Source organism: Tursiops truncatus, chromosome 7 (assembly GCF_011762595.2).
Source record: "Tursiops truncatus isolate mTurTru1 chromosome 7, mTurTru1.mat.Y, whole genome shotgun sequence".
Classification (NCBI taxonomy): domain Eukaryota; kingdom Metazoa; phylum Chordata; class Mammalia; order Artiodactyla; family Delphinidae; genus Tursiops; species Tursiops truncatus.
The window spans coordinates 93012698-93134593 of record NC_047040.1 but is presented as its reverse complement, the minus strand read 5'-3'; the positions used below and the strand labels follow the sequence as shown (position 1 = coordinate 93134593).

Sequence of the window (121896 nt, the reverse complement as noted above, 5' to 3'; positions counted from 1 at the left end):
AATGCAAGATCTGAATCCATAACTCCTAGAAGAAAACATAGGCAGTCTGCTCTTTTACATTGACCTTAGCAATATTTTTTTGATATGTCTCCTCAGGCAAGGGAAAGAAAAATAAACAGATGGGACTACATCAAACTAAAAAGTGTTGCACAGAATAGGAAACTATTAACAAAATGGAAATGCCATCTACTGAATGGGAGAAGATATTTGCAAACAATTTATCTGATAAGGGGTTAATATCTAAAATATACCAAGAACTCATACAACTCAATATCAAAAAAAGAAACCCAATTAAAAAATGGGCAGAGGATCTGAATAGACATTTTTCTAAGAAAGTTATACAGATGGCCAACAGACACATGGAAAGATGCTCAACATCGCTAATCATCAGGGAAATACAAATCAAAACCACAATGAGATATCACCTCATACCTGTCAGACGACTACTATTAAAAAGACAACAAATAACAAGTGTTGGTGAGGATGTGGAGGAAAGGGAACCCTTGTGTACTGTTGGTAGGAATGTAAACTAATATAGCCACTATAGAAAGTATGGAAATTCCTTAAAAAATTAAAAATAGAACTACCACATGATCCAACAAATTTACTCCTGAGTATTTTTCCAAAGAAAATAAAAACACCAATTTGAAGAGATATATGCACCTCTTTGTTCACTGCAGCATTATTTATAATAAGATATGGAAGCAACCTGCATCCATCAATAGATGAATGGATAAAGAGGATATATATATATTCTCTTTATCCATTATATATATGTATAACCTCTTTATCCTCCAGTATATATATTTGGTATATATACAAAATGGAATACTCAGCCAGAAAACGGAATAAAATCTTGCCCTTCGTGATGAGTACCTAGAAGATATTACGCTAAGTGAAATAAGTGAAAGAGAGAAAGACAAATACCATATGATTTCACTTATATGTGGAATCTAAAAAGCAAAACAAGTGAACAAACAAAACAGAAACAGACTCATAGATAGAACAAACTGGTGGTTGCCAGAGGGAAGAGGGTGGGGAGATGAGTGAAACAGGTGAGGGAGATTAAGAGGTACAAACTTCCAGTTGTAAAGTAAGTCATGGGGATGAAATGTACAGCATTGGGATATAGTCAATAATATTATAATAACTTTTTATGGTGACAGACGGTAACTAGACTTATCTTGGTGATCATTTTGTAATGTATAAAAATATAAAGTCAGTACATTGTACACCTGAATCTAGTATTATAAGTCAATTATTAATTAAAAAGTTAATTAAAATTTTAATTAAAAAAGAAGGCTGGGGCTTCCCTGGTGGCGCAGTGGTTGAGAGTCCGCCTGCCGATGCAGGGGACACAGGTTCGTGCCCCGGTCCGGGAGGGTCCCACATGCCACGGAGCGGCTGGGCCCGTGGGCCATGGCTGCTGAGCCATCGTGTCTGGAGCCTGTGCTCCACAACGGGAGAGGCCACAACAGTGAGAGGCCCACGTACCGCAAAAAAAAAAAAAAAAAAAAAAAGAAGGCTGACCCATGGGCAAGACAACTGTAATGGTCTAAATACTTCCAGATATGTCAATTATATCTCAATAAAGCTGGTAAAAAATGAAAACAAACAAAAAACCCCAAACCTTCCAGAGCTTACAGGAGCTTCTGTGCTGAAAAATATATTCCTATCTGATCCATCTATACAGTAATGTACTGTATATAACAGTCACTTAAAGGAAAAATATTTTTTAAAAGTCTTAAACATGTTTCAGCTTGAGTTAACAAAGTTTGACTTCAGAAAGTACTGTTACTATAAGTTAAGGAGAAAAAGAAATCTGAAATGCAGGAAGTCATGCAATACAAGAGATGGGTCTATGACAAAAGCCTCATTACAAATTTGACTCTACTCTAGCAGAATGCTTTGTGCTCCATGCAACAGCTAGACAGAACTTCCTGTGGAGCCTGCTACACTCAGCCACTGCAAATGTCAACTGGTAACAACTTAGTACAAAAACTACTGTGCTAGGAGATAGCATCTACTCATTGTTTAAGCATTATTTTCTTCTTTCATATTATAGTCACCTTCCTCAAGATGGTCCAATGAGTTTACATGTGATAACCCCTTCTATGTAAACATGTGTCAAGAAGAGACAAAAACAAAATTAGACACAGGCAAAAATATTTTGTAGTACAATGTAATAAAAAACTGAAAGACACAAATGATGGCATAATTGTCACCAAAGAATGTATGAACAAAAATAGACATAAATGAGATAAAAACTAATTAAAAATTTTAGACATGAAAAATATAGTCATTGAAATAAAAAAATACAACAAATGAGGTTAATTTTAGACAAGGCATATTTGAAGAATAATTAAATACATCAGAAGACAGGACCAAGGAATTCATCCATACACAGAATAGAGACAAACATGAAAAATACGAGACAATAGAATGGTTAGAGGCCCAAATTTAGCTGTTTAGAGTTTCCAAAAAAAAAAAAAAAAATGGAGAAAGTGGTGAAGAAGCAGTATTTGAAGAGAGACTTGCTGAGAATTTTCCGTAATTGAAAACAGATATGGGTCCTAGACAAAAGGCACACTGAATACTGAACAAGATGAATAACTGTCAAACAGATCATAAGGAAGTAGTAGAATATCAAAGATAAAGAGGCAAGTTAGATGCTACCAAGGAAAGAGGCCAGATTATCTACAAAGGAAAAACAACTATACGGTACTGACAGCAAACTGTTTGTAGGCAACAAGAGGATTTAATGGTGTAAAAAAAAAAAAATTAAAGAAAGCAGAAAGAAGAAAAATGATACAAGAGCAGAAATTAATGAACTAAAATACAAAAAATAGAGAGGATTAATAGAATCAAAAGTTTAAAATGTCAGCTGAAGAGATTTTAACAATAGATAAATGTCTAATAAGACAATAATTTTAAAAAGTTAGAGAGAAAAGGCACAAAAAGATAAGATTAATTTTTTTAAAAACCATGAGAATACTATGAACATTATTCCATTAAATATAAAACTCTCTCTTGGGAATTCCCTGGCAGTCAAGTGGTTAGGGCTCTGTGCTTCCACTGCAGGGGGCCTGGGTTCGATTCCTGGTTGGGAGAACTAAGATCCTGCAAGCCATGTGGCCTGGCCAAAAAACAAAACAAAACAAAAACAACTCTCTCTTAAACAAACTATTTCAAAAATCAGAGACTGATATGCCATAGATATCCAAATTGAAAGAGAACAACATGAAAAAGAACACAGATATAAACATAGATATAAAATCTTTAAATATAAAATTAGCAACTATTAAGTGGACTGTAAATGTTAAGAATGTATATTATAATTATTAGAGCAGTCACTAAAAAAAAAATAGAAATAAGTTTACTTAAAATGCCAACAGGAAAACTAAAGTGAAATTCTAAAAACTATTGAAATAGTCATTTAAAAAAAGACAGGAAAGGAAAAATAGATAAAAAAAAAAAACAAGAGGCAAGGAGGAAACAAAAAATGGTAGATACAAATCTAACCATATAAATAACTACATTAAACCTTTTGGGATAAACTCTCCAATTAAAATGTAGATTGTTAGAATGGATAAACAAGATCCAACTATATGTTGTCTATAAGAAACTCATTAAATATAAAGACAGAGGTGGGCTGAAGGTAAATTATGGAAAAAGATGTACCATGTAAACAATAACCACAGGAAGATGGGAATGGCTATATTACTATCAGACAACACAGATTTCACGAGAGAGCATTACTCGAGTTATAAAGTGGCATTTCATTAGATAAAACGGCCAATTAATCAGGAAGACATAACAATCATATAAGTGTATATTCCTAATAAAAAAGCTTCAAAATACATGAATCAAACATTTACAGAGTTACAGGGAGAAATAAGACAATTCCAAAATCATGTCTGATTTCAGCAATTGAAAGAACTAGACAAAAAACCCAGTAATACTTTTTATAAACACTCTATCACTACACTCAACAAGGACAGAATACACATTCTTTCCAAAAGCACATGGTTAGATTTACAAAGAGGTATGATGAACTAGTACACAGAACTAGTACACTGAAAACTAAAAAAAAAATTACAAAAGGAAATTAAAGAAGACCTAAAAAAAAATGGAATGTTTTATATTCATGGATTGGAAGACTCAATACTGTTAAGATGGCAATTTTCCCCAAACTGATCTATACAGTCAGTGCCATCCAAATCAAAACCTCAGCAGGCTTCTCTGAAGAAATTGATGATATAAAAATATAAATAGAAAGGCACAGGACTTAGAAGAGTTAAAATAATCCTGAAAAAGAAACAAGGCTGGTGGACTTAAACTCTCTGATTTCAAGATTTATTTAAAACCGCAAAAATCAAGACACTGTGGTCTTGGTGCAAGCACAGACACACAGATCAATGGAATAGAACAGAGTTTAGAAATAGACCCATATTTATGTGGTTAACTCTTTTCTACAAAGGTGCCAAGTTAATTCAACAGGGAAAGGATAGTCTTTACAACAAATGGTCTGGATCAACTAAGTATCTACATGAAGGGGTGGGGGGTAAGATCCTTAACCCTTACAAATACCGTAGACAAAAATTAACTCGAAATGGAAAACAGATGTAAACGTTACAGCTCAAATTACTAAAATTACAGAAGAAAACATAACAAAAAATACACGTGACATTGGGTTAGTTAGAGATTTCTTAAATAGACCACAGGAGCACAACTATAAAATCAAAAACTTCTGCTCTTTGAAAGGAAACTAAGGAAAAAAAGAAAAGGCAAGCTTCAGACTGGGAGAAGCTAGTTGCCAAACATATTTGACAAAACACTTATATTCAGAATATATAAAGAGCCCTTATCAAGTAGAAGACAATCAACCCAATAAAAGAAACGAGCAAAAGATATGAAGACAGTTCACCAAAGAAGATATACAAATGGCCAATAAGGACATGAAAAGATGCTCAACATCATTAATCACAGGGGAAATGAAAATTAAAGCCACAATGAGATACTACTATACAACCACTAAAATAGCTTAAGTTAAAAAGACTGACATTTCTGGGACTTCCCTCATGGCGCAGTGGTTAAGAATCCACCTGCCAATGCAGGGACATGGGTTTGATCCCTGGTCCAGGAAGATCCCACATGCCACGGAGCAACTAAGCCCCTGTGCCACAACTACTGAGCCTGCGAGCCACAACTACTGAGCCTGCATGGCGCTACTGAAGCTTGCGCGATCTAGCGCCCGCGTGCTGCAACTACTGAAGCCTGCGTGCCTAGAGCCCGTGCTGCACAACAAGAAAAGCCACCACAATGAGAAGACTGTACACCACAACAAAGAGTAGCCCCTGCTCGCCACAACTAGAGAGAGCCCGCTCACAGCAGTGAAGACCCAATGCAGCCAAAAAAAAAAAAAGACTGACATTTCTAAGTGTTGCTGATGATGTGGAGCAGCTTAAACTCTCATTCACTACTGGCAGAAATGTAAGATGCTACAGCTACTTTGGAAAATGTATGGCAGTATCTTATAAAGCTAAATATACCTTCTTATAGTTCGCAGAAATTTCACTCCTAGGTATCTACTTAATAGAAATGAAAACAGGCCTGCACAGACTTGCAAGCAAATGTTCATACCACCATTATTCACTACAGATTAAAAACTGGATGCTACTTATATGTATATCAACTGGTAAACAGATAAGCAAATTATGGCATATCAATCCTATGGAATACTATTGATCAATAAAAAGAAGTACACTATTAATATATGCAACAACATGGATGAATCTCAAAAACATCATGCTTAAAGAAAGAAGTCTAACACAAAAGACTATATATTGTTCCATTTATATGAAACTCTAGAAAAGATCTTTGTTGCCAGAGGTGGCAACTATAAAGATGCACTGTGGAGCTTTCTAGGGCAATGGAAATGTTCTGTAGTTTGATTAAGGTGGAGGTTACCTGACTATATAAAATTACCAAAATACATCAAACTACACACTTAAGATGAATGAATTTTGTTGTATATATTAGCAAGTCTAATTCAGTAGTACAGACACAAAATAAGACATCATAATCAAGTAGTATTTATTCCAGAAAAATATCAGGAATTTGTATTACTATCATCTGTCATATTCAAAACTAAAGGAAAAAAATTGCAGCAAATACAGAAAAAGTATTTGACAAACTCAAGACTCATTCTTTTTTTTTTTTTGCGGTACGCAGGCCTCTCACTGCTGTGGCCTCTCCTGTTGCAGAGCACAGGCCCCGGACGTGCAGGCCCAGCGGCCACGGCTCACGGGCCCAGCCACTCCACGGCATGTGGGATCCTCCCGGACTGGGGCACGAACCCGCATTCCCTGCATCGGCAGGCGGACTCTCAACCACTGCGCCACCAGGGAAGCCCTCAGGACTCATTCTTAACAGAAACTCATTAACCTGATAAAGGGCACCATACACTGCAATGAAGAGTAGCCCCCGCTTGCTGCAACTAGAGAAAGCCCATGTGCAGCAACAAGACCCAACACAGCCAAAGAAAAAAAATAAATTAATAAAAGAACATGGATCCCAGCTTCAACTTAAAAAAAAAAAATTCAGAAACAAGAAAAGCACACTCACATCACTGCTTTTATTCAACATTCTACTGAAGGGCTTAACTAATACAATAAGTAAATACGACACAAGAATTAGACAGGAAGAGCTAAAACTGTCTTTATTTGCCAGACACTATTCTATGTGCCAGGTGGTGTTCTAAGAGTTTCATGCTTTTTAATTCCCACAGTAGTCCCATGAGATAGGATTATGAAAATAAGGAAAGTTGAGGATAAGCAAGTTACCCAAGGTTACATAGCTAGTAAACAGTAAAATCAGGATCTTAACCCTAACCCTAATCCAAGTAGTATAGCCACAGAATCCATACTTTTTACTACTATGCTATCCTTCCTCACATCTGGTTGTCTACTTTGAAAATACAAGACACTCAATAGAAACTATAGCACTAATAAGAGTTCAGGAAATGTTGCTGCATAAAAAAAGTAAATAAAAACTGATAATCGATAGTGTTCTTATGCCTAACAATTTAAAAAAGCGAAAAACAAGGTCCCATTTCCAATAGAAAAAAAATGGTAAGGTTTTCTAGCATAAACGAAAAATTAAAAAGTAATTTATTTAATTTAATTAAGTAATTTATTTTTGACTGTGCAGCGCAGCTTGTGGGATTTTACTTCCCTGACCAGGGATCGAATCCGGGCCCTGGGCAGTGAGAGCATGGAGTCCTAACCACTGGACTGCCAGGGAATTCCCAATTAAAAAGTAATTTTGAAAGATATTAAAGAACATCACAATTAAAGAAAAAATAACAAAAAAGGAAGGAATATACCATGTTCACTCATTAGTAGACTGAATAGATGAAAATTCCAAGTCTTTTCAAATTATTTATAAATTCAAGGTAACTCCATCAAAATCCCAGAATACACATATCAAATAAATCTGCAAAATACTAGACAATGTTTATAGAAACAAATATTTAGTTAAAATATAAAAACATGGAAAAGAGTTTTAAAAAACCCACTGAATTGATATAGTAGTTACACTAGGTAGGAAGGAATAGGATCAGGGTGGGTAAATGGGAAACCTTAACTGTATCCACTACTTTTTCTCTAAAAAAGAAAATAAAATATCTGAAGCAAATATGACAATGTTAAGATTTGATAAAGCCTGGTGGCAAGTATAGGGGTGTCCTTTTTATCATGCTCTAATCTGGTTGACATGTTTGAAATGCTTTATAAAAAAAATTACATACAAAGATTACATCATTCTAAGATGTTATAAACCATTTATTTTGAAAGAAGCTATAATTCTATGAACTTGAGAAGAATAGCTCTAGGGCTGTTATTATTATACTATTTTGGGGCTTGGGGATTATGCAATACAGAAAAAAATAGGTATAGTTCATTTTATTCTTGGTGTAGCTTAAATGTATTAAACACTTCTGGGGTGCCTACCAAACTCAAGATACTTTGGTAGGTTATGAAAGAAAGATATAAAAATTGAGTCTCTACTCTCAAAGAGCTCATAATCTAGATGGTGAAATAAATTAACTTTAAAAAAATAATGGGCAGCTGCCCTGGTAGCACAGTGGTTGACAGTCTGCCTGCCAATGCAGGGGACATGGGTTCGAGCCCTGGTCTGGGAAGATCCCAAATGCCGCAGAGCAGCTAGGCCCGTGAGCCACAATTACTGAGCCTGCACGTCTGGAGCCTGTGCTCCGCAACAAGAAAGGCCGCGATAGTGAGAGGCCCGCGCACTGCGATGAAGAGTGGCCCCCGCTTGCCGCAACTAGAGAAAGCCCTCGCACAGAAACGAAGACCCAACACAGCCATAAATAAATAAATAAATAAATAAATTAAAAAAATAAAAAAAATAATGGGCAGATATTTATGATCCAAGGGTAATGTTCTACCTTTCTGAACCTCTTACTTTTTTCTGTATTATTTTTCCTTTTCCTGTAGGAAATATCTGCATTACATTATTTTGTTCCTCACCATTATGCGTGGTTCACCATAAAATTAACATCAGCATCAACATATTTAAAACTCGAGAGGAAAAGTGTTTCTAACTGTAATTCTTAAACAGAAATTTCATTTTGGGAGGGAAGTGGGAGTGCATTTTAGTGACATTCACGAAATGCCAGTACCAGTTAAAAACAAAAACAGAAAATTCTGCAATATTTAAAAAAAAAAAATTTTTTTTTGCGGTATGCAGGCCTCTCACTGTTGTGGCCTCTCTCGTTGCGGAGCACAGGCTCCGGACGCGCAGGCTCAGCGGCCATGGCTCACGGGCCTAGCCGCTCCGCAGCATGTGGGATCTTCCCGGACCGGGGCACCAACCCGTGTCCCCTGCATTGGCAGGCGGACTATCAACCACTGCGCCACCAGGGAAGCCCCTCTGCAGTATTTTTTAATCTATGTGAAATAAACTATTAAAGCAACCCAAGCTTTCAGCTTTAAGAACTGTATCCTTACACCCATCTGAATTTACCTCTTGATTAATACATGTTATGCATATATCAGTTTTCATTTGCTTTTAATCATTTACATAAACGGGATGTCTATTTTTTTTCTTCTCCCAAATTATAAATGCCAAGAACCAGTTATAAAATCACATTGCCATGAAGTTACACAGAAACAACTATAATTAGCTTTAAAATTTTATTGAAATTCAGGTTTAGATTATTTAACAATGTATTATATTGTATATTTTCTAACCAGTATTCTCACCTGCTTTACATTTCTGAGCACAATTTTTAAGAATTGATATTTTCTGCCTAATTTTCCATGATATGCCAATTATACATTCATTAAAATCTCAGATACTCCCCTAAAATTCTTACCTCAACGTCAGAATTTAAAAAAATAAGACCAAATATTGAAAATGTAAGACATTAATATTGTAGCCACTGCAATATAGAAAAGAAAATTTACACAATATTAACTGTTTAAAACTGCTGTTAACATTTATTGTAGTAATGCAATATATGAACGTTTAACATAACAATATGAATTTTTCATTAAAATGTTCAACCATTTCCTACTGAAGCATGTCCAAAGTTATAAAAATCTTCTCTTTTAAAGTAACCTATACTGAATTAGTCCAAAAGTAATTGTGGCACTTTGGATAAGACATTTATTTTATTGCATATTTTAAGTACCTAAGGTACAGCCTGATTAATAGCAGGTACTGGAAAGAATAAAAAGCAACAGTTTCCTTAAGGAGTAAGTCGTTTGGGGTCACGGGGAAACATTGAGGTCTGACGAACATTGTGCAAGCCCAAAAACAGCATAGTCACTCGTTCCAACCCTGGAGAAAACAAAATAATCATTAATTCATTTTCTGAAAATCTCCCAGGGTCTTACCTATTGAAAACTACCAAAATAATATCACTGATCAACAAAATGCTTTTCCTTGTTAGGAAGAAAAATGACTTCTATTATTTTGAGTTTAAAATGGAATATTTTGGGTCTGATTCAGAAACACATGATGCTGTATGTGGGAAGGACTAAATGAGATATTCTTAAGCTGTATGGATTCCGTGAAATGTGAACTACAAAAATCTATGTAAATATCCAAAATTTATGATCTAAACAAACAAAAAATATTTTATAAGCCTATTATTATGTTTTCAAATGAGACCAGATTTTAATTATGTAGTCCAGGCCATCAGTGTAAGATGAAAGTCATAAACTTGTTCACGGAAATTTGATTTAACAGAAGTTACCAGAAATTTATTATAATTCAATACACATGAAACATGATGGTTCCTAGCATAAAAGACTCTATAATACATTATTGTACTAAATGTTTTGAATGTAGAAGAGTCTGATTTTGACATGTGACTTAAATACTATATTACTGACAAGAATTAAGATCAAGTATCACCTGGGAAACACAGCAAAACTAGCAAATGAAACTTTTTGTGTGCAATATGATATATCTAGTTCACTGAATTGTAGCAGGCTAATACATCCCACAAAGAAGGCAACGTCAAAGAATACTTTTATATATCAACAACTTTTAAGTTTAATACATTTAACATCTAAAAGTAATATAAATAAAATAATTAATACTTATGTTTCTATTCCTTACTCAAAAACATCTGCAGATGTAAATTTGAACCTTGTATTATAGTAACCTAACACTAATCAAAAAAAAGAAATCACCATATCCCATCTTCCACTCAAATATTAATTAACAAAAATAGGTAGTATTTTGATAACCATTCAAGTGTCTTTCTTCACAAGCACGATGAAAATTTACATAGTTACAAAAGTCTGTAAAATATCATGCAAAATGCGCATCATTCAATATTCTAAGAGAAAATAGCCATAAATTTCCCACTGAAATTTAAACTATGTATATATTCAATGTAGCATTGTTTGTAATAACAAAAGGCTGGTAATACCCTACATTTCTATCAATAGGAAGCTGGTTAACAAGATTACCATGCACCCTTTCAATGGATTCTATGTAGTGATTAAAAATGAATGAAAAAGCTCAAGTATTGATAAGGAACAACTTACAAAATATAGTAAGTGAAAAATGCAAGGTATTGAATGGTTTATATAGTATACTATAATTTGTATAAAAAATGTATTTTAAAAAGTGCATGTAGCTTTGCATATTAAAGATTATCTTTGCAAAGGCAAAGAGGAAACTAGAAACAATAGTTTTCTGTAGGGAGGTGAATGTACACTCTTCTATATGCTTTGAATTTGAAATTTTTGTAAGTATATTACCTGTTTACCAAAAACCCCAAAACAAACAATAGAAAACTTAAGAGTTTTTGATACGGACATCCAAAAGTTGAGTAAGTTAAATATTTACTCATTTTCAATCACAGAGCAGCATCTTACATATACTCTAGAAGTGGTTCTAAAAGCCAATGAAATGTTACATTTCAACAAAAACATTTAGTAGCAATCTGAACTAACCTGAGGGAGAGCTTTAATCTGGGCTAACCTGAATGAACTCATGGGTACAGAAAGAAAAGAGGATACTCAAAATCAAATTTTCATTTAGTCGTAACTCACTTAAAAAATTCTTATAATTCAAATTTGTATTACACTTAGCACTTGTGAACTTATTTGTAGGCAATAACAATATACAGAATTTACTTTTTGGAGTCTAATGCTGAAGAAATTTCGTTAGAACTGAATGAACACTTTGACAAATGAAATCTGGGTTGGAAATATTGTCATAATACAAAGAAATATTACCAATGCCTCCACCAGCATGAGGAGGGGCTCCAAAGCGGAAGGAATCAATGTATGCCTTAATTTTCTCCAAATCTACAAAACAAACATAAAAAAAACCCCACATAATTTATCATCTTATTTAGCTTTAAAAAATTGCAAAAGCAATTACTGTACAATGAAGATTAAAACAAATGACTGTTTCTGAAAATTCTTTAAAGGGTTTTAAAATTTATTGTTTTCAGAATATACACGGCCCTCCTCAATATATTTAAGTTGTTTACCAATTCCATGATGTAAGGCTCTCTCTGTTAGCAGCTGAGGATCATGTATTCTTTGAGCTCCTGACAGTATTTCTTCTCCTCTCATGAACATATCATAAGAGTTGGACAGTTTCTGCAGGAAAAACAAACAAAAAAATACCACTCAAGTGGCTATCACCCTATCACACATATGTGGAAAAACACCCTTTGTTGCATGAAGAGCAAGTCCATTTTTTCCTACAATTAAGGATGGAACCTGCTCCAATAAACATGATTTGTTTCTCTAAAACAGGATTAAACTAGTGACGGTTGAATAATAAGTTCTTCCTTGCCTCTATCAGATTTTATGTTCCCCTTCTCCCACACCTTCCAACAACAAATCAGAACATTATATCTTCTTTCAAGAAGTAGTGCTGATTCTTATTTCACTTGACCATCTGAAATTTTTTAAGTGTGGTATGATTTTGAGATCACTTTTGGAACTTCAAATTATCAACAGGTGTTAGTCCTTTTAACTTTTAAAACGCCATTATTTTAAGGAAAGTAAATTGAACATCAATTTACCATAGCTCAAACTATTCCTTATCAGGTTTTAACTTCTTTCCTTGCCTTTCAATAAACCAATGGTTCTCAAAGTGTGATTCCTGGACTGGTAGCTTCAGTATTACCTTATCAGAAATACCAGTTATCAAGCTCCACCCCAGACCAACTAATCAGAAAGTCTGGTGATGGGGCCCACGAATCTGTGGTTTAAAAGCCCTCCAAGTGATTCTGATGCCCACTAAAGTTGGGGAACCAGTGCAGAGGAAAAACAATGAAATGCCACAAGACATTATTTAGATTAACTACCAGGATAGAATGTGAATTCTTAGTTCAAGGTCAATAATAAAATGATTTGGTAAAGTCTTCAAATCTATTAATAGTATTTGTTGTTTATATAGTGTTACTTCCTCATATATCTTTAAAAACGACATGAGGAACTTCCCTGGTGGCGCAGTGGTTAAGAATCCGCCTGTCAATGCAGGGGACACGGGTTCGAGCCCTGGTCCGGGAATATCCCACGTGCCGCGGAGCAACTAAGCCTGTGTGCCACAACTACTGAGCACCTGCGCCACAACTACTGAAGCCCACGCGCCTAGAGCCCATGTTCCGCAACAAGAGAAGCCACCACAATGAGAAGCCCACGCAGTGCCACAAAGAGTAACCCCTGCTCGCTGCAACTAGAGAAAAGCCCGCACACAGCAAAGAAGACCCAACACAGCCCCCCACAAAAATAATAATAATAAATTAAAAAAAGAAACACATGAAAATTATTTTTAATACAGGTTCTGCAGACTAATTTTCTAGAATATTCAAATTTCACAGTATCATTTTGACCTGACAGAAACTAGTAGCAATACATATAAAAACGTGTCCATCAAAACTGCAAGTTACTAATGAAAACCATTATTCCCATCGTACAACTTGACACAGTGACAATAAAGTTTTCCCTCTTCCCCCAAACAGGTTATTTAAAATCAAATTACTTACAGGATTTCTTGGGTCAGGCATGGTATAGAAAGGTCTTACAGCCAATGGATATTTATCAAGAATATAAAAATCTGTATCATACTATAAAAAGAATAAATATGATTAAAACAGATTTTTAAGAAGTTTAATTAAAGTAAAAAGAAGGCTACCATTTCAATTAACTGTCTTTTTTTATACATGTTTTGCTCTTCAAAATTACTGTAATTACACTCTATATACAGTAACTATTCTGCTTCTTTCAAGTAACACCTGTATCCTACAGTCTTTTGCCATGTTATAAATTCTTCCAATATACTTAATTTTTAGGAGTTGTTGACTATTCGATCATAGTTCAAATATGCATTTTTCGTTTTCTTTTTTTGGACATGTAATATCTTTACAATTTCTCCTCCATTGAAAATTATGCTGTGATAAACTTCTTTGATTTTCATTTTTTTGCATTGCAATTCTAGCTCATTTAGTTTTTCAGATGCATTTTATAACTATTTTTGTTAAATTATCCCAAATCTCATTGGGTTTTACAAAAACTACATTAAATCTATAAATTATTTTGGGAAAAACTGACGTCTTTTACTATATTCATCTTAAAAAAACCTTGATTATTCCCCCCAGTAATTTAAATTTTCACTTAGATATCTAATATTTTAGATACTAATTTGGTAGTTTTCTTAGATGAAAACTACAATTGAAATAAATAACATTAACATGAAATTATGAGACTTTTGTTAGAAAGAATATGTGACCTACATTTAGTTAAAAAGAAACCAGTCACGTTTCAACTGTTTTGATGTTAAACATTTTTCCTAAAACTGGAGTATAGAGAGAATGTCGACAGAGCTGACAAATTAGAAATGGCCCTACTGAAACATCATTTTAAAGGTATAAACTCAGTACTATGCAGTTTCACAAACAGGCTAGTTCCCCAGTCAGTTGAACAGTTTTGAGTGCAACCAGCAGGAGGAGCTCAAGGACTGTTTTTATTCAATTACACAATTTTCTTAATTTCTTTAAAGATCACACTAAGTTTAGTTTTTCTCCTCTTTGGAATTTTAGAAAATGAGATAGGAAAGTAGCTTTCATGTAAGAGGCATAAAGGAAATTCATTCACCCTCTAGTCCCATGAATTAGCAAGGGTAGTGAGGGAAGACCATTTCTAAATAATTTAAAATCATCTTGAGGTTCTCTCTAACTAATCTGACAATCAGACCTAGACATCACTTTAGAGGTACCTCAGTACAACTTATACAAAAATCAAATACTGAGCTAATCATACCATTTGGGCAAAGCCTGTCTGAGTACTTTTTATTTTCCTAAGAATTAAAAAAAATATATTATCCCCCTTGGTTTTTATTTATTCTAGAATATTACCATTCTAGGAAGATTAGCCCCCCTTGCAACTGTTCTCTAGTTCCAGGGTATGTTTCAAATTTATAAAAAGAAATCCAGCATGTACAAGAGTCCTTACCTTTTCCTTTACCAAACGACCCAACAGTTTTTCATTTGGTGTACTGAAAAAGAAACAGGAAATCAGATGTCTGAAGATCAAACAGCAACTTAAAAGAGTTTTAAGTTAATAAGGAACCTCTTCTATTTGAAGTTCTCAAAGGATAAAAAATTTAGCCAAAATACATAGTTGTCTATTCTGCTCCTTTTTAAAAAGGCAACTACTACTGGAAACCAGTTATGAGTGCACCTGGTACAGTTAGTAGGTGCTGCTCAATAATATTTAAATAAATAGAATTTAGCAATTCACTGATTCACAAATAGCATGGATGAAGTAGTTTCCTACAATTACAGATAATGAAAGTTTACCATACCAACATAGGCTTCTCTTGCCATTAAATGGTTCTACTCCAAAATGGTCTCTCCTTTTTTACTCTTTATCAAAGATTTACAAAACAAAAATCAGTACTTCCAAGTAAAATGTAACAGTGTATATATATAAACCAATTACATTTCTATAGCCAGGACTTTGCTGCTTTAAGTTCTATCCTATTTAAGTAAAATTTCCAAAATACTTACAAAAATATTATCCAACTTAAAGTAATTATAGGATTTATGGTTTTCCTTAAAATGTCATCTAGCAATGTACAGGATGATTAAAACAATATATATACATATGTGTACACACAAACACATATATATTTGTTAAACAAATAAAGGTAAATGAAGGGTTTTAGGCGAAATATGTTTTTAAAATAACCCTAAAAAAAAAACCCTCCCTTCCTATATTGATATGAATTATTGTGTTGGCTTAAATATTTTAACTTAAGAACCCTTGAATAAAAGATAAGTAGACAGAAATCTCTAATCTTTATTAAACTATATAATTAATTTCAAAATTATAAATTGTTTGATCTGAATTTAGATAATATAATACAGTTATATCAAAGATCAGTGACTTGTACAACTTTTAGAGATCTTTAAAAGTTTCATACGCTAATCCTGTATGGGGACAGATTTAGGCTGTTGTCTATACCCTCTAACACCACTGATTTAAAAAGAGAGTTCACATATTAGATGATAAAATCACAGGCGAAAGGCCCTATATTTTCTTTAAAGCATTACAAATATGAAGCAGGGGGAAAAATGCACAAAAATGGTGTTTATAAACAAAAATACTGAAGCTTAGGCAAACCACATTAAACATAACATTTTTTTTTTTTTTTTTTTTTGCTGTACGCGGGCCTCTCACTGTTGTGGCCTCTCCCATTGCGGAGCACAGGCTGCGGACGCGCAGGCTCAGTGGCCATGGCTCACAGGCCCAGCTGCTCCACGGCATGTGGGATCTTCCCGCACTGGGGCACGAACCCGTGTCCCCTGCATCGGCAGGTGGACTCTCAACCACTGCGCCACCAAGGAAGCCCTAAACATAACATTTTATTTCAGATCACACATTGAACAAAACAAGCATGATACTATATACCAAAATTAATAAAACTGAAGTTTATCAACTGGGTGAAAAAACCATCATTCATCAATATATTTATTCTTTTGTATCTTAAATCTAATTACTAAAGTTTTAAAAATCACAAAGACAAACAAACCTTAGATCTTCTTCATCTCCCATTTCAATTCCAGCTTCCCTAAGCATAGCTAATGCTTCACAATACTCCAGTCTTAAAGTTGGCTCCAAAAATTTGAATGGCTCACATGGGAACTGTTTATTCACCGTCTGAATTTCAGTTTGAAACCTATTTGTACAATGATTAAGAGTTAATAAAAATGTGTGAAATAAATGTTTTCCCCACATGAGGTCACTGTGGCAATACATAAATGTAAAAAAATTTTTTAACCAATACTGGTGAAATAAGGAACATACAGCTTTTCTTCTTCCACACACTCAATACACATTTTTTTCTTAAACAAAGAAGCAACATTTTTAACATTTCATGGGAGTTATTATATGTGCAGTGACAAGGAAAGGACAACTTGAACAGGTTCTGGGGTAGAAACATGCCCTTTCCAGCTGAACCTGCTCATTGCCACAGATCTCCTAGCTGTCCCGGGAGCCTATACTCAAGCGGGCAGGTGACATGGACCCAAGAGCCTATATACTATTAGTTCCACGGTTCCACTGATAACAATTTTGAATTCAGAGACAGCTCACAAGGAAACACTTTTAGAGCAAAGCTCTTTCATGTAAAATCAGCCTCAGTATAGAAATTGCCTCAGGGACTTTTAGGCTCTTCAGTAGTAGAAACAGCAGCTAAGAAAAAATATCTGATAGGTATTGAATATCTGTTCATGTCACATAAAATCATGCTTTGAAACAGTGTATGTACCAGAAAAAAACTGTTATCAAGAAATTAAGTTAAATAAGGAAATTTAAATACTTAAAAAATATTTAGCACCATTTCTCAATCTCATTTGTCATCACAGTGGCATTAAAGGATAAAAAACTTTTATAATTCATATCAGCTCACATTGTTAGAAACATAAAATACCCATTTTATGAGGCATTAAAAAATCTGACTTTTTAATACTTTAATAACACTTGTTATCATCAAGGAAGACCAAATTAATGAACACTTATCTTCCCCCATTCCCACTATACCATAAGTTTGTTTAGGAGAGTGCCTATTTCTTTCTCATTTTAATAATCACTATAGTATGTTTATTGTCTACCTTCTAAACAAGAGGCACAAGACAAATGTTTACTGCACTAAACTGCTGCTGTGGAAGATGCTAAGATTGAAAAGGTGTATTTTTACTAAAGTATTTATGGATGAAATGATAGCTGAGGTTTGCTTCAAAATAAGAGGGCAGGGGGGAAATGGGTAAAACAAAATTGGCCATGGACTGACAATGGTTGAATTGGGTGATGAGTATATGGGGTTTCATTAGGCTAGTCTATCTACTTTTGTAAGAGATCTAGAATTTTCCATGATTAACAGAATTGAAAAAAGTATGTTTACATTCTATGAAAACAGTAGAAATAAAAACACTACTACTTCCTGATTAGTCTTAAAATTTTAATGGAAGTAATAAACTTTAGCCATTGATTTATTCAAATCTTGATGTAAGTAGGGTTAAGATGACCCCAATAATTAATTTTTAAATTGCTTTGCTTTGGATATTAACCCCTATTCATGTTAATCAATGGTAATACAAAAATATGAATATCAATATTTTAACACATTATTGACCGGAGATGTATTAATACATCTTTTGTTACCCATATGTCATTGACCAGAGACGTATCAATATGTTTTTAGAGAGTGATACAATTACCATCACCGTGCGAAGTTATTAGAGCTTAAAATTGATCAAGGACAGCTTATGATTGTCATTATCATTCACATTTTGCTCCATTAGGTTTTTGTTCCAACCTTGTGTATATTATAAATGCAAGTTTATTACCATAAAATTTTCAAAAATGATACATCACAAAATTTTGAGTGAAGAAGAATTTTTCAGTGAATTTTATACAGATACTTTTTCTGACTGTCCGAGCGACATATATACTAGTGTCTCAGAAGACGAGAGTTCTTCAGAATGTAGTTCTGATTTAGACGACGTGAATATCAGACCAACAAAAAGACAAAAAACCTTAGTGATTGATCCTAATAAGGAAAGTGAAAATGAAACTCAAGGTGCTAGAGAATGCTCCTTTGCTTCTACAGAAGAGTGGATTGAAGACAACATTTCACGAAAATTATAACATTTTACAGATGTGTTAGATGTAACTATTAATGTAACAACACACAAAGTGTTAGTGAAATAACAGAATTAATTTTTGGTAACAACTTTTTCAAGCTGGTTGCTTCTCAAACAAACTTGTATCGTACACAGAATGAAAAATCATATAAAAAGTATGATAAGGCTTTAAAATGGACAGATGTAACCAATAGTGACATGATGAAGTTTCTTGGATTAATAATTTTGATGGGACAAATAAGAAAGTCACACTGGAAAGAATATTGGTCGACTGATCCCTTACTTGAAACACCTATCTTTCCAAAGATTATGACAAGAAGAAGGTTCGAACAAATAATGACATTTCTTCACTTTAACAATAACTCAGAAACTCTACTTCCTGCAGACAGAATTTCAAAAGTTAAAACTTTTTTGGATTATTTTCTACCAAAATTTCAATTGATCTATATACCCAAACAAGAGCTATCACTTGAGGAGGCAATGATAAAGTGGATAGGACGACTCAGATTCAAAACCTATAATCACGGAAAACTTAACAAAACATGGAACTTTGGTCAGGATGGTTAGCAAAAGTGAAACTGGATATATATGCAACCTTGGGTTTACATGGGTGAAGGAAAGAAACTGCAAGAAACTATTATCGGTCCTACAATCACCTTGGTTCATGGCACCATGTTTACCAAGACAATTATTAAAACAGTGTGTCCACATCTGAAATATTGTTGAAAAATAAAACCAGAGTTTGTGGGATTATAAGAGAGAATCGTGGTCTACCACACCAATTAAAGGAGAAATCTAAAAATCTACAGGGGGAGAAATGACATTCTTACGGACGGGAGAAGTGATTCTTCTTACGGAAAGACAAGAGGCTAGTCCACACAGTGACAACTATTCATGATGCCTACACAGCATCTACAGGAAAGGAAGACAGGAGGACTGGCCATTAGATAACTAAGCCCACCTGAATATTAGAGCATAATAAATATATTAAAGGAGTTGATCAATCTGGTCAGTATCTGGCAAACTTCAATATCCTCTGGAAAACTCAAAAATGGTATAAGAAAGTGGGTTTCTATTTGAGTAATTGTGGTTTATTCAATGCATTTAAAATTAACTGTAGCATTAATGCACAGAATAAAATGACTTACAAGCAATTTTTGTTAGCAGTAGCTAGAGAATGGGTAAGTGACCATTCTGGTGAATATAGTGGTAGTCCTGTACCTGGTCTTTCTGTGGCATTTCTAAAAGAGCCCCCCACAAAGATCCACCTTGTTGACTATCAGGTAAAAGCACATATTCTAGAGGAAATAATACCCACAGGACTAAAAAAAAAAATGCCGCCAGAAAGTGTAGAGACTGCTCTTCCAGGGGAAAGCGCAGTGAAACACAGTATATTTGTAATAGATGTTCTGTTCCCCTGCACAGAGTTGACTGCTATACTGCCTATCACACTCTAATGAAATATTAGAATGCTTTAGTAAGACATGTACAAAGTTTCAAATAAATACACTAAGTGCAGGGCTTCCCTGGTGGTAGAGTGGTTAACAATCTGCCTGCCAATGCAGGGGACACGGGTTTGAACCCTGGTCCGGGAAGATCCCACACGCTGTGGAGCAACTAAGCCCGTGTGCCACAACTACTGAGCCTGCAAGCCACAGCTACTGAAGCCCACACGCCTAGAGCCTACGTTCCGCAACAAGAGAAGCCACTGCAGTGAGAAGCCTGTGCACCACAACGAGGAGTAGCCCCCGCTTGCTGCAACTAGAGGAAGCCCGCGTGCAGCAACAAAGACCCAACTCAGCCAAAAATAAACAAATAAATAAATAAATTTATTAAAAAAATACATTAAGTGCAAAAAAAGTTGATATTTACTCAAACGTGGGTGTTTCAATATTCACTTACATAACAAATCGCTGGCCACAGGCGTTGGTTTCTGCAACAATCCCCGAGTCAACGATGTGTTAAAATACATTTGTATATTCTTCTGTGAGAGATAAGTACTAACGATAAACAGGAGAGGGATAGGACAAAAGCCAGATAACCCAGTTTACAACTGACATAGAAACTTAAAATTCCTAAATGCTATATAGAAGACAGAAAGAAGACTTTTATTTCCAAGTTGCCATGTTAAGTCTACTGAGAAAGCCCAGTGATAATGGTGTCTGAATCTCTAATTTGTAAGTAGAGATTTGATTTTAATCCCAAGGGCCCAATTCATGCTTGGTCTGTTGTTACAAAAACCAAAGTGGAAATTTCATATTCCAATATTAAGTAGCGAAGATGTCAATACCTAAAATAAATGAGTTTCACAAACCTCCTTGAATTATAAATGTAAAAAGAAAATGAGAAAAGCTCTATTCCTTCATTATAGTTTCAAAAGATATTTTGTTTTATAGGGAAACATCTGTCGTTCTGTTGACTATCTGAATGAAAAGTTGCTTAAAATAAACTCTATTGAAATGTTTCAGAGAACAAAGGTTAAAAGAAAAGGCTGGGAGGACTGGCCAAGATCGTAGAGTAGGAAGACCTTGAATTCACCTCCTCCCATGGGCACACCAAAATAACTATTTACAGAGCGACTACTGATGAGAACAACCAGAAGACTAGCAGAAGAGATCTTCTACAACCAAAGATATAAAGAAGGAACCACAAAGAGACGGGTAGGAAGGGCAGAGATGTGGCATAGTCCACAACCATACCCCCAACGTAGGCAACCAACAAATAGGAGGATAATCACAACTGCAGAAATTCCCCCCAAGGAGTGAGAGGTCTGAGTCCTATATCGGGTTCCCCAGGCTGGGGATCCTGCACCAGGAAGACAAGCCCGCTAGAATGTCTGGCTTTGAAGGCCAGTGGGGCTTGCATTTGGGAGAACTGAAGCCCCCACGGGAAACAGAAAATCCACTTAAAGGGTGCATGTAAAATCTCACATGCTCTGAGACCTGGGGCAGAAGTGGTAATCTGAAAGGAGACAGGGTCAGACCCACTTGCTGATCTTGGAGAGCCTCCTAAACAAGCAGAAGGCAACTGGGACTCACCCTGGGGACACAGATGTTAGCAGCAGCCTTTTTTGGGAGCTCATTCTATCGTGAGGACACTGGTGCTGGCAAGCGCCATTTTGGAATCCTCCCTCTAGCCTGTTAGCACATGGACCAGGCCCGGCCACCAGCCAGCCAGCACTAGTCCTGGGAAGCCCCAGGCCAAGCAGCCAACCACACAAGGATAAAGCCCCATCTACCAGCAGGCCAGTAGTAGCTGTAGACCCCTTTCCTCCCAAGCCCCCAGACACCCTAGGATCTGGCCCTGCCCACAAGAGGGCCCAGGATTGGGCCCTGCCAAATAGTGGGCCAGCACCAGTCCTGGGACCTGTGCTGCCCACCAGTAACCAGCAGGCTCTGCACTAGGTAGCGCTTGGCAACCAACTGGGCTGGGGGCCAGCCAAGCCTACCAGCATGCCCACAGAAGTCAGCCCTGCCATAACAGAAGGGCCTACACAGCTCATACTGCAGGCACCCCCTAGAGCGTATTGCTCTGGTGAACAGAGGTGAGTGTGTTGCTGGGCCCTATACGATGTCTCCTACATAGGGCCACTTCTCCAAGATCAGGAAACATAATCGACCTACCTAATACATAGAAATAAAAACAGAGAATCAAGCAAAATAAGGTGACACTGGAATATTTTCAAAACAAAGGAACAAGATAAAACCCCAGAAGAAGAGCTAAGTGAAGTGGAGATAAGCAATTTACCCAATAAAGAGTTCAAGGTAGGGAATTCCCTGGTGGTGGTCCAATGGTTAGGACTTGGTGCTTTGACTGCAGGGGCCTGGGTTCAATCCCTGGTTGGGGAGCTAAGATCTCATAAGCCATGCAGCGTGACAAAAAAAAAAAAAAAAAAAATCAAGGTAATGGTCATAAAGATGCTCAATTCACTTGAGAGAAGAATGGATAAACACAATGAGAAGTTTAACAGTTATTAAATATAAAGAAGAACCAAACAGAGATGAAGAATATAGTAACAAATAAATACACTAGAAGGAATCAACAGTAGATTAGTTGATACAGAGGAACAATTTAGTGAACTGGAAGACAAAGTAGTCTAAACCACTCAAGTTGAACAGAAAAAAAGAAAGAATTAAAAAAAAATGAGGACAGTTTAAGTGACCTCTGGGACAACATCAAGCAGACTAACATTCACATTATAGGGGTCCCAGAAGGAGAAAAAAGTGGCAGAGAATGCATTTGAAGACACAATAGCAGAAAACTTCCGTAACCTTGGAAAGGAAACAGATATCCAGGTCCACGAAGTACAGAGAGTCCCAAATAAGATCAACCCAAAGAGGTCCACACCAAGTCACAGTGTAATTAGGCAAAAATTAAAGATAGAGAATATTAAAAGCATCAAGGGAAAAGTAACTAGATACATACAAAGGAACTCCTATAAAACTGTCAGCTGACTTTTCAGCAGAAACTTTGTAGGCCAGAAGGGAATGGAACCATATATTTAAAGTGATTGAAGTTAATAAACCTACAATCAAGAATACTCTATCTGGCAAGGGAGGCTATCATTCAAATTTAAAGGAAAGATAAAGTGTTTTACAGACAAGCAAAAGCTAAGAGTTCAGCACCACAAAACTGGCTTTGTAAGAAATGTTAAAGGGACTTCTCAAATGGGGAAAGAAAGGCCACAACTAGGGAATTCTCTGGCGGTCCAATGGTTAAGACTCCACACTTCCACTGTGGGGGCCCGGGTTCAATCCCTGGTCACGGAAGTAAGGTACTGCAAGCTGCGCAGAGCAGCCAAAAACAAACAATCAAAAGGCCACAACTAGAAATAGGAAAATTACAAAGAAAAATTCTCATTGGTAAAGGCAAATATATGGTAGAGGTAGTAGATCAACCACATATAAGGCTAGCAGGAAGGTTAAAAGACAAAAGTAGTAAAATCATCTATATCCACAATAAGTAGTTAAGAAATACACAAAATAAAAAGACATAAAATATGTCAAAAACATTAAATGTGGGGGAGGAGAGTAAAAACACAGGGTTGTTGAAATGCATTTGAACTTGAGAGATCATCAACTTAAAATAATAATGTATGTACATAGGTTGCTATATATAAACCTCATGGTAACGATAAGCCAAAAATCTGTAACAGATACACACACACAAAAGAGAAAGGAATTCATATTAACACTAAAGACAGTCATCAAATCACAGGGAAGAAGAAAGCAAAAAGAAGAAAGAACAAAATAGAAATACAAAAACAACCCGAAAGCAAGTCACAAAAAGGCAGTAAGAACATACCTATCAATAATTACTTTGAATGTAAATGGACTAAATGCTCCAATCGAAAGACACAGAGTGGCTGAGTAGATAAAAAAACAAGACCCACAAATATGCTGCTTCCAAGACTCACTTCATATCTAAAGATACACTCAGACTGAAAGTGAGGGGATGGAAAAAAGTATTCCATGCAAATGGAAATGAGAAGGATATTACATAATGATAAAGGGATCAATCCAACAAGAAGATCTAACAATTATAAATATATATGCATCCAACATAGGAGCACCTAAATACATAAAGCAAGTATTAACAAACATGAGGGAGAAATTGACAATAACACAAAACAGTAGGGGACTTTAACACCCCACTTACATCACTAGACAGATCACCCAGACAGAAAATCAGTAAGGAAACACTGGCTTTAAAATGACACATTAGACCAAATGGACTTGATAACAGATGTATATATATATAGAACATTCCATCCAAAAGTAGCAGAATGCACATTATTTTCAAGTACACATGGAACATTCTCCAGGATAGATCACATGGTAGGCCACAAAACAAGTCTCAGTAAATTTAAGATTAAATTCCTGTCAAGCATTTTTTCCGATCACATGCAATGAGACTAGAAATCAACTACAAGAAAAAAACCTGCAAAACCCACTAATACATAGAGGCTAAACAATATGGTTCTCAACAACCAATGGGTTACAGAAGATATGAAAGAGGAAATAAAAAAATACCTGGAGACAAATGAAAATGAAAACACATCAATCCAAAATCTACAGAATGCAGCCAAAGTAGTTCTAAGAGGGAAGTTTATAGCGATACAAGCCTACCTCAGGAAATAAGAAAAATCTCAAACAAGCTAAACTTACACATGAAGAAATTAGAAACAAGCAAAACCCAAGGTTACTATATGGAAAAAAGTAATAATGATCAGAGTGAAAAATAAATGAATTAGAGACTTAAAAAAAAAAGGAAAGATCAATGAAATTAAGAGACGGTTCTTTGAAAAGATAAAATTGCTAAAACTTTAGCCAGACTCATCAAGAAAAAAAGAGAACCCAAATCAATATCATCAGAAATGAAAAAGAAGTTACAATCGACACCACAGAAATACAAAGGATCGTAAGAGATTACTATGAATAGCTATATGCCAATAAAATGAACAACCTAGAAGAAATGGACAAACTCCTAGAGATCCTATAAAATCTCCTATAAAATCTCCCAAGACTGAATCAGGAAGAAACATAAAACATGAATGGACCAACTGACTATGATGATATTGAATCAGTAATAAAAAAAACTCCCAACAAACAAAAGTCCAAGACCAGATGGCTTCACAGGTGAATTCTATCAAACATTTAAAGAAGAATTAACACATATATTTCTCAACCTATTCATAAAAAATTCCAGAGGAAGAAACACTTCCGAACTCATTATATAAGACAAGCATCACACTGACACCAAAACCAGACAAAAAAAGAAAATCATACGCCCATATCCCTGATAAACATAGATGCAAAAATCCTTAAAAACTAGCAAACTGAAGCCAACAATACATGAAAAGGATCATACATCATGATCAAGTGGGATTTATCCCAGGAATGCAAAGATGGTTCAACATCCACAAATCAATCAATGTGATACACCACACCAACAAATTGAGGAATAAAAATCATATTATCATCTCAACAGATACAGAAAACCTTCTGACAAAATTCAATATCCATTTATGATAAAAACTCTCAACAAAGTGTGTACAGAGGGAACATACCTCAACATAAGGCCATAATGACAAGCCCAAAGCTAATATCATATTCAATGGTGAAAAGCTAAAAGTATTTTCTCCAAGATCAGGAACAAGATAAAGGTGCCCACTCTCGCCACTTTAATTCAACACAGAATTGGAAGTCCTAGCCACAGCAATCAGACAAGAAAAAGGTATAAAAGGAATCCAAATTGGAAAGACAGAAGTAAAACTGTCACCGGTTCAGATGACATGATACTGTACATAGAAAATCCTAAAGACGCCTCCAGAAAACTATTAGAACTCACCAATGAATTCAGTAAAGTTGCAGGGTACAAAATTAATATACAGAAATCTGTTGTGTTTCTATACAATAATATTTAACTATCAGAAAGAGGAATTAAGAAAACAATCCCATTTACAATTGCATTACAAAGATTAAAATATCTAGGAATAAATCTAACCAAGGAGGTAAAAGACCTGTACTCAGAACATTATAAGACGCTGATGAGAGAAAGTGAAGATGATACAAACAAATGGAAATATATACCATGTTCATGGATTGGAGGAATTGATATTGTTAAAATGACCATACTACTCTAGGCAATCTACAGATTCAATGCAATCCCTAGCAAAATAAAAGTGGCATTTTTTCCACAGAACTAGAACAAATAACTCTAAAAGTTGCATGGAAACTGAAAAGACCTGAACAGCCAAAACAACCTTGAATGAAGAACAAAGCTGGAGGTATCATGCTTCCTGACTCAAACTATACTACAAAGCTACCATCATCAAAACAGTATGGTACTGGTACAAAAACAGACAGACCAATGGAAGACAACAGAGAGCTCAGAAATTAACCCACACTTATATGGTCAATTAATCTACAACAAAGGAGGCAAGCATATACAATGGGGAAAAGACAGCCTCTTCAATAAATTGTGGTGGGAAAACTGGATACCTACTTGTCAAAGAATTAAACTGGACTTTCTCACACCATATACAAAAATAAACTCAAAATGCATTGAAGACCTAAATGTAAGACCTGAAGCCATAAAAGTCCTAGAAGAAAACATAGGCAGTACGTTCAATGACATTGGCCTTAGCAATATTTTTTTGGATCTGTCTCCTCAGGCAAGGGAAACAAAAGCAAAAATAAACAAATGGGACTACATAAAACTAAAAAGCTTTTGCACAGTGAAGGAAACTATTAACAAAATGGAAATGCTGCCCACTGAATGGGAGAAGATATTTGCAAATGATATATCTGATAAGGGGTTGATATCCAAAATATACAAATTACTCATACAACTCAACATCAAAAAACCAAAAAACCCAATTTAAACATGGGCAGAGTATCTGAGTAGACATTTTTCCAAAGAAGACACACAGATGGGCAACAGACACATGGAAAGATGCTCAATGTTGCTAATCATCAGGGAAATACAAATCGAAACCGCAACGAGATATCACCTCACACCTGTCAGAATGACTATTATCAAAAAGACAACAAATAATAAGTTTTGGTGAGAATGTCGAGGAAAGGGAACCCTTGTGTACTGTTGGTAGGAATGTAAATTGATACAGCCATTATAGAGAACAGTACAGAGGTTACTCAAAAAATCAGAAATAGGTACGATCCAGCAGTTCCAATTCTGTATATTTTTCTGAAGAAATAAAAACACCAATTCAAAAATATATATACACCCCTATGTTTACTCCAGCATTATGATTACAATAGCCAAGATATGGAAGCAACCTAAGTGTCCACTGACAGATGAATAAAGAAGATGTAGTGTATATATACACAGTGGGATATTACTTAGCCATAAAAGGAAGGAAATCTTGTCATCTGTGACAACATGGATGAATCTAGAGGGTATTATGCTAAACGAAGTAAGTCAGACAAAGACAAATACCATATGATTTCATTTATAAGGGGAATCTAAAAAACAAAAGAAATTAAGAAACATAACAAAACAGAAACAGACACCACAGAGAACTAGCAGACCACAGTGGAAGAAGGGGGTTTGGGGGATGACTGGAATAGGTAAGGGGGATTAAGAAGAATAAACTTCCAGTTCCAAAAAAAAAGTCATGGGGATAAAATCTACAGCATGAGGAATATAGTCAATTATATTGTAAAAGCTTTGTATGGTGACAGATAGTAACTAGACATATCATGGTGATCATTTTGTAATGTACAGAAATATGGAATCACTGTGTTGTGCACTGGAACTAACACAGTGATGTAGGTCAATTACACCTCAATTTTTAAAAATGCATCAAAATGTTAATGCTGGTTATCTCTGGGGGGTGGGATTATGGGTGACTGTTAATCTTTACTTTATGCCTTTATTTCTAGCTGTCTGCAATAAATATGTATTGCTTGTATTAATAAAATCAGGAAGAAAACAATAAATGTCATTAGGGAAAAAAAAAGGCTGTCTACAATTAACTATTCATCAAAGGTACAACGCAATGAATAGAATGCCTGGAAAATACTGGTGCTATGCTACAGTATTTTTATAAGATCAATGATTAATTTCTATGTTCTTGAAATTACTCATTAGACTTGCAATGGTGTAAAAAAGTTTCAAAATATTTTTGAGCTCTTTAAGTATTAATGAAGCATATCCAAATACATCAACTAATAGTTAAATCAATGGCCTTCAAATAGAAATTTCAAATATAGTCCTTTGTCAGCTATCAAAGTGCTAGATAAATCTGTTATATCCAACTTAATACTGGCAGTACTGTCACAAGTATGGCAAAAAGAAAAAAAAAAAGAAAAGACTCTCTTGATCCCAGTTAACTTGCTTTCCATCTTCTTATTTTCTCTATTGTAAACATCACAAGTAAACAACTTTCAATGTCCTTTTGAGCGAGAAACTATTCTGCCAGTTTAGAGGGTGTACCTGAAGTGAACATTTTACACAATTCAATTTTCTGAACACCCAGAACATGCCTAATAATTTTCTATAAATATGTCAATTCACCAGGCCCAAATAAGCTGAAAGTCCCTTCAGTATACTAGTTTCTAATCTCTACTGAGCACTCATTGTAAATATTAATTGATCTAAGAATTAACATTCCTGACACAGGCTTAATTTACACAGATTCAGTAAAGATCAGAAACTGAAAGACTAAAGGGACTCTTGGCCTCTGAGTTAAGTAGTAATATTATCGTCACTTAAAACAGCAGAGGAAACTGAGGCACAGAGTTAACTTGCACAATGCCCACACAGATAATAGCAGAGTTGGGATTTGATCCCACAACCTGGATCTAGCTGAATCCAAGCTCTGAACCCCACACTACCTCCCAAATAATAAACTGCTATAAAAGTAACATATGCTCTATTTCTGAGAAATTCAGGATGTCAATATAGAGGAAAAAACAAATATAGTTAGGCAATTCACGATCTGGTAAACTTCTCCACGAAGATTAGGTTAACTAGCTGTAGTCCCAATTGGCTAGGATTCAGAAGTTACTATTTCGAGTGTGGATTTTTCCACTAATCAACTGATCAACCAACTGGCAAGTCTTTTTTTTCCTGTTCCCAATAAAAACTTAGTTTACATATTTCAGAATTGCTTTATTTTGAAGAACTTAAACTAATTTGAAAATTATACCCATCTAAGGTTATAAAATATATATTTTTTACCTTTCTTGAAGTCCTTTGAATATTTGTACTAAAGTGTCAGCAATTTCTTCCACAACTTCATGGTAATGGTAATTAAAAGCCATTTCAATATCCAAGCCAACAAATTCAGTTAGATGTCTGTGGGTATTAGAGTCTTCAGCTCTGAATACTGTAACATTAATAAAAGAAATGCATAGTACATGTTGTTTAAAATTTTGGAGAAATTGGGATTCAAATATCAAATCCTATTTACTAGTACTCCAATGGCACTATTTTCATTATCATTATAGGGTTGGAAAAATCTTTGATAAGACATCTGTTTCAGCATTCTCATGGACGGCAAGATCATTACAAATTCCTACAGTCACGTAAAAGCTGTAACAAATGTAAATTAATAAATGAGGCTAGTGAAAATCCCAAGGGAATGCAAGGTCCTGAAGTGCCTTCTCAATAATTAAAATAGATTCAATATAGTGAGTTCTCAATGTTATTAAAACTGGACTCAAGCTAAATGAAATCTGTGCAAATGAAGTAACATTATACACACTCTAGCCATTACCTCAGTCCAGTTCTTATTATCCTCACTGCACTTTCCTCCTTTCCAGTCTTCCTGACTCTAGCTCTGCTCCATTTTTCATACCACTGCAAGACTGATATTCCTATAACACATCCTTCCTCAGTAACTTAACAAATGGTTCCCAAATGACTACTGTAATAAGACATAAAATGACAAAATGTCTAAAACCTTTATGCTTTCATAATTTAGTCCTACCCTGTATTTCCCATTTCTTAATATTAACTAGTCTTATTTTTATTTTCTCCCATGCACTTTACTCATCCTGCTTCCTCTGACTAGAATGTCATCTCCATTGTCTATATCTCCCACTCAGTCCTTAGAACCTACTTCAGTATGAATTCTCTTTTATGGTGACTCTAGCAAATTCCATCTTCTCCCTTTTTTTACACTATCTACACTATATAATTAACGCCAATCTGCTGATTGTACAGCACAATCTGATTTTTTGCTGTGAAAATCACTTGATTACTCCCTGTGAGTGCTCTATGTATGCATGTCTCATTCTGTCTTGGAAGCAGGGACAATGTTTATTCCCTTGTCACTCAAAGCATGGTCTCTCTGCAAATCAGCAGCATCAGCAGTACCTGGAAGCTTGTGAGAAATGCAGAATCTCAAACCTCACCACAGACCTACTGGTCAGAATCTGCATTTTAACAAGGTCCCCAGGTGATTCATGTGCACATTAACATTTGAGAAGTGCTGGTTGATTCTTCTCTTATGTACATGGAACCTAGAGCAAGGCTGTATATGCAGCAGGTGTTCAACATATAATTGTTTAATGAATTCAGAAAATTAAGAAACTTAATGATCTCAGTTTCTCTATTAGCAGGTATTTAATTTTTATTAAGCTATCAAAAAACTTACATATATAAAGTAATTTGGTAAGTTTTAAAGAATGAGGTAAAGCTAGTTTTTGCTTATAATTAGCTTCATAAAAGAGTTTGCCGGACTTCCCTGGTGGCACAGTGGTTACGAATCTGCCTGCCAATACAGGGGACACGAGTTCAAGCCCTAGTCTGGGAAAGTCCCACATGCCGCGGAGCAGCTAAGCCCATGTGCCACAACTACTGAGCCTGCGTTCTAGAGCCCGCGAGCCACAACTACTGAAGCCCACACACCTACAGCCTGTGCTCTACAACAAAAGAAGCCACCGCAATGAGAAGCCCACGCACTTCAATGAAGAGTAGCCCCCCTTTGCCGCAACTAGAGAAAGCCTGCACGTAGCAACAAAGACCCAATGCAGCCAATAAATAAATTAATTAATTAAAAAAAAGAATCTGCCACATGATTATGTGTCCATGTTTGACTTGTAACAACTATATCTTAAAAAACATGTTAATATAATCTATTAAATATCAGACATTTGTAGTAATTTCTAATGGACTTTAGCATATTATCAATACTAAGAACAGTATAAACAGTAATAGTAAAACAGAACAGCTTTGCAATAAAATTGGTAGTGAAATAAACAGTGGCACATTTGTAAACTTACAACAGTAGTAAAGGAGCTATCAAGGACAACAAAATATATTATTTAGAATGTCTACCTAAGTACCTTGTCATTTTTACCTCAAAGTCTAGTGTTTATGTAGTCAGCATATAAAAGGATTTAAGCTTTCAAAATGTTTTTATGTAAAATGTGTTTCTAAAACCATTACTATGGTACAATTAATGAATTTTGAGAAAACCGTAACTGCCAAAAACCTTACCTGGTCCAATACAGAAAACCTTCTCAAAATCAGCACAAATACACATTTGCTTGTACAGCTGTGGAGACTGAGCCAGGTATGCATTATTTTTAAAATATGACACAGTAAATACATTGGCTCCTCCTTCACTGGCAGCTGAAATGCAAACACGTTATAATTAACTGTAAGCTTATCAACGCAAACTTCCAGTAAAAAGTTTATACTTCTGATTCAAGTACTTCACTAAAACAAAACAAAACAAAAAAACTGGAAAATCAAGAATTGCAGAGAAACCATAATCTATATATGTCTTATACCTGATTCTAAACAGTTTATATTTAGGACAGACTTACTTCTTTGGCTATATCTCCATTTTACTTCTTTGGATATATATGCTCTCTTTCTGCATCAATTTCAAATCTATTAAAGCTAATCTGGAGTTGTAAAAAAATTTTTTTAAACAAAAAAAGATATGATATTCTTAATAATTTTCTAATTATCAATAATGCAATGTTCAATTTTTAATTTATAATTAAATTATAACATACTTTTTCTTGTTATTTAAGTAACTCTAAAAAGGTTAAATGATTAAGAATGATTAATATAAGTTTCTCATGTAAGAATGAGAATTAATGAGATTTTCCCATCTGTAGTATTTAGTAATTTTACAATGTAGTTTATACAAAAAACAACTGCAATACCAATTAGAAAGAAACCTACATAAGGGAAGTAGTTTCTGGTGTACCTTACATTAATAAAAATACTGCTTCATGTGTTATTGCCTCATTTTATAATCATTATCACATAATGACTCCTGAAATAAGGGGATTTAGTATTACTGGTGTTAGTGATGTGTGATTGCTGCTATATAGCATAGTCTTCAAAATAGTCTCATGGCGATAAATCAAGGGACACTTGGGAGTCTCAAATTAAAAAACCAAAACCAAAACCTAATATGAATCAACTTGGGGGAAAGCAATTTATTTTAAAAAACTAAGAGAAATATCTTAAAGCATACCTGAGATGATTTTAGGAGTTTGGATCTCCACAAAACCCTTGTTAATTAAAGTTTCTCGGAAAAGATGGCAGATGCCAGACTGGAAACGGAAGACTGCCTGACTAGTTGATGTCTATAAGACAATAAAAAAACCTAATTAAATCAATTTGACACATTAACTGAGATGGAGCATTTTCTAATCAGGTCACCTGCCTGGAAAGTTCAGAGAGAAAACAATTCACTATATGAGAGAAAAGTTAGGTTACATGACAATCAATATAAGGATATATCTTGGAATTTTTCGTATTATAGAAGGAGAATGTAAATTTTGCCCTTTATTTCCAACCTCTCCAACTCTTGACTTTGCTAAACTGAGAGTCTATTAAAAAAACTGGTTTGGAGTTAAATTAGATAGTAGTTTAGACATAATCTAAGGTGTGTAAAAGATTTCAAGCTACTTATGTATAGAAGGCTTCCCAAAATGTAAAGTCAAAGTAGGGGTTAAAAAGGTGAATGCTTACAAGGGCCAGACAAATAACAAATGGAATGAATGAATGGTACTTCCTGGGTGGTGCAGAGCACGGTAGAGAACAGAATACTCAATATAGAGTACTAGCTAATTTTGCTACATGGGTCCAGTATTGATGGGTTCACCTCCAACTTTTTGAGAAAAGCCATCTAGATTTAATGCGAAAACCCTTCGTTTTTCAATGATGACAATGAATTTAAATTTAAAAAAAAATGTGGGTCAAAGAAAAATACTCTTCAGGCCAAATTCTAGAGGCACAACCAATAACTTGTGTGAGCAAATAGCAAATACAGTAGGACGTCTAAGTACTGTGGCCAAAATTATGAAAAACCTGAGGTTTCTAGGCAGTACCAAAAGGACTTGATTATTGCTAGCCTTTTCTATATACTATAAATTAAAATGGAAAAGGTAAAAGCAGACAAAAAGCAAATAATCAGGTGAAACATTGAGCGTACAATAAGGGCAGAAAGGTTGGAAAGAACTCAATGTGACAAAGCATTTAAGTTTTAGGTAGATTATTTAAGTAAAGGAGATGATATGGTCAAACATTAAGAAAGAGAGATGATATTGGTTTTACTACAATGATGAAACCACTGAACTCTTTCACTTGTTACCAAACCAGAAAGGGAAACAGAAGACCTATGAGATTACTATATAAACCACCAGGGCCAACTACTTCTTTGTTATTATTATTAACTCTGTGCTCAGATCAAATTCAAAGAGTTGAGGCATTAACTACTAATCTCCACCTGGTCGTTCTAAAATGTACACATAACTTCTTTCACAATTTTGTAGTGGTATTAATGGTTATGTTTTCACTTGCTGACTACCTTGTTTGAAACAGGTACTACCTGGAAGCAAGACCATTTATTAGCTTCATGTTCCTTTGTCATTTTAACATGAAGCAAGTCAATATCTTGTGAACTATTACTCAACTCTCCTTGTTGCCTACAATTCTTTTTAGGGGAAGAGTCAGTCAGAAAGGTAAATTACTTCTTGTATTATCATATTACATACAGGCAAATGCCGATTTTTTCTATAAACCTGAGTCAGGTATGGTATCCTTGCCCACTTTGATGTCAGCACAATCATGTCACTAAATAAACAAATGAGGCATACCCTAAGATCAATGACTCTGTTGTCTAATCTTGTATCTTGGTTAACAGTAGCTCTTCCTTCCTAAAAAAAAGATGAAAAAACAGATTTTACTAATTTTTTTAAGGACACAAACAACACTTGCAGAAGCCGTGTTAATTTTTAAGTAAGAATAGGTGTGTTCACGTGTGTTCATGTTATACCCCCAAATCAAAGATCCAAGATACAAGAAGTAGAGCTAGAGAGAAGTTATTTTTAAAAGGAAGAGCTGGAAAGAAGAGAAATGAGAATGAATTGAGGTTAATGCTTTTTTTCCACCTCCTGCCCCCAAACCCCTTGACTCATTATTGGGATATCAGAATAATTAACAACCGGCACCTTCATTGATCCCTGGATTTTACCTGCTAGTTGAAGAGTGAAGGAACAGATAAAAGCTGACATAGTATGTTCAGGGCACCAGTGAAGGTACCCCATGCACTTTCAGGGAGTCTGTTAAGTCACACTTATTTTTCATAATAATACCTTTTCACTCTCATTTTTTCCTGACTATACTGAGAAATTTTCCAAAGGCTTCATGATGTGGCTATCACAACAGAATGAATGTAGAGGCAGATATGAAAATCTAATTGTTGTGTATTGAGCCAGATATTACCAACAATGTAGACATGTGACACAATGTCACTCTTGACACTAAATTATTTTTTGTTTTTGAAAATACTTTTCATAAAATGTTACTGCTGTTTTTATTATTTATATAGGAATACACAGACACATAATCTAATTATATTATTTTTAATAATGTCATAAATATTAAAAATTTTGTTTTAACGTCTAATACTGTAAATATTGATAGGTATACCTATAAAAACAAAAGCTTGTGGGGTCAATTATTTTTAAGAATGTAAAGGAATCCTGAGACCAAAAAGTTTGAGAATTGTTAATGTAAGAGTACGTTTAAATAAAAATGAAGCTCAAATCAATTCATAGGTACACTTCCTACAAAAGTAGCACATCAAGTTTTCAATGTTTTGCAAACTAAACATACAGAGGAAACACATTATTTCAAAAGTGTAATTTTCACCTCTTCTCCTTCCACCTCAGGACGAACGGCATCGTCCAGCTGCAGGGGCAGGCGGGGTTCAGCTGAACTGATCACATAAATCTGAAAGTGAGAGATTACCAAAAATATCAAAAAACACACAAAACCTGTTATCTTGTGTTTAAAAAAAATCTACAGTTGACTTAACATGAGAAACAATGTTTGCATACATCTTTAACTGAAACTACTTGCTGAAATCAAAGATGGTACGTGTTTTTTCACCTATAAAATGGGGATAATATTTCTGTGTACATCCCTGGGTTGCTGGAATAGTCAAATGAGATAACATAGGTACAAATACTTTGTAAACTCTAAGGTGCACACCAATGTCTTAAATAAGTAATAACTGGAGTCGAGGGCTCTGGCTTAAGGCCTCTCTTTGTCACATAAAAGCTGCTGTTAGGCAAATCACTTTACCTAGCGCTTCAACAGTCTTCTGTAAAATAAGGTCTGCGGTAAGAATCAAATGGAATAATGAATAAAAAAACACTTTGCTCGTTTGAAAGAGCCATTAACAAATAAGTTATTATAATTGTTAACAGCATCTGGCCATTTTTACCACTAGGACCAAAGTCAGCTCAATTCTGCTGTACCTCTCTTTCCTTTCCTCATTCGTTTTCTAAATATCCCTCAATGCTTTCTTTCATCAAGTATGTTATAGCTCATTTCCTGCTGCTCTCCTGGCTGGGAGCTGCTGTAGAAAGTGTTCCTTTATGGTGTTAAAATCCCTAACTCACACTAACTGAACGTTTTAGTGCTAAAAAGCAGTTAGGGGGCTTCCCTGGTGGCGCAGTGGTTGAGAGTCCGCCTGCCGATGCAGGGGACACGGGTTCGTGCCCCGGTTCGGGAGGATCCCACATGCCGCGAAGCGGCTGGGCCCGTGAGCCATGGCCGCTGAGCCTGCGCGTCCGGAGCCTGTGCTCCGCAACGGGAGAGGCCACAACAGTGAGAGGCCCGCGTACCGCAAAAAAAAAAAAAAAAAAAAATCAGTTAGGTCATAAAGAATGAGCTTGGGTTTTTTTTAGCCACTCTTAAAAAAACATGTTACCCTATTAGTTATTCCCAACTATGCCTGGAAAACCTGCTAAAGCACAAGAGGGAAAGAGACCTTATTTAGTTAATTCCAGAAAGGAAATTATATTCTTCCAGTTGGTAAATCACATTTAGCATTCAGCTCAGACACTTGAAGAAAAGGTGTCAGAAGGATACTCCAGTCCTCTTCATAGCATTAAAATAGAATTATTTGTCACCACCCCCTATACCTAAGTTGTCATGCTTCCCTTTGATGAGTTAACAGAAACTTGATCTCCAATGCAAAGCTGGAGAACTGGACAGCTACCTCTTTCATTTTTCTAACTACTGGAAATTCATCATCTCCTTCATTAGGTCGTGAGCGCTTTCATCCCCAGAACTTCACATAGTGCTTGGCACAAAGTATACACTCAGTAACTGCTGGCTGAATAAATGATAAAAGAGAGTCACTGCTTATTATAAAATTCTATTTAGTATATAATATTTTATGCTTTGTGAGATACTTTATAATTATTTTTATTCAGGCAAAATTTGTGGGTAAGCTCTTTAGGCTTTATATTTAACATTTATTAAGGTTGAACCAAACACTAGATAATTAGAATATTTTAAAAATACATTTACTTGGGCTTCCCTGGTGGCGCAGTGGTTGAGAATCTGCCTGCTAATGCAGGGGACACGGGTTCGAGCCCTGGTCTGGGAAGATCCCACATGCCGCGGAGCAACTAGGCCCGTGAGCCACAACTACTGAGCCTTTGCGTCTGGAGCCTGTGCTCCATAACAAGAGAGGCCGCGATAGTGAGAGGCCCGCGCACCGCGATGAAGAGTGGCCCCCGCTTGCCACAACTAGAGAAAGCCCTTGCACAGAAATGAAGACCCAACACAGCAAAAATAAATAAATTAATTAATAAACTCCTACCCCTAACATCTAAAAAAAAAAAAAACATTTACTTGCTCTACTCACTAAAATCTTATTTATTCAAGTGTTGAAAAACATGTTATTCGAAGATAGGGTTTGTTTTTTTGGTCAGCACACCTTTAGGTCAGTTTGCCTTTACTACGTTGCAGACTTCATGGTGGGGTTAGTTTGAAATAAGACTTACACAAAGAGAACAAAGTAATTTGGCAAGTTAGGTCGGTAAAAAATACAAGATTTTCTAAGTCTTGAAGAGTTCCAAGACAGTCAATTTCAATTAAGTACAACCTTACTCCCAAATTACTGTGTATGGATGAATCTGTCTTTCTGCATCTGTCTGTCTGTTCTATCCCATATATGTGTGCTCGCTCACACGTGTGCCTAAACACACACACACACACACACACACACACACACACACACACACACAGGGGTAAGGGTGGGAAAGGACTACTCTGTAAGAGAAATTCAATGATGAATATTGTAGATATAAACTAGACCTGGATCTGAGACTGCAGGTTCAAAATTGCAGGATTATTTCAACAGTATTAAATACATGTGAGTTCACTTATAAGATTTTAAAGGTCAATGATGGTGAGCATTTTTAGTTTCTATGTCTAAGAAAATGATGTGGGATAAATCTTGTATGAAAAAGTTGTTGCTGGAATGTAAGTCCAATATAGTATTGTCTCTTGACTTCTTTATACTATAAAATATTAGAAATACAATGATTATAAGGAAATATAATGATTAAGAGTTAGTATAACTAATCAACCTTCAGAAGTACATCATTAAAAGAAAGTTCACAGCAAAATAGGTTCATAATAGTGAATAAAGCTTTTTAGATGTGTTTTATACTTTTCCGTATGTGACTATGGTAGATGTACCATGTCAACAAGCCTGGGCAAGCCTGCTGGATGAGGAGAGGCCACGGGGAGATGTCCCAGAAATATCAGTGACCCCAGGCAATGTCATGTGGTGCAGATGAGCCATCCCAGATAGGCTGACCCTCATTCCCAAATTGCACAGAATCATGAGCAAATAAATGTTTTTGTTGTTTTAAGTCGTTAAAGTATTGAGGTGGTTTGTTATATAACAAAAGCTAACTGAGTCAGTAAGCAACTTATAAATCTCAATATTTTACATCAACTCTAATTATTAAGAACATATAGGGATTTCCCTGGTGGTACAGTGATTAAGAATCCTCCTGCCAATGCAGGGGACACGGGTTCGAGCCCTGATCCCAGAAGATCCCACATGCCGCGGAGCAACTAAGCCCGTGTGCCACAACTACTGAGCCTGCGCTCTAGAGCCCGCAAACCACAACTACTGAGCCCACGTGCCACAACTACTGAAGCCTGCACGCCTAGACTAGAGCCCGTGTTCCACAACAAGAGAAGCCCCCGCAATGAGAAGCCCGTGTACCACAACGAAGAATAGCCCCTGCTCACCGCAACTAGAGAAAGCCTGCGCACAGCAACAAAGACCCAAAGCAGCCAAAAATTAATTTAAAAAAAAGAACATATAGACTTGATGTGACTAGTGATAAGAACTAGTTCATCTATTTCTGTACACAATTTTATATTTTGAAAAAAATTACCTTTTGAACATGTAACTCTACATCTTGCTGCGTACAGCTTCCAATTTTCTGATTCACTTTTCTCACAACACCTTCCACATCTATGATGCTCTCTTTGTTAATGCTGTCGAAAGAAAAAAATGTCCAACTTTAATCATCTCATCAGAGGTGTCAGAATTCATTTGGTGTTGCAACAGTGAAGCTGAATATATTAAACTCTTCTTTAACATAGTAAGCCACCTGAGATAAAGCCAGTCTCTTTAACCTATTTACAATAAGCTACTATGTAGCACACCTTGTGAGATTTCTTGAGGAGATGATTTTCCAGATTCCATAATTTAGTTACCATGTATAAAATACTCTAGACATCAGAGGTAACAGGACCAGCACTGAACTGTGAAAAAGTCTTTCAATTATTTATTTTATTTTATTTTAATTTTAATATTTATTTATTTTATTTGGCTGCACCGGGTCTTAGTTGCAGCACGCAGGACCTTCGTTGCCATGTGTGGGATCTTAGTTGTGGCATGTAGACTCTTAGTGGCGGCATGCATGCGGGATCTAGTTCCCTGACCAGGGAACGAGCCCAGGCCCCCTGCATTGGGAGGTTGGAGTCTTAACTGCTGGACAACCAGGGAAGTCCTCAATTATTTATTAAAGAACATTTCCCTGCCTATAGTTGAAATTTACTAAGATCAGCATTTCCTATAAGGAGAAACACTGGCTTCAGTAAATGCAATTACTGGTATGTAATGGAATTAAATAATAAGAAGGTCAACTGAAAAGATTTCAAGGTAATAAGAGGACATTAGGGTGCTGCGATTAAATCCTCATTGCCTGTAGTTTCTGAGTACACACCGTCATTGGATTTGTGACAGATAGCCTATTGGATTGTGTAATTCTAGTTAAGAATATCTATATGAAACTTAATATATACTAAGAATAAAATAAATGCATCTCCTGACCAGTTTAATTCTATAACAAACTTGAATTTTGAACACCAGACACTCAAATTCTGAGATAATTTATTATTTGTGTCATAGTCCATTTGTGGGAAAGGATAAGATTTAACTTTCAGATCTTGGAGAGTGATGTCGGTATGATGGCAGCTCAATAGGCCAAAGGCAATTCCCCATGTAAAACTATTAATTAAAACTCGCAGGGGCTTCCCTGGTGGCACAGTGGTTAAGAATCCGCCTGCCAATGCAGGGGACACGGGTTGGAGCCCTGGTCTGGGAAGTCCCACATGCCACAGAGCAACTAAGCCCATGTGCCACAAATACTGAGCCTGCGTGCCACGACTAATGAAGCTCATGCGCCTAGAGCCTGGGCTCTGCAACAAGAGAAGCCACCGCAATGAGAAGCCCGCACACCACAACGAAGACCCAACGCAGCCATAAATAAACAAATAAATAAATAAATTTACTAAAAAAAAAAACCTCTCAGGTGGTAACTGGAGCTGTAGAAGTGAGTTGAAAAGAGAAGGAAGGAAGAAAAATGCCAAAGTGACAACTGGGAGAGAGTGGACTTCCTGCGGCAGCTGACGTAACAGAAAGGGCAAAAATGGATTAGGAAAATCTGTCCTGGACTCCCTGTTTACCTGCTGTCATAAGGCCCAGTTAACTTTTGTGTTATGGTCTCATGGCTCAAGTCCCTACTTAAAATCCTGCAAGATGGATGACCAGAATCTAAACAAAGCAAAGCAACAACAAGATATAACTTTCCTAAGAAAAAGTCTATTCATTCTGAAAAGGAACTGGGTCCTTAGTAGTTGTGGTGCGATTTGACAAGATTCCAGAAATCTAACAATACTTATTTTACACAGGAGAACACTACAATCCATTTCAACAAACCTTTGGGTTGGAAAAGGATCATAATGAAGATAATAGGTGAAAAATGGTAAACTAAGACAGAAAAATTTTCACTTTGCTACACTGCCTGGAGTTCTATAATGTCTGTTACCAACTACCTTAAAAAAAAAAATCAACAGTACACATACCTCTTGCACTCTCATAAATCTTCTGCAGTAAACCTGTCACCTAATATCTAGCTAAAAATCTTGTGTACTGAAGAAACTCAAAATTTATTATGGTAAAAGAGGTGGTTGGTGAACTAAAATAAGACTCCTCTGAGACATGAGGGGATCAAGAGGCTTCAGTTTATTGATAAAAGGGCCTTCTAATACTGGGAATCTGGGGTCGCTGAATCTTTCTTCAGTATGACTGCCACCTACCATTGCTTCAGTTTATTGATAAAAGGGCCTTCTAATACTGGGAATCTTTCTTCAGTATGCCTGCCACCTACCATTGCTTCATCTGTTTGCATGGGTAAGCTTAATACCTGAGTATATAATTCAGATCTTGTGAGAATTCTGCTACTTATCTCACATGTTTCTATGAGGAAGGTTTTCTCTTCCTTACTGATCAGTGTATTGCTTCATGGAGTAATCTGACCTGCCCCTACTAGAGCCCCACCCTGAGACAGTCCAGCTATGTCCCTGACTCACTTGGTTCTCTTATCTCACCCCCTTGGACTCGCTAGTAAGAGGCCTTCCATTATCAGGAAGTTTTCTTCAAGTCAACTTCATGTTAAACACATCTACTCTTAAGGATTGAGCACTAAGCGAGTGTCCTTCCAAAAAGAAGCTGGAATGTGGTCAAATACATTGCCCAAGGCTAGCTAACAGTCCAATCAAAGAAAACAAAATTTTCTTTTCTTCCTCTCTCAAAAGTAACCAGATGACGCCTTTTATCCAGAACCTGAAACTTGAAACTAAGACTACCTTTAGTTCATTAATTCAATATTATGTGCTAAAATACTTCATCAGCTAGACTAGAAAACTACCACTAGTTTAAACATTGTTTCCAGTACTAAACAACTGACAAAAGAACTTCTGAAAACCTGACATATTTCTAAGCTAGGGCCAAAGCTAAACTTCTGCTATCACAAATTGCTCTACTGCATAAATCAGAAAGAAGGTAGGCTTTAACTAGATATAGAAGATTCCTATAATTAATTTTTTTGCCCTTCCAATCTCAGTATTTTTCCATATTATTTCTAGCAGCTATATACTATTAATAGAATAGCAGACTTAGATCTGGGTAAAATCATTTAGTTCTAATATCTCTATCTCTATATCCTCATCTATATCTATCTATCCCTATTGATGTGAATGAATTCAGAGGAAAAAATGTTAAGACAAAATTAAAAAGAGTCAAATTTATGAAAAAGGGTCAGACTAGAACTTGTTAGTTAAAACTAGTAAAAGATTATGCGGTTTTTATGTGTATACGTGTGTGTATAATTAGATTCAATACAAGAGGTACTAGAATACTTGAATAAGCTAACTGCCAATAGAAGGATAAAATTCCACGTTGTAGAAAAAGTCTAACATGATTTTAACTGACACTGTGTGTTAAGATGGCTTAATACTATATTGTGTATAGACTACAGCTTGACTGCTGCCATAAAAAGATCCTATTAAAGTCTGTTTTACATTTTGAAACAAATATGTCACTATGTCTTGTTATGTATAACAGGCAACTAAAAGCCTTCGGTTTTTATAGACCATATGGCAGGAAAAAAAAAAAATCCATGGTGGAAGCTCCTGGGAGCTTCCTGGGAACTACTTTATAGTAGGAGAAATGGATGAAGTAAATTAAACATATCTTTTCAAGAGCTGAGTCAGCTATTTTTATTATTACCAACACCTCCCAAAACACACTGTCACAGCGTTTTTTTATACCTCTTTCATTTTCCAAACACCCTTTTACCCCCTGCATATAAGGAACCACTCTACAAATAAAATTAGTAGAGCTTTGATATAAAAAATGCCTTAATAAACACAAAAGATTTTATGTCATCTATTAGGAACTGTCAACCGTTCAATTTCATTTGTTTACTTTGAACGTAAACTGCCTTTAGGAAAAAAATGTAAAAGTCACCATTCTTTATATAAAGTATATTATAAAAATATTTTGAGTGGGCTATCAAGTTTGTGGGCTTTTTCAATTTTTAAACAAATGATATAATGTATGAATTACTGAAGCAATTATAAAACACACAACTTGGGGCTTCCCTGGTGGCGCAGTGGTTGAGAATATGCCTGCAAATGCAGGGAACATGGGTTCGAGCCCTGGTCTGGGAAGATCCCACATGCCACGGACCAACTAGGCCCGTGAGCCACAACTACTGAGCCTGCGCGTCTGGAGCCTGTGCTCCGTAACAAGAGAGGCCGCGACAGTGAGAGGCCCGCGCATGGCAATGAAGAGTGGCCCCCGCTCGCCGCAACTAGAGAAAGCCCTCGCACAGAAATGAAGACCCAACACAGCCCAAAATAAATAAAATAAATTTTAAAAAAACAACAAAAAACCCCACGCCACTTGGGGAAAAAAACAAACAGTACTCAGTTATCTGAAGGAATAAAATACCATCTTTCCAACATGAGTGCCATACGGTTTACTATTTAGGGCCTCCCTAATAACCACAGGGATACTTCTGTTATCTGTAGTTCTATCAATCTTGATTGTAAGTTTTCATGTCTATATTACATAAGAAGCGACAAACTAAACAAAAGTTTGTTGGAACTATTAGAAGTAGGCACAACTGTTATATTAAGTAACAGCTGACAGCTGAAGAATATATATTAAAAAACAAAGCAAAACAAACAAAAACATGAAAGTGGCAAACAACACATTATAATCTAGCACAGTAATAGACGTTCACAATAGTGGCCTTGTGCCATTAAGAAAAAGGAAGAATGTAAAAAAACAGGCTTCAAAGATTCTGTTAAAGTTGTCAAAATAGTTTCAGAACTTGAAGGAAGTAAGCTTCACAGTCTAAAATAATGCACTACTGTATACTGCCTTATTCTTTAATGTGGTATATCATCACATACACACTGCAAACCTACAGTGGGTATTATGCATTGTAAAGAGATTTAAAAAAAACAGATACACAAAATTTGACTATGAAACATTAGGGTTGATTTCTTATCAAATACAGCAGAATTTATCCATTTCTTATCAAATACAGCAGAATTTATCCAATACTGGCCTCTTCAAATTGACTACTCAAGGTAAGGACATAGGGGTTATAAACACATTTCAAAATCAGCACTGCCTAAAATAATCTTAAAACAACTTATCTGGAATTACTTCTTGGTTTTGTCACACAAATCAGTTTTTGGGGGGCAAATCTCACTTATACCTATTGTTTACTATCCTTCAGAAATGCTGAAGATCATGACAGAACTCTAGGTGGGAGAGAAGAAGAGACTTAAAAAAAAAAACCAAAAAACTAAATGAATGGCATTAGAGGTTCAAGGAAGTAACATGTTTCAAAAAGGAGAGAATACTTAAATATATAAACTATAGGGTTAATAGACAGACATTAACCTCATATATACACTTAATAATGACAGCTATAGATAGTTAATATATCAACTATAGGGTTGAGCAGCTATCCACAAACATTTTTTTTTTTTTTTTTTTTTTGCGGTACGCGGGCCTCTCACTGTTATGGCCTCTCCCGTTGCGGAGCACAGGCTCCGGACGCACAGGCTCAGTGGCCATGGCTCACGGGCCCAGCCGCTCCGTGGCATGTGGGATCTTCCCGGACCGGGGCACGAACCCATGTCCCCTGCATCGGCAGGCGGACTCTCAACCACTGCACCACCAGGGAAGCCATATAAACATTTTTGATAATTTGATTTACTTTACCAGTAAAAAAAAATGGGGAGTATGCACCTCAATATGTATATATTTTATTTTAAAATTATATACATGTAGATATTAGCTTTAGGCAAATATAAACTTGGGGAGAGATTCATAATTAGCAATAATGATCCATAATTAGCAATAGCAAATCCATACTTCATACAGTTTTCCTGATAATATCTATCTAGCTAGGGGAGTACTGAAATCTTGTCAGATCTGATTGGATTATCATTAAAACACCACCACCACCACCACTTCATAATATGGCTGATACAAAGATCCCACACTGTAAGTGTCAGTGTTAACATTTTCTTGTTGTGCGTATGTCTTAAGTTTTATCTTCATTCTATAGTCTCCTGATAGAAATCCTTTGTCCATTTTCTGAGGGTCAGTCTGTTATTTTAATAAATATAATCCCCCCAAACCAGTTAGCCAGGCACAGTAAACTTCAATTGGCTACAATATGCTGAAAGTGAACCAGAGAGTTGGGGTACCAGTGTTAGCTCCTTTGTGTTACTGGAATCCTGCAGTCTTCCTTCAGAGGCCTCACATGCTATAGGTGACATGTGACCTTCTGAGATGCAATCCAAGTGATAGGCCCAGTGTTTATCTATAAATTAACTATTAGAAAAACTCAAATTTTTGCTTACACTTTTAGATCAAAAAGAAAGGAAGGAAAGGAAAGAAACAAGTTTAATTATTTTCTTTCCTTCAGTGGGTAATCTTGAGCAAATCACACTTTGGAGAACACTGGGATAGGGCATAAGAATCACAATGACTGAGAAAAGGCCGTTGGTGCGGGTAGCTGATTTATAGGTGAAAAGGAATTTAACAGTATGGGACTCTAGTCAAAGCGGTCACCATCTTGCATACAAATGGTGGAGAAACAGATCTGGGAAAGAAGTACTTCATCTATTTTTTTGTCACTGGGTCCCAGTGGGAGGTTCTGACTCTGACAAGTCCTCTTGGAGAACAAAGAATAATCACCCCCAATTCACACTACCCCTCACCAGTGAGGGATGGAAAATGGCAAGGTTTGTTCTTATATTTTTAAGTTATTTTTTAAACAGTGTTTTCTAAACATTATTTCAAAAACTTATTTTTTATTGTAAAAGAATATACTTTTTTATTGTTAACAATTCCAATGTTAAATAACGTGTAAATTTAAAATTTTAAGTTCCCCATCATATACCCAACCCCCTCTTCCTATAATCACTGTTTACCATACTCCTCCACATTTTTTCTCATTTGCAAAAAATATGGAATGCATCATAAATTTTGTGTCATTCTTCTACATTAGTTTTGTTCATGTTCTCCGTATTTAAGGTTGAAGAAGCAGTTTTATTTTTACAGCTCAAACGAAATTGATCTTAATAGATACAAATACCTAAAGTATTATTATTCCCATGTCACTTTGGCAATTTCCTTTTATGTTCCAGTTCCTGTGTGAAGGTAGGTGCTACTAACAATTTATAGTTGAAAAAACTGAGACTCTGAAAGGTCAAGTAATTAGCCCAAGATCACACAGCTAGTAAGATCATGTACTGATTACTGCACTCGACAGTTCTGTTACAGACTCACAAATTAGCACCAAATTTTAAATACTCCAGAATGCAACATCAGCTCACTTTGAAATAATGCATTCTCATTTTTAGAAGCTCATGAGCTGCCAGATTCCTTTATAGCTTATGTGAAAGAAACTGAAAATAACAGGCCCTTCACAAATAGTTTTCAAAATGCCCAAGAATCATACTGCCTTCTCTGGTAACGCTGATGTATCTTGATGTTCTGTTGTTGCCAGCCTCAACATATATACATCAGAATCTTTGCATAAAAGAGAATAAAGTTATTACTTAAAGTTATATTTAGCTTAGAAGAATTAATCCCATAAACTAGGAACTTTTGACACCAGATTTTAGACCTACTTTTTTTTTTGCGGTACACGGGCCTCTCACTCTTGTGGCCTCTCCCGTTGCAGAGCACAGGCTCCGGACGCGCAGGCTCAGCGGCCATGGCTCACGGGCCCAGCCGCTCCGCGGCATGTGGGATCTTCCCGGACTGGGGCACGAACCCGTGTCCCCTGCATCGGCAGGCGGACTCTCAACCACTGTGCCACCAGAGAAGCCCCCAAGACCTACTTTTAAAGCACATATTTATCAAAGTTTTCAATACAAATGTTGAACTGGACAGGGCCAATATAGTTCTGTTTCTGATCCAATAGATAAGTACCTCATTCCAACAAAGAGGTATAAACTATCTAGGTACAGTTGTTCAAAGAGCTGCAATCCAGAACAATATAATAACCTCGCCTATGTTCACCAACTTATCCACATGATGCTCAAGGGGTACCCAAATGCCCACCACCCTCTGGGCCTCAATTGTGGATGATATATACATATACTTCCATCATAGGACCTGTAACATGCCTCTGCATGCAGTTGTTTATTTTTGTCCTGTCCCCAAATTAAGTTCCTTATGTGATATACAGAGTCACTGAATACCCGAGCCTAGCAGAGTGTCTAGACTGGAGCAGGTGCTAATAAAAGTTTTCTAAATCAATGAACCTTCTTCTGAGTATTATTTTGATATTTACAGTTCTAAAAATTAACGTATAAACTGAAAATTTAACCTACCAAGTAAGTAAAATAGTTATTTTCAGGTGAAAGATCTAGAAAGGAAAGAAAATAAACTTGTATGTAGCTAGGTGACTCATTAGAGAATGAGAAACATACTTGTGACTCACAAGGACCAATAAATAACCTAACCACAATGACTAATATGAAGAAAAAGAAAATAAAATACATACATATACAAATATTACAGCCTGAGTAAGCCTTTTATTCAGAATCCGAACATCGCTATGCTAGGGGTGGGAGATGTTACATAAGCACGAATAGCAAAATTCAGTTTTTAACACCTGCACTTCAAACGAACTGTAGCCTTTTACAACACTTTAATTTTAAACTTAAAAACCTGCGTTTACATTCACTATAGTGAATACAGTTTACATTCACTATAGTCCTTAATAGCAGTCAATACAAAAAGGCCTACAGGGCCACCTTTAAAAAAACTTGTCTTGGGCTTCCCTGGTGGCGCAGTGGTTGAGAGTCCACCTGCCGAGGCAGGGGACACGGGTTCGTGCCCGGGTCCGGGAAGATCCCACATGCCGTGGAGCGAGTAGGCCCGTGAGCCATGGATGCTGAGCTTGTGCGTCCGGAGCCTGTGCTCCATAATGGGAGAGGCCACAACAGTTAGAGGCCCGTGTACTGCAAAAAAAAAAAAACACTTGTCTTTTCAAGGCTCAACCATAACTAACACAAACTACTCTGCTCATTATTTTTAAATGGCACTAAATAAACAATAATTTTAAAAGGAAAAAAGGGATGACTTCTTGCCTCAGCTCAAACACCAGCTACTAAACATTAGAACATTAATGTCAACAAAAGATGGGGATCCACAAACACTGGCCTGGATAGGTATCCCATCTTCCTGCTTCCAGACAAATTTCATTTAAAGACCTCAAACCATTTCAGAGAATACAATTAAGAATCCGTTCTTAAAGATCTCTAGGGAATGAGATGTGCCAACCTTCCCATGTAACTCATTTAGTTGTTTCATTTCTGTATGCATTTAACCGTAAGAAAATTGATCTTTCCAACAAACTGATTAAAATAATGTGTTGAAGAGTCCTGTGGCACTTAAATCCAATTAGTGAGTCAACTTTTCGGATTAGTATTTTGATGAATTGGTTTTTCCTAGGAAAGATAATTTTGGGAAAACTGACCCCATATTAAGCTTTAATGTAGCTCTTAAGGAAAATACTAAAAAGCTAGAAACTGCTAGTGGTACAATCTAGTCAGTAAGGGAAAGATAAACACCTCAGATTTAATATCTAAAGTAAATGCTAAGATAGTTATCTATTTAAGATATTAAAAGTGACCTCATAGTTTGCCTCTTAAATGATTAGGAAACCCCAGCTGGAACTATCTGATTTGATATTTTTAATAGTGGAGTCCTTGCTTTTTTCCACCTGGTATATGGCCAGAGGGAATAGAGTTAAATGTAGGGCCTCATGGAATTAACATATAAATACCATTATTTCTCCCACTTTTTTGTGTAGGAGTTCACATGTTTTAAATGTCCAGCCTCTTTGGGTTGCCCTTCAAGACGGAAATACCTTGAGAATAAATAAACAGTCCTTAGGCACTCCCCTAGCACTAAAGATAATGACAAGCATTTAATATAAAAAAAGATCTAAGACAGTATGAAAATTAAATGAGGATTTAGAAATGGCCTTTTCCTCATGAACGTATTTCTAGCTATGCTGTTTCCTAAACCAAAGATTCTAGCAGAATGGTTAGTTGGCTTACTAACTAAACTGCTAGCCTCCCAAAGTGAATGTGTTACTAAATATTCATTTGAATTATCTCATGTTTCACTGATCCTCAAATTTCTAAAGTAAGCTAAAAACATCTATAAGTAAGAATTTTTGCTTTATTTAATAAGTAATAGAAGCCACTAGCATTTATATGTTGCTGTTCATATGCTGGTTTTTTTTTTGTTTTGTTTTTGCTGTACGTGGGCCTCTCACTGTTGTGGCCTCTCCCATTGCGGAGCACAGGCTCCAGACGCGCAGGCTCAGGGGCCATGGCTCACAGGCCCAGCTGCTCCGCGGCATGTGGGATCCTCCCGGACCGGGGCACGAACCCGTGTCCCCTGCAACGGCAGGCGGACTCTCAACCACTGCGCCACCAGGGAAGCCCCCATATGCTGCTTTTAATCATAATAGAAGGCTGATAATATATTAAGCAATGAAACTCACAGAATTTTCCAAATTTTTATTTTCTTATTATAATTATACTCAGAAACTAAGGGATAAAGAGGAATGAGATCCTGAAGAGTTCAGTGAAACAATGAAAAGAGGTGGCCTATAAACCTCTATTTTCATTACAAAAGTGGAATATATTCTACTGGTCCCAGCTGAGGAATAAAAATCAACTGTTCTGCCACAAATACACAATACACTCTTTAAGCTTGGTGTTAGATTATGGGATCAAGAGTATATGGGGCAGGGAGTTAGTAGGGCATTTGCAGGGCAAAAGAAACAAAGAGACAGAGAACAGTGGATAAGGATGCAGTGAGAGTAGTTGTAGGAATGGAACTGGTGTTGTGTGAGGTCAAAAGGGGACAGACAAAACTAGGAGAAAATGGGGAGGTTGATAAAAAAAATACAAGCCTTGATGAGGTCCAACAGAAGATTAGGAGGCATTAGAGGTAGAAAGGTGGAAATTATGGTTAGAGAGAATGGCTACTGGAGTTTAAAATGAAATTCTAAGGGGCAAAATCCAAGCTGTGGCCACAGGAGTGAGCTGTCAAAGTGAAGCAATGGTGAAGACAGGGGAGGAAAAGTAAGGAATTTTAAGGCCAACTTGTTCCATATAGTCACTTGAGAACATTTAGAATGAGAGGATGACTCGGAAGAGGAGGAGCAGAATCCTATCAGCCAGAAAAATAAAATGGTTTCAGTAAAACAACCTATTTCAATCTTTGGGCTTTTCATGAACTCAAAAGGTTGGAACTTCTCTCCAATTTACTCAAAATAGTAAGCAAGTTTAGGAGATACTACAGCTGTCTATCCAAATCCCTCTCCCCTTCTTCATTGCTAACAGAACCCCACCCCTGTTCAGTATCCACACTTTCCCTGGCCAAGTGCTCTAAGGGAAGCTGAGCCCATCCAGCTCCAGAGAGTGAATTGTGTTTAGTCCCAGCCCATCCTGGGAATTTACTCCAGATTGATGGTATCTTTTCCACAGAGTTTCTCGAACTAGAAACTCTGAAGTCATTTTCCACCTCTTTCTTTTCCTCACCTCCACACATAAGCAGTCAGCAAACAGATAAGACTCTTATATTTGGACCCACTCACTGCACAAGCATCATTATCTCTTTTAAGAGTATAGTTTTGCTTTAACACTTGTTTTGAAAATGTGAATTAATCCCAACACAATTGATATATTAGGTATCAATCTGAGCATAATGAGAATTTTGTGTTTGCCTATACCAGATTTCACCTGTGAGAAACACTAGGTCAATGCAGACAACTGTACTCAGGTGAACTTAGCCACACAGGAATACATAAAACACACACCCCTCAAACATCTACCTGCGTTACAAGCCACACCCATCCCCATCTGGTGGTCCAACTTTCCTTCCAATTTCAGACAGCCTTCCTTGTAGCACTTGATAATAATTTCCAAGCTGCAACTCTTCTGATACCCACTTCCACTCAGAAACAGTATGTCTTTGTAAAGATAGTGAGAGATTTATTGTATTCATGTATTTCTCCACCATTCAATATGTATAAAACTATTCTATGTTTTTAATAAAATTAGGTTCTTTTTATAAAACTATGTCACTGATGAAGGTTGTTTTTGTTTTTGGCTGCACAGTGTGGCACGTGGGATCTTAGTTCCCCGACCAGGGATCAAACCCATGTCACCTGAATTGGGAGTGCAGAGTCTTAACCACTGGACCGCCAGGTAAGTCCCTGAACTTTTTGACTGTTGTGCTATTTACCTATTTTCTGCACTAACCTTAAGGTTTTTATTTCATACTTTTGCATAGCACAGTATTTTTTTAGGAATGCATTTATTACAATAACAGAACTGACTGAATATTAGCACCTCTACAAAAAGTTAACCCAAAAGGGCACCCATACCTCAATGTCTAAGATCTCCTCCTTTGCTGACAACAGAGCAATTCTAGCAGACAGAAGTTTAGTTTGTACAAGTGTGTTACAAAGAACGTGATATGTTAAGGAACAGTATCAGTTATCCATACAGCCAAGCTCTTTCATTTCCTTCCTGAGTCCAGAATCTTGGTAAAGGATAAATTCCTATTTTAAATTCTGAGTGTGGTCTTATTTCCACATCACTTGCATACACCACACAGCTGCTTTGTTGAGTGACTTTGTGTTTTACTTCTCACAGCAAGAGCGATAAGAATATGTATAAGATGCACTGTGTGGCAGTGCTGATGATGATAAGGAAAAGGCAACAGATTAAGCAAAAGAAGATGTAAACTTGCCTAGTGAGCTTTAGGTTTCATATTTATAATTATAGCTATCAAATATTTTTATATTAAAATTATTCAAGAAAAATAACTGTCTTTGCAAACATGAAACTCTACTTTCTAACTACCTTCCCCCCACCCCACTGTTTTTATTGCATGCTTTTTAACAATGGGGTGATTCCTTAGGAAGGCAACTACTGCTTTATGCTAGAGGAGACAAGCTCATTAGCATTACTGATGGTTAGAAAAACATTTCATTCCTTCTTTGGAACTGTTTTTAGCATCAATTTATGACAACACAAAAATCTTTTTTTATTACTTTATTATCAGCTATACTTTTTAAAACCAAAATTATTATTTTTCACCAGTTTTCGTTCTCAAAAACTTGGGGACAGTATTTAAAAGTCATTATCACCCTCAAGAAAAAAAATAGCTATCTACTCCTTGAGGATATATACCAGAATAAACTGCACACTCTAGAAAAGATATTTTTGAGGCAAAAAGCAACAGGGTTTCCCTTTTCCAGTCACCAACGTATTTCAATGACATTAAGGTTGTATTCTAAGTGAGCTACATATAATGTGGAGGGCTTTGAACTAATATCCTTATGTAATCTTAGAGAGGCAGGATGACACAGAAGCATGAGCCTAGAGTCAAAGAGACCTTAGTATTTTAAGTATCAACGTTCTTATCTGTAAAAAATGAATAGACAAGAAAAAAAAAAAAAAGACAAAATGGTATCCACACCTCACAGTACTGCTATGAGGACCAAGGGGGAAAATGCAAGTATGGCACTCTGCAGCTCCATACTTAGTATACAGTAATAGTTAGCTATTATTGCTGCTACTGTTACAATCAAATCTGTTATTTCCCCTGTACATGAGATAGGGAAGCTACTGGTGACCACTGCACTGAACCTTTACTGGGGTGCACCCCATAAATATAAAAATTCATGGTAGATACTGGAAAGCTTGGCAAGATAAAGTAAGGGCAATCATCATACTAAATTTTAATTGTAGATTAAGTTTCTTAAATATTAAAAATAATTATTTCACATGCAATAAAAGTCCAAGTGTAGGTGTGTATGGGGGAGCTTTTTTCCATGGCCTTTCATTTAAAAAATATAAGGTCACTGAAGAGTACCCCATCATAATTTATATAATCTACTCAATATACACAAGATAATGATGGGAGGTTAGCAGCATACGCTTTGTATGAATAGTGTTTTTACCTTTTATTTTACATTGTTTTAGGCACCACAGTTTTAAGCCCCTCAAAGTGCTTTTTTATACTAGATTGTCACAATAAAGGCCTAAAATATGTAAGAAATCCTATTCTATATTGATATATGCTGACTGTTATTATTAATAGTACAGATAAACTTGAGAGTTGGTGAAAGCTAGGTGATGACCAAAATTATAATTTTAGGCAGTCAATAGCTCATATATTTCAAAATGATTTCCATTTGATTCTTATTTACCCCCTTCTCCTCTCCCCCTCAAAAATGAATAATGGTGAAAAAGACATATTCTAAGCTTTTCTTTCTCATATTTACATATTCTAATAGCAACAAAAACTATTAAAATTTAAACACAGAAACTTGAGTATTAAAAGTTTTCAGCAAAACTGGCAACAAATTTATTAGGTTTCTGGTTGTCAGAAATAATCTGTTGAATATTACTGTACTCAATGAGAAATGAGCTCCACAGATCTACATAGCTACCCATATTCAAATTAATAATTTTAAAATCCTGGGCAAGGTATAATAAAAGATTAGTTGAAAAGAGGACAGGCTATAAAGTTGCTACATACTAGTTTTTCAAGTAACGTACCAACATAAAATGCTTTGATGATATAAACTAACAATTCATTGAGGCAAAGAACTCAAAATGCCCAAACATGAGAAACCATATATTTGCCAGTTAAATCAAAACAGCACCCGTAAAACATCAATTGTGTAAATATTTTTTGAAATAATAAACCACCTTTTCACAATAAAAATCTGTATTCCAATTCCGAGACAGGCACAAACTTGGTTTATATGTCAAGTAACTTCTTTCAATTACAGTGAATTAGTGCCACACCTAATCTCAGGCTTTAATATTTCCCAGGCAAGTAGAAATAAAAATGTTCAAAGAAGGGTCTTAGCTGTAAAGAATGAAGAAAGACTAACATACAGTAAACAATTTATGAAGTCATGTGCCTAGTCAGTGAGGAGCTGAGTCTCTGGGCCACTCTTACATTCCATTGCCCATTGGCACGTTGTTGAAGTTAAAGGTTTAAATCATCCTAGTAGTTCTATGATGACTTATTTTGTGAACCCAGTTTTCTTCACCAAAACCCCAAGAATTTTAAGTTCAAAATAAGCTTGGTAAGAATTAAGCACAACTAAATATGGCATAGATCAGTGGCCTCTCTTGGCAATATCAGGGACCCTCAGTAAACACTTAAATTAGTTTTATCATGTTACTTAAATACCTACAAGTATAAAACTAGTAGAAATAAATGCCTTATGGTTATAGCCCTTAACTTGAAATCAAAGCGAATTTTTACAGTCTTTTTTTTTTTCCTGGGCCATGCTGCTCACCTTGTGGGATCTTAGTTCCCAGACCAGGGATAGAACCCGGGCTCACGGCAGTAAAAGTGTGGAGTCCTAACCTATGGACAGCCAGGGAACTCTCCTCAAAGCGAATTTTTAAAGAAAATTGAAACAAATATTAAAAACAACAAAATTCAAATCAACAATATTAATTTAAGGTTTGTTAAAACTAAATTGCTGACATTTGGTTTACTGTATAAAGCTGTAGCCTCATATCCAGTTCTAGATTTAATTTTCTGTATTTTTATTTTAATACTAGTAATATGAAGAATGCTTGCTCATAATTCCATAAAACATTAACTTTGAAGTTGACTCAGGATAATTTGGCCTCATAATTAACCAAAGTTCTGCAAAGAGCAACCAAGAATGACAATTTAAATAAAATATCAGCTGATAATTTTATAAAACTATCTTATTCCAGTGAAAGTTAATAATGTAGTATTGTTAATTGAAATTTGAATGAAATGGGTATCTAATCTGATAAATACTAGAACTGGAAATAGAAACATTTTTCCTTATATGGAAACTATTGTACTATTAGTTATATGCTGCCCCTATATAGATGAAAATAGGATTCAATAAATGTGCTTGAGCGGCACAGGCTTTTAAAGTTCATAATACTTCTTAACTACCAAGTACCACCTAGTAACCCAACTTGTCAGCATGTCACTATTCAAACTACAGTGAAATCCTCATTTGTACAGAACATGGATATCATCGGCTTCAGTTGGCATGAACACAATTTACACAGCAGTTCTCTGCTGTAAGTTAGCCTATAAAATGATATGGCATAGTATCCTTATGGAACTTTAAGATAATCACCAAAACGTACACTAAAATTTAAAAAAATATAGAAAACTTCCAATCTCCCAAGAACACATTTGTGGACCCCAGAGAAATGAAAAGAGAAACCAATCAGTGAGGATCATGAAGAACATGGGCTTAATAATAAGCTAAGTGACAAAGAATGAGGATTTAATGAGTAAAACTAAAGCCTTTAAAATAAGAAGTAAAATTAGAAAAGAGGTCATTGTAGACATGGAGAGATTGTCCAATCTGAAGCATGTATATTGAGAAATAGTGGGAAATAACAGGGGGAACCAGCAGGTAGAATTAATATTGAACATGGTTGGAAATAGGAAGCCATTAAAGATTTTAGATAAAAATAGCACTTAGAAAGAAACTTCTGGCAAGTATGGACTTTTTTTTTTTTTTTTTTTGCGGTACGCGGGCCTCTCACTGTTGTGGCCTCTCCCATTGCAGAGCACAGGCTCTGGACGCACAGGCTCAGCGGCCATGGCTCACGGGCCCAGCCGCTCCACGGCATGTGGGATCTTCCCAGACCGGGGTATGAACCCGTGTCCCGAACCTGTGTCCCCTGCATCAGCAGGTGGACTCTCAACCACTGCGCCACCAGGGAAGCCCAAGTATGGACTTTTTAAGAAAAGGATTTTGAAGGATGAAGAAAAAAACCAACACATCTTTTTCCTAAAAGTTCTGAAAGTTCTTTAGAATTTATACTACAATTTCACTTGATTTATTATTATTTATAAATAGAGCAGGTAATTTTCAAAGTAAAATTTTTCTGCTCTTGATTTTCTTCTTTAAAAATTGGTACTTTGAATATAAGATCATACTACTGCCTTTCTAACAGAAAGGACATGTGCTTTAGACTTGTTACCAAGGAAGATCAGGATTTCTGAACTACCTAGAAGTAGAGCAAAATCACATAAAGACAAGCTGACTGACATACCAGGAGCAACAAATCATGTTCCTAAGAAAATTATCTTATCAACCAGCCACAAAAATTAAAAACTCATCATTTTTCACCATAGGGAGTCATGAGAATTTTCCTTTTTCACAAGGTAGCAAAAACTATTATACATTTATTGTTAATAACTCAGGACAGATACCTTAACATATGAGTAGTGCCAAAAGTTAAATAATTGTAACTTAAGTTCTACATGTTAAACCTATTGTATAAAATTGGGTCCATTTTGGGGGCTTCCTTGGTGGCGCAGTGGTTCAGAGTCCGCCTGCCGATGCAGGGGACACGGGTTTGTGCCCCGGTCCGGGAGGATCCCACATGCCGCGGAGCAGCTGGGCCCGTGAGCCATGGCCGCTGAGCCTGCGCGTCCGGAGCCTGTGCTCTGCAACGGGAGAGGCCACAACAGTGAGAGGCCCGCGTACCCCCCCCCCACCCGCCACACACACACACTGGGTCCATTCGCCTGTATATAACCAGTCAAAGGCTTTATAATATGCAACAGCTCTATTATGAAACCATCTTTTCCCACACATTACTAATTATATAAAGTCCAGTTTTTTAAATGAACTAAAAATAGCTACATTGTTCTTTGCTTTAAAAAAGAAATCAAAGTCACAACTTAATTGTTAAACCTGAATTAAGATTAAAATCAGATCTCAGGAATCCCCTGGCAGTCCAGTGGTTAGGAATTGGCTCTTTCACTGCCGGGGCCTGGGTTCAATCCCTCGTTGGGGAGCTAAGATCCCACACGCCAAGTGACGCAGCCAAAAACAAAAACAAAACAAAGAGATTAAAATCAGATCTAGATCTTGATTGAGTTCCATCCACTTCAAGATTATGAAATCCAGGTTAAATTATCTAAATTCTTCCCTTATTCTAAAAAAAAGATCATGCATACACTATCCCTTTTAGATAAAAGCCATTCTTTAACATATATTATAAGGGCATTAGTGAACTAAGTTCTGTGTGCAAGTATCTTTTCCAGCTGGTAACCTTTGGTTGACATCTGATATGGTCAACTGCTGTCAGTCAAGTCCCAGGAGTTTCTGAGAAGATCCAAAATAAGAAATAACTATTTGTGGACTACTTTAACGTGTCTGCCTCTAGAGATATCAAATGAATTGACTGTTCTCTTGATAGTAGAATGCCTCTTAGTGATTAAGGGTAAATGGGATTTCCAAAAGACTTTCAGACGATAATCCTTTAAGAATGTAATACGGAGGTTATAATGCAGTTGAACAAAAAAATATATTCTATATGAACTATCAGCTTCATATATTAGTTTTCAGAACCAATTTAATATATAAAAGACAGAAGCCATAAAGTTTGTTGACTCGAAGTTGACTTTTCCTCAGTATTTTCCAGTATATTGAATATAATTTAGCATATATGTCTGTGGTTTTCAGGGGCTCTCTGTGTAGACAAAGTTTATTTCTAGGGACCACATTTACTATGTCCCACTTCATAGGATACAGATTGACCTGAAAAGGCTAGGTGACAAATGCACCCCACAAGCATATACCCTTAAGGACTAGGTATTAAAACAGCAAATCTAATCACCAAATGATACAGGTAGAAGAAATGAAAGTGACCGTCTCTGGGCAGCAGGACTGGGAGATAGGGAGAGGTAGGGCTAATGGTACCGAGACCTCTGAGCACATCAGTAAATTGATGTAATTCATGGCACTGGAGTCTTTAAACCAGAGGGCAGGTATTGCTATGATACAATAAAACTAAATTGGATAAATAAATCTGTTAACCAAAACCAGTTGCTAAGCATCCATTATATGTAAACCACTGTGCTGAGGGAGTCAGGGAAGGCCCAACCATAAATTAAGATATTAAATTAGATGAGTTTTTACTCTCCTTCTAGTTCTAAAATTGATAATTCTATCTATATTAACTCATCTTTGAAAGCATATATATATATAAATAACAGAGATAAAAATCAATAGAAAATAGGGAGGGTGGGAGGGAGATGCAAGAGGGAGGAGATACAGGGATATATGTATATGTATAGCTGATTCACTTTGTGATACAGCATGAAACTAACACATCATTGTAAAGCAATTATACTCCAATAAAGATGTTAAAAAAAAATCAATAGAAAAAATGTAACATTTACTCAACTGAATTTCTTTTAAAAAATATTTATGCCTATGAAGTACTCTACTACTTAAAATTTTCCATTTTTCTGAGTCTTCTTTGATCATCATGGAAATAAAATTTCAATTAAATTGAGAAAAACATGCAAATAAAACTAGCCACATCACCAACTCTTATAACTTTAGAGCTCCAGCAGGCACAACCACTACACTATCTCTGTATCCTGCCCCTTGTAAATTGAACAAAACAATAAGCTTCTATAGGAACCCTGAGCCAGACAATAATACTTTTATGGGGGGAAAAAAGCAAACTTTACTTTTTTTTTTTTTTAAACCTTTTTGGTGTCAAAGTTAAAAGCTGTAACATGTTAGCGCATTTGTTTTACTTCTTCAGGATGGAATCATTTGCAAAATCACATTCTTTTATTTTAAACACTTCTATTATTTAGTTAGAAAACTTGTTGCTTAACATGCAAATCTCAAACTAGGGGAGGGAGGGAGGAAATGAAGCTCAACACACACAACAAAATAAAGTTGCTTTGCAGTGTTGACGCTGCCAGGCTTTTTGTAACTCTACTTGAAAGTAAATGTGACTTGTCTGTATAGAGTGCTGCTTCAGCAGTTCCAAATGAATTTCAAGTCTGTGCTCCATATTTTCTCTTTTATAACTTTAATGTATTCAGCAACACTGAACTGACAATTTAAATAACTACATTTTTAAACAAAGGAAGCGTTGATGTTAACGCATGAAAATGGTCCAAAGCCCTGGGAGCCCCGGTTCCCACCACTGTTTATTCTGACAACAGGATATAATTGCTTACTTACTTGGCAGCAAATTTAACCATCTGCTTGCTTGCGTGGTCTCCCACGGCTGCAAGAGCCTGGACATTAAACTGCTGCTGACGTAGGACTAAGAAGCACTGCTTCCCTGAAGAAGACAGAAAGTACATAAGGGTATTAAGGACATGCTACTTCAGGTTTTACAAAGAAGACAAATGCTTCTCTACTTTATAATTGGGCCCAAATCTACATCCCCAACAGGGACATACACATAGGTATCTGGCTTTGACAGCCAAAATTCCCATACTCAGTTAACAAGCTTTAAAGAAACCCAAGTTTCTCCTACGCTTTTAAAATGCTTGTTATGAGGGTGTAGGCAAAGCACCAATTTCAAAAAATATTATCAACCAAGAAAATTATTTTGTCATTGTAGGGACTTTTTAAACAAATTTCAAGTAACTTCAGATCACTTTCAACATTCATTCAATAGCTAGTATACTCTACAGGCAAAGGTACTATGCTAACCATCATAAGAGCCTCAATGATGCAACCATAAAAGTAGTAATAAAGTGCTTAGTCACAAGAACATAAACATTCTACGGGGGTGGTTCATTTTATTTCCTACCAAAGTACATTTCAAAGAGCATTTAGAATAACAGGCTAGCTTATTTCCTGTTCTATTTTTCTCATTTTTCCTTTATCGTCTTCCTAATTCTTCATCCTTTATAATAGTTCCACTTTTTTTTTTTTACTCCAAGTAGGTTTTTTTTTTTAATTTAAAAAAAATTTTTATGTTTTTGGCTATGTTGGGTCTTCGTTGCTGCGCAGGGGCTTTCTCTAGTTGCAGCAAGCGGGGACTACTCTTTGTTGCGGTGCGCGGGCTTCTCATTTTAGTGGCTTCTCTTGTTGTGCAGCATGGGCTCTAGGCACGCGGACTTCAGTAGTTGTGGCACACGGGCTCAGTAGTTGTGGCTTGTGGGCTCTAGAGTGCAGGCTCAGTAGTTGTGGCACACAGGCTTAGCTGCTCCGCAGCATGTGGGATCTTCCCAGATCAGGGCTCGAACCCGTGTCCCCTACACTGGCAGGCGGATTCTTAACCACTGCACCACCAGGGAAGCCCTACTCCAAGTAGTTTACTTTGTCTATAAAAGATCATTCTCTTTATGCCCTATAACTAGTTTAATTTCTACATAATACTGGGCCTCTTGACTCCCCCTCCTTTCATAAGCAACTGTCATCCCTTATTCTTAACCTTTTGAAAAATAATATTCATAACAGATCCAGTCACTCACCATCTTTGTGACAGGTCTTTTCTCCAAAGTATATCCTTTTTAAAAGTCTCTGATCAAGTTTTAGGAAACTACTTCCTCATAAAACACGTTAAATCTTTTCCAGACCACTTTTTTCATCAGATTGTCTTTCAAAACGTCAAAAGGTTTTGTTGTTTAAACTGAGAATTATTTTTACACTGAGAATTAGCTTTGCCTCCCCTGGTCCCACCAAAAAAAAGCAAAAACGTAAGCAAACTTATAGTTAATACTTTCAACATACAGTTTTGAAATGCAAATCTGACAGCAACTGTGAGGTTAAAAAAAGGTTGCAAACAGAGTGCCAAGACAGACACAATCTATGGACTTCCAAGTCATATATGATTGACATATTTTTACCACTAAATATTTTCCCTTTCCTTTGGAGTATGATCCAGTCGCTAAGTAAAATCTTAAAAAAGAAAGTTACATGAACTGAACAAGTTCAAAGGGATTTTAAGATGCTGAATGGATAGAGAAATCTGCAAATGAATCAAATGACATTATCCCAAGAACTACTGAAACCACAGCCAGATATTAGCCCACTTAGAACAGAATGTTAGCATGAAATGGAAGGTAACGTGCATGATTTAGTAAGTACTTTAGCTGCTCTAATAGTGCAGACAGAGGAAGCACTGACCTGGCTGCACTACAAAGCAATCTTGTGATGAACTCCAGTGCTACACAAAGAACTTGAGAGAGAATGGAGGGCTCTATAGTACTTATAAAGGGTGAGCACAGGAAAATATCTTTAGGTCAGCACTAAGGGGTGACATTTAGTGTAAGGGTTTGGTAAAGAGTAAAATCTTTTTAATCAAAAGACATAGGATCATATCCTATCATTTCCTATGAAGGGGCCTACTGGAAAATATTAAACTAATTATGTCTCAGTTCTTCATCTGCAAAATGGGAGAAAATAACAGTATATTACTCATGGAGTTTTCTTGAGTTTTCATTTATAATCTTGAAGATTATATAAGTAATAAGTTTAGAGTTGTGACAGATACCCAATTAATGTTAACTGTGAATTAATGTTATTAATTAATATTAATCGTTATTACTATTACTAATAGGACCACTGCCACTGCCACCTACTTATCTGAAGACTGATGACCATTTCTGTTTCACAGCTGAATTACTATGTCCAAAAACTATGGTGGGTCCTGGGAACACAAAGTAAATATTTGTGACACTCATGATAGACTATTATGTGAAAATAGTGATAAAGCCATACAAAGAGTACAATCATAACTTTTTATAAGAAAGATATTAAAATTGACTGTGTAAGAAAAAACCATCAAAATGTGAAGTTGATGGTATAGGAAGAAAAACACCAAAATGTGGCTACTAATGGATGGGGAAATCACAGGGAATTATTCTGTTCTTCATATTTTCTGAACATTCTACAATAACCATGTACTACTTTCCAAATCAGAAAAACTATTTTTTAAGAGAACAATATAAAGAGGTAGGTACAAAAGAAACGTAAGGGTTGAAGGAAAATCGTGGCCATGTTCCAGATTCAACACAAGCAGTGAGTAGAACCTGGGAAGTTCAAGAGGCTAAACATAGAAGCAAATGCACTCCTAAGACCTGACATGCCTGCTAGGGAAAAGAAATCATGAAATCAATGGTTATGGGTAAAGTAAAGAATGTTCACTGTTCTCTTTTAACGTTTAATATGTTTATTGTATGTAATTCTAAAAATTAAACCTTATTTTTTAAAAAAGCCAATAGATGGGAGGAAAAGGGTGGAGAGGTGAGACCTCAGCATATTATATTATAAACCTACAGTAAGTAAAAATGTACAGAAACAGCCAGATTAATGCAGCATAAGAAGTGAGAACAGACCCTATTAGAGCAAAGAGATTCTAATTCTAGATGGCATTCAGGAGATAAACTAAAAAACTGAGTAAAAACTGGAACTGAATATCAAACTGTACAATAGAAAAGGGGAGGACTTTCTAAGTAGAGCAAAAAAACCACTCTGGGAAAAATATATATAATTGCTGAATGACACATAACCTATATGAGTTAATATCTTTAATACATAAAGATCTTAAAGATGTATGAGTAAAGAACACTGAGATCCCAATAGATAAATGCGTAATGGACTAGAACAAATACTCTAAAAGAAAAAAACCTAGTAAGTAAACATAAGGAGAAAAATATTACTGGAAACCAAAGTAATGCAAGTTGAAGCAAACAATGATGATGACACATTATACCGCTCATACTAGTAAAGATTTAAAAATATACAATATCATACAATGCTTGGAAGAATTAAGTGAAAACCGTTCCTTCATAACTTGTTGATAACAAGGTAAACTTGTACAATGCTTTCAGAGATCAATTTGGCAGTGGGCATTAAAAATGGGCTTAAAATGTTCTCTGATTCAAGAAATACATTTCTTAGAATATATGTTGAGGAAATTAAGTATGGAAAGTCTTAGTGACAAAGATGTTCATAAAAGAACTATTTAAATAAAAGAACTGAGGTTCTATTATTACTCTCTATTTATGTAGTCTTCAGTACTGCAACAGATGTGAACTCTAGTGCTATGGTCCCAAGTTTTCCGTGTTCAAAGCACTTCTAAATACTAGAACCTTGAGATTTCCCTGGTGGCACAGTGATTAAGAATCCGCCTGCCAATGCAGGGGACATGGGTTCGAGCCCTGGTCCGGGAAAATACCGTGGAGCAACTAAGCCCGTATGCCACAACTACTGAACCTGTGCTCTAGAGCCCGTGCACCTAGAGCCGGTGCTCCGTAACAAGAGAAGCCACCGCAGTGAGTAGCCCCCGCTCACCACAACTAGAGAAAGCCTGTGCGCAGCAATGAAGATCCAACGCAGCCAAAAATAAATAAATTTATTAAGAATAAATAAATACTAGAACCTCGATGGTACACTCAGAAAGACTTTTAAAAGACTTAAAAAATTAGTACTGGTTTCCTGGTAAACAGAGCTGTCCACTCAGACTACCTCTTATCAAGTATTTTTGACACCAAGTTCTTGAAAGGTGTTAGTAAACAAAATTGTTCTTTGTCTCTGGTCAGTGATACACTGCAATTCAATGTCTTGCAAGGCATTTTCTTACAGACATTGGTGAGTGATAACAAGGGGCAATGTGTGTGTGTGTGTGTGTGTGTGTGTGTGTGTGTGTGTGTGTGTGTGTGAGAGAGAGAGAGAGAGAGAGATCCCTTTTATGTAAATTTAAAAAACAAAGGATATGCTCATATTTGTAAATGCACTTTTTCCTAAAAGAATACACAAGAAACAACAGTGGCTATTTTGGGGGGAAACAGATTGTGATCTGACAGAGGAGCTAGATTTGTGAGACTTCCATTTGTCCTCTTTTTTTTTAAATTGAAGCATAGTTGATTTACAACACTGTATTAATTTCAGGTGTACAGCAAACTGATTCAGTTATATGTATGTATTTTCAGATTATTTTCCATTATAGGTTATATATAAGATATTGACTATTGTTTCCTGTGCTATACAGTAAATTGTTGTTGTTTATTTTATATATAGTAGTGTGTATCTGTTAATCCCATGCTCCTAATTTATCCCTCCTCTCATTTCCCCTTTAGTAACTGTTAAGTTTGTTTTCTATGTCTGTGAGTCTGTTTCTGTTTTGTAAATAAATTCATTTGTATTTTTTTTTAGATTCCACATATAAGTGATATAATATTTGCCTTTCTCTGTCTGACTTCACTTAGTATGATAACCTCTAGGCCCATCCATGTTGCTGCAAATGGCAATACTTTATTCTTTTTTTATGGCTGAGTACTATTTCATTGTGTGTGTGTGTGTGTGTGTGTGTGTGTGTGTGTGTGTGTGTGTGTGTGTGTATGTATTGATATATATATATGTATTGGCACATCTTCTTTATCCATTCATCTGCTAATGGACACTTACGTTGCTTCCATGTCTTGGCTACTGTAAACAGTACTGCTATGAACATCGGGGTGCATGTATCTTTGCGAATTAGTTTTCATCTTTTCTGGATATATGTCCAGGAGTGGGATTGCTGGATCATAATGTAGCTCTATTTTTCATTTTATATCTTTCTATATATAGGAAGTTAATTTTTACTATAGCCATATATTGTTTTTTATTCTAAGAAGCAATTATGTAATTTCTCAGTTTAGCAAAGAGTTCTCACTGCTTAAGTTAGTAAAGGAACTTTATAAGACATGTTAATCATCTGCTACGTATTATTCATCTTTCTTCATGGAACTCCCCAATCAGGAGAGAGTTTATAGAAAAGAAATGAAACTCAATGTTCAAAACAGCTGAATGAATTCACTGCTTTTAGGTATCTTAAATTTAAATCCTTAGCAGTTAAAAATTTGTGTTGCATTTTGAGTCGTTTTTAAAGAGGCAGTTTATTTCTTAAATTTACGCAAGAGGTCTGTTTTAGAAAAATGTAAAGTTGGAAACCTTCCTTTACAGCACCAGGTGCAATCTTTATTTCTAAGCTGAAGAACAAACATGGTAGGTTGCCAGAACAAAAAAGTTTACTCTCATCTCCATTTTGGTGATGGCTCAGTAAGGAAGTAAGCCTTGGTGGGAGAACTAGTTATCAAAGATGTGAGGCAATCTTATGTTTTCATCTCTTCCTACTGTCTTTTAGCTTGCCAAGCTCCTGAATTTATTATTTAGATAATGTACCTTCACTTCCTAATAACCAAGATTAACATTTTCCTTCATCGCTTATGTTAATCAGTTATGGAATAAACAGCAAAGACCTAAATGTTTTAAAGTAGTTTCCATTTGTTATTTTCCCTGAAATATTCTTGTATGGCTATAAGTTGATGTTCTGACCTTTGGTATTAAAAATCCTAAACTATCTGACTACCTAAATAAAGTAGCTATTTTGGAAGTATATGTTAAGTTTTTAGGAAGAATAGTATTGAAATAGAATTATCTTGTGCCAATGACTTCCATGTAGTATGTATAAAATTTGAAAGGAACCGTAGATATTTCAATTACTTTTTCAATATGCTCATAAGCTTTCACAATCGAAAGAAACTAATGTTAAGGTATCATTAAGAGTTAAAAATTTCTCCTTGCTCCTATATAAAACTCTTGATTTTATGGGTGTGAAGCATAAACCTATTGTAAGAAATCTGATTTTTAATCTTTAAAAATGTGTAAAACACTGCCCTTAATTTGAGGAGAAATATACAGATATTTGTTATATAAACAGACTAGGTTTTGTTTTTTTTGCTTAACAGGATTCTAGTTGTCATACTTTTGACACTATGATTTTGACACTTTCATTTCCTTATTCATGGTTTTTTCAGAACTTTGCTTTACTTGAAATTGCCAGCATAGGTTGTCTGTCCAAGTCCAATTTTAATGTGATACTACTTCTGGAGTTAGAACACATGAATGATTCCAAATAAGTCATATTTATTGGTATAATTTTTCCCATGTAAGGAAGAAGGGAGTAGCAGCAATCAGTGTTCTGCAAACTCAAAGATTTTATTCATTTTTTCAGATAATCTTCTTTGGCAGAAATAAAAAACATTGACAATCATTACTGGCAAGAATGTGGAGAAAGTGGTACTGTCACATACTTGTGGGAGTATCATTGAGTATAGCTTTTTTGGAGGGTAATCTGGTATTGGAAAATTTTAATATGCATATGCCCACCCTTCAACCCAGCAATTTCACTTCTAGATATCTATCCTACAGAAACACTGCCTTATGTAGATCTATAACTAATATCATGGAAGTATCTCCAAGAAACACTGTTAATTGAAAATAAAAAAAGTTGCAGAGTAACATGTAAAAATACGGTATCATCTACATAAAATAAGGCAAAACACACACAAAACAAAGAACCTTTATGTATTTGTGTGTGTGTGTGTGTGTGTGTGTGCGCGTGCACATATGTGCATTAAAAAGAAAGATTTTTGGAAAGACAACGAACAAATTATTAAGAATTAATAGAAAAGGCTGGGACAAAGATAGGCAGTAGAGAAGAAAAAGGAATATAATTTCTGTACTCTGAAAAATTCATGTGAAAATACTTTGTATTACTTGGGTAACTTACAACTTAAACACACATACACATACATACAAACTTAAAAACAAAGTAGAATTTTCCAAGTAAAAATTATGAAAACCAGATTAATGCAAAATTCCAAAAAAAACATATTATTGAAACTTAGCTAAAAGAATACTACCCACACCTTTACCAAATTCAGTTTATTCCAAGAATCCAAAAATGGTTCAATGTTAAGAAATCCATTATTGTAAATCACTAGAATTACATACAGTTGATTCTTGCTATTTGTGGTAGTTATGTTTTATAAAGTCACCAGAACAATAAATTAGCAAATATTGAGCCATTGCTCCTAGGGGAAATATAGGGTGAGGTTTCTGTGAATGTCTGGTTATAATATTTTCATCAGTCCATCAATACACAAATTTGTTCTGTATGTATTTCTGTTTAAAGACACCTTATTTAAAATATATATAGTTGATTCATTAACATAGAACTCACAGCCAACAGCACTATAACTCATGCTTGGACAAAACTTAGCTAACAACTAGTATTTTCTCCATTATGCATATTATGACTCTCTTGCATCTAGGAACACTAGAAAACACTTCAGCACTATGCTTGGGGGCCATTTTAAACAGTCAAATCACCAACAAAAAGCACAAGGCTGTGAAGAACGTGGCATTAAATAGACTGTGAAAAGGACACTTGTTTATGAGAGCTGATACAAGGCAGAGCTTCACTGTTTTTAATCTCAGCTGAAAATGTGTGCACTGGGAGACTCAAATTTCTTACCACTCTGCTCATGCGAATGTCTGGCATGTCTGTGAATGACAGTGAAATCACTGCAAGTACTGATTTTGGGGTTACAAATACATGTTAGCAAGTAGGTGAATTTGCAAATATACAATCCGTGAATAATGAAGATCAACTGTATTTTAAATTTTTTATTATGTGGAAAATTTCAAACAAACACAAAAGCAAAGAGAATCGTATAATGAATCTCTGTATAAATATATTCAGCATGATTTTTTTCTTCCAGCATGATATTTTGAGGGAAATAATTTCTGGAAAAGGTCTGATAAAATTTAATACCTGCTTCTGATAACAGAAAACTTGGACTAGAAGAAAACTTCTTTTGACCTACTTTTTAAACTTTGGCATTGTTTTGTAATGACATTTTATGCAGAACACCTAAAGTCATGAAATAACTCAGCAGGAATTTATATCTCCACTGTTTAAAAAATTCCTCATTGTGAGAATCCCTGCAATACTGGAGAATCCACTGATTATTGCAGAGAAACAAGAAATAAGATAAACATTTGAAAGAAAAGGACAAAATGATCGTTATTTGTAAATGATATCAACACCTACCTACAATCCTCACGTACCTCAACAGTTATCAATTCATGGCCATTCTTGTTTCAGCTTTGCTCCAATCCACTCATTCCTCAACTTCTGCCCCAATCCACTTATCCCTCAATTCCTGTACTATTTTGAAGCAAACCCCTGCAAACCCTCTATTATTTCATCCATACATAATTCAGTAAGGATCCCTAAGAGAGAAGATCTTTTTAAAAATAATGTTACAACAGTACTATTATTTCAACTGAAAAAAAAATTTTTTAACACCAAATATCCAGTCAATGTTCAAATATCCAAGTCTCAGTGTCTTTTTTTTTTACTGTAGATTTAAATTAGGATCCAAATAAGTGATTGGTTGAGAGACATCTTAAATCTGTTTTAATCCATAGGTACCCCCTTCCCTTTCAATTTATTTCTTGAAGAGACTAGGTCGTTTTTGCCTAGTAGTTTACTACTAGACTGTGCTGATTGCACCTCCATTGTCATTTAACATGTTCCTTTGTCTTGTAAATTGCTGGTTATTGCTAAAGGCTTAATGAGATTCAGGAACAATTCTTTGGGCAAGACTACTTCATTGGGTGGTATTGTGTTCTTTCATAAATAGACATAAAATATTTCTGGTTGTCTCTCTATTATGTCGTTAGCAATCACTGATGATCAATGTCTAGATAATTCACTGGGGGCAAAATGATGATGTTCCAATATTCTTCATTTTATTAGCTGGACACTTCTCTAAAGAGACACTTCCCCGTATCTACCATTTGGTTAGCCAGTGATATACAATTCATACAGAAATGATACTTCCACTTTAGTATTTACCAGATTTGAAAATAATGAGCTTGTTCCATTGATGACCAACTAGGTTTTCTGTTTGTTTGCCTTAGCATTATTATAAACTTAGGGATTTAAACATATCTGATGTGTCTCAACTCACTGCAGTTGTCCTTACTCATATTCAAACTGTTCCATTTTTTGGATGAGTGTGAAGGGAAGTATTTTTGGTTCAGGCTTACATGTAGCGTGCATTCTATCTTTTAATTTGCTAAATAATTATGTTTAGGAAACAAGGTGCCAGTTTGGAGAGCATTCTATCTTTTAATTTGCTAAATAACTATGTTTAGGAAACAAGGTGCCAGTTTGGAGAACAAAGGTTCCTAATCCAATGGGAGAAAGACAAGTAAATGAAGGATTACAGTACAATGTGATTATCTATTGGTCAAATAAATGGCCCAACCTTTCAGGAAGGCAAATCAACTAGCATTCTTCTCAAAGTCCAACAGTATTCATCTATTTGGGGGAGGATACTGGAAGAATAGATAAACTCTTTTTTTTTTTTTTGCCACGCCATGTGGCTTGTGGGATTTTAGTTCCCTGACGAGGGATTGAACCTGGGCCCTTGGCAGTGAAAGTGCAGAGTCCTGGGACTTCCCCAGTGGTCCAGTGGTTAAGACTCTGCACTCCCAATGCAGAGGGCCCAGGTTCAATCCCTGGTCAGGGAACTAGATCCCACATGCTGCAACTAAAAGATCCCGCACGGCAACAAAGATCCCACGTGCTGCAACTAAGAACTGGCATAGCATGCGTGAAAGAAAGAAAGAAAAGAAAGGAAGGAAGGGAGGGAGGGAGGGAGGAAGGAAGGAAGGAAGGGAAGAAGAAGAAAAAGAAAAAGAAAAAGAAAAAGAAAGAAGAAAAAGGAAAGTGCAGAGTCCTAACCACTGGACTGCCAGGGAATTCCCGATAAACTCTTAATAGTAGTGATCCTGAGAGAGTAAGATATATATGTATAAAATGTTGGAATTTAAAAAATAATGGGCCTGTATTAATTCTATAATAAATATTTTAAAACACAGAGTAAGAAATGCTGTACCACAGAATGCAGTAAATAGTACAGAAGTAATTAACTCTGCTAGGGAGACAGAAGGTGTCCTAAAAAGCTTCTGAATTCTTTTCATATTCCACCAATTACTATAGGAGTTTGGGCAAGGAGCTTTATCATTCTGAGCCTTAGTCTCCTCATTTATAAAGTGGAATAACAGTGCCTATTCTGCCTACTTCACAAATTTGTGGGGATGATCGAGTGTGAAAAACTGTGTGAAAAGTATAAAGTTATAAACCAATATAAGTGTCACTAATACTTTCAGACAATTTGGAACACTAGGCTAGGACAATTTTCCATAAGGAACTGAGGTTTGTCTAAACTCCCCTAATATTTCTCCTTTGTTGTTAATGCTAAATTCTTAGTACTGTCCAAGAGAACTTTCTACAATGATAAAAATATTTTGTGGGCTTCCCTGGTGGCGCAGTGGTTGAGGGTCCGCCTGCTGGTGCAGGGGACATGGGTTCGTGCCCTGGTCCGGGAGGATCCCACATGCTGCGGAGCGGCTGGGCCTGTAAGCCATGGCCGCTGGGCCTGCGCGTCCGGAGCCTCCGCAATGGGAGAGGCCACAGCAGTGAGAGGCCCGCATACTGCCAAAAAAAAAAAAAAAAAAAAAAAAATGTTGTATTTGTCCTTTCTGTCCAATACAGGAGCCACCAGCACTCAAAATACAGCTGGTGACTGAGATATAGAATTTTAATTTTAATTTAAATAGCTAAATGTAGCCAGTGAGTACTAGACAACCCAGTCTTAGCCTTATCTTTCTCCTAACTCTCTCCCTATCTAAATATTACAAATGTAAGAATATTAACAAATGAAAAACTTCTGAAAAAACACTCTTTACTTCAAAAAATTAAACTTTTGAGAGGTGCTAGAAAAGTACCTTAGAGTCTTAGATTTCATCTGAGTTTTAAGGCTAAATTGTTTTTAAGGATGTCTTATAAGAACCTAAAATTAACTAACCATGGACTAATAGTTTATAGTGATTTAAGAAGGAAAACAGGTGTTTTTGTTTTGTTTTTAAAGATTTACTTTGATCTGTGAGAAATCTGCAAAACAAAAAATTCAATGATTACCAAAAAAGCTGTAATCATTTAATCAATCTTACCTTTAGCTCTGCTTGTATGAACCCTTGCACGCACCCAAACAACTTCATCAGCTTTTTGTACTGTCAAGTCACTAATTCGAACCAAAACTCGATCTGCAGCAAATAAATGAAACAATCTTGTAATTCAGAATTTACAAAGAGATCAAGATCAAAATTATTTTGATTTGATAGCTAGCATAGTACTTGGTATTATCTTAAATGATTCTCAATATCTAGCAACACTTCTTTCTTTTGCTTTTCTTTTTAATTGGTTTATAACACTGGTTTATAACATCACGTAAGTTTCATGTTTATAACATTGTATTTCAACATCTATACACATTACAGCATGCTCACCACCAAAAGTTTACTTTCCATCCATTACAATACAGTTGACCCTGTTACCCATTTCACCCTCCCCCCATGCTCCTTCCCCTCTGGTAACCACTACTCTGCTCTTTATCTATGTGTTTGTTGTTTGGTTTAGTTTGTTCATTTATTTATTTACTTACTTTTACATTCCAAATATGAGTGAAATCATACAGTATTTGTCTTTCTCTGTCTGACTTATTTCACTTAGCATTATACCCTTAAGGTCCATCCATGTTGTTGCGAATGGCAAGATTTCATCTTTTTTTTTATGGCTGAGTAGTACCCATTAAATATATAGACCACATCTTCTATATCTATTAATCTGTTGATAGGCACCTAGGTTGTTTTCATATTTTGGCTATTGTAAATCATGCTGCAGTGAACATAAGGGTGCACATATATTTTCAAATTAGCAAAAGCCTTCTAACTGGCAATCCCCTGACCCCTTAATTCAGTCTACATTGGAGTCAAAGAGATAATTTCAAAATGCAAATCTCCTGAACACTTCAATGACTTATAAAGCCAAATACAGCCTGTGTTGAACTGCCTGTGCCTAAGTGGACATGGTATTTTTGCTTGCCTGCCATAGTATGTAAGTCAGCTAGCCACATGGGGGAATTCTCTGCCAGGCCTGGACAGTCACAGTACCTCGTTCCCCAGGACACACTGACTCATCCAGAGAAGGGCATGTTACTCAAACTGAGCTAATCAAAGTCCTTCTCTGGTACTTAATATACAGATAATGGGAATGAACCTGTCTTCCCTGGGGTCGCTGAGCTGAGATGGTGTAAGCCCAGGGCTGCAGCCACCATCTTTCCTACTACCTGAATTTGCAGGATGAGAGAATGAGGTCAACAGCCTAATGGATGCAAAGCCAAGAAGTAGACAGAAAGCCCCACAGATAATGCTCAAACCTCTAAATCCTATCATGCCTTATGCCATCTCACACTTTGTTTCCTACAGGTATGTGAACCAATAAATTCCCCTTCTGGCTATCGGTGAACCCCAACAATTATGCCCCCCAATGCTAATAACGAAGTACTACATCTATCTAGCATCCCCCAAACAGGAAAACTGTGAAAAACTACGATGTGAAGATAGTGATACAAGGCAATCATGATCCCAAAATGATCCAGAAATTATTCTATTATTGTTCTAAATATGCAATAATTTGAATATTAAAGAAAAAGATATAAGTATTAATTTTAAATATTTTAATAGAAATGATACTACAACATCATGAATGATAAAAGACCACTATTCTCAAGGGTTATGGTGCCTAATTGTAACCAAATTTGTCAGTATGACATGTAGTAAATCCTAGTTACTATAATACTAAAAATACCTTTGTGGTGGATATTATAATGAAATCAAATTATAAATATATTTTACCTACTTTGTCTAAATGTATTTATAATTTGTCTCTTGAAGTAAAGATGTAGCTTAGAGAGACCCTGATTTACAGGAGAATACCATAGATTTCATCACCAAAAGCAAAGAGAGTGAATGAGAAATTTTGAAGCATTAGGCATCACAAGAGGATTTCTGCAAAACTCTGTCCATGGACCTTATGAGTTAAGCCAACTTCCATGTCTGCTGTGTAAACTCAGACAAAACCAAGTGTGAAAGAGAAAAGACAGACAAAGCAATTTTAAAAGACAGATCTGAAAATGCCAAGATTGAAAAAGCAAACGACTTACTAGGCAATCAAAACTCAAAACCAAACAAAACAGAAAAACATAAGTCTAAAAGAATAGACTTATAAATAAGTGGCATGATTATGGTAATTTTAATAGTACTTTGGAAAAGAAAGAGTAATGGCCCTTCTTTCATGTGTCATTCCAATTAATTAGCATAGGGGTTCTCAATCTTTAACATATCCACACATACCTGAGGCGCATGTCACACTCCCACCAGTATGACTGGCCGAGGCAAAGATCAGTGGCAGTAGGGTTTCAGTTTGAAAAACTACTACCTCCTCCATGGTTAAGTCACTGGTATTAGAATGAAAGAATGTGGAGAAATGGAAGCAGACAGGAAAGAAAACTTTATGTTGAACAATGTATTATGATTTTAACAGAGGTAAAACTAAGCACAGAATTTTACTGTTAGTTAATGTAATCAGATTACGTAGGTAGTTTATCCTCCTTTTGGTGGGGAGAGCTTGTAACTGGAAGACTCTAAGTAGTCTGGATTTGCTAGCTAAATAGGAATAGTAATCATGGCAAAGGGTGACTGGGGCTTATGTAAGAGACAAATTCCAATAAGATTTTTTTGCATTAGAGATCAAGGAAGTCCAGTTCAGGAAGACAGTTAAGCCGAAAAAGAGTCTCATATGACCCCTCCTGCTTGTTCTGGCAGGGGTAGTCCTCTCCTATACTATATTGCTTGTATCCCATTTTATACTCAATTACTTTACTTCACTATCTTTATCTTTCGAAATGGTTTATTCTTAGCAACCTATTTTGCCCTTTCACTGCACACTTTTCCAACAAAGTTGGGAAGGAAAAGTGGTTTTGTGATCACGCAATAAATTAAATCCAAAAATAACAATTAAATTTGACTTGGGGTATATTATTTTCAAAGCATCAAATTCACAGGCAGGCATCTAAATTAGAAGTACTTAGTGCTTCCAATGGGCCAGAGCTTAAAGGTCTGCAGTTGTACCAAAGTTTGAAAGACATAATTTGGGGTGTCTAACAAAAGAAAAATGATCGTTAAATAGTTGAGTAGGATAACTTTGTTGAAATCGCATATATAAAATAGAAACAAAAGGAAGACAAATGTTTACAAATAGAAAACCTACAGGTCTGAGAGAAACAATTAACAAGTCAATTTTAAAGAAATATAATAAAGTCAAGGAGGAAAGTAAAGGAGGTAGCTTCACAAAGCGTGCAAAAAGGTTGCATATGATGAAGGCAGCTACTATCTATCTTTTATCTCCTAGGCCAGAGTCAAATCTTTTACATGACTACCTAGGAATACCTTTGTAATATAATTTACCATTTAAAATATACTAAAAATAAATAAATAAAATAAAATAAAATATACTGATTTAACATATTTTCTTCCTTATCGAGATTAGGGACCCTAAATTGACAATGTGTGTGCAGGGTTATGGCATATGCTTGGCATTTAAGCTTTTCAGAACTATGCCTTCAGTTATGTCAACCTTACTTAAAACTTCATAAAGAACTTTACTGGAATTAAAAAGAAAAAAAAACATTTTTTATCACGTAACTACTAACCTGGTTTTTCTTGTGATTGTATCATTGAAGATACTCCATATCTTTCTTTTGCATAATCCTACAAAAAACATTTTTACATTATGACTTTTTATTTAAACACTAATAGCATAGTAAACACAGAAATACAAATAACAGAAATATATGAATTCATTTAAACTTTCAGGACCATTTTATCAATTCAGAGTAGTAGTTTTAAAGTGTGGAAATCTGTCATATCATTTACATATGCACTCCACAGACCCAGCTTCTGGTTAATTTGTTTTGGAGATCACCACTCCTGGATCGATATACCATACAAAATAGCACTCTCACATAAAATTTACACACATGTACAACACATCTTAACTACTTTCTTCAAAAAGGAGATTATAAACTACTTCAAAGCAGAGTTATAAATTTCCTCTGTGAAGGGAGAAGGATGAGGTACCACAGTTTTATTAACTTCCTATTACAGGAAGAGATGTTCAAAGAGAACAAACATTTAGGGGTAGGCTTTCTGAGTACCAGATGTCCAGTTTTTAGAAATCAGAGATGCTGGATATAAGCTAACTACAACTTTCCTTTTGTAAAACATCATCAAAAAAATTCACCAGCTTCCTGTTTCTAAAAACCATCTTCATGATTTCAGGTTTAAGTGGTTCAACACTGACAGTATGACACCAAAATTCTTGTTACAGATTTTAAGTCAGGAACAGGAGAAAGGAGACCTAGAGTCCAGATTGTTATTAACAAACTATACTTATTAAATTGGTAAGTGGCCTTTTATTTTAATCTTACTTTATCTAGAAAATGATCTCTTAAGATCCTTCTAGCTATAAAGTTATATAACTCTGCCACAATGTCTACCTTATACATAGACCTACACTATCTGCAAAGGTGGTTTATATAACTAATCAGATCAAGAATACACAAAAATGGTTTCCTTAAAATTTACAAGGTAACTTAGGATGTGGATGAAACAATTAGTTTCTGTCACTACAGCTATTTGTTGGAATCCTCTCCTTTAGATTTGGAAGATATTAGATTTTGTGTTTATACCAAAACAAACCAGACAACATGTTAAGGTGTTTAATGAAGTTTTTTCATTTTTTTGCGAAATAAAAAAAATACACCTTAAAGACGAAGATAACTCCAGCCCTAACAGAAAGATACAGTCACACAATGTAGCAGGAGAGCAGCATAAATAGGTTACAGCAGGTGAACAGAAAAAAGGGGGTCGCTTATTAGTACTGTTCATATTTCAGCATCCCTTATTCCATCTAATGTTCTTAAAATGGCCTTACGCAGTTTATCACAAATTCATATTTCCTCAAAAGAAAAATAAGGAGCCAGGTAGGGATCCCAATTTCACTAAGAGCACACATAACTTGTAGAATGGTTTCAAACTTTCACTTCCGAAAAGCACTGAAGGACCGCAGGGTATTATGAATTACATAGATGATTTTGGGTCACATCATCTCAAAGACTTCAAACGCATTCTCTGCAAACTTCCCTACCTACCTTACTTGGGTTACTTAGGGGAAGAAAGAAAATAAAAATGACAAGTGTTCTTTAAAGCTGTCACATGGAAAATGGTCATTAAAACATGCTGGCAGATCGTTTTACGAAGTACTGTCATTACTTGAAAAACATTAGCAACACGAGGGCAGAGCAAAAATCGATTACTAGTGGACATTAAAAATTTCCGGGGAAGAGATGGATTACTCGAAGGACGTGCCTAACTCAGGGAGGTTAAATGTCACCCCGCCGCTCCTACTTCCGGGGCAGTTGGTACTTTACGGCGCCCCCCCGCCATCCCCCAGTCCCGGGACACGCTTCCTGCAGGCCAGGTCTCCCAGGGGCCCCAGTGAGAAATGCGATCCGGAGTGGGTCTGGCCACGCTGCTCGGACAAGGGCCCTGGAGGCCGAGTGAGGGCTCTGGGCGCCCGGATCCCAGGCTCGCGGCCTGCACGCAAAGTGCTGACAGGGATCCAGAGGCTAGGGCCCCGCTCACCATACTCCCTCCCTCAGCGCGGTCTGGCCCAGGGGTCTGTCCTCCCAGGCCCAAGGAAGGAGGAAACCCACTTCCGCCGCGTCCATGATCTCCCGCGGCTTCTCCTGACTCTTGCGGCAGGCGCTGGCGCTGGGCATCTGGGCAACTGGACTACGCAGCGAACGCCGCCCTCCCTCGCAGGCTTCCGTAGAGCAGGCCAAAGGGGATTCTCCCTCCCGCAGAGTCAGAACCCTCCCTGCCCTCCCGTTTCGGCACACGCACTCGGAATCCTTGTGGAGGGTCGGCTCCGGAAAGATCGCGAGAACCGCAGTTCTCTCGAGATCCCGGAGTGCTGTAAAGCGGACGGCTGCGCGCCGACGTCTCTCTTCTTTCCCCGCCCCTACGGGTGTTTGCCTGGAGTTAAGAGGGAATCCCCGGGAATTATAGTCTCGCGGGATTGACTATGAGGCAATGGGTCCCACGGTACCAGGAGGCGCGCCCTTGTAAGCCTTCACTTTTCAGCCCTGTCATACCTGCGAAGTCTACTGTGTTGTCTTTCAGCCCTATTATTTACTTCTCCGTGCTTTAAGAGCGGCTTGTTCACTAAAACATCCACCCATGCTCAGAACTCGACTTTTCCTCCCTTGAACTTCTCCGCCTTCAAGACTCCCCAGTGACAGTGTAGCTGCCTGGACTCATGGCAGACCTCGTCGCAAAAAGCTGCTATGTACTGGGACACAGGAGTGCTGAGTTATAGGCAGTTGGCTTGCTAAGGTAGGTTTGGGTACTGGTACCCAAGTGATAGGTGTAAACACAATGGCGGAAACCCACACATAATTGCTCTGATTGCCTGGACCTGTTGCACAGTTAGAGGCGATGCAAAATGTTGGTTGTCCAATGGATGAATCTCCCCAAGTTAGGCTTAAAAAAAAAATTGCCATCCATGAGCCTCTTATTGCAACTAAAAGTAATTTGGGGGCTTGGTTAAATACTATTTCCTCTGCTATGCTTCTTTGCACTTTGTCAAGTTTTAACTATACTAGTAGTCTTAGCCTGGCACAAAGTGGCACACTTTATACTTGTTCAGGAGTGCAGATAGAGCCTAGTGCAAATGAAAGGGCTCTGGAGGCTACTGCATTCAGGTCCTGGGATAGAATAGTGAGAAGACAGGCATGGTCCCTGTACTTGTGTAGCTTATCATCTAATTGCAGGTATGAAGTAGAGGTACCAAGTGCTATGAAAGTTTCTTTTAGGGCATTCACCTCAGGCTTCTCTGAGGAAGTGATGCTTCATCTAAACTCTAAAGTAGGAGTAGGGGTCAGCCAAATGAAGAGGGGCCTAAAGTATATTTAAGCCAGAGGGAGTTAGGGAGAGAAAGGCCATGGCTCAGTTTTGGATGTAGTGCATATGAGATGCCCTTGAGACCTTCAAGGGGAGAATATCCAGGTGACCTCTGGCTTTGTGGGATCTGGAGCATAGAAGAGAGGTCTGGGTTCCAGATAAAGATGGGCAAGACACTGGCGGGTAGGTGGTAGTTGAAGCCCTGGACTAGGAAAGAGAATGTTCTAAGAAGAGAGTGTTAACATTGTCAACTGCTGCCTAGACCTTAAGTAAGATGATGACTGAAAAATAGTTGGATTTAGCAACATAGACGTCATTGGTGTTCTTAGTAAACACTTCATGGTGAAGTGATGGGATCAGAATGGGCTGAAAAGTGATGAAAGTGAAGAAATAAAAGTAAAAGGAATATAGCAAACCTTTATATAGTGCTTACTGTGCCAAGCACTGTTGTCGGTGTTTCACATATATCAATACTAACTCATTTAATGCTTACACCAGAGAGATGATATTATAATCTTTTTGCATATGGGGAAATTGAGGCAGAGGGAGGTGAAGTAACTTGCCCATGGTCGCAGAGCCATTAAACAATGTGTTTCAGATCAAGTAGTGTGGTGCCAGGATCCATGTTCTTAACCACTATACCTCAATGCTTTTCCTCTCTTCAAGAGATAATGAGAAGATTGGATGAGAGGGGAAGGAATAATATAGGTTGTAGCTAATGGGGAATAAGTCAAGTGAAGCTTTTTGTAAGAGAAGACTTGAGTGCATTTAAAATTAATGGGGGGGCGGGGCTTCCCTGGTGGCGCAGTGGTTGAGAGTCCGCCTCCCAAAGCAGGGGACACAGCTTCGTGTCCCGGTCCGGGAAGATCCCACATGCCGCGGAGCGGCTGGGCCCGTGAGCCATGGCCACTGAGCCTGCGCGTCCAGAGCCTGTGCTCCGCAACGGGAGAGGCCACAACAGTGAGAGGCCTGCGTACCGCACAAAACAAAACAAAACAAAACAACTAATGGGGGAACTTCCCTGGAGGTGCAGTGGTTAAGACCTCTCCTTCCAATGCAGGAGGTGTGGGTTCAATCCCTGGTCAGGGAGCTAGGATCCCACATGCCTCGGGGCCAAAAAAAAAAAACAAAAACAAAAAACAAAACGTAAAACAGAAGCAATATCGTAACAAATTCAATAAAGACTTTAAAAATGGTCAACATCAAAAAAATCTTAAAAAAAAAAAACTAATGGGAAGGATTCATGAAAAAGTAGATGAATATGCGAGAGAGAAGGATTGAGAGATGGTGTAAGTTTTTTTTTATAAGGGAGAGTTAGGATTCAAAACAGGAGGTGGGACAAGGGGAGGAGGGACGCTTCCTCTATCACAACTGGAGGTGAGGATAGGATATTGTAGATACTTGTTTTTAGGAATATGAGAGAACTCCTATGTGATGACTTCTATTTTCCCTGGAGGAGGCTAAGTTATGAATGTTGGGGTTAGGGGTTCGAGGGGAGGGAGAAAAGGAAGATCGGTGATTTGAGGAGAGCGGGAAAGGTTAGAATTGTCCTGGAGGTTGTTTGGTATTTGGTATTATTTCTGGGCATTTTAAGGACCCATTTAGGAAGAACCCATGAACTGGTAATGGAACTGAGACTTCTGCAGTAGCACGTGGCCTGTATGGTACAGTCACAAAGAGGCAGACGGTTACTTCAGTCAGTGTGGGGATTTTGGTGCTGACACTGCTCAGCAGAAGGGAGCCCAGAAGAGATCTGCCATACAAATGCCATACATATCCCAGGCAAATGAGAAGGAAATTTTTACCAGTAGGTTTTTGAAAGGCCAACATTGGGCATATCATTTATTCTTAAATCAGGATGGAGGAAAGGACAGAGATGCAAATAGTTGAATGTGGCTATGCAGATAGATAGGTGGCCCTGAAATTTGAGGAGTGAAGTTTAAAGAAAAGGAGTAAATTTTATTCCCCTTTTAATTGATCAATGATTATTTATAAGCATCTACTTTGTGCCAACCATTATGCCAGGTTCTGGCAATAAAAAGATAAATTAGGATCCTGGTTCTCAATAATACATATTCCACTTAGACAGTGTGTAACTAATGATAAAGAAATGTGAAAATCGTTGTAATATTGGTAAGTATGTGCATTCCCAGAAAGAGCCCTAAGACTCACTTTGAATGGGCCAGTTAAGGGCACGTGTCCACTACTGACCTAATCCTTATGGTCAGGGAAATGGAATGTTCTGATTGGTTTAGCCTAGGTAGAATTTCCCCTGGAGCTTGGGACAGAGTGAGCTTTACTGGAATCATGTGGAAACCACTGTCAGAAGCTATGGGACAGGGAAATGGATCCTGGAAAGGCAACTACAAATGTCCACTGCAAAGGCCAAGAAGATCTGGGCTTTGGGCAGATAAGCAGACTCTAAGGGAGAGCCTCCTCTTATCTGGTCAGGATTGCTTAGACATGCTGTGTTAGTTACTAACAGACTGACGCCCAAATCTCAGCAACTTAAAACAAAACCTATTTATTGCTCATGTTATGTCTGTAGTAGGTTAGCAAAGGGGCTGTGCTCCTGTAGTCACTTAGGGATCTAGGTTGATAGATGCTCCGTCTTGACACATGCTTCCGTGATCACAGAGACAGGTGAAAGAGAACCTAGCTGTTAAAGTGGCTGCCTGAAGGTGACATATTTCACATTCTACTTCTATTTCATTGGCCACACAAGTCACATGGCCATTCTTGAGTTCAACAGGGCAGGATAATTTACTCACTCCTCAGGGAGCAGCGCTGAACCTTTGTGATCAAGGAAACATTCTGTCATACTCATGAGATTCCAACATAGAAGGAGGTCTATGAAGCTGTTCCATTTTAGGATTTTTTTTAAAGCTTTTATTCCCTCCATTAGGTATAGTCCTAATATATGAACTGATGGTCAGAAATTTGAGTAAAACTCCCATATAGTGTCCCTTAGCTAGGGTAGGAATCTTAACTTTCCATCTTTCCATTGCCCGTGAAGCCTCTATGTGAATTTCTTCCTTACCTTGATCCCCTTACCTTGATAGATTATTCTTATTTAGGACATAGCCCTGGGGCAATACTCTTGCTTCTCGCTCTCCTTCCTGATAGATGGGAGCAAAAAATTTGCCAGATCAGTGGCCACATATCATAAGGTCTTGTGAATCTGCTCTAGTGAAGATACAACTGCAACTAAAGCTGCGACTTGGTTGAATTTGCAGTAGTCAACTGTCAACCTCCTGGATTGGTCTGCTTTTTGCCAGAGCCAGACTGGTGAAAACAGGAATATGATGGGGACTATCAGCTATCAGGTCTTCAAGGGTTGCACTCAGAGACTGCCATTCCCCCTGGGGATGTGATACTCTATGATTTACTGTCCTGGCTGGGGACAGGGGAAGCAGACTGAAGAGTTTTCCTATTAGCTTTCTGCAATATGATACCCTTAACCCACAGGCCAAGGAGGTGTAAGGGAACAGTTCTGCCTTGTCACCTGACCTCCTTGCAGGTATCCAAATAAGCCACATAGGCAAGGGCTGACTTGAAGTGCAGCTAATCTGTCTTGGAAAAACACCTTGTGATCCTCCTATAACAAGGGGATGAGAAGCCGTCTCCCACTGGCTTCCCTGTCTCCTCTGGGAGGCTGTCTGATCAAGTATGGGACTTTCAGCCACCCGCCTCTCACCAGTGGAGCTACACAGTGTAAAACTCCATAGCTGAAGTCCAGCCTCCTCAGCAACAGGGTGTCCCATGAGTCACGTTGCAATCATCTGGTCCCTTTTGTTTCAGTGTTATCCTTTTTTGGTGTGTAGGACAAGGACCAAGCTGGGGTGGCACCTTTGGCTATTCTTTTTACTGTAAGTAAGTAGCAAACTGTTTAAATATAAAAGTGGTTGTCATACCTTTACTGAGCAAATCTGTCAGGGTTTGAACTTGGCCTTGCTTGTCTTGTGTGTTCCTGTGTTGTCAGGAACCAGTGTGGGCTTCTGCCAGCTACCAAATGTGTCCATTCCAAACTATGCACTTAGGGACCAGGAAAATGACCATGGGACCCATGGACCCATTCTAGGTGTTGCTGTTAAAAGGTTTCAAGCACCACTGTGATTCCTAATCCTTTGTATGTGATGCTTTTTCCCCTGGGAAAAAGAAGTTTGCAGGATATCTGCTATGTAAATTACCACTGGTCCTTTGCTTTGTTCCTAATTCTCTGGAATTTCACAATGTGTACCATCCTGTGGGTCTAAGTTCAACATTGTGCTGGACACTCAGCAGGCTTTTCAATCTGAACAGTCACTTACTTAGTTCTGGGGCATTTTCTTGAAAATTTTCTTTGATGATTCTCTCCCTTTCATTTCCTCTCTGCTCTCTTTCTTGACTTCTTATTATTCAAATATTGACCTTTTTGAGCTGGTCATCTTATTTTCTTATCATTTTTCTCCATTTTCCATCTCCTTGCCTTTTTGAACTGCTTTTGGGGAGCTTTCTTCAGCTTTATCTTCTAATCTTTCAGTTGAGATTTTCTCGTTTCTGCCATCATGTATATAATTTCCCCAAGTACCATTTTGTTCTCTGAAATTGTTTTAAAAGAATAGAATCCTGATCTTTTTACCTGAATGCAATATCTCATCTTTCTGAGCATATTAATAAGGTGATTTTGGGGGGTAAGTTTTAAAGTATTCTCTCTGCATAGCCCATGTCTTACAAATTGCTTTTTGTTTGTTTTTGGTCTCTATCTTCCATGTTAGAGACCCACGTTAGCTGTCTGGTGAATCCTTATTTATTTTAATTTGTATGTCCTGTATATTGTGATGTTGTAACATCCGTCCATTCATTCACTCATTTGTTTATGGGTGAATCTTTGATTGTCAGTTCATGTTAAAAGTGGGGACTAAAAAGCTAATTAGAAGCTCTGAGCATTTGACTGGGGTTTGCCATTTTCAGGTTTTACTGTGTAATGATCTGGTTGGGCCATTTAATCGGTGACCCTAGGTGTCAGTATCTTTAGATCTTTCCCCCTCTCTGGTCAGATTGTTCAGGATAAAACTCTTCTAATCTCCTGCCTGAAGAGTAAAGGTCTGCCAATGTTCTGGGAATATTCAGCATTCGACATGCATGTGGTCACTGAATCCCCCTAGTTTTGGTGCAGCACCCAGTTCCTAAAGTCCAAGGACCTACTCTTTCACCCTCTCTAGAGAATACATCATGTCAGAGTGGAAGAGAACTGTTGCCAAAAGAGTGGAGTTAGGAGGGATATAGGAATCATACTTCTCATGTAGTTTTCCTTATTGTAACTTCTCCTCCCCACCTACATTTGCAGAGGTAGTTGGTGCTGCTTGTCCTGAGTCTTCTGAGGTTTCTTTGATATAAATTAGGTTGATTCTCAGCTATCCTGACTACTACCTTAGGATTCAGCTTTTCACATCTGCAAAGTTGGTTACCACTGCTCTGTCTGCTCTCCAGCTTCCTGAATTTTGGGGGCATGGTTTCCCCTTCTGTCTTCCCATCCTTTTGATTCTAGTTTCTGTAGGACTAGGGGCAGGAGCAGAACTGGATCTGCCATCTTAGCACAGAAGTCATTTTTCACATTTTATTTTATAAACTCAATGCATATAACACTTTTAGCCGATGACTAATGTTCATTCGTTCTCTCAACAAATAGTTGTTGAGTGCCAACTATGTGCTAGGCATTAGTCTAGGCATTTGGGATACATCAGGGAACAAAGTAATATAAAGATCCCAGGTTTTGTAGATCTTACCTTTTAAAGGAGAGAGGCAGACAATAAAAAATAATTATAAAAAGTAAGTTCTATAACATGTTAGAAAGTGATAATAAGAAAGAAGGAGGAGCTTCCCTGGTGGCACAGTGGTTAAGAATCTCCCTGCCTATGCAGTGAACATGGGTTTGAGCCCTGACCCAGGAAGATACCACATGCTGCAGAGCAACTAAGCCTGTGTGCCACAACTACTGAGCCTAGAGCCCACGAGCCACAACTACTGAGCCTGCATGCCACAACTACTGAAACCCGTGCACCTAGAACCCATACTCCACAATGAGAAGCCACTGCAATGAGAAGCCCACGCACCACAACGAAGAGTAGCCCCCGCTCGCCGCAACTAGAGAAAGCCTGTGTGCAGCAATGAAGACCTAACACAGCCAAAAATAAATAAATAAATAATAAATTTTTTTTAAAAAAGAAAGAAAAAGTAGAGAAGGTAAGGGAAATGGGAGTGCTGAGGGGTGGGAGGATGCGGTGGGTTGCAATATTAAATATGCTGGTCATGGTAGGCTTCATTGAGAAAGTGACATTTGAAGATTTGAAGGCAATGAGAGATGTGGCCATGAACATTATCTGGGGAAAGAGCATTCTAGGCATGGAAACAGCCAGTGGGATTTAAGGAAAGAGGAACAATGCCAGTGTTCTATACAACAGAGTAATGTCTTCAGGGCCTCTGAAGTGTGGCCTAAATGACTCCAGTTTGCTAAGCTGTTTTTAAAAATTGTGATTAAAAAACCACATAATGTAAAATTTACCCTCTAAACCTTTTGAAAGTGTACTGTTCAGTAGTGTTAACTATATTCACATTGTTGCATAATGGATCTGTAGAACTTTTTCATGTTGTAAAACTGAAACTCTATGCTCATCAGCAAACAACTCACCATTTCCCCTTCCCCAATTCCCTGGAAACCATCTTGCTAGTCTCTGTTTTCATGATTTTAACTATTAATATTTTAGGTGTTTCATATAAGTGGAATCATGCAATATTTGTCCTTTTGTGAATTGCCAAGCTTTTTGAGTTCTTATATTGCAAATTTATTCTGGCTCCAGCCTTGCTGTCCTTCTTTCTGCTATTACTTCTCTCATGACTACATGTAATTCAAACCTTAGCACCCCTCTTTCCCACCTGAATCAGATAGGATGCCTTTAGCTGCAAGGAAGAGAAACCTGACTCAGGCTGTTTCCAACGGTAAGGAACATATTGCTCATATAGTACAGAGTTTAGAGGAAGGGAGAGCTCAGGTTTGGTTGATCCAGCCACTCAGCAATGTCATCAAACACTGAGCAGTTCTTTCTTTTTCTCAGTTCTGCAGGTCTCATCCTTAGCCTGGTGGCAGGATGGCTGCAGCTAATTCAGGCATCACATCCAGTCATGACAGCATCGGATTTTGTACTCTCTTAAACACGGAAACCTTTCCTCAAAATCCCTGCATGAAACTTTCCTTCACATCTAATTGGCCAAAATTAGATTACATGCCTGAACCAGTTACTGGGTTGGATTGGGATTGTTGCCTCCGTGGAAGCACATGGATAGATGGGAGAGAGATGGATACTAAACAAAATCAGATTCTGTTAGAAAGGAGGAAATGGAGAATGCATGCTGAGTAGACAGCTGTCATATTGTGACAGAGTAAGAAATATGTATTTGATCTTCATCTTTGGTTCCTGGCACAGAACTACTAATATCCTTGGAATTTCCTGAGTGATAGAGGTGATAGGAGTGTCTTTTGTTATTCATAGCAAGCCCCTTTCAACCACACCTGAGTGTATGTTAATGAGGTGATTGGTGGCTGAAAGCCCCTAGGTAGTTCCAGGATGGGGGCTGGTTGCCAGGGGAACCAACAAGATGATTAGAGGGTTGGAACTTCCAGCCTCACTTTCACCCCCCATCCCGGACCTCTGGGGAGGGGAGAGGGTCTGGGGATTGAGTTAATCACAAACTGCCAGTGACTTAATCAATCATGCCTACTAATGGAACCTCCATAAAAATCCTAAATGAAGGGGTCTGGATAGCTTCAGGGTTGGTGAACACATCCATGTGCCAGGAGGGTGGTGCAACCGAACTCCATGGGGACAGAAGCACCTGTGCTCAGGATCCTTCTGGACCTTGCCCTCTGGACTGCTTCATCCGGTTCTGTTCAATTGGATCCTTTATAATATCCTCTGTAATAAAACAGTAATAGTAAGTAAAATGCTTCCCTGAGTTCTGTGAGCCATTACAGCAAATTATCAGAACTGGGGAGGAGGTGGGCTTCCCTGGTGGCGCAGTGGTTAGGAATTTGCCTGCCAGTGCAGGGGACATGGGTTCAAGCCCTGGTCTGGGAAGATCCCACATGCTGCAGAGCAGCTAAGCCTGTGCACCACAGGTACTGAGCCTGCGCTCTAGAGCCCGAGAGGCACAACTACTGAGTTCACGTGCCACAACTACTGAAGCCCACATGCCTAGAGCCCGTGCTCCACAACAAGAGAAGCCACCGCAGTGAGAAGCCCACGCACCGCAACGAAGAGTAGCCCCTGCTCACCGCAACTAGAGGTAAAAAAAAAAAAAAGCCTGCATGCAGCAACAAAGACCAATGCAGCCAAAATAATAATAAACTTAAAAATATATAAAATGTGAAGGGTAATTTCAAAAACAAAAACTGAAGAGGGGGTCATAGGAACCACTGATTTGTAGCCGTGAGACAGAAGTGTGGGTAACCTGGGAACCCACTACTTACAACTGGTATCTGAAGTAGGGGGCAGCCTTGTGGAACTGAGCCCTTAACTTGTGCTAACTCCAGATAGTGTCAGAATTGAATTGAATTGCAGGACACCCAACTGATGTCTTCAGGAAGTTGCTTGGTATGGCAAACCTATACATTTGGTGTCAGAAGTGTTGTGAGTAGGAACAGATCATAGTAGTAATAGTACAGGCAATAGTGTCCACTACACCAGCTGTGTGATTTGAGGCAAGTCATTTAACATCTCTAATTCTCAGTTTTCTCCAGAAAATGAGGATAATGGTGTTTCTCTCACATGAGGTTTTACTTCTTCTTTTCCAATTTGTATTCCTTTTATTTCTTTTTGTTCTCTGATTGCCGTGGCTAGGACTTCCAAAGCTATGTTGAATAATAGTGGCGAGAGTGGACATCCTTGTCTTGTTCCTGATCTGAGAGGAAATGGTTTCAGTTTTTCACCATTGAGAACGATGTTGGCTGTGGGTTTGTCATATATGGCTTTTATTATGTTGAGGTAGGTTCCCTCTATGCCTACTTTCTGGAGAGCTTTTATCATAAATGGGTGTTGAATTTTGTCAAAAGCTTTTTCTGCATCTATTGAGATTATCATATGGTTTTTACCCTTCAATTTGTTAATATGGTGTATCACATTGATTGATTTGCATATATTGAAGAATCCTTGCATTCCTGGGGTAAACCCCACTTGATCATGGTGTATGATCCTTTTAATGTGCTGTTGGATTCTGTTTGCTAGTATTTTGTTGAGGATTTTTCCATCTATGTTCATCAGTGATATTGGCCTGTAGTTTTCTTTCTTTGTGACATCTTTGTCTGGTTTTGGTATCAGGGTGATGGTGGCCTTATAGAATGAGTTTGGGAGTGTTCCTCCCTCTGCTATATTTTGGAAGAGTTTGAGAAGGATAGGTGTTAGCTCTTCTGTAAATGTTTGATAGAATTCGCCTGTGAAGCCATCTGGTCCTGGGCTTTCGTTTGTTGGAAGATTTTTAATCACAGTTTCAATTTCAGTGCTTGTGATTGGTCTGTTCATATTTTCTATTTCTTCCTGGTTCAGTCCTGGAAGGTTGTGCTTTTCTAAGAATTTGTCCATTTCTTCCAGGTTGTCCATTTTATTGGCATATATTTGCTTGTAGTAATCTCTCATGATCCTTTGTATTTCTGAAGTGTCAGTCAGTTGTTACTTCTTTTTCATTTCTAATTCTAGTGATTTGAGTCTTCTCCCTTTTTTCTTTTTCTTTTTTTTTTTTTTTTTTTGCGGTACGTGGGCTTCTCACTGTTGTGGCCTCTCCCGTTGCGGAGCACAGGCTCCAGACACGCAGGCCCAGTGGCCATGGCTCACAGGCCCAGCCGCTCCGTGGCATGTGGGATCTTCCTGGACTGGGGCTCAAACCCACGTCCCCTGCATCGGCAGGCGGACTCTCAACCGCTGTGCCACCAGAGAAGCCCCCCTTTTTTTCTTGATGAGTCTGGCTAATGGTTTATCAATTTTGTTTATCTTCTTAAAGAACCAGCTTTTAGTTTTATTGATCTTTGCTATTGTTTCCTTCATTTCTTTTTCATTTAATTCTGATCTGCTTTTTATGATTTCTTTCCTTTTACTGACTTTGGGTATTTTTGTTCTTCCTTCTTATTTGCTTTAGGTTTAAGGTTAAGTCGTTTATTTGAGATGTTTCTTGTTTCTTGAGGTAGGATTGTATTGCTATAAACTTCCCTCTTAGAACTGCTTTTGCTTCATCCCATTGGTTTTGACAATGTTTTCATTGTCATTTGTTTTTAGGTATTTTTTGATTTCCTCTTTGATTTATTCAGTGATCTCTTGGTTATTTAGTAATGTATTATTTAGCCTTCGTGTGTTTGTATTTTTTACAGTTTTTTTTCCTGTAATTGATATCTAGTCTCATAGCATTGTAGTTAGAAAAGATACTTAATATGATTTCAATTTTCTTAAATTTACCAAGGCTTGATTTGTGACCCAAGATATGGTCTATCCTGGAGAATGTTCCATTAGCACTTGAGAAGAAAGTGTATTCTGTTGTTTTTGGACGGAATGTCCTATAAATGTCAATTAAGTACATCTTGTTTAATGTGTCATTTAAAGCTTGTGTTTCCTTATTTATTTTCATTTTGGATGATCTGTCCATTAGTGAAAGTGGGGTGTTAAAGTTCCCTACTATTATTGTGTTGCTGTCGATTTCCCCTTCTATGGCTGTTAGCATTTGCCTTATGCATTGAGGTGCTCCTATGCTGGGTGCATAAATATTTACAGTTGTTATATCTTCTTCTTGGATTGATCCCTTGATCATTATGTAGTGTTCTTCTTTGTCTCTTGTAATAGTCTTTATTTTGAAGTCTATTTTGTCTGATATGAGAATTGCTACTCCAGCTTTCTTTTGATTTCCATTTGCATGGAATATCTTTTTCCATCCCCTCACTTTCAGTCTGTATGTGTCCCTAGGTCTGAAGTGGGTCTCTTGTAGACAGCATATATACAGGTCTTGTTTTTGTGTCTATTCAGCCAGTCTGTGTCTTTTGGTTGGAGCATTTAATCCATTTACATTAAGGTAATTATTGATATGTGTGTTCCTGTTACCATTTTCTTAATTGTTTTGGGTGTGTTTTTGTAGGTCTTTTCCTTCTCTTGTGTTTCCTGCCTAGAGAAGTTCCTTTAGCGTTTGTTGTAAAGCTGGTTTGGTGGTGCTGAATTCTCTTAACTTTTGCTTGTCTGTAAAAATTTTAATTTCTCTGTCAAATCTGAATGAGATCCTTGCTGGGTAGAGTAATCTTGGTTGTAGGTTTTTCCCTTTTATCACTTTAAATATGTCCTGCCACTCCCTTCTGGCTTGCATAGTTTCTGCTGAAAGATCAGCTGTTAACCTTATGAGGATTCCCTTTATGTTATTTGTTGCTTTTCCCTTGCTGCTTTTAGTATTTTTTCTTTGTATTTAATTTTTGATAGTTTGATTAATATGTGTCTCGGCGTGTTTCTCTTTGGGTTTATCCTGTATGGGACTCTCTGTGCTTCCTGGACTTGATTGACTATTTCCATTCCCATGTTAGGGAAGTTTTTGACTATAATCTCTTCACATATTTTCTCAGGCCCTTTCTTTTACTCTTCTTCTTCTGGGACCCCTATAATTTGAATGTTGGTGTGTTTAATGTTGTCCCAGAGGTCTCTGACTCTGTCCTCAGTTCTTTTCATTCTTTTTTCTTCATTCTGCTCCCTGGCAGTTATTTCAACCATTTTATCTTCCAGCTCACTTATCCTTTCTTCTGCCTCAGTTATTCTGCTATTGATTCCTTCTAGAGTATTTTAATTTCAGGTATTGTGTTGTTCATCACTGTTTGTTTGCTCTTTAGTTCTGTTAGATCCTTGTTAAATGTTTCTTGTATTTTCTCCATTCTGTTTCTGAGATTTTGGATCATCTTTACTATGATTACTCTGAATTCTTTTTCAGGTAGTTTGCCTATTTCATCTTCATTTATTTTGGTCTTGAAGGTTTTTACCTTGCTCCTTCCTCTGTAACATATTTTTTTTTCGTTTCATTGTTCTTTTTTTTTTGGATGGGTGGGGCTGTATTCCTGTCTTACTGGTTGTTTGGCTTGAGGCGTCCAGCACTGGAGTTTGCAGGCAGTTGGTTAGAGCCAGGTCTTAGTGCTGAAATTAGGACCTCTGGGAGGCGTCAGTCCGATTAATATTCCCTGGTGTCTGAGGTTCTCTGCTAGTCCAGTGGTTGGGACTTAGAGCTCCCACCACAGGAGCTCAGGCCCAACCTCTGGCCTGGGAACCAAGATCCTGCAAGCCAGTTGCTGGGGATTCCTCCCGTCCTCTTAGGTGTCTGTGGTCCCCCACCGGTGCCTGGTGCCTGGTAGGTGCCCTAGTTGTGCGGAGACACGAGTTCCATGTCCTCCTAGTCCGCTGTCTTCTAAAGTTTTGTTTTTTAAGCCACCCAGTTTGTGGTACTTTGTTTTGTCAGCCCAAGCTAACTAATATACCTGGGAACTTGTTAGATATGTAGTCTCTGGCCCTGTCTCAGACCTTCTAACATCAGAAACTCTGAGGGTGGAGGTCAGCACTCTGTGTTTTTTTTTTTTTTTTAGATGTTGGGGGTAGGAGTTTATTAATTAATTAATTAATTTTTGCTGTGTTTGGTCTTTGTTTCTGTGCAAGGGCTTTCTCTAGTTGTGGCAAGCAGGGGCCACTCTGCATCACAGTGCATGGGCCTCTCACTATCGCAGCCTCTCTTGTTGCGGAGCACAGGCTCCAGACGCGCAGGCTCAGTAGTTGTGGCTCACGGGCCTAGTTGCTCCGTGGCATGTGGGATCTTCCCAGGCCAGGGCTCGAACCCGTGTCCCCTGCATTAGCAGGCAGATTCTCAACCACTGCGCCACCAGGGAAGCCCTGAATCTCATTTTAAATGGTTGGGTTTGGAAAAAGATGCTAGCCAAGCTTATTGGAATTATTTGTATAGTGAGGACCTGAGGACTCCCTTGAGTAAAGTTGAATACTCCCACCCCCAGTTTGGCTGCTTGAAACCCTTTTTTTCTTACTTACTGGTTTATGATTATGATGTGAAAAACATAGATGGTGCCAAGTTCTTTGGAGTTTATGCAAATAATACATAGCACACATTGTTATGTTTCTCTTCATCCTCTATGAAGGCCCACTGTCATCAATTTTATATCCTGTTCCCATGAGAACTTTACCTTTTTCTCTTCTTTGCACTCTGTTCTTGATGGATTGTCTAGTTTCTCACTTAGACAACTTATCCCTTTTTCCTGACGGCCCATTTAAAACTACCTTCTATTAAAAAAAATTTTTTTTTTCCATTGAGGCATCTAGATACACATTTCCCTTGTTTTTCATTTGTCTTCTGAGATGATTCCAATTGTTTTACGGTGTGCAGCTGTCACTAGATACTAATGATATTTTCACTGGGTGAATTGCATTTCCCCACCTTGTTTCTGTATATTTCATTGTCTTCTGTATTTTATGTGAGTTGTAAATACATAGCATAGAAACAACTCAATAAATGACAAACAGTAAAATGAATAATAAAAAGTTATAGTCCCATATAACGAGAATGAGTGGGAGCCCTTTCCCAAATAGAAGTAAGCCAGGGATATCAGTATGTTCTGAAAATGCTGCCTAGCTGCTACTTTGCCTTAAAATATTCTTTCAGTCGCAAACTTTTTTTTTTTTTTTCTGTATGCGGGCCTCTCACTGTTGTGGCCTCTCCCATTGCGGAGCACAGGCTCTGGACGTGCAGGCTTAGCGGCCATGGCTCACGGGTCCAGCCGCTCCGCGGCATGTGGGGTCTTCCCAGACTGGGGCACAAACCCGTGTCCCCTGCATCGGCAGGCGTTCTCTCAACCACTGCGCCACCAGGGAAGCCCCGCAAACTTATTTTTGTAATCTTCCCCTGCAATACACAATCCACTTTCCCTTCTATTTTCCTTTTTAATCACTCTAGGAAACATAGCCATTCATTTATTGTCTGGGCCCCAAATCTTGGTGCCATTCCTTATTGTTTTCTCTTCTCCCCAACACTGAAAAATCTACCAAAATCTTTCTGCTGTTGCCTTTTCCACATTATCCATTATCAAATTATCTCAAAGACCAGACTTTGTACAATTGTGGGGAACTGGAGAGTTCAGGGTAAATAATAATTCATTTGGCTAGATTATCTCCAATCTATTTTGTAATTCCATGTTTGACTGTAGCAATATCCAGAAATTCTATAAAGGCCTTAAACTCCCTCCCTGCAATAAAGTGAAATGTAAAATACAAAGCAAATATAAAGTATATTACACTTTTAAAAGAACTGTACATGAGGTAGGAGGTGGGGAAACAATCAAATTCTCAGTAATAGCAATTATAGAATTCTCGTGGGCCTCTTGCTCTTTGTTCCTGTTCATTATTCAGGTGCCCTTGCTTTCTGCTTTGTTCACTTTAACATAATACAGTTTTTCACTATAAGTTCACTATTGTCACTATTCAGGGAGCATGTGGTTTTATCATCTACCTCTTCTTTAAGTAAAATATTTTTTCTTTTAAAAATGTTCTTCACTGATAATTATGTTTTCTAGCCTAATGTCCTTTATCTATTCTCATTAATGTTTCTGAATATGACTTTAGACCCAAAGGAACTTTAAGTAGCTTATAAACAAGTTACACTAAATTAAAACACTTAATTCCATTTACTTCTCCTTTCAATGGGTAACTCTGATCCAAACTCAGACTGGTCTTCCTAATTGAGTCACTCAGTCCAAACGTTGTTAAGAAAATCTAGTTGCTATTCCCTGAGCTGTGGTAGGTCCTGTTTCTGAAGATGGCAGCAACAATATCTCTCATCCCATATGTTCTTTTGCAGTATGACTGTGCTAGTTACTCCCTTATGAAGAAGTAGAGGTTATTTTCACTCCCTGTGAATCTAGACTGGCCAGTGATTTATTCTGACCAATAGGATACAGCAGAAATGATGCTGTGCAACCTCCAAGGCTGGGCCTTAAGAAATCTGCAGGTTCTACCTTCATGGCTTGGAATGTTCATTCTTGGAACCAGCTGCCATGCTGTGAGGAAGCCCAAGAAGCCATGAGAAGAGGCTTCCTGGAGGAAAACCAAAGACATTGACCAAAAACCCTTGCTGAGTTACCAGTTGGGATGTGAATGAGGCCATTTTGGACATTCCAGACATCTCAGGACCCTAGCCAACACTCTGAACTAGAACTGCCTGATCAACCCATAGAAACATGAGAAATAATAAATTGTTCCTTTTTTAAACCACTGTATTTTTGGGTGGTTTGTAATGCAGCAGTACCTAACTGGACCACTGGGGCTCTAACCACCTTGTTTTAAGGCCTTGCACCAAGTTCATTTGCTTACCTCACCACCTTCAGACCTTTGCAAGAAGTATAACTTACTTTCTGGGTCTTCACAATCTCCTTTTGGCTCTATGGACAAAATAGTTCACCCTTCATTGATTACGAAAATGGCCAAATGATAATCATAATAGTCATAGCACTTTTTGAATACTTATCATGTGCCAGGAACTGTCTTAAGTATAATATATTTATTAATATATTTAACCTCCAGAAAACTTTTTGATCCGGGTGCTATTATTATCTCCATTTTACAAATAGGAAAAGCAAGACACAGAGAGGTGAAGTAAGTTGTACAAAGTCCAACAGCAAGTGATGGAATCACCAGCAGAACCCAAGCATCAGATTCCAGAGCCACATACTTAGCCACTGTGATATACTGCCTCCCACAAATGATGCCTCAAGCTCATCAGGTTATCCCTTAAGTGACTTAGGTGAGTGGAGTTTCTTTCACTTATGTTACTTGATCCTTGTACTTTAATTAAGAAAATCCATTCAGGCTTTGATTGCCTCACTCACTTATAATAGACTCTGGGCTGCGCCCCATGCTGCCACTTACACTTGGAAAAGTGTAATGTTAGAAAAGTCTAAATGCTTGACTATTTCTACATTCGCAATTCAGGGTAGGATAGCCTATTTGCTCAGTTTTCACAGGTTCCTCATCCCCATGTGGCCACCAGAGAGGGCAGCAGAGTGACAGGCAGGCAGCAGTGACCCTGAGGAGATGGCAGAGAAGCAGAGCTGGCAGGGAGGACCTAGGCGGTGCCGGCGTGGGGCGGAGCTCTTTACAGTCGGATGGGGAGAGCCGCATGGGAGTGCAGCACAGAGTCCTTCAGCACCCTTCAGAGTGAAGGAGGGAACAGCTACTTCTTCTTATAACAGAGGCCAGGGGCAGCCAAAGCCGTGCCAGCCAGACTTAAAGTGGGAAGAAGCTTCTGAGTTTCTTATGTGACTGCAGCCTTAGGATGAGGTCCCAGTGCCACTTTCCAACTGGACGACCGCCTTCAGGTTCTTCCTAGGCAGCCATTCTAGAGATGGCACTGCAAGGAAGGGGTGTGGTTTTGCTTCAAGTAGCCTTAAAGTCCTTCTCCTCCCTGTCTGCCTGATAACTGCCTCAAGAACTCTGAGGGAAATAAAAAAGCTAATTATAAAATTGGGTAGGCCTGTGATCTCATGCCATATTCAGAGGAAGGCCTTTGGAGACACAGTTTCTGGAGCCAGAGACTCGTCTCTGCTGCTTAATTGCTGTGTGGCTTTGGGAAAGTTTGCTTTCTTCTCTGAGCATCAATGTCCTTAGCTGTAGAATGGATTAGTGATATTCACCTTGTGTGGTTGTTGTGAGGAATAAATAAGTCCCATAGGCAAAGTTCTTGGCTTCATGTATACCAAGCAACCATCAGGGTACCTATTATTTCCATACACCGTATATACAGACATCTGGATAACCATGAACTACCATGCGACCTTAGAATGGAGTATAAGCTGCAAAGATTGGAGCTGGTGTTTCATGCTCTGCTATACAGTGTTCACTCAGGAAAAAGACAACTGCCACAATTTATTTTAGAAAAGTGGTTATGAAATGTATGGTTATGAAACTAACTTCTATAAGTTTAAAAAGTATCTCAGTCTCGATCACATGTTCTTAATCTAAGGTTTCCTGGTCTCCAAGAGTCCATGACCCCCTTGAAATGGTATGCAACATTTTGTGTGTCTACACGTATGTGCACTTCTGGGGGGGAAATGATTCATAATTATCAACAGACTCTCAGAAGGGTCCATGCTTAGACAAAAGACTAAAAAACTCTAATATAGAAACAGGCTTTTAAATCTTTTCTTCTACTGAAAGTAACTTGGAGGCCTTCCCTGACTTAAGACAAAGCAGGCACAGCTCTGGAAAGCACTGGAAATGGATCCCGTCTTTCAGCCAGTCTCTTTTCCCCAGTGTGTCCCTAACAGAGTGGGAGGCTGGCTGCTCCTGCTGCCACAGGTAATGCCGTAAAGACAGGACCATGTGGATGAAGAGGTGTTGCCTTCTCTAATTAGAGCTGACAAAGACCAAAGGCTAACCTCAGCTGCACCTTCTGTCCCTGGGAAGTCACTTATGGAGTAGACCTATAATGAGGATTTGCTACCTGCAATGTAATTCTCAAGATGACGAATATCTAAATTACGTCCCCAGACACATACCTGACGCAAAGCCCTAAGGGCTGATGCCCACAAGGGGTGTGTGTGGCATTCTTCACTCAGTGGGGATTAATAAATCCCCAATATCACTCAGAATCTCAGAAGGGGCAGGTGTCCAAGAGGCCCTTTTGGCTTCTGCAATGAGGCCTGACAGCTCGTGCGCTGGGCTCTGTAATTTATGCCTCCGGCACAGAATCCACACAATGCAGAGATGGCCACATCAGCATTTGGGGATTTAAGGCCAGCTTCTCTTATCTGCAGACCCTCCCCCCTAAACTGTAAGGAGGATTCTGCTCATTGATAACACTATTTTTTTAATACAGAAAGCGTCAACATTTTACTATTAAGTTTAATGTTTGCTCGTTTCTTGTAATATGTCCTAATTTTCAAAAAAAATTTTATTGGAATTGACTTACAATGTTGTGTTAGTTTCAGGTGTACAGCAAAATGATTCAGTTATATATATATATATGTATATATATATGGCTGAATATATATATTCTTTTTCAGATTCTTTTCTACTAGAGGTTATTACAAGATATTGAGTATAGTTCCCTGATTCTACTTTAGTTTTTAAAGAAAATGAGTGTTGGTGTATAAAGTAAATGAAAATACAGTCCTGGGGGAGGGGATTTAAAGTAATTTAAGAGTTCAATGGATGATGACTAATTTTGCAACTGTTATTATTACATCTCTTTAATTAACAGATAATCCATGAATTATGGAGTATGCAACAGACTATGTTAGGGAAGCATTTTTTGATCTGTGTAAATAAGTTGAGATAAATAGTGGGTGCACCTGTTCCTAGTGTGTCCGGGGAATATATGAAACTCTGGCACAGGATGAATGTCTGTTGGTGTCAGTGTGACAATAACAAAACAAAGCTGGCACTGGGGTCAGGAAGTCTTTGGTGGGCAGGGAGCTACCGTCTGCAACCAGAGCCCAGTACGGCTGTGAGTTCTGATGCCCATCAACCAGGAAAGGGAATCTAAGGTTTCCAAATGATTTTCCCCTTTCACAAAGCTGTTGTAGAATAAAATACAAATCCTTCCTGAATGTTCCTAGCTTTCCTTCCTTTAGGAAGTTTTCGGTCAATGGGAAACAAAGCCTTATTCAAAGGATTAAAGCCATAGTCATTCTATTGTTTACAGCTTCAATAATGTGGCTTTCCTTCCATGGACAACATTTTCAATTCACAAATCATCTAAAAAACAGGAAATTTGGGGGAAACACGTGCTTATGATAACAAGAGATCTATCGTATGGTATAGAAGTTTACGCAAAGAGGCATCCGATTTTATTTAAGTTTTTTTTTTTTTTTTTTTTTTACTGTGCTGTACTTCTGTATGCATTCGAGGAAGATTATTCCTTAAAAGAAAAAGCCATATGGCTTATAACATAAAACTACTGAGTTCCCGCCCCTGCGGGAGAGCGGGAGCGGTGGGGAAGAGGGGAAGCAGATTCTGACTGTTATTTCCAAGGCTACACAGCAGGCAGTCCTGTAGAGGCAACAGGCATCTTCAGTACCCTCTTCTCCCTGCTGTCCTTAGTCCTCTGCTTCCCCTCTCACCCCAGCCAAGTCCTGGGTCCTTTCCAAGCGGATGGAGGGAGAAGGGCTGGCAACACTGGTTAGCAGGGTTGGAGAGAATGTGGCAGGCAGCTGTGAGCTCTGGCTGTGGGCGGTAGTCACGGGGAGCCGCAGAACATTGCAGAGGCAGTGGAAACCGTCACTACTTTTGCAAGCAGGGGGATAGCAGGGCTGTTGGGGGCCTAGGATGGAGCAGCAGCACGCAGCTTGGGCAAACTCATTCTGGAAATCTATTCTAGCTGCTTCTAAATAAACTACCAAGAGAATTCGTATTTTATCTAGATTCTTTATTTTGGTGACAGTCTTTTACACTTTTTATCTGTACACAGTAGATCCTTCTGAATAATTTTTAGTGTCTGGAATTCCCCAACATCATGATTTTTCCTCAGTTCCCCATCTCCTACCATTCCCTTTAACTTTCATCCATACTCCCAGGGAAAATACCACTTCTCCCTCAATGAAGGGTGACAGAACCTATTTACTTCATAACATTTTCTTCTGTGCTCTTGCTATGCAAGGTGCGGTCTGGATTCCAGCAGCAGTAACAGCAGCAGCTAGCTTGGTAGAAATGCAGACTCTTAGGCCCTACCCTATGACTACTGAGTCAGAGTCTGCATTTAAGGGGATCTTCAGTGATTTGCATGCAAATTAAAATTTGGGAAGGGCTGGTCTGTATCACACTACAGACCTGACTTAATTCATGCCACCAAGGCCTGAAGGATCCTACATTCTCTAGCCCGCCTGCTCCTCCAGTCTCCTCCCACTTTACTGATCATTCACTAGTTCTGGCCTCTGAGCTTTGGCACCCACTGTCCCCTCTGCCTGGAGTGCTCTTGCCCCCTCTTAGTATGTGGTTAACTCCTTTATTTCATTGCTGTGTCAGCTTAAATGTTACTTCCTTAGAGGAGGCTTCCCCAGCTACTCTATAGGAAGTACCACCCTCAACCCAGCCACTCTCTATCCCATTACCCTGTTTTACATTTTTATTGGCACTTATTGTTATCTGGAATCATTTTATTAATTCATGTTTGGGTCTGTTTTGTTGAGGGTTGTATTTTCAGCGCCAAAACAACGCCTGGCACATCAAAGGTGTTCAGTAAATATTTACTTATTTTGTTTTAATTTATTTTTTTAAAATCTTATTTTTTGGCTGTGCCACATGGCTTGCAGGATCTTACTTTCCCGACCAGGGATCGAACCCGGGCCCTGGCAGTGGAAGTGCCTAGTCCTAACCACTGGACTGCCAGGGAATTCCCCTAAATATTTATTAATGAATAAAGTTTTGGGGATCATGAACAGTGAGCACCTATGCCCAGACAATTCTAAGGTAAGAGGAGGAAGCCTCCGAACCAACTCAACAGCTATGTGTTTGAGTTCCAGATCACTGGTTCTCAAATCTGGTCCCCGTACCAGCAGTATCAGCATCCCCCTGGGAACTTGATAGAAAGACAGATTCTAAGGCCCCACCCCAGACATACTGAATCAGAAACCCTGATTCAGCAACTTATAATTAAATTGTTAAATTCAGCAATCTGTCTTAACAAGGCCTCCAGGTGATTCTGATGCACCGCCCCAGAAAATACCAACATCTTACCTGTATAGAGAACCTGCAATGTTCAAAGCCCTTTCACATATATCACCATATTTCTGGACTTCAATAAAGCCCTGAGAAGTAGACAAAGCAGGTGTCATTGCCATTTTATAGATTTTATAGGTGAGAAAACTGAGCCCTAAGAAATGATTCTGTTTGCCTGTGGTTTTATCAGAATCATCTGGGGAACTTGTTAAAATTGCAGATACCTGGGCTCTACCCCAGACCTACTGAATGAGAATCACTGGGGCTGAAGCTCTGAAATCCCGAATTAAAAAAAGAAAAAAACTTCCTAGGAGAATCTGAAACTCCGAATAGTTTGATAACCGATTATGCTAGAGAATAGAGGAATGGGAGTTAGAATACATAGCCCCTCATTTCTAATGTGCTGCTGTTATAGAGTCTTGAGAAGAGTAATTGCAAATGGTTAGTCTTTAGTGAAAATAGTTAAACCAAAGTCTCAATAATTATGTCACTTTTATTAGACCCTAACTCTATTTGCTACCCTTATAAGCTAGGGAGAATCAAATCCAATGACAATGGGTGATTTAGTTGTGATTATTATGGAATTAGCTAAATGGACCATCAATTAAGGTTTGGTGGGTTTTTTTACTTTGAGATTCAGGAATGAAAAAATAATTCTTTTCTGCTGAGGGTGTTGTAAGGTATATGACCTATTTGGTGTACTCCTGCAGTCCTTTACCAACTGCTCTGCTTCCTTTCCTTTCCTTACATCTTCTAATTAAGAAGAAAATTTTAGAAAAAGAACAATTTTCAAGCCCAAAGCTACAGCTGTTTAAGCAATCTTTTTCAACCTCAGACATCATTTATTTACCTGGCTAGCCTAGAAAAGATGAACTTCTCCAAATTGTCAGGTAACTCCCAAATCTTTCTCTCCTGCCCAACCAACTCCACAAACTCCAGACTCCTAAATTCAACTGCCTGTGGAATAATTCTGTTCTGAATGTCCTTTAGACTCCTCAGACTTGGAGTGTCCAAAACCAAATTCATTACCACGTCACCCATTCTTCCTCCTGGACACAGTCTATGTCCCATCCAAAAATCTAAGCATTGCCTCTGGATCCTCCTTGAAGGAAGGGAACATGTCTTATTAACATTTGAATCACCACCTTGTGGCACAGAACCTGGTCAGTCAGACAAACAAACATACGTTCAATGAATACCTGGCTAGATTTCTGGATTCCAAACATGGCTGAGGGTAAGAGGAACTGAAATGTATTGAGCAACTATTATGTGTAAAGAGCTTTTAACACCCATTATGTATCTAGTTTTTAAAGATAATACTTTGAAGTAAATGTTATTCTAATTATGTACATGTTGAAACTCAAGTCTCTAAGAAATTAAATTACTTGCTTGAGGTCTCAGTTAGTAAATGATAGTGCTTGGAGTTGAATTCAGGCTTTTCTAACTCCAAACTCTATGTTCTTCTACCTATCCCATGTGGTCCCTAGAGTTACACTAGCATAAGCCATAGGTTTTAGAATGACTTCTCACTCTTTGTTTGCAAAATATTAAAACATTTATCTCTGAAGAGTAGTGGTGATATCATGTGTGGTAGGTAGTCTCCAAAGATGGTCCCCAATGAGCCCTGCCTCCTGGTATTCATGCCCTTTTATAATCCACCTCCCATGTATCTAGGCTGGTCCTATGTAGCCAGTAACATGTAGCAGAAGTTGGTTCATAAGAAGCCTCACAATGTCCACCTGAAATATTTGTTCCGGGGGGTAGCCAGCTGCCATGTAAGAGATCTGACTCCCTGGAACCACCAGGTTGTGAGAAGCCCAGCCTGTCCTCATGGAGAGAAAGAGATGTTTGACCAGCCCCAGCTTTCCCTGCCATCTCAGTTCAGGTACCAGACGTGTGAGTAAGGAAGCCTTCCTAGGTGTCCGGCCCCGGTCACCATCTGATGGCAACAGCACCAAACACCCCAAGTGGGAACTGCCTAGAGGAGCCAAGCGTTGTTCTCTCTCACGGAACCATGACAGATAATAGTACATTGTTCTTTGAAGCCACTCAGTTTTGTGGTGGTTTGTTAGGCAGCGATAGGAAACTAGAGCACCATGACCTTTTTTTTTTTTTAAAGAAAATAACTTAATATTTATAAGCACAGCTTTTTAAGCTTTTTTTGTTGTTGTTATTTTTCCTTTATAGACTACACTCTGTAATATAAGTAGATTTCTAGGTCAGTTCTTAACAAGGTTTTTGACCTTGAGCAAGTCTCTTTATAGTAATGTCACAGAGCTTCACGTGCCTCAGTTCTAAAATGAAGGGTTGGACTAGTTAATCACTAAAGTCCATTCTAGTTCCAAAACTGTATCATTCCCTTCAGTCTGTCAGAGAACAATCGAATCTTCATCTGACAAGTTTTTAACTTGCAGTAAAATTTTATAGGCATAAGAATTTTCAGCAAAGCAATGAAGGCCAGGGAAGTACTGACTCAGCACAATGCCGTCTGTTAGCAGGAAGAAAAAAAGTCAGGAGCTACTATAAATCTCCTTTCAATGCTTCTCCCCGAAGCAAAATTCAAAAATATGATTATCTGTGACAAAAGACTTGAAAGTGAATTCTTTCAACACCCCCCCCCCCCCACCACCCCAAGCTGAGAAATCTGTTACTCAAGTCTGCAAGTAACTTCGGGACCTTTGGCAGAATACTCAGTGTTGCAGAGTTGAATCAGTCTCCGGAAGATCCCTGCGCACAAATGCTAAGTTTAGGGCCAGTGAACGAGGTGATTCCTAGAGGAAATAAACTCTCGCCTGAGAACAACAGCTGAAGTAAAATCCCATAAGCCAGGAAAACAGCCACACAATCACAGTAACAGGTGGTCGGTTTCAAAACACATTTCAAGGTCCGACTCTCTCGGCACCTGCTCTAGAACCACAGACGGCGGTGTAACTCTGTCTGGGTCTGAGTTAGTCAGCCCTGCCATGCTAGGAGGAAGATTAACTACCTTTGTTAGTTGAGCTGAGTCATGGTAGGTTAGATGACTGCCTCTCTGTGGTAGTAACTCTTCTATTCCCTGCCAGAAGGGCAGAGGGAATGAGAGAATTTGGGAACCAGAAGGGAACTTGGAGATTAAGTAGTTCTACCCCCTTGATAGCTGAGCAAAGTGAAGCCAAGACAGTGAAGTAGAAACTAGCTCAAGGTCACACGACCTGTGGAAGCAGAACATCCCCACCCCAACCCCTCCGCCCCAAGTTTTGTTATGAAAAATTTCAAACACACAGCAAAGTTGGAAGAATTTTTACAGGGAATACCCATATACCCGTTACCTAGATTCTACCTTTACCATTTTATTAAGCTTGTTTATCATGTATCTCTTCATCTATCCATCCCTCTATCATTCTACCTTATTTTTTGGATGCATTTTAAAGTCAACTGCAGACAGCTATACTCTTCCCTTAAATTAGCATTATGCTTTATCATTATTTGTTTAACTATTTGATACCCCAATTTTATACACATTATGGAACCAGAAAAATTTACCAAAAAAATCACTGGACACAATAAATGTAAATTAGCATCAGCTAGCCTGAAAGGGAACCCAGCTTCTTAACTCCAAGGCCCTTGAGGATTCTTATTAGGAGCAAATTCAGAGAAGGCAAAAATATTGGTCAATGCACAGCACTGCTTATGCTGTTCCCTTTACCTGGAATCCCTATCTTTCCCCTTCCTGTTGAAATCCTCCCCATTTTCCCGAGAATGATCTCAGACGTCTACAAGTTAACACAGCCTACCGTTGGACATGTATTCCTATTTTAGGAAAAAAAGTTATTCAAATCTGAAATGCCACCTCCTTCCCAAAGCCTTTCCTGAACTCTGAGTTTTAATCTTTCTAATTTGAATGCTCACAGGCCTTCCTTGGCACTTTCTACCCTGTTACAATTTAATGTGTATTTGTTTATCTATCACTACTACTGCCACTGCTACTGCTACCACTATTACCACTACTACTCTTGTGGTTAATTCCTCTTTGTAAGGGACTGTACCTTAAGACATTTCTGTATCTTCTGCAGTTCCTCGCATAGAGTCATCATTGAATGTTAAGTAACTTCAAATTTCAAATCAACAAAATTATGTTTGGGCAGCTCTGTGAAACTCAGCTCTTGAGGCCCTCCTGTATCAGAGCCACCTGAGAGACTTGTTTAATGTGAAGGTTCCTGGACCTCCTACCCTCAGAAATGCTGATTCAGTAGGTTCGGGGTGGGGTCCAGGAAGCTACAACTTCAGCAAGTGCCTCCCAATGATTTCAGTGTGGGCAGCACAAGGATTGTACTTGGAGAAATCTGCTCACAGGTCCAAATAACCAATCTTATTTTATGTCAGGCCTGTAATCATTTTAAAACCAGTAAACCAAATCTGCCTATCCCTTTGATAGATCCCAGATAAAGGTGTGGCAAAGAAGGTGCCTGACATGGTGGGGTGTGACAGTCAAGGCATCACCCCTCACCACATCGTGTGCTGCCAGTCACCACTTCTGCTGTTGCCACTCACCCCCAAGTTTCCCTTTGTCACTTCCCTTAGCCATCACCAACTGCCACTACCCCTCGGGCTGCTCCCCCTCTGAGGCTGAGTCAGATCCATTGTGGAGCCCTTGAGGAAGCACATGGGGAAGCACATTTTGGAAGACAGGTTGAGGACGTTCTCGTTCTACATTCACATCCCAACTCTGGGAGCAAATGAACACGTACTTCTGACCCTGGCTTCTTGAGGAGCTCTGCAGACCTGGTTAGAAAGTTGGACCCGTGGTTTGAATTTCCTTCTGCCTTTGATTTTACAATGAGTGGAAACTGAAGTTGAGTAACAGATCTCTTGCCCAAGCATTGAGGGCCACCACAAAGTATAGAGCAATGGGACAGGAGCTGGATGAGATGTGGTTGCTTCCCTCCTTCAGGCCAAGTGTTTCTCTGTAAAGAATGTCATCTGCAGTCATTTCCACTGTCAGGTCTTACAGATTGTTTTTCACATGTGCCGAAAATAATACCTAGATAAATTATCGACCAGAGAGTTGTTTCATAAAGCATAACCTGAAGCTTTGAGTTGAATATTCTTGAAGTCAGTTTCCCTAAGACATTCACAACATGGTCATTTTTAGTTCAACATATTTCTGTATTGTGGTGGTTCCCAAACAGGCATCAGATTCACCTGGAGGGCTGGACCTCATTCACAGAGTTTCTGATTCTCTAGGTCTGGGGAGGAACTGAGAATTTGCATTTCTAACAAGTTGCAGGATGATGCTGAGGCTGCCATCCTGAGACCAGGCTTTGAGAAGCACTGCTCTGAGAGAAAACAAAATGGTCCTACGGATTAGACCTCTTGCTGATCTGCCTGCCTGCCTTCTTGTATCACAATGGCTTATAGCAGTGATTCTCAGCCCTAGCTGTCCATTACAATCACCTGTGAAAACTTTAAAACATAGGGTCTGGGTAGGATGACCAAATGAATCCACAGCTCTGGCATGGGGCCTGGGTAGTTTTGAAAAAGATCCCGAGGTTACCGTGGTGGAAATCCAGGGTTGAGAACCACAGGCATGTCGCAAACTCTGTCTCTATTCTGTGTTCACATATGATTCTCTTTTGACATATATTTATCGACCACCCTGTATATACCATAGAAAATGATAAAGTGTCAGAGAAATGGTCCCTGACCTCAAGCAGAGATAGATCACATACCCAGACATTTAAACAGAAAACTGGTGTGTGGCGAGTGCCAATTAGAAGAATAAACCATTACCGAAAACAGAAGGCTGGATGATTCAAGGTAAATCAATGCTGCAGTGGAGCCTCACATTGTTTGTGATAAGTTATGTATGCCTTTGCCACCCAGGAAACATATCCCTTTGGTGGGGGAAATTGCTCATTTACTGGTTCATTGACGATGCTCTATCTGATTCACCATGGTAGGCGTGATTGAACCATGGAAATGATGGAACATTAAATCAATAGCTGGTCAGCTGGCAACTATTCCTCTGCTAAGTATGCTATTAAGATTCCCTTTCAGAAACCCTGTGCTCAACAGAGGTGAATCTTTTCAGTGGAAAAATAAAACATACATTGTTTAGAAACTAATTCAGTATTCCTTAAATATGTAAAATAATCCGAATTTATTTGTGAATCAAAAGATAAGTACCTTAAAAATATGTATGTACTTACATCCACTGGAATACAAAATAATTCAGTGATTCAGTTACAGCTGACCCACAAAGGGGAAAGTTTCTAGAAAGGAGAAAATATCCTCCTCAGGTGTTACTTATGTATTAAAAGCATTGTTTAATTCATTGTGCTATTTAATTTGGTGATATCTTTTTTGAGATTTTTGTGTGTGTGTGGAGGAGTTTTTCCAAGAATAAGAGATCCCAATGACAACAAAAGAAAATTGTTTTCAAGAAAAGGAAATACTTTTTAAGCTGTTACATTTATTTCCATTTGAAAATAGTGGAGGCAGATTTTAGGCATTGTGGGAGAACCTGAATATGACCAAGTAACTTGCTCTCAAGGAAGCTTATAACCTAGTAGAAGGGAAAGATAAGTACCTATATGAAGCAAAATATGATACATGCCTTTAGAGAAGAATAAATTTGAATGAGGCTTCAAAGAGCTGGAAGCAAAGGAGGTCAAGGTTCAAAGAGCCTAAGATAAGGCGTACAACTGGGGCCGTGGTGCAGTGCATTATTTCATGGCCAATTTTCAAAGGCCAGCTGTTCACAGTCAGATGAAGACAGAAGATGGGGGTAGATGCAATCAATGTGAAAATCAGGGCGCCCTCCCTTATTTTCCAGGCAGTGTAGTTTCGAGATCAATAAGTTTTACAATCTCATTTTAGGAAGCAAAATGAAAATGAATCTGATGCATTCTTTTTAGTTCACTTCTTACTAATAAAATCCAATTTAAAGGATTTTATATGTTGGCTATGTGGCCACTAATATTTGGTAAAAATATTTAGCCTCATTAGTGACTAAAAAGATGAAAATTTGAACAGTACTACAATAACTGTTTTTGGCTTATCAAATTGATAAAGATTTTAAATGGCTCCCAAGTGTTGGGGAGGATGGCAGGAACAGGCCTGTTCCTTCTGCCTGTGAAGTACTTCTTGGTTCATCATAGCTGGAGGACAGTCCATGTGCTACAGCTCATCAATACTTCTAGGAATATATTCTAAGGAAACAGTACAGATATGTGCAAATACTCATGTACCAAAATATTCCTCAGTGCTTTGTTTACTATTGGGAAGAACCAGTAAAGAAATAAATGCCCCTAAACAGGGTAATATATATAAAAGATATTGCATTATAGTAGGAAGGAAATAGTGGTGGTCCACTCACCTGGAAACCTAGAAACCATGGTCTGGAAAAAATCTTCCTGAGTGTAAGTTGGTCTCCCCAAGGTCAATCCCTTTCCCTTCATTTCCTCCTCTTCCGATATTCTGTACACCTGCCAAACAGGGCCACTTGCTTTTTGTGCCCCGAACTGACCCTGTATACTTTCTTGCCTCCCTGCCATTGCTCATGCCTTTCACGCTGTCTGAGGACCTTTCCTTAATCTCTGAGGTTTCACATGCTGAAGACTCAGTTTTGTAAGCTGCCTTACATGATGTTACAATGATGTTCTCCTACATCACTCAGACGGAGGATTTATTCCCTTCTCTGTACCCTCATGGCAATTTGGTTATCTTGCTATAGGAGGCCCTTCTTACCCTCTGTCTTGTATTAGAATGATCTGAATATAAATTTTATTTTCCCCATTAGATTTCGAACAGCTTGAGGACAGGGTCCAGTCTTCTTCAGATTTATATCCCCCATAGTTATAAAGCATGGTGGGTATGGTTGTTGAATGAATGACTAAGTGAGTGAGTGAATGCAGAAGTGCACTTGGAGCTGATTCTAATGATCTCCACAGGCATGGGATGAACTTGGCAAGTGCAAAAGATGCTCTTTGGTGCCTCCCTTTTTGTGGCAGGGGGCTGATGTCTTCCATCTGAGCCACGTTGATGAGAATAGTAAAGACCAGGACTGAAAGGAAAGGTCTGAGAGGGGAGTCAAGGATGAAGAAGCAAACTGCAATCTCCCACCCATCCTCACACATACGCCCCTGCCCCCCCCCCATTTAGTGGAAGAAGGGGAATCGATGAAGACCTTTGCAAAGGAAAGTAAGCACTTCTGATCAGTTATCAGTTCCTTTACCATCCCCAATAACATCTGTTTTAATCAGCAGGTCTTAAAGACAGCACATTTACAACAAAATGAAGTGATGAGGATTATCCAGATAATTGAGGGGAAAAATAAAAATAAAATAATTTCAGTGGGAGAAAAATGAATTTGAGTTTTAGTGATGCACATTTATTTATACATTCCCAGACTCAATAGATAGCATAAATGCCGTTCATGTTGATGGTGAAAATGCCTTGACACTGTCAGTGAGGAAGTTAATAAGCTGAGCAGCTGAACTACTGTTCAAAATAGTCAAAATTAAGTCTTGCTAAGGCATTTTCTGTCCCCACCTGGTACAACCCATACCTACATGTTATGTTGTATTAATACTTACCAATACACCTGCTGGCTTTTGTGGGCCTTCAGGAAATGCCTTTACTTCCTGAAGAATGCAACAAACTACAACTCAAAATACCACTGCAGTCAGCTGACACCAAACTGTGAACTGTGGTTCCCTTTGTGTCAAGGATTAGGTACTTGGGTGATTAGTATTTGCTGGTTATGCTACAGCCAAGTTCACAAAAGAAATTCTTATATAAAAAAAATCTATTTAAAAAATTATTTATTTATTTGGTTGCACTGGGTCTTAGTTGTGGCAGGTGGGCTCCTTAGTTGCAGCAGGCGGGCTCCTTAGTTGTGGCTCACTGGCTCCTTAGTTGTGGCTTGCTGGCTCCTTAGTTGTGGCATGTGAACTCTTAGTTGCGGCATGCATGTGGGATCTAGCTCCCTGACCAGGGATCGAACCCTGGCCCCCTGCAGTGGGAGCATGGAGTCTTAACCACTGCACCACCAGGGAAGTCCCCAAAAATGCTTATAAATATGGAGAATCCATGTAGTATGGATTCTACCGTATAGGTATGTATGAATCCATGCATGTGTATATGTATGTATTTATAGTTTTGGGGGGGACCATTACTCTTTTTTTTTTAACTTCCTAGTGTGGCAAAATTAAGCCTCACTGAATTATTTTTATCAGTAAACAACAACAAAAACTACCTTTCACCAAACAAAGGTCCTCTCCCTCTGCCAAGTAGCAGTGATTTACAGACCTAACGTGAGCAAATGGGAAATACTATATTTCCAGACTTGGGTAATGAATAACCTCTGAGGGCTTGAACTCTTCTCCGTTCCCACAGACTGCATCCACAGAGCAGTGCTCTTGCCCTGAAAGGAAGGATTTGCCCGGTTTGGAAGGAAGTGGAATAAATAGAACTGGAAGTGGCAAGGTCATCTTTAATATCCTATGAACTGCCTCTTAACAAGCTTCACAATTGCTTTGTTTCTTCCTCCTGCAGTGCTATAAACAGGCAAAGTTGAAGCAAACTCTTAGAGCACGCACGGTGTGCGGAGGAAGCTCCCAGAGTCGTGAGGAAGGGGAGGCTGCAGGCTGCACGGGGCCCATCCCACACGCTAGGGTTACAATTGTATTATGGTGTGGTGGCCAGAAGGGAAAACTGCTTGTTTATAAAGGAAGGGGTTATATTGTCCTAAATTCCTGTGTATAAAATACAGGACAAACAAGTTACAGTGGGAATATTTAATTGGAGTATATGGAATGTATGGCATATTTGCCTTTCATTTGGCATTTCCCTACTAACTTTAAGTATCACATGGTAGTTGCATAAATACAAACATGTTATTTAAAAAATCCCTCTCCCGAGGACCCTGTTCAGTTGGCATTCTAAACACAGTGCAACCTCTTTACTGGCATCCTGCTTCACAGAGAAATTTTTCTTCTTTTCCAAGCTCCTTCAGGCACATGCATACCTCTGTCTCGGCTGTTTCCCAGCACTTCTTTTTGAATGTCTGCCTCCTGAGGGGAGGGGAGAAAATCTAGGAGGTATGGAAAAGGCCCTAACAAGGTTGGGATGCCAGAGGGTTCCAACCCTGGTTGGGTTCCAGACAGGACTGGAAGTTCAGCGAACTGGCTTTCAGTAATTCTTAGATAGTCCAATATATGTCATCTTGGAAGACCAATTATGTGGGCAGCACTGCCATTATCAGAACAGAACAGAATGATTCAGACTGGGCTTCGAGTCTAAGAGAGGGAGCCTCACATGGCTTAAATGCAGCTGGTCAAAGGGAGCATGAACCAACCCAAAGTGAGCTGGTACTTTGTAAATTGTTACTTACCCCTCTGTGTGGACTCTCCACATTTGGCAAAGTTGTCCAGGAAAACCTCTTCCCTCATATTTTGAAAGTGCCGTAGAGCTATGAACAGTTATAATTTCAGAAAAGTGTGATTAAAGGGATATAAGAAAGATACAGTAAAAGTCTCTAAGGGGTAGAAAGAGAAACCCAAAGGGCAGTCTCTGTCTAATCTGAATTTTTACTACTACTTCACAATTCCGAGATCAGATGAGTTATTGGCATTGCATATAATGGGTCAGAGCTGAGATGTTGTGAAAACTGCTAGATGGAGCTAGAGCTGTTGCGTGGCCAAATACTTTGATCTGTGGATAGCACTGAATATCTAGAGATCCTGATCTCTGGTAGGGTTCTTAAATTAAGTGTCTGGGGAGAAGACATTGAGGCACTAGTCCAGAAATTCTAACAGCTGTGCTCTACTAAAATGCTATGCTAGAATGGACCTGACCAGGCTAATCATCCTCTCAAGTGCCTCCTGCACTGTAATGGCTAGGAGACATTTTCTCCTCGCCTGTAGGGGGGTGGGGTGGGGGATGAGCTCTTTGTCCTCTGACCACCTGGAACAGCATGGCTGATTTGCTTTGTCTAGCAAATAAGAATCCTCACAACATATTCAACTGTGAGGTTGGGTGCATGCACGTGCACACACACACACGCCCGCTCACATTCACTTTGTACATTCACCTTTTTCACCTTTTCTAAAATATGAAAGTGGTGAATCCAGATTGAAACTCGTCACGCTTTTCAGTCAGACATTCCCTTTCCTCCCAGGACAGCAGAACCTCATCCAAATGTGTTAGCTGTGCAGTTGTGCTGTTCTTTCTTTCCAGATGACAGAATAGCCACACATATTATGATGATGAAACCCAGTTTTATTTTTTCTTTTCCCTTGTAGGTGTTTTCCTTTGTAGGTCCCTTGTAGGTCTGTCTGACACCATTTACTCTTTGGACAGAAAGTCCCGCAAGTCTGAACTATGTGATTGTGTGAGCCCTGCTCGCTGTTCATTAAGACTGCCCCCTCTGAAACGGAATTGATGAGTTTTCAGTGGCCATTTGTAGCATTTGAGATCCATAGGTATCAGGGTTTGATGCATGGCCCTCATCTCCGTGGGCTCCTGTGCAATGATTCTCATCTGTCTTGGTTAGAAAGTGAATTAATCTTGACCTTGGCCCCTGGGGTGTGGTTCTCTGTCCTCTCACACATCTTCAACTCACTTCTTTATCAGAAGCACTTCTTGTTTCAGGCCCAGGCTCCACTAATTTCAATCAAATCTAACCTTTTGTCTTTCAATTACATTGCTCTGATTTTAAACAAAACCTGTATTTCTATTATTATATATTATATTTCTAGAAAGTTCTCATTCTGAGTTATAATTTAATTATATGGATCATTAAAGCTTTGAAGGATGCTAAAGGGCAGAAAGGAATTAACAAAATGAAAGTTATTATTAGGAATTACAAATCACTTAGCGTTTCAACATCACACGTCGGATGTGGGCATTTTGTTGAAAGAGATAGTGACAGTGCAGAAGACCTACGATAGAAACGTGCTTCCAACTTGAATTCTATTGTTACAGCACACATAGGAGATTATCAATTATATTTTATATTAATAAGGTAATAGATTTAGAAATATTACTAGCAGAAAACTTGATGTATTAGTCAGAACTACACCACCTCCGGCCAACCACTCAACTGGATTTATTTCATCCATACTTTCTTTGGATGTAAATGAAATTGGTGTTTCACAATGAAAGTAGAATTGCTGGATATTCTTGTTTATGCCTTTGGTGGGCTGAAGAGTTAAACCACAGTGATAGCACTGTTGGTTAGGAAGGTAATGAACACTCCAGGCAGTTTAGGATCACTCTTATTCGCAAGCATTAGCTAAAAGCTAGATTTAGGGAGAAATTATTTTAAGAATGTTAAAATTAGGAAGTAAAATTGAATACTTATCCAAGTATTAAAAATACTCGAACCATGCCATGCCGCAGAAGGTTAATAGTGAAACATTGTATGACTACACTAATATTTCTACCAAATTTCATTGGGTTTACATATTCAATTTTTGTGCCTTGAAAATACTGCTTGTTTGAAATCAGGGAGAGAAAAAATGTTTCAGGTACACAGAAAGTAGACAAGGCTGGAAAATCACAGATAAGTGGTTAGTTATTCGTGCCGGGTTTAAAGCTGTCAGGTTTTGCTGACAGGCCATGCAGAGCAAATGAGAGAAAGAGAACAGTTTCTAATATGAACATTTACCACTGCTGCGCCACCCCCCAGCCATTCCCACTCAGTGTGCCCTCATTTGATAGGCCCCCTTCATCCAGGCCACTGCAGGGAGGGGTGCCGAACAGTGAGGAGAGCACGCTCACCACTCTCTGGCCTTCACACTGGCCATCAGTTCCATTTGATATGGCTGTAAATTGATATGGCTATATTTTTGAAAACAATGGGGATTATGGAGATGGTTCATGCTGAGTTGCAAGCCGTTGGCAGTGTTTTCCAAGAAATGACCAAGTTCTGTGATAACATATCCACAGAGAGGAAAGAATATGGATAGATGTAACAACATAGAAAGCACCCTCAGCTTGTCCTTTCGATTTTGTACCATCCAGGCATGTAAGGGGGAGAAAGAAGATAAACTGTGGTGGTGGGAAAACATGCAGACAGGGAGAAGTAGAGAAAGAAAAGAATTTGGGAGGCGCCAGTAAAAAAGAGCAGAAGAGGGAAGCACAACCAAACACCAAAGAGTAAGTGGAATTGCTGTCAGAAGAGATTTTCCTTTGAATAAAACACTGAGGTACCTTCTAAGTATAAAAGAAATAAGAAAAGAGAAACAAACAAAAACATATTGAGAGGTGCAGTTATCCAAAAACAGAGGCGGAAGGTAGAAAGAGGCAAAGTGTGTAAAGACTGTAGCAAGTAACTTTTTTTTTTTTTTTTTTTTTTTTGTGGTACGTGGGCCTCTCACTGTTGTGGCCTCTCCCGTTGCGGAGCACAGGCTCCGGACGCGCGGGCTCAGCAGCCATGGCTCACGGGCCCAGCCGCTCCGCGGTATGTGGGATCTTCCCGGACCGGGGCACGACCCCGTGTCTCCTGCATCGGCAGGCGGACTCTCAACCATTGCGCCACCAGGGAAGCCCGCAAGTAACTTTTGATGTAGTAGAAGGTTTATTTTATTCCTTATGACTTATCCTTTAAAAAAGATACCTGCTTTATCAGTTCAGTGACCAAGGAGCTAATTATAGATAGCTACCTCAGAGAAGACTTGAAGTAAAGGGCATCTTCCCTTTTAGAACTTAACACGTTATTTAAAGATTGCTCCAGAGTGCATAAATTCCCCTAAATTCCAAATTCTGTTAAACTACTTCGAGGAACTGAGAGTTATATTTTTATGTAATCCACACACCAGAGTAATTTGTGGAGCCCTGGAAGGGAAATGTGAGTTCTGATGGTATCTCAGCTTGAAACACACAAAGCAGAACCTGAGGTCACACTCATAACCTATCAGGAATTAGAGGAAGTGCTTCCACTTGAAAGACCCTAATGCATGTCAAGACTGGAGGAGATAGGTCCCCCTCCGGAGAGGGGAGAAAGGGAGAATAAAGATGGAGAGATGACCAAGAGAGAAAACAGTTACATGCATTGTGCCTGGGGAAGTGATTATCCTGTTGTGTCCTAAATTCTGAATCTGGATGTCATTGATATCCTGTTCAGGCTTCCTCTGAATCCCTTAAACCATTGAAGCCTCTGCTCAGTTCCTGCACCAAGCTCACAGTATAGGTTAATATGTGTTTTTATTGGATTGGGATCTCTGTGGCTACCAAGGCTGAAAAGAGCAAGATGAGGGAAGGTGAGACTGACTTCAGGCTGACTCTAACCCCTGGAGAGCACTGGGCTGCATCTGCCACATAGACCTTCCCAGCAAATTCTTCATCAGCAGCAAGTGCTTGCTTTTGGTTATTACTTTGAAGAGCACAGGCTGGGTTTAGAACTAGTTGTCCCGCCTCTTCTTCCTTAGATTCTGTGCATACCTCTCTGATCACTTCTCATAGCTTATTAGAAGGTGGTTACCCAAGTACTTAATTAAGAGTATGGTTTCTGGACATAGACCACCTGTGTTCACATACAGGTCCACCCTGTACTAGATGTGTGCAAGTTGCTTAACCTCTCTGAGCCTCAGTTTCCACATATACAGAATGGAGACAGTCATAATATCTACCTCCTAGAATTGTTGGAATCAATAAATTAGTAGTATAACATTTTTTAGAACACTGACTAAAATGTTAGCTGTTAATGTTATTATAAATCTATTTTTTCTACTAGAATATAAGGTCCTAAAAGGCAGGGCAAATTTGTATATCCAACCCCTAACATAATAGAATATTCAATGTTTATTGAATGTTGCAGGGTAGCTTAGGTAGATTTGGTTTTAGAGATATGATCCATATTTACTATCCATTCACTTAGTCACTCAACAAATGTTTCTTGAACTTCTACTAAGTGCCAGGGATCTTGCTAAGTGTTGGGTGAACCAGAGGGGGGAAGGTCTCTTCCCTTGGGGAGTTTAGTGGTCGAAACTATCATAAAAGAATAAACACAGGGCTTCCCTGGTGGTGCAGTGGTTGAGAGTCCGCCTGCAGATGCAGGGGACACAGCTTCGTGCCCCAGTCCGGGAAGATCCCACATGCCGCGGAGCGGCTGGGCCCATGAGCCGTGGCCGCTGAGCCTGTGCGTCCGGAGCCTATGCTCCGCAACAGGAGACGCCACAACAGTGAGAGGCCTGCGTACTGCCCCCCCCCCCAAAAAAAAAAAAAAAAAGAATAAACACAAAAATAAATTTATAAATTTGTCTTAAGTGCTTTGAAGGAAAGGACTAGAGAGCTATGAAAGAGAAGAACCTTTTGTTGTCTTCAAGTCCCTGATCTGCAATACAGTGGGAAAAATACCAGAAGATGGAAAAATATGTGTATATAGTGTTAATAAATATGGGTGATCAAGGTAGAGACATCTGTGTAACTGATCTTTTGCTGGTTCTTCTTATGCTTTGTCTTAATCAACACATAATGCTCTCTGATGTCCATGCCTGGTTAGCTCATTTGGTTATCTAATGAGGTCAAGGTCAGAGGCCAGCATGGGTCAGTGAGCTTTTCTCCTTTCTGTGGCCAGATTGCACTCTTAACCTTAGTCATCTTTCAAAAGTGTGTATTTGGTCACAGGAAGGCTGTGTCAAGAGAATGTGGGTAGAGGAGTCCTAAAACTGCCCCAAATGCAAGCCTCACCGATAGTAGGTCTCTTGGCATTTTCTTATACTACTGATAGCATGCTGTATTTTATTGTTCTCTGACACTAGCGAGGGTCTTAGTCCCATTAGTGACAGATGTAGCCAATAATTTCTACAACTTTTTTCCCAGAAAACTGCCCTTTCAAAATAAGCAAACCACTTTTAAACATCACTTCTACTGGATGGGTTCTGTAGACTAGAGCAGTGCTTCTCCACTGGTCATAAGAATCACCTGGGTTATGGATAAAATGCAGATTCTGGTGCAGTCAGTCTGGGTGGCACTTGAGATTCTGCATTTCTATCAAGCTCTTAAGTGGTGCTGTTGCTGCTGATCCATGGATCACACTGCGAAGAGCATGGGGCTAAACAGGCATGAATCAAAGCTAAGTCTAGATTTTAAAAGTACAGCAAATACTAAACACAGTGAGCTCGACGACTGGTACAATTTGTTGGAACTGTTTACTGTTGAAGGCACTTCATTGTTTACAGATAAGTTCTCCCCAAACAATGTTTCCTTTCAGCTTTTTTTTTTTTCCCAGTGTGTTCTAATTTCCTGGGGCGGGGGGTGGGGTTAAATATAAGACAGAATTCAAAATTCTTTGTTTTAGACAATATATTTATATAAATATGCAAACCTCAAAGGGCTGGAGCTGGGGCTAATTCCATGTTATGCAACATAAAATGCCTTTGAAACACACACAAAGCCTTTTATTTTTTGGAGGAGACTTTAGTTCCATCTTCAACTTACTCCACCATATGTGACAAGTGTAGTGAAAATCTTTTGTGTCTTCTGTATTTATTTTTGGTAATAAAAGGAGACAGCTCCTTTTTCCCACTGCCCAGAAGAGGCCTATTGCCCTGCTGACATCTCAGAATTCCCATTGATACTAAGATGATCGTGAGCATGGAACTGCCAAAGAAACTGCTTCTCTGAGGAAATTTCCATGGGTGTGAAATCATGGGAATCAAAATTAATGGGAAAGTCCCTCCAAACTTGTGAAAATTGCCAGGATTCTTATAGGAAAAGAGCCTAGAAATACCATGATTATCTCCTTTACCATTTGGTGAGATGCGTTTCTGTTACCTTTGGAGAAAACGGTCAAGATCTGCTCAGTGCCAAATGCTTCATGTTTTTCTTCAGATGCTTTGGGTGGATATACATTTGTAAAATTTGAATGTTTATACCTTAGATTATTTAATCCAGCCTCAGTGTTGAACAGGCAAGGACACCAAGTACAGAGTAACTAAATGACCTTTCTAAGGTGTTACATCCAAGCTAGAGGCGGAGCCCAAGTCTCCCGGTCCTTTCGTTTGCGCCTCCCTGCCTTGGTGTCTTCAGATAGTCCCAAGGGCAGAAACTCTAGGGCCCAAGGCCCTAGGCCCACTGATATGAAGAAAATAGTCCCAAGAACACACTGATTTAAAGAAAAGTTTAGGATTTGCACATACCCTGGTTCCTCAGTTTATTTAAGCAGTCAACCAATAAATATTCAATTAGCTTCTACTCTGTGCCCAGGACTGCTTTAATATTTATTTATTCGCTCAGATTTTCTGTCAGTAAACTACTCTGAGGTGAGTTCAGCACTGTGAGTTGCTGAGTTAACTCTTGGAACCCACTCGAGAGCTGTTGATTATAACAAACCTCGGCAAATTTGAAACCTCCATCACTTTTTACTCCTTCGTCTCATATCCCCCACATAAATCAGTGGCTAAGATTCTTTCCCAAGTGCCTCTTACATCACTTCTTTCCTTTCTTCATCTACTTGTCTTGAAGGCCCTGTTACACAACTGCCACCTCTAGCCTGTGGTTGAGGCTTGGGCCCGAGGCCCCTCCTCCCAGAGCTCCTTCATACCCCTGACATCCCTTTTCTTTTTTTCTTCAAAACATGCTTATCCTATATTTGTTCTCCTGAATTTGCTAGGTAACTGAAGCTAGTTTACTCCATCACCCTGGTTTCCTTCTTACAGCCTTTGACTTAGGTTCTTCCAAACTTCTCCTACCCAGTGACCTTGATTGCCTCATTTTTTCCCTCCTATTTGTCCTGCACATAGCTACTAAATCCAGGTTTCTAAAGTGTGGTCATCTGTATGAGTGACTGTATTGCCTGGAACCATACCTGAAACACTGCAGGCAATTAATAAGTGTCTCCCTCTTCTTTTTCTGGAGAAAGAAGTACCTCATAATTCTTTATATTTCATGTATGTAAAATGGGGAGAATAATAGTACCAATAACTTCATAGGGCTGTTGTAAAAATTTAGCTATTATTATTACTAAGAAAAATTCCAAGCTATGAATAGTTAATTTTATTGTCTTCTATCAATTGGTATCATTTCATGTATGCTAGTTTCATTTTTTTCAAACCAAATAATGAATAACTGGAGGGAAAGACAATGCTTTGCCTTTTGGAACTCCCCTCACCCCCCACTCAGTTGCTTGGCATGGATTTGTGATCCTCGTGGGTGTCAGCAGTAGTGTTCAGTGGCTTCATACCCATGCAGGCTACTGGCCGGGGTCCATGCTCATTGCTAGGGCGTCTGTTCTGATGGGTCAGTGCTTGTGCCACATCAGTTGACAAATAGTTGCACATCATCCCTGCTTGATTAACTTATGGTAGCTGAAGTTTGACATCCAACTGAAAAAGTTAAAATATATTAAAGACATACAGGCTTTTGCTCTCTCCCTTCCACCCCCATAATATGAATTCTGTATTAAAAGTAAGTTGTAGGGCTTCCCTGGTGGCGCAGTGGTTGAGAGTCCGCCTGCCGATGCAGGGGACGCGGGTTCGTGCCCCGGTCCGGGAAGATCCCACATGCCGTGGAGCGGCTGGGCCCGTGAGCCATGGCCGCTGAGCCTGCGCGTCCGGAGCCTGTGCTCCGCAACGGGAGAGGCCACAACAGTGACAGGCCCGCGTACCGCAAAAAAAAAAAAAAAAAAAAAAAAGTAAGTTGTAACTGTATAGGTTGAATCCCTCTCATGACTTACCTTATTTCGTTGTGCCTGGGTCTTAGCAAAATATTATGGGGAAGGGAGTGGGAATAATGAGAGAAACACAAAGATGTCCGGAGGGTGCAGGTGCAAGGTACATCTGGATCCCCACACTGTCATTAACCAGTGTGCTGAGATTTAGGACAAGTGCCTGCCTCCACTCCTGACCTGGGAAGGTGCTGCGGAAGGGACCCTAGGGTTAATTGGGAACCCTAGCTGAACAACAGGCATTTCACACAGTAGTATTAAAAAAAGCTGGAAAGGTTAGCGTTACCTTCATGCACTTCTCCCTCAGCAACTAAGAGTTGGTATTAAATAGCTAATGAGATGCACTTTGTCCATCTTACACTGTTGAGGAAAAATAAATTCATATCTTGGAATGTTCTTCCTTTGGAGGAGACCCCTTCCAGCTTTTACATGCAATTGCTCCTAAGCGTGACTTAAAATTTCTCTTCCCCATTCACCACCGAATTTTGGATCCGGGAATAGAGGCAGTGAATTAAACGTTAACTCTCTTCAGACTGTAGCACAGGGGAGCGTTGGCAAATCCCAAGGACTCAGCACTGACTTAAGCCTCTGAAGTTTGGAGAGTTTGGCAGACAGCAGAGAAAAGCTCCCTTCATCTCTTAAATTGAGTGCCATGGCAACAGCAGCCTCAAGAACTTGAGAGAGAGGAATGGGGGCGTGGGGAGATGGTTGAGAAAGAGATAAGAGTAGAGGACCAAATAGGCCTGGGATTTTTATATGCGACGCTTAACTTGAGAGAGAAGGAAGCGAGTGGTGAGGAATGCCCAAGACCGCCGCTGGAGTGATGTCATGCCAGCCAAAAGGCAAACGAGAGCCTGGCCGCCAGCTGAAAGGAACAAAGGCGGTCGGTGGGCGGATGTGGCGAAGGGAGGGAGGGAGACAACTCGCCCACGCTCGCGAAGCGCTTCAGCCTGCGAGTGACAGGCGTGGAGTTCTGGCATCGGGAGGGGACGCATCCCAGCCCACAAAGGCTGTGGTCCAAAGAATGGCCTGGCGCGTAATTTAATGCAAGCCCCGTGACTATACTGGAGTTGTAGTCTTTTGTGTTCGCTACAACAATGGAGAAGGAGAAATCAGGCCACAGGCTCGCGGCGCAGACGGGCTAGTGCGGATGTGTCTCGGCCCTGGCGGCAACGTGTGCTGCCGTTCTGGCCGTTGCCCGGCAACCGGACGCCGCCCGCCTGTGCCTGCGGAGCCCATTGAAAGAGCCGGCAGCCGGGTGAAAGGGAGAGACGCGCTGTTCACAGGCCAGGCTTGTGGAAGAGGAAACAAAGGACAGGGAGCTGGGGCAGGGATTGCGTGGGAGGAGGCCTCACACCATACGAGGGGGAACACTGGGAGCCTGCTTTTTTTTTTTTTTTTTTTGCGGTACGCGGGCCTCTCACTGCTGTGGCCTCCCCCGCCGCGGAGCACAGGCTCCAGACGCGCAGGCTCAGCGGCCATGGCTCACGGGCCCAGCCGCTCTGTGGCATGTGGGATCTTCCCGGGCACGAACCCGTGTCCCCTGCATCGTCAGGCGGACTCTCAACCACTGCGCCACCAGGAAAGCCCTGGGAGCCTGCTTTTTGAGGGGCCGGAGTTAGTACCCTGCCTTGCCCCAGCACATGGACCGCGTGAACAAATATAGCTCTTCCTCCACCTTGGAGTTCACAGCTTTCCTAGCCCAGATGTTGCATTAAATTGTCTGCCTATTGTGTAAAGCATGTAGGCAATCCCAAACAAACAACAAAAACAAACAGTGGCCAGCTGAAATCCATTTGTTAGGCCGGAATATTTTCCAAAGTAGGATCATGCACCTGGTGGGTAAAGAGACGCTCACTATTAAAAAGTGTTTGCTAAATGCAGTGTGGTATCCTGGATTGCATTGTGAAACATTAGTGGAAGAACTAGTGATTAAAAGTCTGTGGTTTACTTAATAGTAATGTAACAATGTTAATTTCTTAGATCTGACCAAGAGTCAGCAAACTTTTCTGTAAAAGATCAGAAAGTAAAACTTTGAGCTTTGAGGGTTCTCTGGTCTCCTGTTGCAACCAGTTAACTCTGCCCTAATAGTGGTAAAGGTCTATAAACAATATGTACAAGAATGGGCGTGGCTGTGTTCCCATAAAATTTTATTTATGGACACTAAATTTTGAATTTCATATACTTTTCATGTGTCATGGAATGTTATTCTTCCTTTGATTTTTTCAACATTTAAAAATATAAAAACTCTTCTTTGCTTGCAGGCCCTACAAAAACAGGCAGCAGGCTGGATTTGGCCAGCAGGCTGCTACAGTTTGTCATCCCCTGGTTTAGACAAATGGACCAAGGTTATGAAAGATGTTAACATTAGGAAAAATTGATGAAGGGTATATGAGAATTCTCTGGAGTTTCTTTGAAACTTTTCTATAAATCTAAGATTATTCCAAAATAAAAAGTTTACTTATTTATTTATTTATTGCGGTACACGGGCCTCTCACTGTTGTGGCCTCTCCCGTTGCAGAGCACAGGCTCCGGATGTGCAGGCTCAGCGGCCATGGCTCACAGGCCCAGCTGCTCCGCGGCATGTGGGATCTTCCCGGACCGGGGCATGAAGCCGTGTCCCCTGCATCGGCAGGCGGACTCTCAACCACTGTGCCGCCAGGGAAACCCTAAAAGTTTATTTAGACATATTTAAATGGCAAGCTTTTTAGATGGAATGTTTGGAAAGGGATTTGTTATGGTGGGGGGAGTAAACCAGAGTTGGTAGAGTGTGTGTGTGTGTGTGTGTGTGTGTGTGTGTGTGTGTGTGCACGCGTGTATAGGAGACATAAAGGAATATTTTTCTTAGTATTTATTGACATATGGTACTAAGATTTCCAAAATGAAAATCCTTGCTACACCACCATATTGGCAATCAAGCCGTTAACATAAAACAGGCTGAAAACAAAATAGCATTCCAGTAACAGAGAACTCTGACCCTGAGGGTTGGGTGAAAAATATTTTCGACTCCCATTGAACCAAGATGGGAGACACCAGGACAAAGAATCAAATCTATTTTGCTCTAATACGAAACTAGAAAATTCTTGGCAAGCTCATTTTTTTTTTTTTTGGCAAGCTCATTTTTAACTGAACACCCACGTATATACACACACACTTCTTTTTTTTTCTTTCCTAGTATGACTAACATCTATACCTAATAGAGCACACACAAAACTTTGCTTTACACACCAGAGCTGTATTTCTGTCCTGATTTTACTAGTTATTCGACTACAGACTATTCTTTGTCTTTGTCTAAAAGTGGTATGATATTATGAGACCCTTTTCTTGTCTTCTTTCGAATTGAGATTTAAAACTTTCTGTCTCAGGTTGGGCACTACCGATTAAGAATGGATGATCAGAAAGTACAGGAGGGCATTTAACGTAAAGCACACATTCTTCCTGACTGCAGTACTAGAAGGGTGTGGGATGCAGTATAAAGATGATATAAAAGTCCACAGGTAGCTGATTGGTGTAACACCAGGCATGGTGAGCAGAGGGAAGCTCAGTAATGGGAATTGATGCTAAAAGTGAAGAAGAGACTTGCAGTAATGTTTCTTGGCAAAATATGGAGCAACTGGAAATTGACTTCAGGGATTTTCCATTACTCCTTTCATCTAATTTTTTTTCCTGGCCTCACACTCACAACTACTCCATATAAAAAATTTATTTGATGTTTGTTTTTCTCAACCAGAGATGTTTCAGGACTTATCTATTCAAAAACTTGTTTTTTTTTAAAAAAGATTTATTTATTTAAGTTATTTTTGGCTGCGTTGGGTCTTAGTTGAAGCACGCGGGATCTTTCCTTGCGATGCGCGGGCTCTTCCTTGAGGTGCGCAGGCTTCTCTCTAGTTGTGGCTTGCAGGCTCCAGGGTGCGTGGGCTCTGTAGTTGTGGCCCGCACGTTCCAGGGTGCATGGGCTCTGTAGTTTGTGGCACACAGTCTCTCTAGTTGAGGCGCGTGATTCAGTAGTTGTGGCGAGTGGGCTTAGTTGCCCCGCGACATGTGGGATCTTAGTTCCCTGACCAGGGATTGAACCCACGTCCCCTGCATTGTAAGGCGATTCTTTACCACTGGACCACCAGGGAAGTCTCTCAACAACTTTTTGAAACATGGATTTTCCCTGTGCCATGGATTGGCCCTGGATTGGTGCTGGGGATATGAAGAAGAATTAAAGATGGCTTCTAGACTCATTGTTAAGGGGCTTGGAGTGCAGACATGGCTGAGTTCTCCAGTGTTGTTGGTAGACACCAGCATCAGGATCACTAGGGAAGGTTTTTATTTACAGATGCAGTCTCCTGGGTCTCTCCTACACTTACTGATTCAAAAATCTCTGCATAGGGCTTCCCTGGTGGGGCAGTGGTTGGGAATCTGCCTGCCGATGCAGGGGACACGGGTTCATGCCCCGGGCCGGGAGGATCCCACATGCCGTGAAGCGGCTGGGCCCGTGGGCCATGGCTGCTGAGCTTGCGCGTCCAGAGCCTGTGCTCTGCAATGGGAGAGGCCACGGCAGTGAGAGGCCTGCATACCACACACACACACACACAAATCTCTGCATAGAGCAAGGGAATCTGTATTTTTAGCAAATTCCTCAAGTGAATATTTTGCGCACTAAACTTTTGATATCCACTGGAAATATGAATAGACGGGAAAATGGCCTATATAGAATGATGCTGATATTAACTGGTTGTCATAGAAGCACAGAAAAAGGGTGAGAGTAGGGTCATAGGGAAGTTCCCTAAAAATGGGACCTGAGCCTATTCTTAAAGAAAGGAAGACAAAAGTGGGATTGATGGTGAGGAAGAGCGTGATAAAGGGAAAGAGGCCAGGAAACAGAATCCCAAGTGTGAAAAACCACACTTCCTTATGTAGCTGGAGTGTAATTAGCAAGGAGGATGGATGGCTAATGGTGGGCTTTGAGATAGA

The 121896-nt window shown here is 38.5% G+C and overlaps 1 protein-coding gene across 2 annotated transcripts; it reads right to left on the bottom strand.

The window, feature by feature from the left end:
• Nucleotides 1-9204: 9204 nt before the first annotated feature.
• DARS1 (aspartyl-tRNA synthetase 1) lies at nucleotides 9205-76580 on the bottom strand. Of its 2 annotated transcripts, none has more exons than XM_019925508.3 (16): nucleotides 76474-76580; nucleotides 74220-74277; nucleotides 70621-70713; nucleotides 58990-59092; nucleotides 38929-39031; nucleotides 35366-35446; nucleotides 34309-34368; nucleotides 32682-32793; nucleotides 31685-31819; nucleotides 29420-29567; nucleotides 16600-16746; nucleotides 15018-15060; nucleotides 13553-13633; nucleotides 12044-12155; nucleotides 11784-11855; nucleotides 9205-9867 (listed from the first exon to the last, which is right to left on the bottom strand). In XM_019925508.3, exons 2-16 carry the CDS (start codon nucleotides 74242-74244, stop codon nucleotides 9776-9778), a joined length of 1407 nt encoding a protein of 468 aa, XP_019781067.1. In that variant the 5' UTR covers nucleotides 74245-74277; nucleotides 76474-76580; the 3' UTR covers nucleotides 9205-9775. The 2 variants fall into 2 exon arrangements, with proteins under 2 accessions (XP_019781067.1, XP_004316558.1); XM_004316510.2 differs by lacking the exon at nucleotides 76474-76580 and adding an exon at nucleotides 76284-76446.
• Between the last annotated feature and the right edge of the window lie 45316 nt (nucleotides 76581-121896).

Excerpts from the sequence above, each read along its gene's own strand:
- DARS1 (XM_004316510.2), bottom strand. The coding sequence starts at position 76,349 with ATGCCCAGCGCCAGCGCCTGCCGCAAGAGTCAGGAGAAGCCGCGGGAG. Across the intron at positions 39,032-58,989 it reads ATGGTTAAATTTGCTGCCAA|CATTAACAAAGAGAGCATCA; the intron begins GTAAGTAAGCAA and ends TTCTTTCGACAG. Across the intron at positions 32,794-34,308 it reads ACAGAGTCATTGATCTTAGG|ACATCAACTAGTCAGGCAGT; the intron begins GTATGCCTCATT and ends ATTGTCTTATAG.